The sequence below is a fragment of the Dipodomys merriami genome, unplaced genomic scaffold, assembly GCF_024711535.1.
Source record: "Dipodomys merriami isolate MVZ:Mamm:240054 unplaced genomic scaffold, mDipMer1.0.p SCAF_12, whole genome shotgun sequence".
In the NCBI taxonomy this organism is placed as follows: Eukaryota; Metazoa; Chordata; class Mammalia; order Rodentia; family Heteromyidae; genus Dipodomys; species Dipodomys merriami.
Window position 1 is genome coordinate 39,585,766 of NW_027202493.1, and position 106,143 is coordinate 39,691,908.

The window sequence follows — 106,143 nt, forward strand, 5'->3', positions numbered from 1 at the left end:
TCTTTACCTAAGAAGGCTGAGATTTCATACCTTTCAAAGCAACTCACCATGATTCTACTTTCAGAAAGTCTTAAGTTTAATATGACTAAATACTTCATTTCTCAAGTTACCAACGTAAGTTTTATTTTATTTTATTTTATTTTTTGGGTCCGGTCGTGGGGCCTGAACTCTGGGCCTGGGTGCTATCCCTCAGCTCTTCAGCTCAAGGCTAGCACTCTACCACTTGAGCCACTGCACCACTTCCGGCTTTTATTTTTCTGCTTATGTGGTGCTGAGGAATCTAACCCAGGGCCTCATACTTGCAAGGCAAGCGCTCTACCACTGAGCTACCTTCCCAGTCCCAACGTAAGTTTTGAACTTAGCATTTCATAAAATGTCTGATGCTTCCTTAAATTCATCTAAGGTAGCTTGGTACTGGTGGCTCATGCCTGTAATCCTAGCTACTGAGGAAGCTGAGATCTGAGGATCATGGTTCAAAGCCAGCCAGGGCAGGAAAGTCCATGAGACTCTTATCTGCAATAAAATACTCAGAAAACTGAAGTGGTGCTGTGGCTCAAGTGGTAGAGGGCTAGCCTTGAGCTGTAGAGCTGAGGGACAGCTCCCAGGCCGAGTTCAAGCCCTGCAACTGACCAAAAAAAAAAAAAAATCACCTAAGGCAGAACAAATAAAAATTAATTTGAATGAAGGATAAAAGAGTAATTGTACATTTTTTGGATTGCTTAGGTCCAATGTGTACAAAAGTCACAATTCCAGATACTGAATGTGAGAATGTGACAAAGGATCCTCAGATTCTTCAAAAACAAGGCGTGCAATGCATACAAAATAATAAAAAGCTGGGGCTGGGAAGGTGGCTCAGTGCATGCCTTGCATGCATGAGGCCCTGGGTTTGATTCCTCAGCACCACATAAGCAAAAAAGAAAAAAAGAAAAAAGCCGGAAGTGGCGCTCTGGCTCAAATGGTATTGCACTAGCCTTGAGCTGAAGAGCTGAGGGAGAGCACCCAGGCCCAGAGTTCAGGCCCCACGACCAGACCCAAAAAAAATAAAAAAATTTAAAAAAAGCTACGTTAGTATGGAGTTTAGTACTATCGGTCATTAATATACACCACACAGTTTGAGGAAGACACTGCAGTTTAGGTTTTTCCTTATTAAATATAATTCTGGGAAAAAGTGAACTTGTGTAGTAAATCTGCATGGCATAGTGTGTTTACTTAAAAAACAAGACATTACTAAGAAATAGACACTATTTCTATTTTTTTTTTTTTTTTTGCCACTCCTGGGGCTTGAACTCAGGGCTTGGGCATTGTCCCTAAGCTTTCTTTTGCTCAAGGCTAACACCCTACCACTTAAGCCATACCACTTAAGCCATGGCACCACTTCCAGCTTTTTGTTTATGTGGTACTGGAGAATCAAACCCAGGGCCTCATGCATACTAGGGAAGCATTCTACCACTAAGCCATCTCTCCAGCCCTATTTCTAAATCTTGTAAGAATAAAAAAGTGAGGTCATGTCCTGTCATCAATGATAAGTTGATTTTGGGTTATTTCAGCATTTAGTCTTACTAAACGCCACCATTGTCGTTCATGGGACCACAAACAAGACACATCTGTAATAGCATTTCTTTTTTTGTTGCTGTTGTTGGTAGTGGGGCTTGAACTCTGGGCCTGGGCACAGCGCCACTTCAGGTTTTCTGAGTGGTTTATTGGAAATAAGAGTCTCAGGGACTTTCCTGTGTGGGTTAACTTTTAACCGTGATCCTCAGATCTCACCCTCCTGAGTAGCCTGGATTACAGGCATGAGCCACCAGCACCCGCTGTAATAGTATTTCTTCATAGAGGTCATTCACAGTATCTGTTGATGACAAATTCTTTTCCCACTTCTAGCTAAAGGTTGCTGTATTAAATAAAATATTGATCATCAAAGTGCTTGGAGAAGAGCATTGAGAAATCCTGCACAAGCGTAGGGAATTAAAATTAATCAGATTCCTTCACCCTCAAATGCTTATTCAAATGAATGGGTGATAGCATCTAGTAAACCACACAGTACATACTAGGAAATACAGTACTAGTCTTGAAAAGGTTACAAGTTGATTGTGGTCACACAGCCAGTGAGTGGTGCCAGAAAGACCAGTTTTAACCACAGATACTGTTATTTAAACTGAAAGTAACAAGGAAATTCCTTTACCCAGTTTTTTTTCTTAAGGGCAAGTTGGTTTGTTCTGTGAAACAGGGTGTGACAATGTGGTTCTAGCTGTCCTCAAACTTCATCCCTCTGCCTCCGTCTCTTCAGTATTGGAATTATATCTGGTTTTTTTGTTTTGTTTTTGCCAGTCCTGGGCTTGAACTGTCCCTGTGCTTCTTTTGCTCAAGGCTAGCACACTACCACTTGAGCCACAGCACTACTTCTGACTTTTTTTGTGTATGTGGTACTGAGGAATCAAACCCAGGGTTTCATGCATGCAAGGCAAACACTCTACCACTGAGCCACATTCCCAGCTTTGGAATTATAGTTGAACCACCATGCTAGAGCAGTCCTTTCACTTTTCCAGTGGTTGTTAAAAAGAAAACCAGCTAAACACCGGTAGCTCATGCCTGTAATCTCAGCTGAGGGTGGAAAAGTTGGTGAGACTCTTACCACTAACTCTTACCACTAAGCTTGGTGGAGACCACTTTAGGGGACTGATGGGAGGGGAAGGAAGTCGTGTGGGGTATGATCAGAGGAGGGCAGAGGCTCAATGGCTGTGGAGATCTGGTAGCTGTGAACGCCATGGGCAGGACCAGAGTGAGCTGATGGAGGGTTTGGTAGTGATGCCCAGGATCCCAGGTCGGCTTTTGTACTTCTGGGTCAGCTCCTTCCTGCTCCTGCGCGCTTGCCTGCCCAGCACCTTAGAGGTGCAGTTCCTGGGGCGACCGCAGACGTCGCTGCAGACCACCTGTGTTTCTTTCCCTCCCAGTTCCACTGTGCCTAGCAGCTGGCCGACTGGTGTCTCCACCACATCTGCACCAACTACAACAACGTGTGCCGCAAGTTCCCGCGAGACATGAAGGCCATGTCCCCAGGTGAGCACGCGGGTAGCCCTAGCCGCCCCCTGGGGATCTCAGATCCTGTGGGAGGGAACTCAGCTTGAGCTCTGGCTGAACCCCAGGGATCTCTAAGCCGCCTTGACCTCGCTTGACCTCAGGGAGGGGGACAGTCTGCCAAGGTGACTCCAGCCAAGCAGAGGGGCAGCTGGGACAAGCACTAGGTGGACAGCGGGGGGCCTGGGACAGCTCATTCTACCTATCTGGGCTTCTGTTTTCTTAGAGGTACAAAGTGGGTGTCGGGCTAGGGTGTTCAGACTCATGGGTAGCACACTGAAAATAAATCCATTCCGTGCTGCAGCCCAGGACACACACACTTTTCTGTTTAGCAGACACGATCCACTGTGCCGATGTTCCCACCGCAGAACAGGCAGGTCCACAGCTTGATCTGCCTGGGCCCAGAGGTCCTCCACTGGTGCCATTCTTTCCCTTCTTAATGAAGTTCTCAGGTGCACTGCAGGGGCTCCAGGGAGACATGCCTCTCTGCTCTCTGCTGGGTTCCCGCCTGCTCCTGCCCTTCTCCCCTCTGTGGAGCTGCACTGCACCCTCCCTCCTCTCAGCCCTGTCTCTCCTTGTCTCCACATTGTCTCCTTGTCTCCCAGAATTTTCCTTACTGAAGTCCAGGTACATCCATACTACTCTCTTGGTTCTATACTTTGCATGGTTTCCCAGGACTTCCAGAACAAGACCAGCCCTCCCTCTGGGCTAGCCAGTTCCAGATGGCCTGTACCTCTAGATTTCCTTAATAGTTTCTGCTCTGTCTGGAAACTTCTGGAAACTTCACAACTCTCATCCCTGTCTTGTGGATTCTTCTGCTGGCTTTGCTGCCCCTTTCCTTGTTTTTGGATCTTCGCTCTTTCCTTTCCTTTTTCTTTTCCCTTTCCCTTTTCCTTTCCCTTTCCCTTCTTTTTTCCTTTCCCTTTCCCCTCCCCCCTCCTCCATTTATTTATTTATTTATTTATTTATTTATTTATTTATTTATTTATTTATTTATTTATTTATTTATTTATTCCGGAAGCTCTGGGAGCACATCCCCACCGAGCCTACTCCGGTTCTCCGTGGAGAAGTCAGGGTAGAGGTGAAGGCTTCCGAGCACAGCGTCTGCATTCTGGAGCTGAGCTGCTAGAGGACATGTGGAGACTGGTATTCATTCCGCCAGCGTCTCTCCTGACTGGCTGCCGCAGGCCTGGGGAGGTGCAGAGGTGGTTCAGAGCTCTAGGCTGTGGAGGTGTTGTTACCTCTTGGTGCAGTGAAAAACCTCTGTCCCCTCCTGCACTCCTCAAGATTTGGAAATGAGAGCAGCAGCCATCAGCTGGGGTGGAGAGGAGGAAGGGTGGGGTCTCCACAGGGCCCTTCCTCCACCTCTGGGCAGGACTGCTTGTTAGGGGATGGGGCAAAATGAGCAAAACACCACCACCAATCCCAAGGACAGAATGAAAACCAAACACAACACCACCACCAACAAAACCACTCTACCCTCTGCTTTCCCAAAGAAGGAAAATCAGAAAAAGAAAAAAGGACCCAGCATAGCTGACGTATTTATAAAGCAGATCAGAGGCCTTGAGGAGCAGGAGGGTTAGGCTGTCCAATCAGCTCCTTGCCTTTCACCTGGGGGTGGTCCTGACCCTCAGGCAGTTCCAGATCCTGGCCTCTGCTTCCTGGTAGCCTGAGTTGGCCTTGGTCAATGGAAGGCTCGGCTTCTGGGTTCAGAGCCCTTGTCTGCCCATCTTGCCGCAGGCTGCCCCGCCCCCTTTCTAAGGGTGATCCCACAGATGCGTGTGGAGTGCACACTTTGGGGAATCCTAGGGCAAGGAACAGGTATCAGGAGAAAGGACACAGCTGGATAGGAGAGAAAGGAAAACAAGGTTAATCCAAGAGGAGGCAGGATGTGACTAGAAGATCAAAACTGGAGCTTGGCACCATCAAGACAAAAATAGGGCCTAAAGTTGACTGTTTGTTTCCTAATCTGTACCTTACCACCCAGCATCCTTTCAGACACAGGTGATGGAGCCTTAGGTACGAGCTCAGGTGGCCCACTTGTGAGAAGATGCTTAAGAGGCTGGGCTTGTGGACTGGCTAGATCCTAGGGTGCCAGACTGTCTGGTCTGGGAAGAGCAAACTCAGAAAGAAAGGCAGCCCTGCAACAGTCATGTAGTACTAAGATCTAGAGATCTGAGGTTCAGTCCTTGTCAGAAGGACCCCATGCTGGTAGCTCAAGCAGGTCTCTATGTCTGTGCAGGGAACTCTGCAAGGCTTATAGCTTCCTCCCAAGTCCCTTGAGGTGGCTGGCTTGGGAGCTGGTTGTGTGCTGCCCTCTGCTGGCTGGACAGCCTCCCTGCCCATGGCTTCAAGACTCCTGGCAGGAAAAAGGACCATAGGGGAAGGAGACCAGTGTAGTACCCATGCCTTCCTTGGGGGAAGAGTTGGGGATATATCTGCCCTCCAGGAAGTTGTGGGTTGAGAGCACAGTGTTGGGGGTGGGGGTGGTCTCAGGTGCTTACAAGGACTGAGCAACCTGGCACCACTGATGAAGATGGAAAGACTCTCAGAAAATGTAGTAGTTATCAGCAAGGTTGAGAAGCCAGAAAAGAGGCCATAAAACTCCCATCTTCCCACAACCAGGGCCAGCTCACCCCCTCAGGAACCCGCCACCCTCTGCCCCACAGCTCCATAGCCAACCTGCACCTCGGGGACCCCTGCAGCCCAGTGGGGCTGGGGGCAAACCAGATGGGAGAGAGAGGAGGTGCAGAATGCAGAACTCTATCTCCCCCAGAAACGGGTGCTCTGGATTCCAGGGAGGCAGAAGCAGGAGACGCCCCAGTGCAGGGCGCGATGGAGGGACAGGAGGGACGAAGGGGGGAGCAGTAACCACCACCAGGACACTCACGTCCCCCGGACTCAGTGCTGGGGTTAAAAAAATAACAAAGAACACACCTCTTTTTATATAAGGTTTCATATTTAATTTGGTCATGAATTCATAAATACATTGAGTATTTTGTATGCACTGGCCTGCCTTGTATTGTGTAACATCCTGGACATGGTCCCAAGTTTAGACTCTGAGGCTGGTAAACAGCAGGGGGAGCACAAAGCCTGCTGTGGGTACAGGGAACAGCAAAGCTGGGGTGCAAAATCACGTAGCTACACGGACAGCCACGGACTGGGGATTCCATTGTCATTGTGAAGCACGAACCGCCATGGAGGCTAATACTTTATGGTCTCATGTTGTCAGCCCCTTCCAGTTGGGGCCAGGCTTTGGACACTTGGGGCTAGAAAGGTTCCCGAAGCCCTGGGAACAGTCATTTCCATAAAACCGAGTAAGATAAGACTTCGCTGGAAGGGCTGATACTGAACACAGATTTACTTTATCTTGTTATTTTTTAAGAGGGTGATAGTAGGGTTTGAATTCAGAGTTGAATTTGCTAGGCAGGCTCTACCACTTGAAATGCAAGTATATACCATAGTGTAGACTATTCTTATCGACTGAAATGAATTCTCACTGATTTCATTTTTTGCTAGGGCTAGCCTCAAGCAACCATCATGTCATGGTCTCTCTCTCCCCCTAGGAGCTGGATTCCAGGTATGATCCCTGCAACTGGTGCTGAATGAGATGTAAAAATAGAAGAAAGAGCCAGGACCTGATGGCTCATGAGTCATCCTACTCAGGAGGCTGAGACTTGAGGATTGAGGTTCAAAGCCAGCCCAGATATGAAAGTCAGTGGGACTCTGCAATTAATCACATATATCAAAAAAAGGAAGGATGGGGGAGCTGAAAATAAGAGCTCTGCTTCAAGTGGTAGAGTGCTAGCTTTAAGCAAAAAAGCTCAGGGACAGTATCCAGATCCTGAGTTCAAACCTTAGGGTAGGCATAAATAAAAGAAAGGAGAAACATCAGAATCTGAACATGTTGGCCATTCTGAGTCTCACCGTCATAGTATTTAAGAATTGATGTTTCAGTGTTGTTCACAGAAGTCATTTGGCTACAGAGGGATATGGTCCCAAAATAGGAACCAAGAATGGCTCTGGGGTTCAGATGGGAAGCACCATCTTGGTCCTGTGTTACCAAACACTTCACATTTACAAGCCTTCCCAGTTGGGACTACGGCAGTTGTCGGGAACAGATCCCTGGCTCTTTTCTGGGAGGCCAGACAGAACCAGTTCACGAACACACATTGGGTACAGCTTATAACACGGAGATTACTTAGCACTTCCAATCGGATCCTTCTCCCACCTTCCCAGCTCGGCAACAGAGGCAGAGTGGAAGTTCAAGAACAGTTACATTAGCTCTCTAGAGGTAGAGAGCCAAAAACACATCATTTTGTGAAATGTGACACACACCTGTAATCCCAGCCGGTTTTCGAAGCTGAGATAGGAATAAGGTAAGCCCCAATACAACCAACCCATAATGAATAAATATAAAATTGTCCGTTTTGTAATACTGGTCTCAAGTTATCCAGCTAGAGTTGAAGAAAACTGGATGAAAACAGTAAAATACTACAGAGGAGGAAGCTACTGCTTTCTCCCTTCTATATTTTCTGCTTCTATTGTTATTTAACCTAGCTAAGTAACCCTGTAAACAACGCAGCAACTGTATTTTAATACACCTGTTCATACAAATACAGAAAACATAAGTAATCAATAGGCAACATACATATCCATCCATAAATAATAGACAAATAAAAAATAAGATAAATCTCACATGCCACAATCTTCTGTAGCTCAGCCTCACCAATAGTTAAGTTAAAATTGAGGCATGATCTACCAGCACCTGAGGGTTGTTTTGATTTCCTAGACAGGTTTTCATTAAGTAGCCCCTGCTCAGCCTTCCAAGTGCTGGGATTACAGGCATGACACCAAAGGCAATACGTAATTTCTATTCAGATAAAAAGTACTATAAAAGCTGGGCACAGATGGCTCACGCCTGTAATCCTAGCTACTCAGGAGGCTGAGATCTGAGGATCGCGGTTCAAAGCCAGCCGGGGCAGGAGACACCCTGAAACTCCAATCTCCAATAAACCAAGAGAAAACCGGAATTGGCGCTGTAGCTCAAGTGGTAGAGCGCTCGACTTGAGCTGAAGAGCTGAGGGACAGTGCCCAGGCCCAGAGTTCAAGCCCACAACCGACAAAAAGAAAAAAAAAAGTACTATGAAAAAACGCTAACACTATTTCCGACACATTTACATTCATACAAGTGTGCTCTCCCCACTAAAAAAAAAAAAGACTTCATTTTCAGTTTGCTCAGTAACTTCTTGAAAATGTGATATCATCCATTCCAGTGGGATATCTGGTGGATCTATTCTAGGATAGTTTCTTCAAGTCCCGTCATGTAAACTTTAGATATTGTTCCTAAGATGTTGTTTTTGGTTTCTCCAAAAAAAAAAAAAAGGCACACTAGGGAATATGCACCTTCCTGAGGAAATTCTTTCACTTCCGTGAGTTAGCAGAGCTCACATCATCTCCATAGATGAACTTCCCAGAGAGAACCAAGTGGGTTCTCAATTGTGTCCCTGGCGAATTTCTCTTCCAGGATTTCCAAGGCATCTAGCTGGGCGTTGATGGAGGCACGCTGCCCTGCCCATAGTAGCCACTTGAGCAGCATTTCATACAACAGATCAGCAGCTGCTCAAGCTTTGGCCATGAGGATGTTATTGTCAGAGAAGCTCCTCTGCCTCATGAGCCTGTCCCAGGTGTTCAACGAAAGGACTTTTCGACAGTAGAGGTAGGGCCACGTCAGGGCTAGAAGAACGGACAGGTGACCTGGAATCATATGGACAATGCTAAATCAGGTCGAGGGAGAGAAAAGGTGGAAATGTATGAGCTTCTAGAGCATGTGAACCTGCTGACACAACCCCTCCCCCAGCTACACCTGCACTCAGAATCTGAGGAAATAATCCTGCCCCAAGATGCACGTATAGCATGAGGGGTGAAAAATGTGTGTCCAAACACCAGTGGCTCATGCCAGCTACTCAGGAGGCTGAGATCTGAGGATTGTGGTTTGAAGCCAGCCCAGGCAGGAAAGTCCATGAGACTGTTATCTCCAATTAACCAGCAAAAAGCTGGAAGGGGAATTGTGACTCAAGTGGTAGAATGCCAGCCTTGAGTGAAAAAGCTAAGGGACAGCACGCAGACCCTTGTTGAATGATCTGTTCATGAGGAGCTCAGAGGCTTTGATGGAGGAAATGCGACTTGGAGGAAGTCAGAAACACCGGGGGTGGGGGTGGGGGGGGAGGACGTCGCGGGGGCATGGACATGGTGCTGACATTTTCCAACAGCCTCCCTGAATCAGTGCCAGGCAACAGGGACATTCATTTGGACCTGACATCTTCCTTGACTCAATACATCCAAAATGTTATCATTCCATCCTTCGATCAGCATTGAGATCCAGGTGGTAGTTTCCTTTCTTTTTTTTTGCCTCAAGTCTTTGGAATCTGGTTTGTGGCTTACCCTGCAGCTCACTCAACTGGGCCTAGCCACAGGTCAGTCAGGAACTCAGATGCCTCCTGGGAACAGTGGTACCACAGAGAACAGACCAGCTTTCACTGGGGCTAAACCCCAGCAGAAGGGGCTGTGAGACATTGGAGGGACCAGAAAGAGGAGGACAGGAGACTTACGGTTCCCAATGTCCAGCAGGGAACCCTCAACACCCAACACTGACTGTCATGGGGGTCTTGTCAGCTATGGGCATGAGAACTCTGTTCTTTTTTGTTGTTGGTGGTGGTGGTGGTAGTTGTGGGGCTTGAACTCTGGGCCTGGGCTCTGTCCCTCAGCTCTTCAGCTCAAGCAAGTGCTCTACCACTTGAGCCACAGCACAACCGGTATTCTGGTAGTTTACTGGAGATAAAGAGTGTCTAGGACTTCCCTGCCAAGGCTGGCTTTGAACCGTGATCCTCAGATCTTAGCCTGCTGAGTAGCTAGGATAACAGGCGTGAGCCACCCGCGCCCGGCTCTCAAGCATTAATCATGAACAAACATGCAGAGCCACGGCATGCCTGCACTGCTCTAGGCCTGGGCACAAACCCGAGATAGACGGTTCTGCAGAGCACCTCAGCCACCCACTATGCCACCCGCAGCCATCCTGGCCAGTCCTTGGCTCCCTCAGACTAGCACCTCCTGCCCACCACTTACCAGCAGACCATCTGCCTCCCCTGGGGACTGTTCATCAGCATTTGTCATTGGGTTTTCTCCTCTCGTTTCTTGCTCAACAGGCAGGCTAGAGGGCAAAGGTCCGCTGCTTAGCGTCTCATTGTTGTTATTATCCTCAACCTCAGATTTTCCTGTGGAACTCGGGGAACAGATCTTGGGAAAATAAAGAGGTGACTCAGAATTCCACATCTAGGTCTCCATGCTGGGTCCCCACACCCTCCCACGTCGGCCACGTGAAATGAGGACATGCTCAGCTAGCCATGCATGGTCAGCTGCTGTCACCCGGACCCTGGGGCTGTAAACCCCCTCCCCAACTCCAAAGGGCGGGATTGTGTCCTCATGTCTCCCCCCTAGTAAGAGGACACCATGACAGCCCGCTGGGAGCTCAAAAAAGTCCTCCAGAGCCTCAGGCCACCCATGAGAGGGGTAGCAGGGCGGCAGGTTGGCAGGTCAACAACATAGGACGCACGGTGCCAAGCCCTCCTCTGAGCTGGGACTGTGGAGCAGCAGCTTTTCCCGCAGGACTCACTGTGCTATGGAGGGAAGTAGTTCCTGAGCTCCACATCTGCGGGGGCAGGCTATCCGTTCGACCCTGGCCTGCAACAGAAAGGGGGAAACCGCCTTTAGTGGGTGGGCGGGGCCTCCACAGACCCCACCCCCTCCCTAGGCAGAGTGGGCCCAATCACTCTGGGTTAGCTTCCAAATGGGAAGGAGATGGGAGAGAAACTGGGAGTAGAAGTAACGCATGCAGCCGGGCGCTGGTGGCTCAGGCCTGTAATCCTAGCTACTCAGGAGGCTGAGATCTGAGGATAGCTGTTCAAAGCCAGCCCGGGCAGGAGAGACTTTGAGACTCTTATCTTCAATAAACCACCAGAAAACTGGAAGTGGTGCTGTAGCTCAAGCGCTCGCCTTGAGCTGAAGAGCTGAGGGACAGTGCCCAGGCCCAGAGTTCAAGCCCCACGACCGAACAAAAAAAAAACAAAAAGTAACACATGAGAGGTAGGTACCCGTGACTCATGTCTGTAATCCTAACTACTAGGGAGGCTGAGATCTGAGGATTGTGGTTTAGAGCCAGCTTGGGCAGAAGTCTATGAGATTCTTCTCTCCAATTAGCCACCCAAAAGGCAAAAAGGGGAGGTGTGGCTCAAGTGGTAGAGAGCCAGCCTTGAGCAAAAAAACTGATGGAGAATAGGAGGCCCTGAGTTTAAGCCCCAGTACTGGCAATAAATAAAAGGTGGGCACTGGTGGTTTACACCTACAATCCTAGCTACACAGGAGGCTGAGATCTGAGGATTAAGGTTCAAAGTCAGCAAGAACTGTGAGAGTCTTACTTACAATTATCCACCAGAAAACTGGGAGTAAAGCTATGCCTCCAAGTGGTAGAGTGCTAGCTTTGAGTAAAAACAAGCTCAGGGACAGCACCTAGGCCCTAAGTTCAAGCTCCCAGACTGACAAACAAACAAACATGCCCAATCTCTGGTTTGAGCAACGCTGCCTTAAAAGCTGACCACTTCTCTGACCTAGCTGGGGGTCTTCCCTCCAAGACCTGGTTCAGAAGGGTCTGGTGAGATTCTAGTCTAGTGTTTTTTGGGTAGTGACTGTGTGGCCGATCACAGAGAATAGGAGAGAGTCAGGCTGAGAGGACATGGGTTTGAAACAAAAGGGAGGGTACTTATAGGGGAGACATGGAGCAGGACGGCGGGGGGGCGGGGGTGGGTGGGAAGGGTGGCGAGAAATCTGGGAGCAACACTTACCTGGCCAGAAGCGCTTAATATAATCAGATATTTTTTTTCTCTTCAGAAAGACAATCAGAACGACGATCCCAACTATTATCATACTTATGGATCCGGCAGGTATCGTAATAGAGTATTGACTAGAAGAAGGAGTTTTCGTGGTGTTGGTCACTGGCTCTTCAAGAGCTCTGGTGCCCCCCGTGGCCTTGGGGACACACTTGCGGTTACTCAAGGGGGTACAGGGGGTCTCCTCATCCTCCTCATTGGTGCACCTGCATACACACAGGGAGGAAATGGTGGGATTCCATCAGCAAAGACCAGCCAGGCGGGACAGAAGAGAAAGTCACTCTGCCTGCCCAATGTCCATAGAGGAGGGTAGACTCCTCATGTCTGCACGGTGCCCCCCACCCTGGAGACTGAGAAAGGAGGGCTGAATCCCTCGGAGTTCTGGGTCCATGGGTTCCTCAGTTTTCAGTCCTTCTCTGCAGCAGACCTGAGGTAAGAAGTGTGTCACTCCAGGGGGAGATCACAGGCGCTTTTGACCACCATTTAGATACAGCCCCTGCCTCAGTGTTGTGTGTGTGCGTGCTAGTCCTGGGATTTGAACTCAGGGACTGACCATAGTCCTTGAGCTTTACTGCTCAAGGCTATCACTTTACCTCATGAGTCACAGCTCCACTTCTGGCTTTTTTGGTACTTAATTGGACATTAGAGTTAATGGACTTTCCTGCCTGGGGCTGGCTACAAACAGCAACCCTCAGATTTCAGCCTCTTAAGTAGCCAGGATTACAAGCATGAGCCACTGGTACATGGCCCTCAACTTGTAGTACAGTTGATCTTCCTACCAATCACGCAAACACCAAAGGGTCAAAAAAGAACTAATTAACTTTTGGCTCCTAATGTCAAAAACAGGAACAAGATATATCTTAAGGGATCGGGAACCTGGAGTGAGGCTGCCTCAATGGATCAGGTTCTTCTGAAGACCTTGAGGGATGTGAACACAAAGCCTTATTATGACTTTTATAATAGCTATCTTCATAGTCCTCTGTATATACAAGGAAGGGTTAAAAATCACATATTCCAATGGAATTGGTGTACATATTAACAGAACACCAGCAGTATTCTGCTCATTCTGTGTGTACGCATGCCTATGCCAGTACTGGGTTTTGAACTCAGGGCCTGGGCCTTAGCTGTTTTTGCTCAAGGCTGGCATTCTACCACTGGAGCCACAACTTTTGGGTGATTAACTGAAGATAAGAATGTTATGGACTTTTCTGCTCTGGCTGGCTTCAAATCACAATCCTCAGATCTCAGCCCCCTGAATAGCTAGGATGACAGGTGGTACCTAGCTCTACTCATTCTTTTTGAAGGCAATTAAACCATGTCTTAGGGCTCATCCAAAGTTTAGGGGGCCTTAAGTCCTAGCCTTCTGTAGCTAAGGAACAAGTCACTTGGTCAAAAGGGAAATGGCAGGTAGAGGGTTCCAGGCTCAGAAGAACTCCAGGGGGTCAGGGAAAGGGGTATAAGGAGATGTGGGTCTTATAGAACTCCAGGATTATAAGAGCCCCCAGCTCCTTCATCTTACTTATCTCGACATCTCTGGCAGAATTCAGGGGTGTTTTGTGTCCAGAAAGTGCCAGGTTTGCATTCGCACACTGTATTAGAGGTTGTGGTGCAAGGACTCTTCTGTACTTGATCTGGAGACAGAGCAAAAGTATGAAGGATGAGCTTCTCTGGTTGCCTCGATGCCCTTCCTCAAGGCATTCCCCACCGTCCCCCATTCAGCTCAGCTGAACATAGAAATAATTCTTTTCATTTTTTTTGGGGGGGTCCCGTATTGGGGCCTGAACTCTGGGCCTGGGCACTGTCCCTCAGCTCTTCAGCTCAAGGCTAGCGCTCTACCATTTGAACCACAGCACCACTTCCAGCTTTTTTCTTTTTGCTTATATGGTGCTGAGGAATCGAACCCAGGGCCTCATGCATACAAGGCAAGCGCTCTACCACTGAGTCACCTTCCCAGCCCCATAGGAAATAATTCTTAGGGCCACTTTCTGCAGCAACTCACACATAGAGGGTACGCAATGGACTGTCCCTCTCTGCTATCACCAGTATGCAGGGCTACACAAAAGGAATATGATTATTATTTACTGTGTTGCCTCTTGTAGGAAGTCTTTTAGATGGACCACAAGGTCTAACACAAATCATCTCTGAGCTCCAGGAAAGAGAAATGCCCTCAGGTGACCTCTCTACAGCCTAGCACTGCTGGAGATCAGGGAGAGATAGACCTTAGGATATGAAGGCACCGAGGTAAAGAGAGCCTTGAACCTGCCAGAGACTGAAGACAGTCTGGCTCAGGGACAACTGTGAGACCCAGCCCTTTCCACTCCAACAGATATACATATGTAGGCCTAAGATGGGAGTTTCTATGGAAGGTTTTTGCAAAGAGAGGCCTGAGGTTAGGGAGAGTCTTTTTTTCTGTTTTTGTTGCTGTTGCTGCATTTGCTTTTGCTCATTGGCTAGTACTCTACCAACTAACTATGACTGCTCCAACCCATGTCCCTAGGCTTTGTTTTTTGGCCAGTCCTGGGCCTTGAACTCAGGGCCTGCACACTTTCCCTGAGCTTTTGCTCAAGGCTAAGACTCTCCCACTTAAGACACAGTGCCACTTCTGGCTTTTTCTGTTTACATGCTACTGAGCAAGCGAACTCCAGGCTTCATGCATGTTAGGCAAGCACTCTACCCACTAAGCCACATTCCCAGTACTCCTTGGGCTTAACTCAAGGCTAAAACTCAACCACTAGAGCCACAGTGCCACTTCGGCTCTTTGCTAGTCAAGTCAAGACTCCCATACTCCCATAGACTTCCCTGCTTGGGCTGGCTTCAAACCACAATCCTCAGATCTTAGCCTACTGAGTAACTAGGATTACAGGTTTGAGCTACCAGCACCAAGCAAGAGTCTGACCTAATGAGGGTCTCTTCTTCCATATCCCTGTATCCTCCTCCTCTGTGTCCAAATGGATTCTGGTCAAATGCTAAGCAGACCAATGTTGGAGGTGACTTGTAATCTGCCAACGTATCCAAAATCCCTGGCAGTGTACAGGAGACTCAGGGCAGATCCATAACTGAGTTGAGTGGGCAGCGCTTCTGAATGCCCTGGTCTGTTGAGCTCTCCCCTTCCACTGCAGCCTGCCTCAGCCATGTTGGATGGCCTCTCTCCACAGTAGCCCACGACTGCCTGCGTCCTTACACAGCTGGCCCTCCTGGAGCGCTGCCTGCCCGCCCTGTGGTAAGCTGGTGCCAGGTCTCTGGGAACACATCAGTTGAAATTCCCACTCCAACATCCCACTCCACCATGCCCCAGGGCCTCTGGCTATTACCTCCTTTACAGACTAAGCAGCTCCTGCATCTATTGAGGGAATTATTGTGACTGGTGTAGTCCTCGCCAGCTGTACACGACAAGCAAACCTTCCCTGATAGATAGGAGCCTGAAATGCAGGAGAAAAAGCAGTGGGTTAGTAGATTATTGCTTCTGCATCTACTATACACCCTCTGAAAGCCCTGCTGACCAGAAAATAAGGCAAGGGACATGTGAGGTTCAAATTCTTAGCGTCTGTATCAACACAGAAAAAAAAAAGCCAAGTTCCCTTCACAATGTATTTTTTGGCCTCAAATCTCCCAAATGTTACCCTTTCAACCTAAAACCAATATAAAACACTGAAGGTTTTTTTAAATACTGTTTTCAAAATCTAATATACTCATAATATTGGCAACCTAGAATTAATGTAACACACTAAAAAAGAAGCAAATGCTTAAGGTGAAGCAGGCCAAGGGAAGGAAATAACCTAGGTCAGAGCAGAAGTCAACAAAATAGAGACTAGAAAAACCACCAAGAAAATTAATGAGACCAAAAGTTAGTTCTCTGACTAGATCAACAAACTTATACCAGCCAATGGAGCAGAGAAAGGTTTTCTTTTTGATTAATTGTAGGGCTTGAACTCAGGGCCTGGGTGCTGTCCTTGAGCTTCTTTGTACTGTAGGATAGCACTCTACCACTTGAGCCAAGCGCCACTTCTGGTTTTTAAGTGGTTAATTGGAGATGAGAGTCTCATGGGGACTTTTCTGCCTGGGCTGGCTTTGAACAGCGATCCTCAGATATTAGCCTCCTAAGTAGCTAAGATTACAGGTGTGAGCCATCAGCACAGGGCTCCAGGGGAAGGTTTTGAAAGATAAACAAATTATTAGAATCCAAAATAAGAGGAAGGCCATTCCTACTGAATCACAGAAATGAAAGGGTGCACAATTCTATGAAACTCTACACAGACATCTGGGATCTCATGTGGGGAGGATGGAGATTTAAGTGTCTGTAATTAACCCATCCGGTGCCTCACCCCATTGAGGAAGGCCATCTGTGATAGCTACAATTGTATTAAATTCCTGGAACATGCTATTTTTGAAAAACACTGTGTTCTTTCCAGTGCCAGGGGATCATGCCTATGAAATTAGTCACTGTGACTATGCAGCAACTTCTTGCTAAGAAAGATTAAGTAGTTGGGTACCAGTGGCTCACACCTGTAATCCTAGCTCCTCAGGAAAGTGAGGAACTAAGTTGAAAACCTGCCTGAACATGAAAGTCCATGAGACCCTTATCTCCAATTAACCAGCAAAAAGCTGGACGTTGAGCTGTGGCTCGCTCAAATGGTAGGGTGCTAGCTTTGAACAGAAAAAAAAAGCTCAGGGACTGCACCAAGGCCCTGAGTTCAAGCCCTATTACCGCTCCCCTCTTACTCCCAAAAAATAATTGTTTGATCCTGTAGAACTCTGATTATAATTTTATACTCTGAAGAGAGAATAATCTTAGGACCGTGGTAGTAATTTTTTTTTTTGGTTTGGATAGTGGTTTTTTTTTTCTGTTTTTCTTTGTCTTCGAATGAATTACTAAATGAAGCATATTGTAAGATTCATGAAACAACTTGAATTATGGATTACAAGAGTGAAATGTCTCCTGAGCTTGTCAATTCCTGGAAAGGAACAAGCTAGCCTTTGATAATGATCAGAATTTGCTGTCTGCTGATGTTTTGAGTAAGTGGCAAAGCTAGCAGACAGGATGGACTACTTCATTCAGGAACCAAAAACCCTTCTCAAGTGATCTCTTGGGTATGTCTTTGAAAAAGTATGCATTAGCCGGGCGCTGGTGGCTCACGCCTGTAATCCTAGCTACTCAGGAGGCTGAGATCTGAGGATCTCGGTTCAAAGCCAGCCCGGGCAGGAGAGACCGTGAGACTACTATCTCCAATAAACCACCAGAAAACCGGAAGTGGCGCTGTAGCTCAAGTGGTAGAGCGCTCGCCTTGAGCTGAAGAGCTGAGGGACAGCGCCCAGGCCCAGAGTTCAAGCCCCACGACCGACCAAAAAAAAAAAAAAAATGAAAAAGTATGCATTGACCAGAAACTTGTGGCTCACGCTTGTAATCCTAGCTACTCAGGAGGCTGAGATCTGAGGATCACAGTTTGAAACCAGCCCAGACAGGAAGGTCTGTGAGACTCTTATCTCCAATTAACCACCAGAAAACTGGAAGTGGTGCTGTAGTTCAAAGTGGTAGAGTGCTAGCCTTGAACAAAAAAAGCTCAAGGAAAGTGCCCAGGCCCCAGCATATGTACACATGTACACATGCACGCACGCACACACACACACACACGCACACACACGCGCGCACGCACACACACACACACACACACACACACACACACACACACTAATAATTTTTTTATTTTTTGTTGGTTGTGGGCCTGAAATCTGGGACTGGGCGCTGTCCCTTAGCTGAAGGCTAGTGCTCTACCACTTGAGTCACAGTGCCACTTCTGGCTTTTTCTGCTTATGTAGTGCTGGAATCGAACCCAGGGCCTCATGCATGCAAGCATGTGAGGCAAGCATTCTACCACTGAGCCACCCTCCCTGCCTCAATAATAATTAAAATATTTTTTAAAAATCTCTAGACCCTTAGATCAATCAAAATAGATGAATCTTAGCAGTAAAAATGGAGATAAGTCTTCATAACCCTGGATTTGACAACGGGTCAATAACTACTTGTTGGATAAAGGAGCTAGGAATTGCAGGGAACAGAGACTGGAAGAACACGGAGCCAGCATAGTGTAGAAGGCTAGGGAGGGGGTCAGTCTTAGGAGGTACCTGGTAGACATTCTTCCATGGGTCTCTGCTTCAAGTCTTGCAGGGCGGCTGGTTGATGGGGCAGTGGAACGGCTGTGGCTAGGTTAGGCTTGATTTGTGGAGAAAACACAGAGCTGGTGTTAGTGTCTTCTAGGCCTCCTCTCACTTCTGTCTCACGCTCCTTCCCTCCCCCACCCTCAGCCTTCAAAACTAACACAGAACTTGGATCATTTTCACTGTTCTAAAACTTTCAACCAACCAACCAATATACAAATATATAAATAAATACTAACAACCAAATGACAGGGGCACAGTCTAATTGCTAGAATACCAGGCCCTGAGTATCAGTATTTAGTCCCCAGTATCACAAATTAGATTGCATTTATAGTATACTATCATATATAATTCTACTAGCTGACCACACATGTGGATGTCTCTGTCTCATGTAAATACACTTAAAAAATTGCAGCTAATTGGGGCTGGGAAGGTGGCTCAGTGGTAGAGCGCTTGCCTTGCATGCATGGGGCCCTGGGTTCAATTCCTCAGCACCACATAAGCAAAAAAAGAAAAAAGCCGGAAGTGATGCTGTGGCTCAAGTGGTAGAGCGCTAGGCTTCAGCTGAAGAGCTGAAGGACAGCGTCCAGGCCCAGAGTTCAGGCCCCACGACTGAACACCTCACAGAAAAAAAAAAAAATTGCAGCCAAATATACATCAGACAAAATTCCTATCTAAATGATTTTAAATAGGTTAACTAGGTTTAAATAGGTTAAAGAGGCTTAGCACATTCACACATTGATGAGCAAACACTATCTGCAATGCCTTTTGTTATGTAAAACAGTCTACATTCATAAAACCACTGTTTCTCCATACCCTAGGCCCAAACCTTACTTCTTGTTGTTACCTTATGTTAGTGAAAAGTGTTCATGGTTTTGTGGCTGGTGTTTTTTCACTCAGCCTAAGGTCTGTATGACTCATCCATAGAGTGCCTTGTGTTACAAAGTCCTTCCTTTTTAAAGCTGTGTGCTTTTCTATTGTTTGTGTTGACCACAATGTTTCTCTATTCACTTGAGTTGCTTCTGCTCTGTGGCTGCTGGGAATAATCTCGTTGAAGATGAGCACCAGTGACTAATGCCTGTAATCCTAGCTACTCAGGAGGCTGAGAGCTGAGGATCATGGTTCAAAGCCAGCCTAGGCAGACAAATTCAAGAGGCTCTGACCAGCAAAAAGCTGGAAGTGGAGGGCACGGCTCAAGTGGTAGAGCCAGCTTTGAGATCATATGGCAATCCTACTTGTAATGATTTAAGGAGTTGCTATACTGTTTTCCACAGTGTTACAATAAAGCACAAGGGTTTCAGTCTTTCCATATCTCCACCAAAACCTGTTCCTTTGAGGAGTTTGTTTGTTTCTGGGGCTGGTACTGGGACTTAAACTCAGGGCCTGAGGCTGTCCCTTAGCTTTTGATGCTCAAAGCTGAAATTCTGCTACTTGAGCCACAGCTCGACTTTCAGCTTTGAGATCCAAGTCTCATGGACTTTCCTGCCCTGGCTGACTTCACAACACAATCCTCAGATCTTCACCTGTTGAGTAGTTAGGATTACAGGTATGAACCACCACACTTGGTTCTTTTTTTTTTTTCTTTAGTGTTGGGTCTGAGACAAGCCCTCAGGCTCATGGTGTGGCCTGGGCTGGCTGCAGGTAAAGTGCAGTGCAGAAGTTGTAAATTAACCTAGCGGGATCCTAATCTGTGTGAGCTGGCCGAAGTACTCATCTCTGAGTACAAAGCCACAAGCCCTCTAGTCTCAAGACTGCTAGTCCCCACCCTACGCTAACAGGTGCTGAGAGAGCAGAGCCCTCAGAGCCTTCTAGAGCCTTCCAGAGTCTTCCACTCTTCACTTGTGTCCCTCCCCCAGGCCAGACTTTTCTAGGGTTCTTGCCTCCATGACATCCATCACCTGTGCTGGCATGGTCCCTCCAGTCTCTTCACTGTCATTGACCTTGAGTCATTGATGTGCACCCCACCTGCTGCTAAATCATATTGCCCTAAGAGGGAAGGGGTGCCACAGGAAGTGCTGTGTCTTGTATCTGATTCTCCACTGATCTTTACACAATAAATGAGTAACCTGGGTTCTTAGATGCCCATTCTAGACAGGCGCCAGCCGCTCACATCTGTAACCCCACCTACTCAGGAGGCAAAGGAACTGAGGATCCTCCTTTGAAGCCAGCTTTGAAGACAGCCAGAAGAAAATCCGAGGTGAGAGTTTTATCTCTAATTTAACCAGCAAAAAGCCAGAAGTAGAGCTATAGCTCAAGCAGTAAAGTGCTATTCTTGAGCAGAAAAGGCTAAAGGACTTTGTCCATGTCCAGAGTTCTAGCCCTGCCACCGACAAAAACAAAACAAAAAACAAACAGAAAACTACATTATCTGTAATAATGCTAAGTGTTCTTTTTCAGTGTCTTTAGTTTCTGTTAAGCAAGGTATACGTGTGTGTGTGTACATTCATGGGTGTATCTAAAACTGCACATGTAAAGTCATGTATACACAGATAGTTTTGTTTTGTTTTGTTTTTTTTGGTCTGGTCGTGGAGCCTGAACTCTGGGCCTGGCGCTGTCCCTCAGCTCTTCAGCTCAAGGCTAGCGCTTTACCACTTGAGCCAAAGTGCCACCTCTGGCTTTTTTCTTTTTGCTTATGTGGTACTGAGGAATCGAACCAGGGCCTCATGCATGCAAGGCAAGCGCTCTCCCACTGAGCCACCTTCCCAGTCCCACACAGATAGTTTTATAAGTAAAAGTCAAATCATGTATTTTCTCATGTCTAATTTTAATGTTTGCTTAGTACCTTTATACAACTACCTGTCTTTAGGGGGAAAGTATGGGGCTGTGTTCCCAAGTGAAAATGTTTTGCAAACCAGATAAACTTTATGGTTTCTTTGTGTCACTTCTGTGTCTGTCCCATAAACTGAAAAGCTAAAAATAACTTCATTTTAAAGCAGTAACCCTTCTGCTGCTCATATTAACCTTGGGCACACCTGAATTTCAGAAACCATCTTGTTTGTGCTGAAACTGCTAAACCATAGATTACTTGAACAAAGCTACTCTGAAGTCAGGCCTCACTTTGTACTATAGCTGGCCTTGGGTCCCCACAAACTTCAGGAGATGACCAAGCTGGCCCAAGATAAATGGACCCTGCGAACAAACCCAGACCACCAATTATCCCAGCTACAGCTTATCAGAACCCAACCAGCCAGGAAACTCTCTGCTAAGCTTTAACTGCTCTGGAATGTCCAGGTGGCCCTTTAAGACCCAGCCAGTTTGATAACTCCCTACTACCCCTTGTCTGCTGATGCCTCTGGTTGCTGTAAATTTGCCAGTCTGTGATTTCTTTTTTTTCCTTCTCCTTTTGTCACTTTGTAGGTTTTGCCTTTATAAACCCTGTGAAATTTCAGCTCGGGGCTTCCTCCTAAGCTCCGCTGAGTTGGTGTGTAGGACGAAGCCCGAGCTGCAGACCGCCTGAATAAAGCCTTGGTTTTGCATTTCAGAACGTCTGACTCTCGGTGGGCTTCTTGGTGAGGGTCCTGTGACGGGGGTATAACCTATTAGTGGGGGCTCATCCTTGGTACCCCCAAAGACCCCCGAGACCCCAGACTCCAAAGGTAAGAAAACAGCACTGTTAATTTGTCTTGTCCTGTTGTTTGTTTTACTTTCATTTTCCTTCTGAGGATGGCCACTCCCATCTGTATTTGTGAAGGGTTGTTGAAGCGGAAGGGCTGGTCCTGCAACCCAGGAGGAACTGGGAGACCTCCCAGATCCTCCTCTGAAGGGGGACCCTTGGAACCCCACAGTGAGACTTGTAGAGCGCAAGTCAGTTCGGTTTGGGGACAGTCAGGGAACAGTCTCCTAACGGAGGCCCAACCTGCCCAATCTGGGTCTGCTCCTTCTGTATGTACTTTACAGGAATCAGTGGACCAGTCTGGGAGATCTCCACTCTGTAAGTCTTTTAACTGGCAGGCCTGTGTGTGGTTTGTTTGTCTGGTACCATTTGTTATTTTGTGGACTCATCTAGCCCCCTAGACTTAACCTTGGTACATTGGAAAGAAGTTAAGGAGATAGCTCAAAATCGGTGTGGCTATTAAGAAGGAAAAGCAGATTGTTGTCTGTTGGAAATTTTCTCTGGCATCTGCCTGACTTTCCACACCGCACAGAGCTTGTTTCAGGTCGTTTGTGTCTGTCTTAATTATGTTTCTTTCTTTGTTTAATGAAACTGCCACTGACACCTGCAAGTGGCACCGACAAGATCTTAGCCTCAGGCCTTGGCTCAGGGGGTCTGAGCATGGGGGAGAACCTGTCAGTCTGAGGGGACGGCCGCTAGGGACTTCTTTCCCTTGCCCCAAGATGACTGGGAATTCTCCTCCACCTTGGAAGGCCCCTGGGTCAACGTTTGCAGGAATCTAAAAAGAAAAATTCTCTGGAATGAGTAGAGGGGGTTTGAGTCCCCTGGTAAGTGGATTTGAGATGTTGCCCCGTTCACTGAGACCTGATTTTGTCTTTGTGGCCACTTGTTTGTCTTGTTTACTTTAGTGTGTTTGTCTGTTCTATGTTTTCTGAGGTAGATAGTTCTGGGTGAGCGTGGCAGGCTCACTCAGCAGACTCTGGATTCAGCTTGCTGAGTGAAACAGCACAGAGTTCTGGTAGAGATAAAGATAAACTGGGGGCCCATTAGTCCCAACTCAGCCTTTGGTTCTTGTCTAGTTCTGTTTTAGAATTAGTACCAGTGTTAAATGTGGATCCTTGGTTTTTGTGTTTATTTGTGTTTGTGTTTTTTATTTGAACATCTCTGGGGGAATAAAAGTTCCAGCCAGCTGGGCCGGGTCACAGAACCTGCTATGCCCCCCTCCCTGTGAGGCCTGGTAGGTGGCTGGGCTAGTTTGGTTCCCTTTAAGCCTCAGGCTGCATTTTATCCTTGGGAGGCTGCCAGCAGGGAGGGTGTAGAAGACTGTGTGCCTGGTTTGGACTTTTTCAGCTAGTCCTGACAATGTAACAATTTGTAAAGTGCTCTTGTCTAAAATTGGATTAAAAAAAAAATCAGGCCAGTTTAGTTTCAGGTGACCCCCTCCCCCAGCCCTCCTCCAACAGAAGGGATTCAAAAGACCCATTGGTGAATTGCCTTGCTAAATAAGCAAGCTGTGGGAAAAGGAAGCTCAACAAAGGTACTTAGTTTAATTTTTGTTTAAAAACTTTAGAAAATGTATGTACAACTGATTTTGATTTTTGCACGCTTTAAGATCTGTGTGAGGGCTGGGAAGGTGGCTCAGTGGTAGAGCGCTTGCCTTGCATGCATGAGGCCCTGGGTTCGATTCCTCAGCACCACATAAGTAAAAAAAAAAAAAAAAAAAAAAAAAAGCCGGAAGTGGCACTGTGGCTCAAGTGGTAGAGAGCTAGCCTTGAGCTGAAGAGCTGAAAAAAAAAAAAAAAAAAGATCTGTGTGAGTGTTTTGTATGTGTTTGTGAACATGTTCAAGAATTGTCAGCATGCTGTAACAATTGGGTGAGTTTAAATTTAAAAGGTTATGAGGTTTGGACATTACCAAAATTTCAAAGAACCTTCATAGTGTTTTAAATGACTTTTTTTTTTTTTAAAGGATTCTTTAACTTGAAAAATAGAAAATATGGGGCTGGGATGGTGGCTCAGTAGTAGAGCACTTGCCTTGCATGCCTGAGGCCCTGGGTTTGATTCCTCAGCACCACATAAGCAAAAAGACGCTGTGGCTCAAGTGGTAGAATGCTAGCCTTGAGCTGAAGAGCCGAGGGACAGCGCCCAGGCCCAGAGTTCAAGCCCCACGACCGGACCCAAAAAAAAAAAAAAAAGAAAAAGAAAATCTGGTATTTAAAAATCTAAATATTTTTAAATGCATAAGGCTGTTTATACTGTAACCAAGTTATCTGGCTTAACAAAAATGCATTGGAAGTTTGGGATTTAGTTCCCTTGGCTAAAATTTGGGGATAAATATTTGAAATTTAAATGTAAAGGTTAGTTTAACACTGTCAAAGACCGTACCTGTTCTGTCTAAAACTGTGTATTTCATTCAAGAACCAAGAGAAAAAACAGGGAGAAAAACTTAGAAACCAACAGAAGACCTATCTTTAGGGGTGAGGGGTGAACAGGCAGAAGTGCAGTTCAGCTGGTCATGCATGGTGGGACAGGCCCTGGGAGGAGTCCACGCATGGTGAAACAGGGCAAGCTGGCACAAACGCAGTTCATCTAACCCTAATGAGTCAGATTGGGTGCGTGCCCATTCCATAGGAGGGGCAAGTGGCTCATCTTTGTTCTGTCTTTTCCCTGTAGATAGACACTGGAAACATGATGGTTAAAATTAGTGACATGATGATCTCATTAGTATTGCTAAAACTGCCCCTTGGAGGTGTTAAAATTAAAATTAAGGAGCTGGGAAGATGTCTCAGTGGTAAAGCGCTTGCCTTGCATTCATGAGGCCCTGGGTTTGATTCCCCAGCACCACATAAGAAAAAAAGTCAGAAGTGGCACTATAGCTCAAGTGGTAGAGCGCTAGCCTTGAGCTGAAGAGCTGAGGGACAGTGCCCAGGCCCAGAGTTCAGGCCCCACGACCGAACCCCCCCCCAAAAAAATTAAAAAGGCCTTAAAAAGAGGGTTAAAAAGATTTATTTGTATAATGTGACTTGCTTTCAATGATGTTCTACAATTAAATTTGCCAGTCTGTGATTTCTTTTTTTCTCTTCTCCTTTTGTCACTTTGTAGGTTTTGCCTTTATAAACTCTGTGAAATTTCAGCTCGGGGCTTCCTCCTAAGCTCCACTGAATCAGTATGTAGGATGAAGCCCGAGCTGCAGCCTGCCTGAATATAGCCTTGCTTTTGGGTTGGGGTCTTGCCACAGCGGCAGGGGGGGGGGATAGGGGGAGGGGGGGCGCGACAACAAAACACACACACACACACACACACACACACACACACACACACACACACCAAGATCCCAGTGTTTTCTATTAAGAACTTGAGTCAATCTGGCTTGGAGTGGCTCAATGCAGGAGTCATTGTCTACTCAAACTTAATAGATTTTTTTTAAAAACTTAAAATATAAAACAATGAATGAACCAAGCAACAGGTGTCTCTCAAAAATCAGTAAGTCGGGCTGGTAATGTGGCTCAGTGGTAGATTGCTGACCTAGCATGCATGAAGCCCTGGGTTTGATTCCTCAGTACCACATAAACAGAAAAAGCTGGAAGTGATGCTGTGGCTCAAGTGGTAGAGTGCTAGCCTTAGAGCAAAAAGAACTCAGGGACAGTGCCCAGGCCCCCAGTTAGTTGGCAAAAAAAAAAAAAAAATCCAATAACTCCACAATAAAGGAAAGTTCAAACAACAAATTCAGTAAAATAGTAGGAATGATCAATATTAAGAAGGCAATGTATAAACATCTGAATGAATTAAAACAGGATAACTAGAAAACTCAAACACATAGCTGAATAGTATAAACAGGATATAAAAGAGAAATTCAATAAAAATATAGAAATCTTGGAAAAAATAAAATTGAAATCCTGTTTGGATGAACCTCTAGTTCTTGAAGTTGGAAATGTTTTCTGGTACTATTTTTGTGTATTTTTTATTTTATTTTCTGTGGTACTGGGGCTTGAACGCAGAACCTGGAAGCTGTCCCTGGGCTTTTTTGCTCAAGGCTGATAGTCTACCACTTTAACCACAGTTCCACTTCTTGCTTTGCTGATTAACTGGACATAAAGAGTCTCATGCACTTTCCTTCCCAGGCTAGCTTTGAAGCACAATCCTCAGATCTCAATCTCCTACATAACTACGGATTACAGGTGTAAGCCTCTGGCAGCCAGGTGACACACTGATATTTTAAAAAGTAATTGCAAGCCGGGTGCCGGTGGCTCATGCCTGTAATCCTAGCTACTCAGGAGGCTGAGCTCTGAGGATCACAGTTCAAAGCCAGCCCAAGCAGGAAAGACTGTGAGACCCTTATCTCCAAAAAAAACCACTAGAAAACTGGAAGTGGCATTGTAGCTCAAGCGGTAGAGCCGCTCCCCTTGAGCTGAAGAGCTGAGGGACAGCGCCCAGGCCCAGGGTTCACGCCCAACAACCGACAACAAACAAAACAAAACAAAAATAAAAAGTAATTGCAATTGTTGAGATTATAGTATGTTAATGGTTTCCTAAAAATTTAGTGCAAAGCGGGGAGTCAGTAGCTCACGCCTGTAATGGTAGCTACTCAAAGCAGCTGAGATCTGAGGACCTCCTTAAAAATTGTCCCAGGAAGGAAATCCTGTGAAACTCTTATCTCCAATTAACTACCAAAAAAGCCAGAAGTAAAGCTGCAGCTCCAGTGGTAGAGCACTAGCCTTGAACAAAGAAGCTCAAGAACAGAACACAGGTCCTGAGTTCCAGCCCCAGAGCCAGCATACACATACACAAATACACACACACACACACACACACACACACACACACACATACACACTAATAATAACAATAATAATAATAATAATGTAAATCCTATAAGGATTTTGCTCAGGTTTGGATAGGTTTGAGTGAGTCCTCCAAGAGATCCTGTGTGGTTGGCAATGTTAAGAACAGTGGGACTTTAAGGGGTTAGGAGGCACTGGTGAGGTGATTTTACATCATTGCCAGCCTGATCTTAAAAGGCCTGAGTCAGGATTCACCCCAGTGCTCTCCAGTCCACACCTTCCTCCTCTTCAGACTCCGCCCCTGTGGTTCCCACCTTTCCTACCCAAGATGCCACACAGTCAACAGGTCTCTGGTGAGACATGGGGCACTGCCCTGGACCTTCCAGAACAGTGAGCTAAAAATACACCTCTTTACACCTGACCCTGCTTCAGGCATTTTGTTGCAGCAATGAAAACAGGTTGCTTTGTTGCTTGGGTTTTTAGGCACTGTTTTGTTTCACAGGCCGGTATCCTGGGAAGGTGGAATTGGCCGGTGCTTCTACAACAAGGACTTGGAAATTGCTTTGTTCTATAAAAACACTGATTCACTGACACTGGCGGCTCATGCCTGTAATCCTAGTTACTCAGGAGGCTGAGCTCTGAGGATCAGGAGTTGGAAGGCAGCCCTTGCAGGAAAAGCCCATGAGACTCCCATCTCCAATAAACTGCCCAGAAAAGGCTAGAAGTGGCACTAGCCTTGAGCACACAGAAGCTCAGAGACTAACAAAGGAGGAGGCAACAATACTTGATAAGAAATTCACTCATGGGCTGGGAAGGTGACTCAATGATAGAGTGCTTGCCTTGCATGCATGAGGCCCTGGGTTGATTCCTCAGCACCACATAATAAATAATAAATATAAATATATAAATAATATATAAACAATATATAAATATAATATATAAACATATATTATGTTACATATAATAAAATATAAATAAAATAAATATAATATATAAACAATATAAGTAAATAAATAAAAATATAAATAAAAACATCATTGCTTGGGCCTTCAACTTAACTAAAAGCCAGGCATCTCTCCCTCCACTTTGCCTTTTGCTCCTTTGCTCTCTGTCAGTCTCTCTTGTTCCTGGGACACCAGGAACTGGTTTGAAAAAAAAAATTAAAAAGTTTAAAAAGTTTTAAAAAGTGTTTTTTTTTTAAGTTATAATTGTCCAGAGAGGTTTCCATTCAACATGTCTGTTTGGGTACAATTTACCGACTTAAGAAAAAAAAAAGGAGTGACAAAAATTCCCCTAGCCAATGTGTGGGTGGCTCCCGTTTGTAATTCTAGGGCCGTGAAATCGAAAGACCAAAAACCATCTAACAAATCAAAGCAGCCTGGGTAGACAACCCAGACAATCCAGGCAGGGCACCAGCCCCGAGAGAGGAAGCTGAGCCTGAGCGCGAGGCCTCCGTCCCCCAGCACCGGCAGGAAAGGGGGGGCGGGGAAGGGTGCTGCGAGCTGAGGATGGAAGTTCAGATCTGGTCCGGAAAAGAATCCGTGACACCCTGATCTCCACTTCCTCAGCCAAGCTTCTTCCTGGAAGTGCCTGGGCGCACACTCACACATCCGCACACTCACGCACATCCGCGGAGTTGGGTGGGCACACTCACACATCCGCGGAGTTGGGTGGGCACACTCACACATCCGCGGAGGTGGTGGCACACTCACCTTCTCCACCCTGCCCGACATGGCGCCCCGACGCGGGAGCTACAGTGCCCCACCCTGGGGGGGGGGGAATCCCCGGCAAGAAGGAAAAGCGTGTGGAGGGGGGTGTCAGGGTGCAGGCCCCGGCCCCCCCTCCTGCCCGGTGGGCTTCTCCCCAGCCGAGGCGGGTCGTCCCGGGCCTCCGTCGACGGCAGGCTCCGCGGTGCCCGCACATGCCCGGCGGCGGCGCACGGCCGGGCCCCTGGGGCTCCCGCTCCCCGCTTCATCCCGCCGCGCGCGTGCCCCGATTGCCGGGCCGGTCCCGCTCAGGACTCACCAGCAGCAGCAGCAGCAGCAGCGGGGCGAAGACGACGAGGGCCATGGTCCGGGCCTGGCCCCCGGGGTGGGGTGCTTCGGCTCTTCCGTGGGGACGGCGGGGTGGAGTGCTTCGGCTCTTCCGTGGGGTCGGCGGGAGATAGGAGAAGCGTACTCCGTGCGCCGTGCGTGCAACTGACCGCCCGGTGCACTCTCCGTGCCCTTTTAAAGCTGCGCAAGTGGTGTTGCAACATCTTGGGAGATCCCGCCCAGAAGACCCAAAGAGTCATGCTCAGTGCCTTCCAGCTTTCCCGGGTCATCTCCCCTCCCCCGCCCCTCCCCTTCTCCTCCGTCTCCCCTCCCCATCCCCTCCCTCTTCCCCTCAATCTCCCCCTCCCCTCAATCTCCCCCTCCCTCTCTCTCCCCCTCTCTCCCCCTCTCCTCTTCCTCCCTCTGCCTCTCTCTCTCCCTCCCTCCCTTCGAAACCCCCGACCTTAGATCTCAGCCTCCTGAGTAGCTAGACTTACAGGGCATGAGCCTCTGGCGGCCAGATCAAGGAATATATATGTATGAAAATAGAACCATAAAATCTGTTGGAATTAGGAGGAGGCAGCCAAGAGAGGAAGCCTGAAGGGAGTGAGTCTGCTTAGAGCCCATTGTGTCCACATGGTGGAGGACCAGATGATGGAATAGGATATTTGACTTGGATTGTGTAAAATGGATAATGAATGATTTTAAGATACAAATGTAAGTGTGCTGTGGATAAGACTTCCCTGGTAACCCATTACTTTAGCTAGTAACTGTAATTGTAACTTTGTGACTCTGCTTCTGCTGTTTTCTGAGCACTGGGAGCCCTAACCCAGGGGACCATCACCAACTTTTGTTCTGTTCCCCTGCTTCCCACAAGCAAAACCTTGGCGGGAAAACCTTGGGGGAGGGAGAATTTAAACTTAAGGTGTGCATTTCTTGTAACAATCCTTGGCTAAAACCAATACCATCCTCCCCCTCCCCCACTCCTGGCCCCAAATGCTTAAAAGCCCCTGTGGGCTGGCACTGGGGGCTGTTTCCTAGGATCCCAACTCCAGGTGTGGTCCTGGCACTTGCTCAGTAAAATCTTTCACATTTTCACTGCGGACTGAATAATCTCACTGCCCCTCCCCCCTACAGTGTGACTGTATAGAAATATAAAAATGAAAACCCCTCTTGGACAATTAGTATGAGCCAATTAAGTCTTTTAAATTGATGTGAAGTGCCCACTCCTCAAAGACCACCAGAGACTCAGACACTCGAACTGCAAAACGCAAGGTTTATTCAGAACAAGCCTAGGCTCGGCCACGTCCCATACACTCTAACACAGCAGAGGGTCAGGGAGGAGACCCCCAGAAGCATTTCAGTGGGGTTTATAAAGGCAAAAAACACAAAGTGACAAAAAGATACATTATTCAGGTGTTCAAACAGAATTGCATGTGAATACAAATCTGATTGGCTCCGGGCTAGGACTAGTAACATTCCAGGGCAGTTAGTGTCAGCAAGGAGTTACAGAATGGGATGGGCCATCTGTTTGGGGGGGTAGTTGTGGTAATTTGTACAGGTTCTGGTCAATTTCAACACATAATAATACCTCTCAGCACAATGACACTTCTCAGAAACATCTTGGTCAACAGGGCTTAGGACAAAGGCAGAAAGTTAAACATAAAATGTCGCCTGAGCAAGATAGAGTTACCTTGTTCTCTCATTCCCCCCCTCTGTTTTATTCATATTCTCAATCTTGGGAATATCATACTCCTGAGCCAGAAACATGCACGGAAGAGTATTTGTAAGTACTGTGTAACATGAGTGTGGTCCCCAATCTAGTTTTATAAAGCAAATAAGGCCAAAGGTACTACCTGCATTGATAACACACTCAGGTTATTACCTGAGCCAAACTAGGCTGTGACTATAGAGTAGATTTCCAGTCACTATGCACTGAAGTCCCTAAGGCAAGCAAGCCAGTGATATCCTTGCCCCCAGTATCCACTGTGGGAATAGAGAGGGTTTCTGGATATCACCCAAAAGAATGTCCCACAAGATCTTAGCTTTAGCAGCTTTCAACCGGGAAGCAGTCTTAGGTGATGGAATAAGGCAGGCAGGAGTTCAGTCTACTTTTACCACTGTGGAGGTGGATGGAGCTGGTCTGTGTGAAGATGTAGATTTCCTCCAGGTGATTGTCAGGCTGTCATTGAACTTTCTCAGTGGCCCCAAGGAACTGTCACACCTGGTGCTGGGCTGCAAATTTCTACACAGACTGGTTAAGGATACATTACCTAGGCTTGGCAGGCCGTGGCCCCACTGATTTTTAGGACCATTTAGACAATAGCCCTGGACAACTTACCAAAATAACAACTTTCTTTCTAACCAGATATTTTTGTAAAAGAACACAGAAAGCTTAGTCTTGTAACTATCTCTGACAGATGCAGTCTCCACACTTGCACACCTGTTAACACTATTAATTATTTTTTATCTATTTTGCCTCGTTTTTCCAAAACTGACTCTGGACTCTTGATCTTAAAGGGGGTTGATGGGTGAAGGTCCATCTTCTGTAACTTCTTCAAGCTGACTTGATCCTACCTAGCCAGGAACTTATAACCTTAGTCTATTTTACAAAGAGGTTATCAGGGTTAGATGTATTAGATGTCATTAAGAACAATATTTTAACTTTTTACAACTGCACAGAACTTTTCTCTGACTACAGCAGTGTAGCTTGTTTAGCACTCTGGTTTGTAAAAGCATCTTTCTGGATGACTTAGGAATGCAATCTCTAGTGACCCTAAATATGCCTAAGTTACCTATGTAGACCTTCAGGAAGATATCAGTAGAAACACAACCTCAGGTTTACAAACTTTTTTCCTGAGCAGATGAATTTCATGTAACTGGTGTCAGCTCAAAAGTTACTGCCAATTAGAGCTTTTGGCACATAAAGGGGTTGAGATTTAAATTATCCACCAAATTTTGTAACATTAGCTTTTTACTACTATCACAGAGGACTGGCAAGTTCCTGTCCCTTACAAGGTAGATAGTCATGGCCATTAGGCATGCTTACAAACTATCTTCCCATGACCTCCTGGCTCTGACCAATTTTTGAAGGGCCACACAGAAATGACTCTAGGATCTGACATTTCTGCCATCCAAGCAGTGGCTTACTGCCTCTGGATGCTCCTCCATTTCTCTTGTCCCAGGAGTGTCTTCTCTACACTGAGATAAATGCCTCATTGGCATTTCCCTTAGCTGGTCGCTGGACTTGAACTCGGGCCCTGAGTGCCGTCCCTCAGCTCTACAGCTCAAGGCTAGCACTCTGCCACTTTGAGTCCCAAAGCAACCAGCTTTGGGACTCAAAGCTCTTTCAGCACTCTGCTGGCTGATTAGAGGTGACAGTCTCACAGGGACCTTTTTCTGCCCAGGCTGCCTTCGAACCAGTTTGCAGATCAATGACTCTCATAAAAAGGCCACTTTACTGCAATTAAAAGCAACAAGGTGGTCAACATAGAAGTAGCTTTTAAGCATGCACTTACTTGAAGCTTATTAAGAGCCAAAGTTACATCTGACAAACTTGTAAGAATCCTCTGTGCTTTGCTCTGGGCCTGCTGGAAACTGATTTAAAAAAAAAATGTATAAGGGCAAACTGGAATAGCAATTCTTTTGGTAATCCTAATTTTTTTTTTTTTTTTTTTTTTTTTTTGTCGGTCGTGGGGCTTGAACTCTGGGCCTGGGCGCTGTCCCTCAGCTCTTCAGCTCAAAGCGAGCGCTCTACCACTTGAGCTACAGCGCCACTTCCGGTTTTCTGGTGGTTTATTGGAGATAGGAGTCTCACGGTCTCTCCTGCCCGGGCTGGCTTTGAACCGCGATCCTCAGATCTCAGCCTCCTGAGTAGCTAGGATTACAGGCGTGAGCCACCAGCGCCCGGCTCATTCCTAATTTCTTAAAGCCTTTTATTAATCTCTTTTAATACTTTATACTTTAGTTTCATTTGCATTTTGAAAAAATCCCTTAAAATCTTGAGGCTAAGTGTACTCATTGTCTCTTGGCTGCTTGTTTTAAAACAGATACACACTAAAAATTTTAAACTCAAATAACAATTTTTCCTTAATGCAAAAATTACAATCATCATAACTGTACCAAGAAGCTAGACTTAACACCTTTATAAGTTTTAAACACATCCGAATTGTAAAACATTATTAAAAGCAAGTCACATTACACAAATAAACTTTTTAACCCTGTTTTTAAGGTCTTAATTTTAACACATCCAAGGGGCAGTTTTAGCAATACTAATCAGATCACCACATCAGTCATTTTTACCATCATTTTTCCAGTGTCTATCTGCAGGGAAAAGGGACCACACAAAGATGGGCCACTCGGCCCCTCCTATGGAATGGGCACGCATCCAATCTGACTCTTTAGGGTTAGATGAACTGCGTATGTAATTGTAACCCCTCTCTCTACAGCACCTTCATAGTGACAATTTTAAAAAGTCATTTTTAAGCCATGTCCTTAAAATTATTACACTTGTAATCACAGCTACTCAGGAAACTGAATCTGAGCCTCGTGATTTGATGTCAGCCTGGCCAGTTAAGTCTAGAAGACTTATCGCTGATCAACCAGCAAAATCCCAGAAGTGGATTGTTTTATCCAGAACGTTTCCTGAATACCAGAATGAGATCCAGACACAATGAAGCTAGGATATTTTCTCATGCACAGGGACCACTCTGTCATTTCGGGGGACAAAGAGCAGACCCAAACTCAAATAGCTCGGGGAATATAAAGGCAAAAACCACAGAGGCCTCTTACAGGGGGTCAGTGGTAATTTCAAAATCAGCAAGAAAGCAAGTTACAAAGCAGAATGATTTTATGGGGCTGGGAAGATGGCTCAGTGGTAGAGCGCTTGCCTTGCATGCCTGAGGCCCTGGGTTCGATTCCTCAGCACCATTTAAGCAAAAAAAGAAAAAAGCCGGAAGTGGCACTGTGGCTCAAGTGGTTGAGCGCTAGCCTTGAGCTGAAGAGCTGAGGGACAGCGCCCAGGCCCAGAGTTCAAAACAACAGGACCAAAAACAAAAAACAAAGCAGAAGGATTTTATAAATGGTGATTACAATTTTAATAATTAATTAATGCATAGTTCTCATCCTAGATGTTCCCTTTGTTCCTAGTTTGGGGTTTGGCTGACATTGACCAGAACATACTCCTAAATCCTTCCTAGTTTTTCTGTTATAGAATCTCAGGAACCTGGTGTTTAACCCCCTGATTTACTCAAGCTATTGTTGTATGAAAATTGAAGATATAATATTTGATTTAGGTACTTAGGCCATGTAACAGTTAGAAGCCTCTGCTTATCAATAATGAATGCTTTTGTAACTTTTTGTGGTTGTAAATGGAACTGTAACTCTGCTTCCGTTACTAACTAAATGCTTCATTCCCATCTTTTGTTCTGTTCCCCAAGCTTCCTGTCAAGAGTCCCTAGGCAGAAGGCCCTGGCAGGAAATTGTGAAAACATCCAGAGTGACCATTGGCCAAAATGGACAAAGACCCCAACTGTGCAGATTTAAGTCCTCTCCCCTTCCAGCCAAAAGTACTTAGCAGCTGGTGCAGGCTGGCACCCAAGGCCTTGCCCTAAGATCCTTGGGCATGGTCCTGACGCGTCAGTGCTTTATTCTTTTGCTCAAAGAAAATTTTAAGCTACAACTCATCAGTGCTTTTGGGGTCCTACTGTCGATTGATTCCTGGACAATCCAAAAAAGCCTTTATCTCCGGGTTTTTGACTAACCTGGAGGTGGTTTTCTTCCAAAGGGAGATCCTTCCTTTCAAGTTTGGCCTTATTCTTATCAATCAAAGCTGACTGCAAAGGGTCAAGTTCCATGTTTTGGTATATTTGCTGAGCAAGCATAATCACACAGAAAAACGTTGGGACGTTGGTGGTCAGCCTTGCAGACTGTCGGTCCTGTTTTTACTCACTTTGCAATTCTTGGCAAAGGTCAAGCCGCAATTTTGTTCCTCTTTCTCAAGTTTGCACTTAGGTCCTGAGACTTCATTATCCCAGTCAAATTCCGTTCTTCCTTGGTCTACCTGCTTAATTTAACCTGGTCCTAACATGGATCTGTGGCTCAAGTGGTAGAGCACCAGATTTTGAGCAGGAAAAAAAGGCAATTAAGAACACTTATCTTACCGGCAGGTGCACGCGTGGTTACACACACACACACACACACACACACACGCACACACACACACACACACCAAACAAAAACTCTCTGAACCCCTGGCTTCCTCTTCTACACACCTACTCCTTTCTGCCTCATCTCAACTTCTGCTTTCAGCTACCACAGGAAGCGGAAAGACAGGCAGACAAGCCGAAGGCCAGGAGGGGCGAGGCTGAAGTGAGGGTCTCCCTGCAGCCCTGGTCCACCCGTGCCCCGTGGCTCACGTCCTGTCGTTGGGTTTCAGTGCCAGGTAAACGTCACCATGCTCCTGGGTTTCAGGCAAGCCCCAGGGACCTTGCCTTTTGGATGGATTTCTCTCTCCCTATTTTATTATTTTTTCGGCGGTACCGGGGTTTGCAGGCGCCCTACCACTGGACCTTGCGTCCCCTCCAGAGTGAGATCGCTGGTGGACTTGGGCAGGGCGGCTGCGGGGAAAGCCTGGACATCCGAGGAGGGGACCGAGGGTGGTTATTCAGCGGTGGGAGGCAGGTCCAGGAAGGGATGCCTGGCACCGGTCGCACATCCTCGTGTCCACATGTCCAGAGTGGACCCGGTTATGGTGCACATTTTTCTTCAAACCTATTACCCCGGTCTTCTAACACTATTGAAAAAAACCAAAACTTTCTCCTCCACCCCACCCCCCACCTTACTGAAGCATAGGCAGTTAGGGGCTTCCTTTCCTGTGGTTTGTATTTCCATACACATTTTATTTGTAATAAAATGTTCACCTTGTAAAAGCCTCCTGGATCTTTTATACAGTGCCAGTACCAGGGCTGGAACTCAGTGTCAATTTTAGTTTTTCCCCTCAAAACTGGTTCTCTTCTAGTTTTTGGCAGTCTCTTAGGCTTCCCTGCTGGACTGGTTATCTAACTGCAATCCTCAGATCTCAGCCTTCTGAGTGGTTGGGATTATAGGTGCGAATTACCAGCACCTGGTCCTGCTGAGATTTTTAATAGGGCTTGTGTGCAATGTAGAAATCATTGGGAGGAATTAACATCTTCACCATCTTGAGTCTTCCAGATCATCAAATGGATTTATGTAGATTCTCTTTACTTAATCTTCAGGATGTTTTTGCAGATGTTTGCATCTTGCAGGTCTTGTAAAAGCATTCGTAAATATTTTTGGTTAGTAGAATTGACAGATTTATTTTCAAAGTGTCCCTGCTTTACAGAAATACAATAGAGTTTAGTACACTTTTTTATCTTGTTTATATTATTTCTAGTTATTTTGTATATTGTTTAAGATTTTGTATGCACTATGATTTCTTAAGTAACAACAGTTTGTTTTCTCTGAGCACGTTAAAAAATTAAGATGGTTAAATGCTAATCTGACTCCTGACCTTAGAAGGAAAATATCCTATTACAGTTGGATACGATGTTCATGTACTTTTTCTTCAAGAAAGCATTATCAGATCAAATTTCTAGTTTCATTTCTAGTTTACTAAGAATTCTGACCAGGAAAGCTGGCTGAAATTTGTCAAAATATTGTATGGGCTTTCCTTTTCTGTGCTAATAAAATAAATTTGACTTTCAAATGTTAACTGAATTCTTAGGCTATATTTCACTTGTCACGATGATTACTTTCTCACGTATTTCTGGGTGTGATTTGCGTGGCCTGCCTGCCTGTCTTCCTTGGTTCCTTCTACTCTCTTTTTACTTCTGTGATCTTGGGGCTTGAACTCAGGGACTGGATGCTGTCCCTGAGCTTTTTTGCTCAAAGACAGTGCTCTATCACTTGAGCCACAGCTCCACTTACTTTTTTTGGTGGTTAGCTGGAGATAAGAGTCTCATGTGCTTTCCTGCCCCAGGGGCCTTCAAACCACAATTCTCAGATCTCAGTCTCCTGAGTAGCTAGGATTACAGGCACCAGTCACCACCACCCAGCTGGTATTACTTTCTATTTCATATCTATATTCACCAGACATTGCCTATGATTTTCTTCTGTAATGTCTCTGTACAGCTCATATATTAATGACTACACTGGTTTCTATTAAACTTTTCTGGAGAGTTGTATAAAATCAGTAATATGTGTTTCATACATATTTTATAGAATTGACCAATATCACCACCTAGACTTAGAGGTGATATTTTTATTTGGGGTATATATGTCTCTATGAAGGTTTTTGGTCTTTAAATAGATGTCGTGGTCGGGTGCCAGTGACTCATAACTGTAATCTTGGTTCTCAAGAGACTGAGATTTGAGGATTGTGATTCAAAGCCACACCAGTCCCTGAAACTATCTCCAGGGAGGTGGAAAGTGTTAGGTTTTTAGAAAGAGGTAGGCCGAGTAAGAACAGCACCACGCACACACGTGGTATTCAGGTAAGGGGTAGATCTGCTGGGACCAGGTAAGGGTGGCACTCCACGTGGCTGGGAAAGGCCTGGGAAAGAGAGAGAGCTGGGAAGAGAGGAAAGAGAGAAAGAGCAGAGAGAGGGGTAAGAACAGTAGCACTCACGCAGTATTCAGGTAAGGGGTAGACCTGCTGGGACCAGGCAAGGTTGGCACTCCACGTGGCTGGGAAAGAGAGAGAGCAAAAGAGCAACAAGAGCTAGAAACGAACAGAGAGAGAAAAAAGAGAGGCAGCAAGAGAGCAAGAAAAGAGCAGCAAGAGCTAGAAACGAACAGAGAGAGAAAAAGAGAGCAAGAGGGTCTGGGCCTGGGCTAGCCCTTATCTAGGGTTTGGGCGGGGAAAGGTGTGGCCAGGTAAAGGGAAGTGGGATCAGGTGGGAGAAAGGTGTGGCCACATCAGGTTAGGATGTGACCTCAGCAGATGCAGATGTGACCTCTTCCAGGTGTCCCAGTTGCCTAGGTAACGCAGGTACTGGGTGGAGACTTTGCTGCGAGGAGGGTGGAGTCTGCTCCCCATCCAGGAGCGGACCTTACAGAAAGGATGGAAGTGGCTGTGTGGCTCAAGTGGGAGTGCTCTAGTGTCCAGTTAAGGGACAAAAAAGATAGAACATCCTTTACATAAACGTATACTAAGTGAAGGGTTTTTTCTCATAATCTACTATTTCATTGGTTATTTTCTAAATCTTTTTGGCTAGTTGTTCTATTCATTGGTCCTCAAAATTATTGAAACTTGCCAGGGTGCTGGCTCACACCTGTAATCCTAGCTACTCAGAAGGCTGAGATCTGAGGATCACAGTTCAAAGCCACCTTAGGCAGGAAACTTCAGGAGACTCGTAGCTCCAATTAACCACCTGAAAACCAGAAGTGTTGCCTTGGCTCAAAGTGGTAGAGGGATAGCCTTGAACAAAAAAGCTCAGGGACAGCACCCAGGTCCTATGACCAACCGGGGTGGGGAAAGGGAGGGGAAGACATTGTTGAAATGCTTTTTCTGTAGTTGTACAAAGGGGTTTGAATTCACATGACAATTTATGTGTGCAGTGCATCTTTATTATTACCTTTACCTAGTTTCTGGTGTAAGGTCGGCTCCTGGAGGTAAGAAGTCTCTACCCAGTACTTGCGTTACCTGGGCAACTGGCACAACTGGAAGAGGTCACATCTGCATCTGTTGAGGTCCTGTCTGATTTGTTGTGGCCACGCTTTTCTCCGCCCATACCCGAGATAAGGCCTACTCCAGCCCAGATGTTCTCTCTCAGCTCTTTCCTTCTCAGTTCTTTCACAGTTCTCTCTCTCCCTCTCTTTCCCAGCTCTCTCTTTCCCAGGCCTTTCCCACCCACGTGGAGGGCCAACATAGCCTGGTGCCAGCCAGAACGATGAATAAACCTACCCCTTACCTGAATACCACGAGCGTGGTATTTACTTACTCAGCTATGTCTTTTCATAAACCTAACAATGTTATTCTGGTAAATTGTGCTTTTGCTCATGACAAAGTCGTCTTTATGTTTTTGCTAATATATCTTATCTCTAGCCTACTTTGACAATGAAAAAGTCCACTTCTGCCTGGTGCTGATGGCTTACACTGTAATCCTTAGCTATTCAGGAGACTGACATCTGAGGATTGCTATTCAAAGTGAGCCCAGACAGGGAAAATCACTGAAAAACTTATCTTCAGTGAAGCACGAAAAAGCTAAAGCACAAGTATGGCTCAAGTAGTAGAGTGCTAGCCTTGGGCAGAAAAAGCCAGGCAAAGAGTACAAGATCCCGAGTTCAAGCCCCAGCACGGGCATGTGTGTGTGCACTACCTCTCCCTTTAGACTTTTTACCTGACTAGTACATAAATCCTTTTCTGGGATGGTGTCAAGAAGGGGCTGACATGGCCCCTGTGCCACCATCTCAGTACCCTGAGTTGAAATTTTGCTCTCTGGGAGTCTCCATGAGTTTGAATATGCCTGGCTCCACAAGCACAGCTCTTCTCCCCACCGCCACCTTTTGTTTGCCAGTCCTAGGGCTTGAACTCAGGGCCTGGGCACAGTCCCTTAGCTTCTTTGTGCTCAAGGCTGGCACTCTACCACTTGAGCCACAGAGCCACTTCAGGCTTTTTCTGAGTAGTTTACTGGAGATAAGAATTTCACAGGATTGCCTGGTATGGGGGGGGCTCATGCCTGTAATCCTAGCTACTCAGGAGGCTGAGTGTGTGTGCAGGTCCTGTGGTTTGAAGTCAAACCTTTTTATGCTCAAGACTAGAGCTCCACTGTGCAAGAAGCAACTCTACAATCCGGCTTTTAGGTGATTAATATGAGATAAAGAGTTCTCACAGGCTTTCCTGCCCAATTAACTAGTAACAAGCCAGAAGTGAAGGTGTGTCTTGAGTGGTACAGCACCAGCTTTGAGTGGAAAAAGTGAAGGGACAGTGTCCAGGTCCTGAGATCGAGCCCTAGCACTGGCACAGAAAAAAAAAAAAAGATTTTCCACAATAAAGCCATTATGTTTTTTTTTTTTTAAACCAGTATAGAATTACTTCAACTAAAAAAGTGCTTGCTTTCATAATCCAGATAAAGAACAGACAATGTAAACACACTGACAAACTGTACCATTCCAAATTTGAAATTGTGTTGCAAATAGGCTGATTTTATTCTATTTGTCTCCTTTTCCTTTGTATTACTTTAATAAAAAGCCTCTTTACCTAAGAAGGCTGAGATTTCATACCTTTCAAAGCAACTCACCATGATTCTACTTTCAGAAAGTCTTAAGTTTAATATGACTAAATACTTCATTTCTCAAGTTACCAACGTAAGTTTTATTTAATTTTATTTTATTTTATTTTTTGGGTCCGGTCGTGGGGCCTGAACTCTGGGCCTGGATGCTATCCCTCAGCTCTTCAGCTCAAGGCTAGCACTCTACCACTTGAGCCACTGCACCACTTCCGGCTTTTATTTTTCTGCTTATGTGGTGCTGAGGAATCTAACCCAGGGCCTCATGCATGCAAGGCAAGCGCTCTACCACTGAGATACCTTCCTAGTCCCAATGTAAGTTTTGAACTTAGCATTTCATAAAATGTCTGATGCTTCCTTAAATTCATCTAAGGTAGCTGGGTACTGGTGGCTCATGCCTGTAATCCTAGCTACTGAGGAAGCTGAGATCTGAGGATCATGGTTCAAAGCCAGCCAGGGCAGGAAAGTCCATGAGACTCTTATCTGCAATAAAACACTCAGAAAACTAAAGTGGTGCTGTGGCTCAAGTGATAGAGCGCTAGCCTTGAGCTGAAGAGCTGAGGGACAGCGCCCAGGCCAAGTTCAAGCCGTGCAACTGACCCCCCAAAAAAAAAAAAATCACCTACGGTAGAACAAATAAAAATTAATTTGAATGAAGGATAAAAGAGTAGTTGTACATTTTTTGGATTGCTTAGGTCCAATGTGTACAAAAGTCACAATTCCAGATATTGAATGTGAGAATGTGACAAAGGATCCTCAGATTCTTCAAAAACAAGGCATGCAATGCATACAAAATAATAAAAAGCTGGGGCTGGGAAGGTGGCTCAGTGTATGCCTTGCATGCATGAGGCCCTGGGTTTGATTCCTCAGCACCACATAAGCAAAAAAGAAAAAAGAAAAAAGCAACTGGCGCTCTGGCTCAAATGGTATTGCACTAGCCTTGAGGTGAAGAGCTGAGGGAGAGCACCCAGGCCCAGAGTTCAGGTCCCACGACCAGACCCAAAAAAAAAAAAAATAAATGAATAAAAAGCTAAGTTAGTATGGAGTTTAGTACTATCGGTCATTAATATACACCAGACAGTTTGAGGAAGACACTGCAGTTTAGGTTTTTCCTTATTAAATATAATTCTGGGAAAAAGTGAACTTGTGTAGTAAATCTTCATGGCATAGTGTGTTTACTTAAAAAACAAGACATTACTAAGAAATAGACACTATTTTTTTTTTTTTTTTGGCCACTCCTTGGGCCTGAACTCAGGGCTTGGGCATTGTCCCTAAGCTTTTTTTTGCTCAAGGCTAACACCCTACCACTTAAGTCATACCACTTCAGACATGGCGCCACTGTCAGCTTTTTGTTTATATGGTACTGGAGAATCAAACCCAGGGCTTCATGCATACTAGGGAAGCACTCTACCACTAAGCCATCTCTCCAGCCCTATTTCTAAATCTTGTAAGAATTAAAAAGTGAGGTCATGTCCTATCATCAATGATAAGTTGATTTTGGGCTATTTCAGCATTTAGTCTCAATAAACACCACCATTGTGGTTCATGGGACCACAAACAAGACAGATCTGTAATAGCATTTCTTTTTTTGTTGCTGTTGTTGGTAGTGGGGCTTGAACTCTGGGCCTGGGCACAGAGCCACTTCAGGTTTTCTGAGTGGTTTATTGGAAATAAGAGTCTCAGGGACTTTCCAGCGTGGGTCAACTTTTAACTGTCATCCTCAGATCTCACCCTCCTGAGTAGCTAGGATTACAGGCATGAGCCACCAGCACCCGCTGTAATAGTATTTCTTCGTAGATGTCATTCACAGTATCTGTTGATGACAAATTCTTTTCCCACTTCTAGCTAAAGGTTGCTGTATTAAATAAAATATTGATCATCAAAGTGCTTGGAGAAGAGCATTGAGAAATCCTGCACAAGCGTAGGGAATTAAAATTAATCAGATTCCTTCACCCTGAAATGCTTATTCAAATGAATGGGTGATAGCATCTAGTAAACCACACAGTATATACTAGGAAATACAGTACTAGTCTTGAAAAGGTTACAAGTTGATTGTGGTCACACAGCCAGTGAGTGGTGCCATAAAGACCAGTTTTAACCACAGATACTGTTATTTAAACTGAAAGTAACAAGGAAATTCCTTTACCCACTTTTTTTTCTTAAGGGCAAGTTGGTTTGTTTTGTGAAACAGGGTGTGACAATGAGGTTCTAGCTGTCCTCAAACTTCATCCCTCTGCCTCTGTCTCTTCAGTATTGGAATTATATGTGGTTTTCTTTGTTTTATTTTTGCCAGTCCTGGGCTTGAACTGTCCCTGTGCTTCTTTTGCTCAAGGCTAACACTCTACCACTTGAGCCACAGCACTACTTCTGACTTTTTCTGTGTATGTGGTACTGAGGAATCAAACCCAGGGTTTCATGCATGTGAGGCAAGCACTCTACCACTGAGCCACATTCCCAGCTCTGGAATTATAGTTGAACCACCATGCGAGAGCAGTCCTTTCATTTACCAGTGGTTGTTAAAAAGAAAACCAGCTAAACACCGGTAGCTCATGCCTGTAATCTCAGCTGAGGGTGGAAAAGTTGGTGAGACTCTTACCACTAACTCTTACCACTAAGCTTGGTGGAGACCACTTTAGGGGACCGATGGGAGGGGAAGGAAGTCGTGTGGGGTATGATCAGAGGAGGGCAGAGGCTCAATGGCTGTGGAGATCTGGTAGCTGTGAACGCCATGGGCAGGACCAGAGTGAGCTGATAGAGGGTTTGGTAGTGATGCCCAGGATCCCAGGTCGGCTTTTGTACTTCTCTGTCAGCTCCTTCTGGCTCCTGCCCGCTTGCCTGCCCGGCACCTTAGAGCTGCAGTTCCGTGGGCGACCGCAGACGTCGCTGCAGACCACCTGTGTTTCTTTCCCTCCCAGTTCCACTGTGCCTACCAGCTGGCCGACTGGTGTCTCCACCACATCTGCACCAACTACAACAACGTGTGCCGCAAGTTCCCGCGAGACATGAAGGCCATGTCCCCAGGTGAGCACGCGGGTAGCCCTAGCCGCCCCCTGGGGATCTCAGCTCCTGTGGGAGGGAACTCAGCTTGAGCTCTGGCTGAACCCCAGGGATCTCTAAGCCGCCTTGACCTCCCTTGACCTCAGGGAGGGGGACAGTCTGCCAAGGTGACTCCAGCCAAGCAGAGGGGCAGCTGGGACAAGCACTGGGTGGACAGCGGGGGGCCTGGGACAGCTCATTCTACCTATCTGGGCTTGTGTTTTCTTAGAGGTGCAAAGTGGGTGTCGGGCCAGGGTGTTCAGACTCATGGGTAGCACACTGAAAATAAATCCATTCCTTGCTGCAGCCCAGGACACACATACTTTTCTGTTTAGCAGTCACGATCCACTGTGCCGATGTTCCTACCCCAGAACAGACATGGTCCACAGCTTGATCTGCCTGGGCCCAGAGATCCTCCACTGGTGCCATTCTTTCCCTTCTTAATGAAGTTCTCAGGTGCACTGCAGGGGCTCCAGGGAGACATGCCCCTCTGCTCTCTGCTGGGTACCCGCCCTGCTCCCACCCTTCTCCCCTCTGTGGGGCGCACTGCACCCTCCTTCCTCTCAGCCCTGTCTCTCCTTGTCTCCACATTTTCTCCTTGTCTCCCAGAATTTTCCTCACTGAAGTCCAGGTACATCCATACTACTCTCTTGGTTCTATACTTTGCATGGTTTCCGAGGTCTTCCAGAATAACACCAGCCCTCCCTCTGGGCTAGCCAGTTCCAGATGGCCTGTACCTCTAGATTTCCTTAAGAGTTTCTGCTCTGTCTGGAAACTTCTGGAAACTTCGCAACTCTCATCACTGTCCTTGTGGATTCTTCTGCTGGCTTTGCTGCCCCTTTCCTTGTTTCTGGATCTTTACTCTTTCCTTTCCTTTTCCCTTTCCCTTTCCCTTTCCCTACTTTTTTCCTTTCCCTCCCCCCTCCCCCCTCCTCCCCCATTATTTATTTACTTTCCTTCTTTCTCCTTTCTTTCCTTCTTTCCCTCCTTCCCTCCCTCCCTTCCTCCCTCCCTCTCTTTCTCTTTCCCTCTTTCCTTCCTTCCTCCTCCTCTTCCTCCTCTCCCCCCTCCTCCTCTGCCGCCACGGCCTCCTCCTCCTCCTCCTCCTCCTCCTCTTCCTCCTTATTCTTCTTCTTCCTTCCTTTCTTCCTTTCTTTGTGACCAGTACTGGGACATGAACTTAGCACCTGAGTGCTGTTCCCTATCTTTAACAACACTCTAGGTTGATGCTGTACCACTTGAGCCACACCTTTACCTTTGGCTTTTGGGTGGTTAAGCATCTAGGGACTTTGCTGCCCAGGCTTACCTTTGACCATCAAGTCTCAGCCTCTTGTGGAGCTAGGATTACAGGCATGAGTTACTAGTGCCTGGCAACCTGCTTTATTCTTAACACAAAGGATCCCCATGGTGCAAAAGCAATATGAGTTGAGTAGAAACTGTATTTTGAATTTGGATCTTTTCCCAGGCTGGCCTACAAGGTCTAATCCTCTCTGGTGATGCTGGGTTGCAGCCACAGCTACAGCTCCCACTGGGCTCCTGTGATCTCAGGGGAAACAAGGGGTGCTCTATAGGGAACTGTACTAAGCCAGGATGCTCAGAGGTCAGGGGAGCCAGTCCATTGTCTTCTTTCTTTGGTACTGGTGACTGCTAGGCGAGTGTTCTACCCCTTGAGCCACACCCTAGCACCTCTGTATTTAGTTTGTTTTTCAGCTAGGATCATGATCACTTTTTCTTAGGCCTGGATTTGGACTGTGATCTGCCAATCTCTGCCTCCTGATTACCAGGAGGCAGACATGTATTACCATACCTAGTTTCAATCCATTTTCAGTTGATGTATTTTCCACTGGGGATGGGCTGCTGGGGAGTGACTCAGCTCAGATGTAAACTGGGGTGCAGCTGTATCTGCACAGGCTCGTGGAGTTCATGCCTCCCTCATCCCCGGCATCATTTGCTGGCCTGGATCCTGGCAGGATAGACTCTGTGCTGGTCCAGGGTCCTGTGGCAGGGCTTCCCTGCAGTGTGCATCCGCATCCGGTGCTCTTCCTCCCTGGCCCTCCTCCTCTGGTCCTCCTGACCCGTCGCCCTGCATTCTGCCCCCAGAAAACCAGGAGTACTTTGAGAAGCACCGGTGGCCGCCTGTCTGGTACCTGAAGGAAGAGGATCACTACCAGAGGGCACGGAAGGAGCGGGAGAAGGAGGACTATTTGCATCTGAGGCGGCAGCCCAAGCGGCGGTGGCTGTTCTGGAACAGTCCCTCCTCTCCATCCTCCTCCGCAGCCAGCTCAGCCTCCCCGTCTTCCTCCTCGGCTGTGGTCTGAGGTGTCGCCACCTTCTTCTGACCCCGCTGCTGTTGTCCCCGTTTGCCCCTGGCCTCTGCTCTTCTGCATCACCCCTTCCACCTGACGGGGACAAGGGGACGCACGTAACCAGGACCCAAGGGGCAGAGCTGGCCTCACCAGCCAACATGGCTGTGCCACAGAGGAGCGGGCTCAGCCCAGGGCCTGCCTGCAGAGTTCCCACATCCAGGCAGACAGGAGACACCTGCCAGGAGGTGGGCTGCAGGAATGAGCTAAGAGCTCTGGTGTTCTTCTGGGGGCCCAAGGATTTTATGGAGTCCAAGGAGAGAGCCTCCAGCAGAGGGCTTGTCTGTGTGTTTTGGTCTCTGCTCGGGGCAGGGAGCCGTCCCCTTCCCTGTGAGCGTGAGGGTCCTGCCTGTCTCCCGCCATGTCTTTCCATCCGTGGACTTGAAGGTTCCAGAAGCTCCGGGAGCACATCCCCACTGAGCCTACTCCGGTTCTCCGTGGAGAAGTCAGGGTAGAGGTGAAGGCTTCCGAGCACAGCGTCTGCATTCTGGAGCTGAGCTGCTAGAGGACATGTGGAGACTGGTATTCATTCCGCCAGCGTCTCTCCTGGCTGGCTGCCGCGGGCCTGGGGAGGTGCAGAGGTGGTTCAGAGCTCAAGGCTGTGGAGGTGTTGTTACCTCTTGGTGCAGTGAGAAACCTCTGTCCCCTCCTGCACTCCTCAAGATTTGGAAATGACGGCAGCAGCCATCAGCTGGGGTGGAGAGGAGGAAGGGTGGGGTCTCCACAGGGCCCTTCCTCCACCTCTGGGCAGGACTGCTTGTTAGGGGATGGGGCAAAATGAGCAAAAAACCACCACCAATCCCAAGGACAGAATGAAAACCAAACAGAACACCACCACCAACAAAACCACTCTACCCTCTGCTTTCCCAAAGAAGGAAAATCAGAAAAAGAAAAAAGGACCCAGCATAGCTGACGTATTTATAAAGCAGATCAGAGGCCTTGAGGAGCAGGAGGGTTAGGCTGTCCAATCAGCTCCTTGCCTTTCACCTGGGGGTGGTCCTGACCCTCAGGCAGTTCCAGATCCTGGCCTCTGCTTCCTGGTAGCCTGAGTTGGCCTTGGTCAATGGAAGGCTCGGCTTCTGGGTTCAGAGCCCTTGTCTGCCCATCTTGCCGCAGGCTGCCCCGCCCCCTTTCTAAGGGTGATCCCACAGATGCTTGTGGAGTGCACACTTTGGGGAATCCTGGGGCAAGGATCAGGTATCAGGAGAAAGGACACAGCTGGACAGGAGAGAAAGGAAAACAAGGTTAGTCCACAGAGGAGGCAGGATGTGACTAGAAGATCAAAACTAGAGCTTGGCACCATCAAGAAAAAATAGGGCCTAAAGTTGACCGTTTGTTTCCTAATCTGTACCTTACCACCCAGCATCCTTTGAGACACAGGTGATGGAGCCTTAGGTACGAGCTCAGGTGGCCCACTTGTGAGAAGATGCTTAAGAGGCTGGGCGAGCCGGGCGCTGGTGGCTCACGCCTGTAATCCTAGCTACTTAGGAGGCTGAGATCTGAGGATCGCGGTTCAAAGCCAGCCCGGGCAGGAGAGACCGTGAGACTCCTATCTCCAATAAACCACCAGAAAACCGGAAGTGGCGCTGTAGCTCAAGTGGTAGAGCGCTCGCCTTGAGCTGAAGAGCTGAGGGACAGCGCCCAGGCCCAGAGTTCAAGTCCCATGACCGACAAAAAAAAAAAAAAGAGGCTGGGCGTGTGGACTGGCTGGATCCTAGGGGGCCAGACTGTCTGGTCTGGGAAGAGCAAACTCAGAAAGAAAGGCAGCCCTGCAACAGTCATGTAGTACCAAGATCTAGAGATCTGAGGTTCAGTCCTTGTCAGAAGGACCCCGTGGTGGTAGCTCAAGCAGGTCTCTATGTCTGTGCAGGGAACTCTGCAAGGCTTATAGCTTCCTCCCAAGTCCCTTGAGGTGGCTGGCTTGGGAGCTGGTTGTGTGCTGCCCTCTGCTGGCTGGACAGCCTCCCTGCCCATGGCTTCAAGACTCCTGGCAGGAAAAAGGACCATAGGGGAAGGAGACCAGTGTAGTGCCCATGCCTTCCTTGCGGGAAGAGTTGGGGATATATCTGGCCTCCAGGAAGTTGTGGGGTGAGAGCACAGTGTTGGGGGTGGGGGTGGTCTCAGGTGCTTGCAAGGACTGAGCAACCTGGCACCACTGATGAAGATGGAAAGACTCTCGGAAAATGTAGTAGTTATCAGCAAGGTTGAGAAGCCAGAAAAGAGGCCATAAAACTCCCATCTCCCCACAACCAGGGCCAGCTCGCCCCCTCAGGAACCCGCCACCCTCTGCCCCACAGCTCCATAGCCAACCTGCACCTCGGGGACCCCTGCAGCCCAGTGGGGCTGGGGGGAAACCAGATGGGAGAGAGAGGAGGTACAGAATGCAGAACTCTATCTCCCCCAGAAACGGGTGCTCTGGATTCCAGGGAGGCAGAAGCAGTAGACGCCCCAGTGCAGGGTGAGACGGAGGGACAGGAGGAACGAAGTGGGGGAGCAGTAACCACCACCAGGACACTCACGTCCCCCGGACTCAGTGCTGGGGTTAAAAAAAATAACAAAGAACACACCTCTTTTTATATAAGGTTTCATATTTAATTTGGTCATGAATTCATAAATACATTGAGTATTTTGTACGCACTGGCCTGCCTTGTATTGTGTAACATCCTGGACATGGTCCCCAGGTTAGACTCTGAGGCTGGTAAACAGCAGGGGGAGCACAAAGCCTGCTGTGGGTACAGGGAACAGCAAAGCTGGGGTGCAAAATCACGTAGCTACACGGACAGCCACGGACTGGGGATTCCATTGTCATTGTGAAGCACGAACCGCCATGGAGGCTAATACTTTATGGTCTCATCTTGTCAGCCCCTTCCAGTTGGGGCCAGGCTTTGGACACTTGGGGCTAGAAAGGTTCCCGAAGCCCTGGGAACAGTCATTTCCATAAAACCGAGTAAGATAAGACTTCGCTGGAAGGGCTGATACTGAACACAGATTTACTTTATCTTGTTATTTCTTAAGAGGGTGATAGTAGGGTTTGAATTCAGAGTTGAATTTGCTAGGCAGGCTCTACCACTTGAACTGCAAGTATATACCATAGTGTAGACTGTTCTTATCGACTGAGATGAATTCTCACTGATTTCATTTTTTGCTAGGGCTAGCCTCAAGCAACCATCATGTCATGGTCTCTCTCTCCCCCTAGGAGCTGGATTCCAGGTATGAATCCCTGCAACTGGTGCTGAATGAGATGTAAAAATAGATGAGCCAGGACCTGATGGCTCATGAGTCATCCTACTCAGGAGGCTGAGACTTGAGGATTGAGGTTCAAAGCCAGCCCAGATATGAAAGTCAGTGAGACTCTGCAATTAATCACATATATCAAAAAAAGGAAGGAAGGGGGGGGCTGAAAATAAGAGCTCTGCTTCAAGTGGTAGAGTGCTAGCTTTAAGCAAAAAAGCTCAGGGACAGTATCCAGATCCTGAGTTCAAACCTTAGGGTAGGCATAAATAAAAGAAAGGAGAAACATCAGAATCTGAACATGTTGGCCATTCTGAGTCTCACCGTCATAGTATTTAAGAATTGATGTTTCAGTGTTGTTCACAGAAGTCATTTGGCTACAGAGGTCTATGGTCCCCAAATACGAACCAAGAATGGCTCTGGGGTTCAGATGGGAAGCACCATCTTGGTCCTGTGTTAGCAAACACTTCACATTTACAAGCCTTTCCCATTGGGACCATGGTAGTCGTCGGGAACAGATCCCTGGCTCTTTTCTGGGAGGCCAGACAGAACCAGTTCACGAACACACATTGGGTACAGCTTATAACACGGAGATTACTTAGCACTTCTAATCGGATCCTTCTCCCACCTCCCCAGCTCGGCAACAGAGGAAGAGTGGAAGTTCAAGAACAGTTACATTAGCTCTCTAGAGGTAGAGAGCCAAAAACACATCATTTTGTGAAATGTGACACACACCTGTAATCCCAGCAGATTTTCGAGGCTGAGATAGGAATAAGGTAAGCCCCAATACAACCAACCCATAATGAATTAATATAAAATTGTCCGTTTTGTAATACTGGTCTCAAGTTATCCAGCTAGAGTTGAAGAAAACTGGATGAAAACAGTAAAATACTACAGAGGAGGAAGCTACTGCTTTCTCCCTTCTATATTTTCTGCTTCTATTGTTATTTAACCTAGCTAAGTAACCCTGTAAACAACGCAGCAACTGTATTTTAATACACCTGTTCATACAAATACAGAAAACATAAGTAATCAATAGGCAACATACATATCCATCCATAAATAATAGATAAATAAAAAATCTTATATGCCATAGTCTTCTGTAGCTCAGCCTCACCAATAGTTCAGTTAAAATTAAGGGATGATCTACCAGCACCTGAGGGTTGTTTTGTTTTCCTAGACAGGTTTTCATTAAGTAGCCCCTGCCTCAGCCTTCCAAGAGCTGGGATTACAGGCATGACACCAAACGCCATACGTAATTTCTATTCAGATAAAAAGTACTATGAAAAAACGCCAACACTACATCCGACACATTTACATTCATACAAGGGTGCTCTCCCCACTAAAAAAAAAAATTCATTTTCAGTTTGCTCAGTAACTTCTTCAAAAAGTGATAACAGCCATTCCAGTGGGATATCTGGTGGATCTATACTAGGATAGTTTCTTCAAGTCCCGTTCATGTAAACTTTAGATATTGTTCCTAAGAGGTTGTTTTTGGTTTCTCCAAGAAAAAAAAGGCACACTAGGGAATATGCACCTTCCTGAGGAAATTCTTTCACTTCTGTGAGTTAGCAGAGCTCACATCATCTCGATAGATGAACTTCCCAGAGAGAACCAAGTGGTTCTCAATTGTGTCCCTTGGCGAATTTCTTTCTTTCTTTTTTCTTTTTTGTTGTCGGTCATGGGCCTTGAACTCGGCTTGGGCGCTGTCTCTCAGCGCTTCAGCTCAAGGCGAGCGCTCTACCACTGGAGCTACAGCACCACTTCTGGTTTTCTAGTGGTTTATTGGAGATAGGAGTCTCATGGACTTTCCTGCCCGGGCTGGCTTTGAACCGCGATTCTCAGATCTCAGCCTCCTGAGTAGCTAGGATTACAGGCGTGAGCCACCGGCGCCCAGCTTCCCGGGCGAATTTCTCTTCCAGGGTTTCCAAGGCATCTAGCAGGGCGTTGATGGAGGCACCCTGCCCTGCCCATTGTAGCCACTTGAGCAGCATTTCATACAACACATCAGCCGCTGCTCAAGCTTTGGCCATGAGGATGTCATTGTCAGAGAAGCTCCTCTGCCTCATGAGCCTGTCCCAGGTGTTCAACGAAAGGACTTTTCGACAGTAGAGGTAGGGCCACGTCAAGCTAGAAGAACGGACAGGTGAGCTGGAATCACATGGACAATGCTACATCAGGTCGAGGGAGAGAAAAGGTGGAAATGTATGAGCTTCTAGAGCATGTGAACCTGCTGATACAAGCCCTCCCCCAGCTACACCTGCACTCAGGATCTGAGGAAATAATCCTGCCCCAAGATGCATGTACAGCATGAGGGGGCAAAAATGTGTGTCCAAACACCAGTGGCTCATGCCAGCTACTCAGGAGGCTGAGATCTGAGGATTGTGGTTTGAAGCCAGCCCAGGCAAGAAAGTCCATGAGACTGTTATCTCCAATTAACCAGCAAAAAGCTGGAAGGGGAATTGTGACTCAAGTGGTAGAATGCCAGCCTTGAGTGAAAAAGCTAAGGGACAGCACGCAGACCCTTATTGAATGATCTGTTCATGAGGAGCTCAGAGGCTTTGATGGAGGAAATGCGACTTGGAGGAAGTCAGAAACACGGGGGGGGGGGGGGGGGGGGCAGAGGACGTCACCGGGGCATGGAAATGGAGCTGACATTTTCCAACAGCCTCCCTGAATCAGTGCCAGGCAACAGGGGCATTCATTTGGACCTGACATCTTCCTTGACTCAATACATCCAAAATGTTACCGTTCCATCCTGCGATCAGCATTGAGATCCAGATGGTAGTTTCCTTTCTTTATTTTTGCCTCAAGTCTTTGGAATCTGGTTTGTGGCTTACCCTGCAGCTCACTCAACTGGGCCTAGCCACAGGTCAGTCAGGAACTCAGATGCCTCCTGGGAACAGTGGTACCACAGAGAACAGACCAGCTTTCACTGGGGCTAAACCCCAGCAGAAGGGGCTGTGAGACATTGGAGGGACCAGAAAGAGGAGGACAGGAGACTTACGGTTCCCAGTGTCCAGCAGGGAACCCTCAACACCCAACACTGACTGTCATGGGGGTCTTGTCAGCTATGGGCATGAGAACTCTGTTGTTGTTTTGTTGTTGTTGTTGTTGGTGGTGGTGGTTGTGGGGCTTGAACTCTGGGCCTGGGGTCTGTCCCTCAGCTCTTCAGCTCAAGCAAGAGCTCTACCACTTGAGCCACAGCGTCACCGTTTTCTGGTAGTTTATTGGAGATAAAGAATGTCTAGGACTTTCCTGTCCAGGCTGGCTTTGAACCGTGTTCCTCATATCTTAGCCTGCTGAGTAGCTAGGATAACAGGCATGAGCCACCCGCGCCCGGCTCTCAAGCATTAATCATGAACAAACATGCAGAGCCACGGCATGCCTGCACTGCTCTAGGCCTGGGCACAAACCCGAGGTAGACGGTTCTGCAGAGCACCTCAGCCACCCACTATGCCACCCGCAGCCATCCTGGCCAGTCCTTGGCTCCCTCAGACTAGCACCTCCTGTCCACCACTTACCAGCAGACCATCTGCCTCCCCTGGAGACTGTTCATCAGCATTTGTCATTGGGTTTTCTCCTCTCGTTTCTTGCTCAACAGGCAGGCTAGAGGGCAAAGGTCCGCTGCTTAGAGTCTCACTGTTGTTATTATCCTCAACAGCAGATTTTCCTGTGGAACGCCGGCAACAGATCTTGGGAAAATAAAGAGGTGACTCAGAATTCCACATCTAGGGCTCCATGCCGGGTCCCCCCCCCACTTGGGTCACATGAAATGAGGACATGCTCAGCTAGCCATGCAGGGTCTGTTGCTGTCACCAGGACTGTAAACCCCCTCCCCAACTCCCAAGGGCGGGATTGTGTCCTCATGTCTCCCCCCTAGCAAGAGGACATCATGACAGCCCGCTGGGAGCTCAAAGAAGTCCTCCAGAGCCTCAGGCCACCCAAGAGAGGGGCAGCAGGGCGGCAGGTTGGCAGGTCAGCAGCATAGGACGCACGGTGCCAAGCCCTCCTCTGAGCTGGGACTGTGGAGCAGCAGCTTTTCCCGCAGGACTCACTGTGCTAAGGCGGGAAGTAATTCCTGAGCTCCACATCGGCAGGCGCAGGCTATCCGTTTCACCCTGGCCTGCAACAGAAAGGGGAAATGGCCCTTAGTGGGTGGGCGGGGCCTCCACAGACCCCGCCCCCTCCCTAGGCAGAGTGGGCCCACCCACTCTGGGTTAGCTTCCAAATGGGAAGGAGATGGGAGAGAAACTGGGAATAGAAGTAACACATGCAAGCTAGGCACCCGTGACTCATGTCTGTAATCCTAACTACTAGGGAGGCTGAGATCTGAGGATTGTGGTTTAGAGCCAGCTTGGGCCGAAGTCCATGAAATTCTTCTCTCCAATTAGCCACCCAAAAGACAAAAAGGGGAGGTGTGGCTCAAGTGGTAGAGAGCCAGCCTTGAGCAAAAAAACTGATGGAGAATAGGAGGCCCTGAGTTTAAGCCCCAGTACTGGCAATAAATAAAAGTTGGGCACTGGTGGCTTACACCTACAATCCTAGCTACACAGCAGGCTGAGATCTGAGGATTAAGATTCAAAGTCAGCCTGGGCAAGAACCGTAAGAGTCTTACTTACAATTATCCACCAGAAAACTGGGAGTAAAGCTATGGCTCCAAGTGGTAGAGTGTTAGCTTTGAGTAAAAACAAGCTCAGGGACAGCACCTAGCCCTTAAGTTCAAGCTCCCAGACTGACAAACAAACAAACAAGCCCTATCTCTGGTTTGAGCAACGCTGCCTTACAAGCTGACCACTTCTCTGACCTAGCTGGGGGTCTTCCCTCCAAGACCTGGTTCAGAAGGGTCTGGTGAGATTCTGGTGTATTGTTTTTTGGGTAGTGACTGTGTGGCCGATCACAAAGAATAGGAGAGAGTCAGGCTGAGAGGACATGGGTTTGAAACAAAAGGGAGGGTACTTATAGGGGAGACATGGAGCAGGACGGCGGGGGGGGGGCGGTGGGAAGGGTGGCGAGAAATCTGGGAGCAACACTTACCTGGACGGAAGACCATAATATAAGGACATATTTTTCTCTTCCAAACGACAATCATTATCATAGCTATTGTGCATATGATAGATATGATCCCAAGTATTATGGATATGATACATATCACGTTAGAGGAATAATTAGAAGGAGTTTTCGTGGTGTTGGTCACTGGCTCTTCAAGAGCTCTGGTGCCCCAGGTGGCCTTGGGGACACACTTGCGGTCACTCAAGGGGGTACAGGGGATCTCCTCATCCTCCTCATCAGTGCACCTGGGTACACACAGGAAGGAAATGGTGGGATTCCATGAGCAAAGACCAGCCAGGCGGGACAGAAGAGAAAGTCACTCTGCCTGCCCAATGTCCATAGAAGAGGGGCAGACTCCTCATGCCTGCACGGTGCCCCCCACCCTGGAGACTGAGAAAGGAGGGCGGAATCCCTTGGAACTCTGGGTCCATGGTTTCTTCAGCTTTCAATCCTTCTCTGCAGCAGACCCTGAGATAAGAGCTGTCTCACTCCAGGGGGAGATCACAGGCACTTTTGACCACCATTTAGATACAGCCCCTGCCTCAGTGTTGTGTGTGTGCGTGCTAGTCCTGGGACTTGAACTCAGGGACTGACCATAGTCCTTGAGCTTTACTGCTCAAGGCTATCACTTTACCTCATGAGCCACAGCTCCACTTCTGGCTGTTTTGGTAGTTAATTGGAGATTAGAGTTAATGGACTTTCCTGCCTGGGGCTGGCTTCAAACAGCAACCCTCAGATTGCAGCCTCCTAAGTAGCCAGGATTACAGGCATGAGCCCCTGGTACATACATGGCCCTCGTCAACTTGTAGTACAGTTGATCTTCCACACAAACACCAAAGGGTCAAAAAGTAATTAACTTTTGGCCCCTAATGTCAAAAACAGGAACAAGATACATCTTAAGGGATTGGGAGCCTGGAGTGAGGCTGCCTCAATGGATCAGGTTCTTCTGAAAACCTTGAGGGATGTGAACACAAAGCCTTATTATGACTTTTATCATAGCTATCTTCATAGTCCTCTGTATATACAAGGAAGGGTTAAAAATCACATATTCCAATGGAATTGGTGTACATATTAACAGAACACCAGCAGTATTCTGCTCATTCTGTGTGTACGCATGCCTATGCCAGTACTGGGGTTTGAACTCAGGGCCTGGGCCTCAGCTGTTTTTGCTCAAGGTTGGCATTCTACCACTGGAGCCACAACTTTTAGGTGATTAACTGAAGATAAGAATGTTACGGCCGGGCGCTGGTGGCTCAAGCCTGTAATCCTAGCTACTCAGGAGGCTGAGATCTGAGGATCGCGGTTCAAAGCCAGCCCGGGCAGGAGAGACCGTGAGACTCCTATCTCCAATAAACCACCAGAAAACCGGAAGTGGCGCTGTAGCTCAAGTGGTAGAGCGCTCGCCTTGAGCTGAAGAGCTGAGGGACAGCGCCCAGGCCCAGAGTTCAAGCCCCACGGCCGACAAAAAAAAAAAAAAAAAAAGAATGTTACGGACTTTTCTGCACTGGCTGGCTTCAAATCACAATCCTCAGATCTCAGCCCCCTGAATAGCTAGGATGACAGGTGGTACCTAGCTCTACTCATTCTTTTTGAAGGCAATTAAACCATGTCTTAGGGCTCATCCAAAGTTTAGGGAGCCTTAAGTCCTAGCCTCCTGTAGCTAAGGAACAAGTCACTTGGTCAAAAGGGAAATGGCAGGTGGAGGGTTCCAGGCTCAGAAGAACTCCAGGGGGTCAGGGAAAGGGGTATAAGGAGATGTGGGTCTTATAGAACTCCAGGATTATAAGAGCCCCCAGCTCCTCCATCTTACTTATCTCGACATCTCTGGCAGAATTCAGGGGTGTTTTGTGTCCAGAAAGTGCCAGGTTTGCATTCGCACACTGTATTAGAGGTTGTGGTGCAAGGACTCTTCTGTACTTGATCTGGAGACAGGGCAAAAGTATGAAGGATGAGCTTCTCTGGTTGCCTCCATGCCCTTCCTCAAGGCATTCCCCACCATCCCCCATTCAGCTCAGCTGAACATAGAAATAATTCTTTCCATTTTTTTTGGGGGGGGTCCCGTATTGGGGCCTGAACTCTGGGCCTGGGCACTGTCCCTCAGCTCTTCAGCTCAAGGCTAGCGCTCTACCATTTGAACCACAGCACCACTTCCAGCTTTTTTCTTTTTGTTTATGTGGTGCTGAGGAATCGAACCCAGGGCCTCATGAATACAAGGCAAGCGCTCTACCACTGAGTCACCTTCCCAGCCCCATAGGAAATAATTCTTAGGGCCACTTTCTGCAGCAACTCACACATAGAGGGTACACAAAGGACCGTCCCTCTCTGCTATCACCAGTATGCAGGGCTACACAAAAGGAATGATTATTATTTACTGTGTTGCCTCTTGTAGGAAGTCTTTTAGACGGACCACAAGGTCTAACACAAATCATCTCTGAGCTCCAGGAAAGAGAAATGCCCTCAGGTGACCTCTCTACAGCCTAGCACTGCTGGAGATCAGGGAGAGATAGACCTTAGGATATGAAGGCACCGAGGTAAAGAGAGCCTTGAACCTGCCAGAGACTGAAGACAGCCTGGCTCAGGGACAACTGTGAGACCCAGCCCTTTCCACTCCAACAGATATACATATGTAGGCCTAAGATGGGAGTTTCTATGGAAGGTTTTTGGAAAGAGAGGCCTGAGGTTAGGGAGAGTCTTTTTTTCTGTTTTTGTTGCTGTTGCTGCATTTGCTTTTGCTCATTGGCTAGTACTCTACCAACTAACTATGACTGCTCCAACCCATGTCCCTAGGCTTTGTTTTAGGACCAGTCCTGGGCCTTGAACTCAGGGCCTGCACACTTTCCCTGAGCTTTTGCTCAAGGCTAGGACTCTCCCACTTAAGACCCAGTGCCACTTCTGGCTTTTTCTGTTTACATGCTACTGAGCAAGGGAACTCCAGGCTTCATGCATGTTAGGCAAGCACTCTACCCACTAAGCCACATTCCCAGTACTCCTTGGGCTTAACTCAAGGCTAAAACTCAAACACTAGAGCCACAGTGCCACTTCTACTCTTTGCTAGTCAAGTCAAGACTCCCATACTCCCATAGACTTCCCTGCTTGGGCTGGCTTCCAACCACAATCCTCAGATCTTAGCCTACTGAGTAACTAGGATTACAGGTTTGAGCTACCAGCACCAAGCAAGAGTCTGACCTAATGAGGGTCTCTTCTTCCATAACCCTGTATCCTCCCCCTCTGTGTTCAAATGGATTCTGGTCAAATGCTAAGCAGACCAATGTTGGAGGTGACTTGTAATCTGCCAACGTATCCAAAATCCCTGGCAGTGTACAGGAGACTCAGGGCAGATCCATAACTGAGTTCAGTGGGCAGCGCTTCTGAATTCCGTGGTCTGTTAAGCTTTCCCCTTCCACTGCAGCCTGCCTCAGCCATGTTGGATGGCCTCTCTCCACAGTAGCTCACGGCTGCCTGCGTCCTGACACAGCTGGCCCTCCTGGAGCGCTGCCTGCCCGCCCTGTGGTAAGCTGGAAGCCAGGTCTCTGGGAACACATTAGTTGAAATTCCCACTCCAACATCCCACTCCACCATGCCCCGGGGCCTCTGGCTCTTACCTCCTTTACAGACTAAGCAGCTCCTGCATCTATCCAGGGAATTATTGTGACTGGTGTAGTCCTCGCCAGCTGTACACGACAAGCAAACCTTCCCTGATAGATAGGAGCCTGAAATGCAGGAGAAAAAGCAGTGGGTTAGTAGATTATTGCTTCTGCATCTACTATACACCTTATGAAAGCCCTGCTGACCAGAAAACAAGGGAAGGGACATGAGAGGTTCCAATTCTTAGCGTCTGTATCAACACAGAAAAAAAAAAAGCCAAGTTCCCTTCACAATGTATTTTTTGGCCTCAAATCTCCCAAATGTTACCCTTTCAACCTAAAGCCAATATAAAACACTGAAGGTTTTTTTAAATACTGTTTTCAAAATCTAATATACTCATAATATTGGCAACCTAGAATTAATGTAACACACTGAAAAAAGAAGCAAATGCTTAAGGTGAAGCAGGCCAAGGGAAGGAAATAACCTAGGTCAGAGCAGAAGTCAACAAAATAGAGACTAGAAAAACCACCAAGAAAATTAATGAGACCAAAAGTTAGTTCTCTGACCAGATCAACGAACTTATACCAGCCAATGGAGCAGGGAAAGGTTTTCTTTTTGATTAATTGTAGGGCTTGAACTCAGGGCCTGGGTGCTGTCCTTGAGCTTCCTTGTACTCTAGGATAGCACTCTACCACTTGAGCCACAGCACCACTTCTGGTTTTTGAGTGGTTAATTGGAGATGAGAGTCTCATGGGGACTTTTCTGCCTGGGCTGGCTTTGAACAGCGATCCTCAGATCTCAGCCTCCTAAGTAGCTAAGATTACAGGTGTGAGCCATCAGCACAAGGCTCCAGGGGAAGGTTTTGAAAATACAAATTATTAGAATCCAAAATAAGAGGAAGGCCATTCCTACTGAATCACAGAAATGAAAAGGTGCACAATTCTATGAAACTCTACACAGACATCTAGGATCTCATGTGGGGAGGATGGAGATTTAAGTGACTGTAATTAACCCATCCGGTGCCTCACCCCATTGAGGAAGGCCATCTGTGATAGCTACAATTGTATTAAATTCCTGGAACATGCTATTTTTGAAAAAAACTGTGTTCTTTCCAGTGCCAGGGGCTCATGCCTATAAAATTAGTCACTGTGACTATGCAGCAACTTCTTGCTAAAAAAGATCAAGTAGTTGGGTACCAGTGGCTCACACCTGTATCCTAGATCCTCAGGAAAGTGACGAACTAGGTTGAAATCCTGCCTGAACATGAAAGTCCATGAGACCCTTATCGCCAATTAACCAGCAAAAAGCTGGACCTTGAGCTGTGGCTCGCTCAAATGGTAGGGTGCTATCTTTGAACAGAAAAAAAAAGCTCAGGGACTGCACCCAGGCCCTGAGTTCAAGCCCTATGACCGCTCCCCTCTTCCTCCGAAAAAAGAATTGTTTGATCCTGTAGAACTCTGATTATAATTTTACACTCTGAAGAGAGAATAATCTTAGGATGGTGGTAATAATTTTTTTTTGGTTTGGATAGTTTTTTTTTCTGTTTTTCTTTGCCTTGGAATGAATTACTAAATGAAGCATATTGTAAGATTCATGAAACAACTTGAATTATGGATTACAAGAGTGAAATGTCTCCTGAGCTTGTCAATTCCTGAAAGGAACAAGCTAGCCTTTGATAATGATCAGAATTTGCTGTCTGCTGATGTTTTGAGTAAGTGGCAAAGCTAGCAGGCAGGATGGACTACTTCATTCAGGAACCAAAAACCCTTCTCAAGTGATCTCTTGGGTATGTCTTTGAAAAAGTATGAGTTGACCAGAAACTTGTGGCTCACGCTTGTAATGCTAGCTACTCAGGAGGCTGAGATCTGAGGATCACAGTTTGAAACCAGCCCAGACAGGAAAGTCTATGAGACTCATATCTCCAATTAAACACCAGAAAACTGGAAGTGGTGCTGTAGTTCAAAGTGGTAGAGTGCTAGCCTTGAACAAAAAAAGCCCAAGGAAAGTACCCAGGCCCCAGCATATGCACACATGCACGCACACACGCGCACACACACGCACACACGCGCGCGCACACACACACACACACACACACACAGAGTAAAATTTTTTTTTTTTTTTTTTTTTTTTTTTTGTCGGTCGTGGGGCTTGAACTCTGGGCCTGGGCGTTGTCCCTCAGCTCTTCAGCTCAAGGCGAGCGCTCTACCACTTGAGCTACAGCGCCACTTCCGGTTTTCTGGTGGTTTATTGGAGATAGGAGTCTCACAGTCTTTCTTGCCCGGGCTGGCTTTGAACCGCGATCCTCAGATCTCAGCCTCCTGAGTAGCTAGGATTACAGGCGTGAGCCACCAGCGCCCGGCAGTAAAATTTTTTTAATTTTTTGTTGGTTGTGGGCCTGAACTATGGACCTGGGCACTGTTCCTCAGCTCTTCAGGTCAAGGCTATTGCTCTACCACTTGAGTCACAGTGCACTTCTGGCTTTTTCTGCTTATGTAGTGGTGAGGAATCGAACCCAGGGCCTCATGCATGCAAGCATGTGAGGCAAGCATTCTACCACTGAGCCACCTTCCCAGCCCCAATAATAATTAAAATATTTTTTAAAAATCTCTAGACCCAGCCGGGCGCTGGTGGCTCACGCCTGTAATCCTAGCTACTCAGGAGGCTGAGATCTGAGGATCGTGGTTCAAAGCCAGCCAGGGCAGGAAAGACTGTGAGACTCCTATCTCCAATAAATCACCAGAAAACCGGAAGTGGCGCTGTAGCTCAAGTGGTAGAGCGCTCGCCTTGAGCTGAAGAGTAAGGGACAGCGCCCAGGCCCAGAGTTCAAGCCCCACGACCGACAAAAAAAAAAAAAAAAAAAATCTCTAGACCCTTAGATCAATCAAAATAGATGAATCTTAGCAGTAAAAATGGAGATAAGTCTTCATAACCCTGGATTGGACAATGGGTCAATAACTACTTGTTGGATAAAGGAGCTAGGAATTGCAGGGAACAGAGACTGGAAGAACACGGAGCCAGGGTAGTGTAGAAGGCTAGGGGGTCAGTCTTAGGAGGTACCTGGTGGACATTCTTCCATGGGTCTCTGCTTCAAGTCTTGCAGGGCGGCTGGTTGATGGGGCAGTGGAACGGCTGTGGCTAGGTTAGGCTTGATTTGTGGAGGAAACACAGAGCTGGTGTTAGTGTCTTCTAGGCCTCCTCTCACTTGTCCCACGCTCCTTCCCTCCCCCACGCTCAGCCTTCAAACTAACACAGAACTTAGATCATTTTCCCTGTTCTAAAACTTTCAACCAACCAACCAATATACAAATATATAAATAAATACTAACAACCCAAATGACAGGGGCACAGTCTAATTGCTAGAATACCAGGCCCCGAGTATCAGTATTCAGTCCCCAGTATCACAAATTAGATTGCATTTACAGTATATTATCATATATAATTCTACTAGCTGACCACACATGTGGATGTCTCTGTCTCATGTAAATACACTTAAGAAATTGCAGCCAATCGGGGCTGGGAAGGTGGCTCAGTGGTAGAGTGCTTGCTTTGCATGCATGGGGCCCTGGGTTAAATTCCTCAGCACCACATAAGCAAAAAAAGAAAAAGGCCGGAAGTGGTGATGAGGCTCAAGTGATAGAGCGCTAGACTTGAGCTGAAGAGCTGAGGGACAGCGCCCAGGCCCAGAGATCAGGCCCCAGAACTGGACACCTCCCAGAAAAAAAAAAAAATTGCAGCCAAATATACATCAGACAAAATTCCTATCTAAATGATTTTAAATAGATTAACTAGGTTTAAATAGGTTAAAGAGGCTTAGCACATTCACACACCCATGAGCAAACAATATCTGCAACGCCTTTTGTTATGTCAGTCTACATTCATTAAACCACTGTTTCTCCATAGCCTGGGCCCAAACCTTACTTCCTCTTGTTACCTTATGTAAGTGGAAAGTGTTCATGGTTTTGTAGCCGATGTTTTTTCAGTCAGCCTAAGGTCTGTAGGACTCATCCATAGAGTGCCTTGTGTTAGAAAGTCCTTCCTTTTTAAAGCTGTGTGCTTTTCTATTGTTTGAGTTGACCACAATGTTTCTCTATTCACTTGTGGATAGACAATTGAGTTGCTCCTGCTCTTTGGCTGCTGGGAATAATGTTCCTAAGGCCATAGGTATATGAAATCTCATTGAAGATGAGCACCAGTGACTAATGCCTGTAATCCTAGCTACTCAGGAGGCTGAGAGCTGAGGATCATGGTTCAAAGCCAGCCCAGGCAGACAAATCCAAGAGGCTCTGACCAGCAAAAAGCTGGAAGTGGAGGGCACGGCTCAAGTGGTAGAGCCAGCTTTGAGATCATATGGCAATCCTACTTGTAATGATTTAAGGAGCTGCTATACTGTTTTCCACAGTGTTACAATGTAGCACAAGGGTTTCAGTCTTTCCATACCTCCACCAAAACCTGTTCCTTTGAGGAGTTTGTTTCTGGGGCTGGTACTGGGACTTAAATTCAGGGCCTAAGGCTGTCCCTTAGCTTTTGATGCTCAAAGCTGAAATTCTGCTACTTGAGCCACAGCTCGACTTCCAGCTTTGAGATCCAAGTCTCATGGACTTTCCTGCCCTGGCTGACTTCACAACACAATCCTCAGATCTTCACCTGTTGAGTAGTTAGGATTACAAGTATGAACCACCACACCTGGTTCTTTTTTTTTTTTTTTTTCTTTAGTGTTGGGTCTGAGACAAGCCCTCAGGCTCATGGTGTGGCCTGGGCTGGCTGCAGGAAAAGTGCAGTGCAGAAGTTGTAAATTAACCTAGCGGGATCCTAATCTGTGTGAGCTGGCCGAAGTACTCATCTCTGAGTACAAAGCCACAAGCCCTCTAGTCACAAGACTGCTAGTCCCCATCCTACCCTAACAGGTGCTGAGAGAGCAGAGCCTTCAGAGCCTTCTAGAGCCTTCCAGAGTCTTCCACTCTTCACTTGTGTCCCTCCCCCAGGCCAGACTTTCCTAGGGTTCTTGCCTCCATGACCCATCACCTGTGCTGGCATGGTCGCTCCAGTCTCTTCACTGTCATTGACCGTGACTCATTGATGTGCACCCCACCTGCTGCTAAATCATATTGCCCTAAGAGGGAAGGGGTGCCACAGGAAGTGCTGTGTCCTGTATCTGATTCCCTACCGATCTTTACACAATAAATGAGTAACCTGGGTTCTTAGATGCCCGTTCTAGACAGACGCCAGCGGCTCACATCTGTAACCCCACCTACTCAGGAGGCAAAGGAACTGAGGATCCTCCTTTGAAGCCAGCTTTGAAGCCAGCCAGAAGAAAATCCGAGGTGAGAGTCTTATCTCTAATTTAACCAGCAAAAAGCCAGAAGTAGAGCTATAGCTCAAGCAGTAAAGTGCGATTCTTGAGCAGAAAAGTCTAAGGGACTGTGTCCATGTCCAGAGTTCTAGCCCTGCCACCGACAAAAATGAAACAAAAAACAAACAGAAAAGGACATTATCTGTAATAATGCTAAGTGTTCTTTTTCAATGTCTTTAGTTTCTGTTAAGCAAGGTATACGTGTGTGTGTGTGTGTGTGTGCATATTCATGGGTGTATCTAAAACTGCACATGTAAAATCATGTATACAGATAGTATGTTCTTGGTTTTTTTTTTTTTTTTTGGGGGGGGGGCCGTCGTGGAGCCTAAACTCTGGGCCTGGGCGCTGTCCCTCAGCTCTTCAGCTCAAGGCTAGCACTATACCACTTGAGCCAAAGTGCCACCTCTGGCTTTTTTCTTTTTGCTTATGTGGTGCTGAGGAATCGAACCTAGGGCCTCATGCATGCAAGGCAAGCTCTCTACCACTGAGTCACCTTCCCAGCCCCACAGATAGTTGTATAAGTAAAAGTCAAATCATGTATTTTCTCATGTCTAATTTTAAGGTTTGCTTAGAACCTTTATACAACTACCTGTTCTTTAGGGGGAATGTATGGGGCTGTGTTCCCAAGTGAAAATGTTTTGCAAACCAGATAAACTTTATGGTTTCTTTGTGTCACTTCTGTGTCTGTCCCATAAACTGAAAAGCTAAAAATAACTTCATTTTAAAGCAGTAACCCTTCTGCTGCTCATATTAACCTTGGGCACACCTGAATTTCAGAAACCATCTTGTTTGTGCTGAAACTGCTAAACCATAGATTACTTGAACAAAGATACTCTGAAGTCAAGCCCCAGGGCCAGCATGCGCGCACGCGCGCGCATATACACACAGGCACACACACACACACACACACACTAATAATAATAATAATGTAAATCCTATAAGGATTTTGCTCAGGTTTGGATAGGTTTGAGTGAGTCCTCCTAGATAATAATAATGTAAATCCTATAAGGATTTTGCTCAGGTTTGGATAGGTTTGAGTGAGTCCTCCAAGAGATCCTGTGTGGTTGGCAATGTTAAGAACAGTGGGACTTCAAGGGGTTAGGAGGCACTGGTGAGGTGATTTTACATCATTGCCAGCCTGATCTTAAAAGGCCTCAGTCAGGATTCACCCCAGTGCTCTCCAGTCCACACCTTCCTCCTCTTCAGACTCCGCCCCTGTGGTTCCCACCTTTCCTACCCAAGATGCCACACAGTCAACAGGTCTCTGGTGAGACATGGGGCACTGCCCTGGACCTTCCAGAACAGTGAGCTAAAAATACACCTCTTTACACCTGACCCTGCTTCAGGCATTTTGTTGCAGCAATGAAAACAGGTTGCTTTGTTGCTTGGGTTTTTAGGCACTGTTTTGTTTCACAGGCCAGTATCCTGGGAAGGTGGAATTGGCCGGTGCTTCTACAACAGGGACTTGGAAATTGCTTTTGTTCTATAAAAACACTGATTCACTGACACTGGCGGCTCATGCCTGTAATCCTAGTTACTCAGGAGGCTGAGCTCTGAGGATCAGGAGTTGGAAGGCAGCCCCTGCAGGAAAAGCCCATGAGACTCCCATCTCCAATAAACTACCCAGAAAAGGCTAGAAGTGGCACTAGCCTTGAGCACACAGAAGCTCAGAGACTAACAAAGGAGGAGGCAACAATGCTTGATAAGAAATTCACTCATGGAGCCGGGCGCTGGTGGCTCACGCCTGTAATCCTAGCTACTCAGGAGGCTGAGATCTGAGGATCGCGGTTCAAAGCCAGCCCGGGCAGGAAAGACCGTGAGACTCCTATCTCCAATAAACCACCAGAAAACCGGAAGTGGCGCTGTAGCTCAAGTGGTAGAGCGCTCGCCTTGAGCTGGAGAGCTGAGGGACAGCGCCCAGGCCCAGAGTTCAAGCCCCACGACCGACAAAAAAAAAAAAAAAAAAAAAAGAAATTCACTCATGGGTTGGGAAGGTGACTCAGTGGTAGAGTGCTTGCCTTGCATGCATGAGGCCCTGGGTTGGATTCCTCAGCACCACATAAGTAGAAAGAAAAAAAAGCCAGAAGTGGCGCTGTGGCTCAAGTGGTAGAGCGCTAGCCTTGAGCTGAAGAGCTGAGGGACAGCAAGCAGGCCCAGAGTTCAGGCCCCAGGAACGGACCCCAAAAAAAAAAAAACGAAAAGAAATTCACTCATTACCTTACCCATGTAATTGTAACCCTCTATACGGTATTTTCACAATAAAAATAAATAATAAATAAATAAAAAAACAAAAAAAGCTCACAGAAGAAGCTCAGAGTTCAAGCCTCAATACTGGCAAAAATAAATAAGAAATATAAACATAAATAATATATAAATATAATATGTAAATGTGTTATGTTATATATAATAAAATAGAAATAAAATAAATATATGGTATATAATATGTAAACAATAAAAGTAAATAAATAATAAATATAAATAATAACATCATTACTTGGGCCTTCAACTTAACTAAAAGCCAGGCATCTCTCCCTCCACTTTGCCTTTCGCTCCTTTGCTCTCTGTCAGTCTCTCTTGTTCCTGGGACACCAGGAACGGGTTTTAAAAAAAAAATTAAAAAGTTTAAAAAGTTTAAAAAAAGTGTTTTTTTCAAAGTTGTAATTGTCCAGAGAGGTTTCCATTCAACATGTCTGTTTGGGTACAGTTTAGCGACTTAAGAAAAACAAAAAAGAGTGACAAAAATTCCCCTAGCCAACGTGTGGGTGGCTCCTGTTGGTAATTCTATGGCCGTAAAATCGAAAAACCAAAAGCCATCTAACAAATCAAAGCAGCCTGTGTAGACAACCCAGACAATCCAGGCAACGGGTCTCAAGTTAACCAGCAGGGCACCAGCCCCGAGAGGAAGCTGAGCCTGAGCGCGAGGCCTCCGTCCCCCAGCACCGGCAGGAAAGGGGGGGCGGGGAAGGGTGCTGCGAGCTGAGGATGGAAGTTCAGATCTGGTCCGGAAAAGAATCCGTGACACCCTGATCTCCACTTCCTCAGCCAAGCTTCTTCCTGGAAGTGCCTGGGCGCACACTCACACATCCGCACACTCACGCACATCCACGGAGGTGGTGGGCACACACACACACATCCACGGAGTTGGGTGGGCACACTCACACATCCGCGGAGGTGGCGGGCACACTCACACCTTCTCCACCCTGCCCGACACGGCGCCCCGACGCGGGAGCTACAGTGCCCCACCCTGGGGGGGGGGATCCGCGGCAGGAAGGAAAAGTGTGGAGGGGGGTGTCAGGGTGCAGGCCCCGGCCCCCCCTCCTGCCCGGTGGGCTTCTCCCCAGCCGCGGCGGGTCGTCCCGGGCCTCCGTCGACGGCAGGCTCCGCGGTGCCCGCACATGCCCGCTCATGCCCGGCGGCGGCGGCGCACGGCCGGGCCCCTGGGCATCCCGCTCCCCGCTACATTCCGCCGCGCGCGTGCCCCGACGGCCGGGCCGGGCCCGCTCCAGACTCACCAGCAGCAGCAGCAGCAGCGGGGCGAAGACGACCAGGGCCATGGTCCGGGCCTGGCCCCCGGGGTGGGGTGCTTCGGCTCTTCCGTGGGGTCGGCGGGGTCGGCAGGGTGGGGTGCTTCGGCTCTTCCGTAAGGGCGGCGGGAGCTAGGAGAAGCGCTCTCCGTGCGCCGCGCGTGCAACTGAACGCCCGGTGCACTCGCCGTGCCCTCTTAAAGCAGCGCGAGAGTCTGCGCGAGTGGTGTTGCAACATCTTCGGAGATCCCGCCCAGAAGACCCAGAGAGGCGTGTGCAGTACCTACCAGCTTTCCCGCGTTTCCCGGTTGTCTCCTCTCTCCCTCCCCTCCCACTTCACCTCAATCTCCCCCTCCCCTCAATCTGCCCCTCCCTCTCTCTACATCTCTCTCTCTACATCACTCTACATCTCTCTCTCTCTCGCTCTCTCTGTCTCTCTCTCTCTCTCCCCGCCTCTCCCCGCTCTCCTCTTCCTCCCTCTGCCTCTCCCTCTCCCTCCCTCCGAAACCCCCAACCTTAGATCTCAGCCTCCTGAGTAGCTAGACTTACAGGGCATGAGCCTCTGGCGGCCAGATCAAGGAATATATATGTATGAAAATGGAACCATAAAATCTGTTGGAATTAGGAGGAGGAGGAGGCAGCCAAGAGAGGAAACCTGAAGGGAATGAGTCTGCTTAGAGCCCATTGTGTCCACATGGTGGAGGATGGGAGGATGGAATAGGATATTTGACTTGGATTGTGTAAAATGGATAATGAATGATTTTAAGATACAAATGTAAGTGTGCTGTGGATAAGACTTCCCTGGTAACCCATTACTTTAGCTAGTAACTGTAATTGTAACTTTGTGACTCTGCTTCTGCTGTTTTCTGAGCACTGGGAGCCCTAACCCAGGGGACCATCACCACCTTTTGTTCTATTCCCCTGCTTCCCACAAGCAAAACCTTGCCAGGGAAATCTTGGCAGGGAAATTTAAACTTAAAGTGTGCATTTCTTGTAACAATCCTTGGCTAAAACCAATACCATCCTCCCCCTCCCCCACACGTCCCCAAATGCTTAAAAGCCCCTGTGGGCTGGCACTGGGGGCTGTTTCCTAGGATCCCAACTCCTGGTGTGGTCCTGGCACTTGCTCAGTAAAATGTTTTATATTTTCACTGCGGACTGAATAATCTCACTGCCCCTCCCCCCTACAGTGTGACTATATGGAAATATAAAAATGAAAACCCCACTTGGACAATTAGTATAAGCCAATTAAGTCTTTTAAATTGATGTGAATTGCCCACTCCTCAAAGACCACCGGAGACCACAAGAGACTCAGACACTCGAACTGCAAAATGCATGGTTTATTCAGAACAAGCCTAGGCTCCGCCTAGTCCCATATACTCTGACACAGCAGAGGGAGGGAGGAGACCCTCCCCGCAACATTTCAGTGGGGTTTATAAAGGCAAAAAACACAAAGTGACAAAAAGAGACATTATCCAGGTGTTCAAACAGAATTACATGTGAATACAATTCTGATTGGCTCCGGGCTAGGGCTAGGAACATTCCAGGACAGTTAGTGTCAGCAGGGAGTTACAGAACGGGATGGACCATCTGTTTGGGGGGGGGTAGTTGTGGTAATTTGTACAAGTTCTGGTCAATTTCAACACATAATAATACCTCTCAGCACAATGACACTTCTCAGAAACATCTTGGTCAACAGGGCTTAGGACAAAGGCAGAAAGTTAAACATAAAATGTCGCCTGAGCAAGATAAGAGTTACTCTTGTTTTGTCATTCCCCCCTCTGTTTTGATCATATTCTCAATCTTGGAAATATCATACTCCTGAGCCAGAAACATGCACAGAAGAGTATTTGTAAGTTCTGTGTAACAGGATTATGGCCCCCCAATCTAGTTTTTATTAAGCAAATAAGGCCCAAAGGTACTACCTGCATTGATAACACACTCAGGTTATTACCAGAGCCAAACTAGGCTGTGACTATAGAGTAGATTTCCAGTCACTATGCACTGAAGTCCCTAAGGCAAGCAAGCCAGTGATATCCTTGCCCCCAGTATCCACTGTGGGAATAGAGAGGGTTTCTGGATATCACCCAAAAGAATGTCCCACAAGATCTTAGCTTTAGCAGCTTTCACCTGGGAAGCAGTCTTAGGTGATGGAATGAGGCAGGAGTTCAGTCTACTTTTACCACGGTGGAGGTGGATGGAGGTGGTCTGTGTGAAGATGTAGATTTCCTCCAGGTGATTGTCAGGCTGTCATTGAACTTTCTCAGTGGCCCCAAGGAACTGTCACACCTGGTGCTGGGCTGCAAATTTCTACACAGACTGGTTAAGGATACATTACCTAGGCTTGGCAGGCTGTGGCCCCACTGATTTTTAGGACCATTTAGACAATAGCCCTGGACAACTTACCAAAATAACAACTTTCTTTCTAACCAGATATTTTTGTAAAAGAACACAGAAAGCTTAGTCTTGTCACTATCTCTGACAGATGCAGTCTCCACACTTGCACACCTGTTAACACTATTAATTATTTTTTATCTATTTTGCCTCGTTTTTCCAAAACTGACTCTGGACTCTTGATCTTAAAGGGGGTTGATGGGTGAAGGTCCATCTTCTGTAACTTCTTCAAGCTGACTTCAGGGGTGTTGATCCTACCTAGCCAGGAACTTATAACCTTAGTCTATTTTACAAAGAGGTTATCAGGGTTAGATGTATTAGATGTCATTAAGAACAATATTTTAACTTTTTACAACTGCACAGAACTTTTCTCTGACTACAGCAGTGTAGCTTGTTTAGCACTCTTGTTTGTAAAAGCATCTTTCTGGATGACTTAGGAATGCAATCTCTAGTGACCCTAAATATGCCTAAGTTACCTATGTAGACCTTCAGGAAGATATCAGTAGAAACACAACCTCAGGTTTACAAACTTTTTTCCTGAGCAGATGAATTTCATGTAACTGGTGTCAGCTCAAAAGTTACTACCAGCTAGAGCTTTTGGCACATAAAGGGGTTGAGATTTAAACTATCCTCCAAATTTTGTAACATTAGCTTTTTACTACTATCACAGAGGACTGGCAAGTTCCTGTCCCTTACAAGGTAGATAGTCATGGACATTAGGCATGCTTACAAACTATCTTCCCATGACCTCCTGGCTCTGACCAATTTTTGAAGGGCCACACAGAAATGACTCTAGGATCTGACATTTCTGCCATCCAAGCAGTGGCTTACTGCCTCTGGATGCTCCTCTATTGCTCTTGTTCCTGGGAGTGTCTTCTCTACACTGAGATAAATGCCTCATTGGCATTTCCCTTAGCTGGTCGCTGGACTTGAACTCGGGCTCTGAGTGCTGTCCCTCAGCTCTACAGCTAAAGGCTAGCACTCTGCCACTTTGAGTCCCAAAGCAACTCTGCTTGCTCTTTCAGCACTCTGCTGGCTGATTAGAGGTGACAGTCTCACAGGGACCTTTTTCTGCCCAGGCTGCCTTCGAACCAGTTTGCAGATCAATGAGTCTTATAAAAAGGCCACTTTACTCCAATTAAAAGCAACAAGGTGGTCAACATAGAAGTAGCTTTTAAGCATGCTCTTACTTGAAGCTTATTAAGAGCCAAAGTTACATCTGACAAACTTGTAAGAATCCTCTGTGCTTTGCTCTGGGCCTGCTGGAAACTGATAAAAAAAAAAAAAAAAAAAACCTATAAGAGCAAACTGGAATAGCAATTCTTTTGGTAATCCTAATTTTTAATTTGTGCACTTTGAGGCAAGTATTAAAAACAATTTTCCTTTTAAATTTCATATCCAAATATCCATTCCTAATTTCTTAAAGCCTTTTATTAATCTCTTCTAATACTTTATACTTTAGTTTCATTTGCATTTTGAAAAAATTCCTTAAAATCTTGACGCTAAGTGTACCCATTGTCTCTTGGCTGCTTGTTTTAAAACAGATACACAGCCGGGCGCTGGTGGCTCACGCCTGTAATCCTAGCTACTCAGGAGGCTGAGATCTGAGGATCGTGGTTCAAAGCCAGCCCGGGCAGGAGAGACCGTGAGACTCCTATCTCCAATAAACCACCAGAAAACCGGAAGTGGTGCTGTAGCTCAAGTGGTAGAGCGCTCGCCTTGAGCTGAAGAGCTGAGGGACAGTGCCCAGGCCCAGAGTTCAAGCCCCACGACCGACAAAAAAAAAAAAAAAAACAGATACACACTAAAAATTTTAAACTCAAATAACAATTTTTCCTTAATGCAAAAATTACAATCATCATAACTGTACCAAGAAGCTAGACTTAACACCTTTATAACTTTTAAACACATCCGAATTGTAAAACATCATTAAAAGCAAGTCACATTATACAAATAAACTTTTTAACCCTCTTTTTAAGGTCTTAATTTTAACACATCCAAGGGGCAGTTTTAGCAATACTAATCAGATCACCACATCAGTAATTTTTACCATCATGTTTCCAGTGTCTATCTGCAGGGAAAAGGGACAACACAAAGATGGGCCACTCGGCCCCTCCTATGGAATGGGCACGCATCCAATCTGACTCTTTAGGGTTAGATGAACTGTGTATGTAATTGTAACCCCTCTCTCTACAGCACCTTCATAGTGACAATTTTAAAAAGTCATTTTAAGCCAGGTCCTTAAAATAATTACACTTGTAATCACAGCTACTCAGGAAACTGAATCTCAGCTTGGCCAGTTAAGTCTAGAAGACTTATCTCTGATCAACCAGCAAAATCCCAGAAGTGGATTGTTTTATCCAGAACGTTTCCTGAATACCAGAATGAGATCCAGACACAATGAAGATAGGATATTTTATTTCTCATGCACAGGGACCACTCTGTCATTTCGGGGGACAAAGAGCAGCCCCAAACTCAAATAGCTCAGGGAATATAAAGGCAAAAACCACAGAGGCCTCTTACAGGGGGTCAGTGGTAATTTCAAAATCAGCAAGAAAGCAAGTTACAAAGCAGAATGATATTATAAATGGTGATTACAATTTTAATAATCAATTAATGCATAGTTCTCATCCTAGATCTTCCCATTGTTCCTAGTTTTGGGTTTAGCTGACATTGACCAGAACATACTCCTAAATCCTTCCTAGTTTTTCTGTTATAGAATCTCAGGAACCTGGTGTTTAACCCCCTGATTTACTCAAGCTATTGTTGTATGAAAATTGAAGATATAATATTTGATTTAGGTACTTGGGCCATGTAACAATTAGAAGCCTCTGCTTATCAATAATGAATGCTTTTGTAACTTTTTGTGGTTGTAAATGGAACTGTAACTCTGCTTCCGTTACTAACTAAATGCGTCATTCCCATCTTTTGTTCTGTTCCCCAAGCTTCCTGTCAAGAGTCTCTAGGCAGAAGGCCCTGGCAGAAATTGTGAAAACATCCGGAGTGACCATTGGCCAAAATGGACAAAGACACCAACTGTGCAGATTTAAGTCCTCTCCCCTTCCAGCCAAAAATGCTTAGCAGCTGGTGCAGGCTGGCACCCAAGGCCTTGCCCTAAGATCCTTGGGCATGGCCCTGACACGTCAGTGCTTTATTCTTTTGCTCAAATAAAATTTTAAGCTACAACTAATCAGTAGTTTTGGGGTCCTACTGTCGATTGATTCCTGGACAATCCAAAAAAGCCTTTACCTCCGGGTTTTTGACTAACCTGGAGGTTTTCTTCCAAAGGGAGATCCTACCTTTCAAGTTTGGCCTTATTCTTATCAATCAAAGCTGACTGCAAAGGGTCAAGTTCCATGTTTTGGTATATCTGCTGAGCAAGCATAATCACACAGAAAAACGTTGGGACGTTGGTGGTCAGCCTTGCAGACTGTCGGTCCTGTTTTTACTCACTTTGCAATTCTCCGCAAAGGGCAAGCCGCAATTTTGTTCCTCTTTCTCAAGTTTGCACGTAGGTCCTGAGACTTCATTATCCCAGTCAAATTCCGTTCTTCCTTGGTCTAGCTGCTTAATTTAACCTGGCCCTAACATGGATCTGTGGCTCAAGTGGTAGATCACCAGATTTTGAGCAGGAAAAAAAAAGGCAATTAAGAACACTTATCTTACTGGCTGGTGCACGCGTGCTTATGCACACACACACACACACACACACACACACACACACACACACACACACCAAACAAAAACTCTCTGAACCTCCTGGCTTCCTCTTCTACACACCCACTCCTTTCTGCCTCATCTCAACTTCTGCTTTCAGCTACCACAGGGAGCAGAAGGACAGGCAGACAAGCCGAAGGCCAGGAGGGGCGAGGCTGAAGTGAGGATCTCCCTGCAGCCCTGGCTAACCCGTGCCCCGTGGCTCGCGTCCTGTCGTTGGGTTTCGGTGCCAGGTAAACGTCACCATGCTCCTGGGTTTCAGGCAAGCCCCAGGGACCTTGCCTTTTGGATGGATTTCTCTCTCCCTATTTTATTATTTTTTCGGCGGTACCGGGGTTTGCGGGCGCCCTACCACTGGACCTTGCGTCCCCCCACGGTGAGATCGCTGGTGGACTTGGGCAGGGCGGCTGCGGGGAAAGCCTGGACAGCCGAGGCGGGGACCGAGGGTGGTTATTCAGCGGTGGGAGGCAGGTCCAGGAAGGGATGCCCGGCAACGGTCGCACATCCTCGTGTCCACATGTCCAGAGTGGACCGGGTTATGGTGCACATTTTTCTTCAAACCTATTACCCCGGTCTTCTAACACTATTGAAAAAAACCAAAACTTACTTCTCCACCCCATCCCCCACCTTACTGAAGCCTAGGCAGTTAGGGGCTTCCTTTCCTGTGGTTTGTATTTCCATACACATTTTATTTGTAATAAAATGTTCACCTTGTAAAAGCCTCCTGGATCTTTTATACAGTGCCAGTACCAGGGCTGGAACTCAGGGGTGTCAATTTTAGTTTTTCCCCTCAAAACTGGTTCTCTTCTAGTTTTTGGCAGTCTCTTAAGCTTCCCTGCTGGACTGGTTATCTAACTGCAATCCTCAGATCTCAGCCTTCTGAGTGGTTGGGATTATAGGTGCGAATTACCAGCACCTGGTCCTGCTGACATTTTTAATAGGGCTTGTGTGCAATGTAGAAATCATTGGGAGGAATTAACATCTTCACCATCTTGAGTCTTCCAGATCATCAAATGGATTTATGTAGATTCTCCTTACTTAATCTTCAGGATGTTTTTGCAGATGTTTGCATCTTGCAGGTCTTTTAAAAGCATTCCTAAATATTTTTGGTTTAGTAGAATTGACAGATTTATTTTCAAAGTGTCACTGCTTTACAGAAATACAATGGAGTTTAGTACACTTTTTTATCTTGTTTATATTATTTCTAGTTATTTTGTATATTGTTTAAGATTTTGTATGCACTATGATTTCTTAAGTAACAACAGTTTGTTTTCTCTGAGCACGTTAATGAATTAAGATGGTTAAATGTTTATCTGACTCCTGACCTTAGAAGGAAAATATCCTATGACAGTTGGATACGATGTTCATGTACTTTTTCTTCAAGAAAGCATTATCAGATCAAATTTCTAGTTTCATTTCTAGTTTACTCAGAATTCTGACCAAGAAAGCTGGCTGAAATTTGTCAAAATATTGTATGGGCTTTCCTTTTCTGTGCTAATAAAATAAATTTGACTTTCAAATGTTAACTGAATTCTTAGGCTATATTTCACTTGTCACGATGATTACTTTCTCACTTATTTCTGGGTGTGACTGGGCTGGCCTGCCTGCCTGTCTTCCTTGGTTCCTTCTACTCTCTTTTTACTTCTGTGATCTTGGGGCTTGAACTCAGGGACTGGATGCTGTCCCTGAGCTTTTTTGCTCAAAGACAGTGCTCTATCACTTGAGCCACAGCTCCACTTACTTTTTTTGGTGGTTAGCTGGAGATAAGAGTCTCATGGCCTTTCCTGCCCCAGGGGCCTTCAAACCACAATTCTCAGATCTCAGTCTCCTGAGTAGCTAGGATTACAGGCATCAGCCACCACCACCCAGCTGGTATTACTTTCTATTTCATATGTATATTCACCAGACATTGCCTATGATTTTCTTCTGTAATGTCTCTGTACAGCTCATTTATTAATGACTACACTGGTTTCTATTAAACTTTTCTGGAGAGTTGTATAAAATCAGTAATATGTGTTTCATACATGTTTTATAGAATTGACCAATATCACCACCTAGACTTAGAGGTGATATTTTTATTTGGGGTGTATATGTCTCTATGAAGGTTTTTGGTCTTTAATTAGATGTCTTGGTCGGGTGCCAGTGACTCATAACCGTAATCTTGGTTCTCAAGAGACTGAGATTTGAGGGTTGTGATTCAAAGCCACACCAGTCCCTGAAACTATCTCCAGGGAGGTGGAAAGGATAGAAGTGGCTGTGTGGCTCAAGTAGGAGTGCTCTAGTGTCCAGTTAAGGGACAGTGCAGGCACAAAAAAGATAGAACATCCTTTACATAAACGTATACTAAGTGAAGGGTTTTTTCTCATAATCTACTATTTCATTGGTTATTTTCTAAATCTTTTTCTCTAGTTGTTCTATTCATTGGTCCTCAAAATTATTGAAACTTGCCAGGGTGCTGGCTCACACCTGTAATCCTAGCTACTCAGAAGGCTGAGATCTGAGGATCACAGTTCAAAGCCACCTTAGGCAGGAAACTTCAGGAGACTCTTAACTCTAATTAACCACCTGAAAACCAGAAGTGTTGCCTTGGCTCAAAGTGGTAGAGGGATAGCCTTGAATAAAAAAGCTCAGGGACAGCACCCAGGTCCTATGACCAACCGGGGTGGGGAAAGGGAGGGGAAGACATTGTTGAAATGCTTTTTCTTTAGTTGTACAAAGGGGTTTGAATTCACATGACAATTTATGTGTGCAGTGCATCTTTATTATTACCTTTACCTAGTTGCTGGGTGTAAGGTCGGCTCCTGGATGGTAAGAAGTCTCCACCCAGTGCTTGCATTCTAGGCAACTGGCACAACTGGAAGAGGTCACATCTGCATTGGTTGAGGTCATGTCTGATTTGTTGTGGCCACACCTTTCTCCACCCATACCCTAGATAAGGCCTAGCCCTGGCCAGATGTTCTCTCTCAGCTCTTTCCTTCTCAGCTCTTTCACAGTTCTCTCTCTCTCTCTCTCTCTCTCTCTCTCTCTCTCTCTCTCTCTCTCTCTCTCTCTCTCTCTTCCCAGCTCTCTCTTTCCCAGGCCTTTCCCACCCACGTGGAGGGCCAACATAGCCTGGTGCCAACCAGAACGATGAATAAACCTACCCCTTACCTGAATACCACGAGTGTGGTATTTACTTACTCAGCTACCTCTTTTCATAAACCTAACAATATTATTCTGGTAAATTGTGCTTTTGCTCATGACAAAGTCGTCTTTATGTTTTTTGCTAATATGTCTTATCTCTAACCTACTTTGACAATGAAAAAGTCCACTTCTGCCAGGTGCTGATGGCTTACACTGTAATCCTTAGCTATTCAGGAGACTGACATCTGAGGATTGCTATTCAAAGTGAGCCCAGACAGGGAAAATCACTGAAAAACTTATCTTCAGTGAAGCACGAAAAAGCTAAAGCACAAGTATGGCTCAAGTAGTAGAGTGCTAGCCTTGGGCAGAAAAAGCCAGGCAAAGAGTACAAGACCCCGAGTTCAAGCCCCAGCACGGACATGTGTGTGTGCACTACCTCTCCCTTTAGACTTTTTACCTGACTAGTACACAAATCCTTTTCTGGGATGGTGTCAAGAAGGGGCTGAGATGGCCCCTGTGCCACCGTCTCAGTACCCTGAGTTGAAATTTTGCTCTCTGGGAGTCTCCATGAGTTTGAATATGCCTGGCTCCACAAGCACAGCTCTTCTCCCCACCGCCACCTTTTTTTTTTTTTTTTTTTGCCAGTCCTAGGGCTTGAACTCAGGGCCTGGGCACAGTCCCTTAGCTTCTTTGTGCTCAAGGCTGGCACTCTACCACTTGAGCCACAGAGCCACTTCAGGCTTTTTCTGAGTAGTTTACTGGAGATAAGAATTTCACAGGATTGCCTGGTATGGGGGGGGCTCATGCCTGTAATCCTAGCTACTCAGGAGGCTGAGTGTGTGTGCAGGTCCTGTGGTTTGAAGTCAAACCTTTTTATGCTCAAGACTAGAGCTCCACTGCGCAAGACACAACTCTACAATCCGGCTTTTTAGTGATTAATTGGAGATAAAGAGTTCTCACAGGCTTTCCTGCCCAATTAACTAGTAACAAGCCAGAAGTGAAGGTGTGTCTTGAGTGGTACAGCACCAGCTTTGAGTGGAAAAAGTGAAGGGACAGTGTCCAGGTCCTGAGATCAAGCCTAGCACTGGCACAGAAAAAAAAAAAAAAGATTTCCCACAATAATGGCATTATGTTTTTTTTTTTAAACCAGTATAGAATTACTTCAACTAAAAAAAGTGCTTGCTTTCATAATCCAGATAAAGAACAGACAATGTAAACACACTGACAAACTGAACCATTCCAAATTTGAAATTGTGTTGCAAATAGACTGATTTTATTCTATTTGTCTCCTTTTCCTTTGTATTACTTTAATAAAAAGCCTCTTTACCTAAGAAGGCTGAGATTTCATACCTTTCAAAGCAACTCACCATGATTCTACTTTCAGAAAGTCTTAAGTTTAATATAACTAAATACTTCATTTCTCAAGTTACCAACGTAAGTTTTATTTTATTTTATTTTATTTTTTGGGTCCGGTCGTGGGGCCTGAACTCTGGGCCTGAGTGCTATCCCTCAGCTCTTCAGCTCAAGGCTAGCACTCTACCACTTGAGCCACTGCACCACTTCCGGCTTTTATTTTTCTGCTTATGTGGTGCTGAGGAATCTAACCCAGGGCCTCATGCATGCAAGGCAAGCGCTCTACCACTGAGCTACCTTCCCAGCCCCAATGTAAGTTTTGAACTTAGCATTTCATAAAATGTCTGATGCTTCCTTAAATTCATCTAAGGTAGATGGGTACTGGTGGCTCATGCCTGTAATCCTAGCTACTGAGGAAGCTGAGATCTGAGGATCATGGTTCAAAGCCAGCCAGGGCAGGAAAGTCCATGAGACTCTTATCTGCAATAAAATACTCAGAAAACTGAAGTGGTGCTGTGGCTCAAGTGATAGAGCGCTAGCCTTGAGCTGAAGAGCTGAGGGACAGCGTCCAGGCCCAGAGTTCAAGCCCCACGACCGACAAAAAAAAAAAAAAAAGAGTAGTTGTACATTTTTTGGATTGCTTAGTTCCAATGTGTACAAAAGTCACAATTCCAGATATTGAATGTGAGAATGTGACAAAGGATCCTCAGATTCTTCAAAAACAAGGCGTGCAATGCATACAAAATAATAAAAAGCTGGGGCTGGGAAGGTGGCTCAGTGTATGCCTTGCATGCATGAGGCCCTGGGTTTGATTCCTCAGCACCACATAAGCAAAAAAGAAAAAAGAAAAAAGCAAGAACTGGCGCTCTGGCTCAAATGGTATTGCACTAGCCTTGAGGTGAAGAGCTGAGGGAGAGCACCCAGGCCCAGAATTCAGGTCCCACGACCAGACCCAAAAAAATAAAAAATAAATGAATAAAAAGCTAAGTTAGTATGGAGTTTAGTACTATCGGTCATTAATATACACCAGACAGTTTGAGGAAGACACTGCCGTTTAGGTTTTCCCTTATTAAATATAATTCTTGGAAAAAGTGAACTTGTGTAGTAAATCTTCATGGCATAGTGTGTTTACTTAAAAAACAAGACATTACTAAGAAATAGACACTATATTTTTTTTTTTTTGGCCACTCCTTGGGCCTGAACTCAGGGCTTGGGCATTGTCCCTAAGCTTTTTTTTGCTCAAGGCTAACACCCTACCACTTAAGTCTGGTTCAGACATGGCGCCACTGCCAGCTTTTTGTTTATATGGTACTGGAGAATCAAACCCAGGGCTTCATGCATACTAGGGAAGCACTCTACCACTAAGCCATCTCTCTAGCCCTATTTCTAAATCTTGTAAGAATAAAAAAGTGAGGTCATGTCCTGTCATCAATGATAAGTTGATTTTGGGTTATTTCAGCATTTAATCTTACTAAACGCCACCATTGTGGTTCATGGGACCACAAACAAGACAGATCTGTAATAGCATTTCTTTTTTTGTTGCTGTTGTTGGTAGTGGGGCTTGAACTCTGGGCCTGGGCACAGAGCCACTTCAGGTTTTCTGAGTGGTTTATTGGAAATAAGAGTCTCAGGGACTTTCCTGCGTGGGTCAACTTTTAACTGTCATCCTCAGATCTCACCCTCCTGAGTAGCTAGGATTACAGGCATGAGCCACCAGCACCCGCTGTAATAGTATTTCTTCGTAGATGTCATTCACAGGATCTGTTGATGACAAATTCTTTTCCCACTTCTAGCTAAAGGTTGCTGTATTAAATAAAATATTGATCATCAAAGTGCTTGGAGAAGAGCATTGAGAAATCCTGCACAAGCGTAGGGAATTAAAATTAATCAGATTCCTTCACCCTCAAATGCTTATTCAAATGAATGGGTGATAGCATCTAGTAAACCACACAGTACATATTAGGAAATACAGTACTAGTCTTGAAAAGGTTACAAGTTGATTGTGGTCACACAGCCAGTGAGTGGTGCCATAAAGACCTGTTTTAACCACAGATACTGTTATTTAAACTGAAAGTAACAAGGAAATTCCTTTACCCACTTTTTTTTCTTAAGGGCAAGTTGGTTTGTTTTGTGAAACAGGGTGTGACAATGTGGTTCTAGCTGTCCTCAAACTTCATCCCTCTGCCTCTGTCTCTTCAGTATTGGAATTATATGTGTTTTTTTTTTGTTATGTTTTTGCCAGTCCTGGGCTTGAACTGTCCCTGTGCTTCTTTTGCTCAAGGCTAGCACAGCACTACTTCTGACGTTTTCTGTGTATGTGGTACTGAGGAATCAAACCCAGGGTTTCATGCATGCGAGGCAAGCACTCTACCACTGAGCCACATTCCCAGCCCTGGAATTATAGTTGAACCAGCATGCTAGAGCAGTCCTTTCACTTTTCCAGTGGTTGTTAAAAAGAAAACCAGCTAAACACCGGTAGCTCATGCCTGTAATCTCAGCTGAGGGTGGAAAAGTTGGTGAGACTCTTACCACTAACTCTTACCACTAAGCTTGGTGGAGACCACTTTAGGGGACCGATGGGAGGGGAAGGAAGTCGTGTGGGGTATGATCAGAGGAGGGCAGAGGCTCAATGGCTGTGGAGATCTGGTAGCTGTGAACGCCATGGGCAGGACCAGAGTGAGCTGATGGAGGGTTTGGTAGCGATGCCCAGGATCCCAGGTCGGCTTTTGTACTTCTGGGTCAGCTCCTTCTGGCTCCTGCCCGCTTGCCTGCCCAGCAGCTTAGAGCTGCAGTTCCGTGGGCGACCGCAGACGTCGCTGCAGACCACCTGTGTTTCTTTCCCTCCCAGTTCCACTGTGCCTAGCAGCTGGCCGACTGGTGTCTCCACCACATCTGCACCAACTACAACAATGTGTGCCGCAAGTTCCCGCGAGACATGAAGGCCATGTCCCCAGGTGAGCACGCGGGTAGCCCTAGCCGCCCGCTGGGGATCTCAGCTCCTGTGGGAGGGAACTCAGCTTGAGCTCTGGCTGAACCCCAGGGATCTCTAAGCCGCCTTGACCTCCCTTGACTTCGGAGAGGAGGACAGTCTGCCAAGGTGACTCCAGTCAAGCAGAGGGGTAGCTGGGACAAGCACTGGGTGGACAGCGGGGGGCCTGGGACAGCTCATTCTACCTATCTGGGCTTCTGTTTTCTTAGTGGTACAAAGTGGGTGTCGGGCTAGGGTGTTCAGACTCATGGGTAGCACACTGAAAATAAATCCATTCCGTGCTGGGGCCCAGGACACACATACAGAAAAGTACTTAGCAGTTCTAAACGCCCTCACGACCCACTGCGCAGATGTTCCCACCCCAGAACAGACATGGTCCACAGCTTGATCTGCCTGGGCCCAGAGGTCTTCCATGTCCAGTGCCATTCTTTCCTTTTTTTTTTTTTTTTAATTTTTTTAATTTTAATTTTTTGCTTCTGTGGTGCTGAGGAATCGAACCCAGGGCCTCTGACATGAAAGGCAAGCGCTCTACCACTGAGCCACCTTCCCAGCCCCATTCTTTCCCTTCTTAATGAGGTTCTCAGGTACACTGCAGGGGCTCCAGGGAGACATGCCCCTCTGCTCACTGCTGGGTTCCCGCCTGGGTTCCCTTCTCCCCTCTGTGGGGCTCACTGCACCCTCCCTCCTCTCAGCCCTGTCTCTCCTTGTCTCCACATTGTCTCCTTGTCTCCCAGAATTTTCCTCACTGAAGTCCAGGTACATCCATACTACTCTCTTGGTTCTATACTTTGCATGGTTTCCCAGGTCTTCCAGAATAACACCAGCCCTCCCTCTGGTCTAGCCAGTTCCAGATGGCCTGTACCTCTAGATTTCCTTAGGAGTTTCTGCTCTGTCTGGAAACTTCGCAACTCTCATCCCTGTCTTTGTGGATTCTTCTGCTGGCTTTGCTGCCCCTTTCCTTGTTTCTGGATCTTTGCTCTTTCCTTTCCTTTTCCCTTTCCCTTTCCGTTCTTTTATCCTTTCCCTCTCCCCTCCCCCCTCCTCTCCCATTATTTATTTTCTTTCCTTCTTTCTCCTTTCTTTCCTTCTTTCCCTCTTTCCCTCCCTCCCTTCCTCCCTCCCTCTCTTTCTCTTCCCCTCTTTCCTTCCTTCCTGCTGTTCCTCCTCTCCCCCCTCCTCCTCTGCCGCTGTCGCCTCCTCCTTCTCCTCCTCCTCCTCCTCCTTCTTCTTCTTCTTCTTCTTTCTTCCTTTCTTCCTTTCTTCCTTTCTTTGTGACCAGTACTGGGACCTGAACTTAGCACCTGAGTGCTGTTCCCTATCTTTAACAACACTCCAGGTTGATGCTCTACCACTTGAGCCACACTTTTACCTTTGGCTTTTGGGTGGTTAAGCATCTAGGGACTTTGCTGACCAGGCTTACCTTTGACCATCAAGTCTCAGCCTCTTGTGGAGCTAGGATTACAGGCATGAGTTACTAGTGCCTGGCAACCTGCTTTATTCTTAACACAAAGGATCCCCATGGTGCAAAAGCAATATGAGTTGAGTAGAAACTGTATTTTGAATTTGGATCTTTTCCCAGGCTGGCCTACAAGGTCTAATCCTCTCTGGTGATGCTGGGTTGCAGCCACAGCTACAGCTCCCACTGGGCTCCTGTGATCTCAGGGGAAACAAGGGGTGCTCTATAGGGAACTGTACTAAGCCAGGATGCTCAGAGGTCAGGGGAGCCAGTCCATTGTCTTCTTTTCTTTCTTTGGTACTGGTGACTGCTAGGCGAGTGTTCTACCCCTTGAACCACACCCTAGCACCTCTGTATTTAGTTTGTTTTTCAGCTAGGATCTTGATCACTTTTTCTTAGGCCTGGATTTGGACTGTGATCCGCCGATCTCTGCCTCCTGATTAGCTGGGAATACAGACATGGATTACCATACGTAGTTTCAATGCATTTTCAGTTGATGTATTTCCCACTGCGGATAGGCTGCTGGGGAGTAACTCAGCTCAGATTTAAACTGGGGTCAGCTGTATCTGCACAGGCTCGTGGAGTTGATTCCTCCCTCATCCCCGGCATCATTTGCTGGCCTGGATCTTGGCAGGATAGGCTCTGTGCTGGTCTAGGGTCCTGTGGCAGGGCTTCCCTGCAGTGTGCATCCGCATCCGGTGCTCTTCCTCCCCTGGCCCTCCTCCTCTGGTCCTCCTGACCCGTCGCCCTGCATTCTGCCCCCAGAAAACCAGGAGTACTTTGAGAAGCACCGGTGGCCACCTGTCTGGTACCTGAAGGAAGAGGATCACTACCAGAGGGCACAGAAGGAGCGGGAGAAGGAGGACTATTTGCATCTGAGGCGGCAGCCCAAGCGGCGGTGGCTGTTCTGGAACAGTCCCTCCTCCCCATCCTCCTCCGCAGCCAGCTCAGCCTCCCCGTCTTCCTCCTCGGCTGTGGTCTGAGGTGTCGCCACCTTCTTCTGACCCCGCTGCTGTTGTCCCCGTTTGCCCCTGGCCTCTGCTCTTCTGCATCACCCCTTCCACCTGACGGGGACAAGGGGACGCATGTAACCAGGACCCTAGGGGCAGAGCTGGCCTCACCAGCCAACATGGCTGTGCCACAGAGGAGCGGGCTCAGCCCAGGGCCTGCCTGCAGAGTTCCCACATCCAGGCAGACAGGAGACACCTGCCAGGAGGTGGGCTGCAGGAATGAGCTAAGAGCTCTGGTGTTCTATGGGCCCAAGGATTTTATGGAGTCCAAGGAGAGAGGCTCCAGCAGAGGGCTTCTCTGTGTGTTTTGGTCTCTGCTCGGGGCAGGGAGCCGTCCCCTTCCCAGTGAGCGTGAGGGTCCTGCCTGTCTCCCGACATGTCTTTCCATCCGTGGACTTGAAGGTTCCGGAAGCTCCGGGAGCACATCCCCACCGAGCCTACTCCGGTTCTCTGTGGAGAAGTCAGGGTAGAGGCGAAGGCTTCCGAGCACAGCGTCTGCATTCTGGAGCTGAGCTGCTAGAGGACATATGTAGACTGGTATTCATTCCGCCAGCATCTCTCCTGGCTGGCTGTCGCGGGCCTGGGGAGGTGCAGAGGTGGTTCAGAGCTCTAGGCTATGGAGGTGTTGTTACCTCTTGGTGCAGTGAGAAACCTCTGTCCCCTCCTGCACTCCTCAAGATTTGGAAATGACAGCAGTAGCCATCAGCTGGGGTGGAGAGGAGGAAGGGTGGGGTCTCCACAGGGCCCTTCCTCCACCTCTGGGCAGGACTGCTTGTTAGGGGATGGGGCAAAATGAGCAAAAAACCACCACCAATCCCAGGGACAGAAAGAAAACCAAACACAACACCACCACCAACAAAACCACTCTACCCTCTGCTTTCCCTAAGAAGGAAAATCAGAAAAAGAAAAAAGGACCCAGCATAGCTGACGTATTTATAAAGCAGATCAGAGGCCTCTGAGGAGCGGGAGGGTTAGGCTGTCCAATCAGCTCCTTGCCTTTCACCTGGGGGTGGTCCTGACCCTCAGGCAGTTCCAGATCCTGGCCTCTGCTTCCTGGTAGCCTGAGTTGGCCTTGGTCAATGGAAGGCTCGGCTTCTGGGTTCAGAGCCCTTGTCTGCCCATCTTGCCGCAGGCTGCCCCGCCCCCTTTCTAAGGGTGATCCCACAGATGCTTGTGGAGTGCACACTTTGGGGAATCCTGGGGCAAGGATCAGGTATCAGGAGAAAGGACACAGCTGGACAGGAGAGAAAGGAAAACAAGGTTAATCCAAGAGGAGACAGGATATGACTAGAAGATCAAAACTGGAGCTTGGCACCATCAAGACAAAAATAGGACCCAGAGTTGACTGTTTGTTTCCTAATCTGTACCTTACCACCCAGCATCCTTTGAGACACAGGTGATGGAGCCTTAGGTATGAGCTCAGGTGGCCCACTTGTGAGAAGATGCTTAAGAGGCTGGGCGTGTGGACTGGCTGGATCCTAGGGTGCCAGATGTCTGGTCTGGGAAGAGCAAACTCAGAAAGAAAGGCAGCCCTGCAACAGTCATGGAGTACCAAGATCTAGAGATCTGAGGTTCAGTCCTTGTCAGAAGGACCCCGTGGTGGTAGCTCAAGCAGGTCGCTATGTCTGTGCAGGGAACTCTGCAAGGCTTATAGCTTCCTCCCAAGTCCCTTGAGGTGGCTGGCTTGGGAGCTGGTTGTGTGCTGCCCTCTGCTGGCTGGACAGCCTCCCTGCCCATGGCTTCAAGACTCCTGGCAGGAAAAAGGACCATAGGGGAAGGAGACCAGTGTAGTGCCCATGCCTTCCTTGCGGGAAGAGTTGGGGATATATCTGGCCTCCAGGAAGTTGTGGGTTGAGAGCACAGTATTGGGGGTGGGGGTGGTCTCAGGTGCTTACAAGGACTGAGCAACCTGGCACCACTGATGAAGATGGAAAGACTCTCGGAAAATGTAGTAGTTATCAGCAAGGTTGAGAAGCCAGAAAAGAGGCCATAAAACTCCCATCTTCCCACAACCAGGGCCAGCTCACCCCCTCAGGAACCCGCCATCCTCTGCCCCACAGCTCCATAGCCAACCTGCACCTCGGGGACCCCTGCAGCCCAGTGGGGCTGGGGGGAAACCAGATGGGAGAGAGAGGAGGTGCAGAATGCAGAACTCTATCTCCCCCAGAAACGGGTGCTCTGGATTCCAGGGAGGCAGAAGCAGTAGACGCCCCAGTGCAGGGCGAGACGGAGGGACAGGAGGGACAAAGGGGGGGAGCAGTAACCACCACCAGGACACTCACGTCCCCCAGACTCAGTGCTGGGGTTAAAAAAAATAACAAAGAACACACCTCTTTTTATATAAGGTTTCATATTTAATTTGGTCATGAATTCATAAATACATTGAGTATTTTGTATGCACTGGCCTGCCTTGTATTGTGTAACATCCTGGACATGGTCCCGAGGTTAGACTCTGAGGCTGGTAAACAGCAGGGGGAGCACAAAGCCTGCTGTGGGTACAGGGAACAGCAAAGCTGGGGTGCAAAATCACGTAGCTACACGGACAGCCACGGACTGGGGATTCCATTGTCATTGTGAAGCACGATCCGCCATGGAGACTAATACTTTATGGTCTCATGTTGTCAGCCCCTTCCAGTTGGGGCCAGGCTTTGGACACTTGGGGCTAGAAAGGTTCCACAAGCCCTGGGAACAGTCATTTCCATAAAACCGAGTAAGATAAGACTTCGCTGGAAGGGCTGATACTGAACACAGATGTACTTTATCTTGTTATTTTTTAAGAGGGTGATAGTAGGGTTTGAATTCAGAGTTGAATTTGCTAGGCAGGCTCTACCACTTGAACTGCAAGTATATACTGTTCTTATCGACTGAGATGAATTCTCACTGATTTCATTTTTTGCTAGGGCTAGCCTCAAGCAACCATCATGTCATAGTCTCTCTCTCCCCCTAGGAGCTGGATTCCAGGTATGATCCCTGCAACTGGTGCTGAATGAGATGTAAAAATAGAAGAAAGAGCCAGGACCTGATGGCTCATGAGTCATCCTACTCAGGAGGCTGAGACTTGAGGATTGAGGTTCAAAGCCAGCCCAGATATGAAAGTCAGTGAGACTCTGCAATTAATCACATATATCAAAAAAAGGAAGGAAGGGGGGGGCTGAAAATAAGAGCTCTGCTTCAAGTGGTAAAGTGCTAGCTTTAAGCAAAAAAGCTCAGGGACAGTATCCAGATCCTGAGTTCAAACCTTAGGGTAGGCATAAATGAAAGAAAGGAGAAACATCAGAATCTGAACATGTTGGCCATTCTGAGTCTCACCGTCATAGTATTTAAGAATTGATGTTTCAGTGTTGTTCACAGAAGTCATTTGGCTACAGAGGGATATGGTCCCCAAATAGGAACCAAGAATGGCTCTGGGGTTCAGATGGGAAGCACCATCTTGGTCCTGTGTTAGCAAACACTTCACATTTACAAGCCTTCCCAGTTGGGACCATGGCAGTTGTTGGGAACAGATCCCTGGCTCTTTAGTGGGAGGCCAGACAGAACCAGTTCACGAACACACATTGGGTACAGCATATAACACGGAGATTACTTAGCACTTCCAATCGGATCCTTCTCCCACCTCCCCAGCTCGGCAACAGAGGAAGAGTGGAAGTTCAAGAACAGTTACATTAGCTCTCTAGAGGTAGAGAGCCAAAAACACATCATTTTGTGAAATGTGACACACACCTGTAATCCCAGCAGATTTTCGAGGCTGAGATAGGAATAAGGTAAGCCCCAATACAACCAACCCATAATGAATTAATATAAAATTGTCCGTTTTGTAATACTGGTCTCAAGTTATCCAGCTAGAGTTGAAGAAAACTGGATGAAAACAGTAAAATACTACAGAGGAGGAAGCTACTGCTTTCTCCCTTCTATATTTTCTGCTTCTATTGTTACTGAAGCTTGCTAAGTAACCCTGTAAACAACGCAGCAACTGTATTTTAATACACCTGTTCATACAAATACAGAAAACATAAGGAATCAATAGGCAACATACATATCCATCCATAAATAATAGACAAATAAAAAATAAGATAAATCTCACATGCCACAATCTTCTGTAGCTCAGCCTCACCAATAGTTAAGTTAAAATTAAGGGATGATCTACCAGCACCTGAGGGTTGTTTTGTTTTCCTAGACAGGTTGTCATTAAGTAGCCCCTGCCTCAGCCTTCCAAGTGCTGGGATTACAGGCATGACACCAAACGCAATCCGTAATTTCTATTCAGATAAAAAGTACTATGAAAAAACGCCAACACTACATCCGACACATTTACATTCATACAAGGGTGCTCTCCCCACTAAAAAGAAAAAAAAAAGACTTCATTTTCAGTTTGCTCAGTAACTTCTTGAAAAAGTGATAACATCCATTCCAGTGGGATATCTGGTGGATCTATACTAGGATAGTTTCTTTAAGTCCCGTTCATGTAAACTTTAGATATTGTTCCTAAGAGGTTGTTTTTGGTTTCTCCAAGAAAAAAAAGGCACACTAGGGAATATGCACCTTCCTGAGGAAATTCTTTCACTTCTGTGAGTTAGCAGAGCTCACATCATCTCCATAGATGAACTTCCCAGAGAGAACCAAGTGGTTCTCAATTGTGTCCCTGGCGAATTTCTTTCTTTCTTTTTTCTTTTTTTTTTGTAGGTCATGGGCCTTGAACTCAGCTTGGGCGCTGTCTCTCAGCTCTTCAGCTCAAGGCGAGCACTCTACCACTGGAGCTACAGCACCACTTCTGGCTTTCTAGTGGTTTATTGGAGATAGGAGTCTCATGGACTTTCCTGCCCGGGCTGGCTTTGAACCGCGATTCTCAGATCTCAGCCTCCTGAGTAGCTAGGATTACAGGCGTGAGCCACCGGCGCCCAGCTTCCCGGGCGAATTTCTCTTCCAGGGTTTCCAAGGCATCTAGCAGGGCATTGATGGAGGTACGCTGCCCTGCCCATTGTAGCCACTTGAGCAGCATTTCATATAACACATCAGCCGCTGCTCAAGCTTTGGCCATGAGGATGTCATTGTCAGAGAAGCTCCTCTGCCTCATGAGCCTGTCCCAGGTGTTCAATGAAAGGACTTTTCGACAGTAGAGGTAGGGCCACGTCAAGCTAGAAGAACGGACAGGTGAGCTGGAATCACATGGACAATGCTACATCAGGTCGAGGGAGAGAAAAGGTGGAAATGTATGAGCTTCTAGAGCATGTGAACCTGCTGACACAACCCCTCCCCCAGCTACACCTGTACTCAGGATCTGAGGAAATAATCCTGCCCCAAGATGCATGTACAGCATGAGGGGGGAAAAAATGTGTGTCCAAACACCAGTGGCTCATGCCAGCTACTCAGGAGGCTGAGATCTGAGGATTGTGGTTTGAAGCCAGCCCAGGCAGGATAGTCCATGAGACTGTTATCTCCAATTAACCAGCAAAAAGATGGAAGGGGAGAATGCCAGCCTTGAGTGAAAAAGGTAAGGGACAGCACGCAGACCCTTATTGAATGATCTGTTCATGAGGAGCTCAGAGGCTTTGATGGAGGAAATGCGACTTGGAGGAAGTCAGAAACACGGGGGGGGGGGGGGCAGAGGACGTCACCGTGGCATGGAAATGGAGCTGACATTTTCCAACAGCCTCCCTGAATCAGTGCCAGGCAACAGGGGCATTCATTTGGACCTGACATCTTCCTTGACTCAATACATCCAAAATGTTATCATTCCATCCTGTGACCAGCATTGAGATCCAGGTGGTAGTTTCCTTTCTTTGTTTTTGCCTCAAGTCTTTGGAATCTGGTTTGTGGCTTACCCTGCAGCTCACTCAACTGGGCCTAGCCACAGGTCAGTCAGGAACTCAGACGCCTCCTGGGAACAGCGGTACCACAGAGAACAGACCAGCTTTCACTGGGGCTAAACCCCAGCAGAAGGGGCTGTGAGAGATTGGAGGGACCAGAAAGAGGAGGACAGGAGACTTACGGTTCCCAATGTCCAGCAGGGAACCCTCAACACCCAACACTGACTGTCATGGGGGTCTTGTCAGCTATGGGCATGAGAACTGTTGTTGTTTTGTTGTTGTTGGTGGTGGTGGTGGTGGTTGTGGGGCTTGAACTCTGGGCCTGGGGTCTGTCCCTCAGCTCCTCAGCTCAAGCAAGAGCTCTACCACTTGAGCCACAGGTCACCGGTTTGCTGATAGTTTATTGGAGATAAAGAATGTCTAGGACTTTCCTGTCCAGGCTGGCTTTGAACCGTGATCCTCAGATCTCAGCCTGCTGAGTAGCTAGGATAACAGGCATGAGCCACCCGCGCCCGGCTCTCAAGCATTAATCATGAACAAACATGCAGAGCCACGGCATGCCTGCACTGCTCTAGGCCTGGGCACAAACCCGAGGTAGACGGTTCTGCAGAGCACCTCAGCCACCCACTATGCCACCCGCAGCCATCCTGGCCAGTCCTTGGCTCCCTCAGACTAGCACCTCCTGCCCACCACTTACCAGCAGACCATCTGCCTCCCCTGGAGACTGTTCATCAGCATTTGTCATTGGGTTTTCTCCTCTCGTTTCTTGCTCAACAGGCAGGCTAGAGGGCAAAGGTCCGCTGCTTAGGGTCTCATTGTTGTTATTATCCTCAACAGCAGATTTACCTGTGGAACGCCGGCAACAGATCTTGGGAAAATAAAGAGGTGACTCAGAATTCCACATCTAGGGCTCCATGCTGGGTCCCCACCCCCTCCCACGTGGGCCACGTGAAATGAGGACATGCTCAGCTAGCCATGCATGGTTTGCTGCTGTCACCAGGACCCTGGGGCTGTAAACCCCCTGCCCAACTCCCAAGGGCGGGATTGTGTCCTCATGTCTCCCCCCTAGCAAGAGGACACCATGACAGCCCGCTGGGAGCTCAAAAATGTCCTCCAGAGCCTCAGGCCACCCAGGAGAAAGGCAGCAGGGCAGCAGGTTGGCAGGTCAGCAGCATAGGACGCACGGTGCCAAGCCCTCCTCTGAGCTGGGACTGTGGAGCAGCAGCTTTTCCCCCAGGACTCACTCTGCTAAGGCGGGAAGTAATTCCTGAGCTCCACATCAGCAGGCGCACGCTATCCGTTTCACCCTGGCCTGCAACAGAAAGGGGGAACCGCCCTTAGTGGGTGGGCGGGGCCTCCACAGACCCCGCCCCCTCCCTAGGCAGAGTGGGCCCACCCACTCTGGGTTAGCTTCCAAATGGGAAGGAGATGGGAGAGAAACTGGGAGTAGAAGTAACACAGGCAAGCTAGGCACCCGTGACTCATGTCTGTAATCCTAACTACTAGGGAGGCTGAGATCTGACGATTGTGGTTTAGAGCCAGCTTGGGCCGAAGTCTATGAGATTCTTCTCTCCAATTAGCCACCCAAAAGGCAAAAAGGGGAGGTGTGGCTCAAGTGGTAGAGAGCCAGCCTTGAGCAAAAAAACTGATGGAGAATAGGAGGCCCTGCGTTTAAGCCCCAGTACTGGCAATAAATAAAAGTTGGGCACTGGTGGCTTACACCTACAATCCTAGCTACACAGGAGGCAGAGATCTCAGGATTAAGGTTCAAAGTCAGCCTGGGCAAGAACCGTAAGAGTCTTACTTACAATTATCCACCAGAAAACTGGGAGTAAAGCTATGGCTCCAAGTGGTAGAGTGCTAGCTTTGAGTAAAAACAAGCTCAGGGACAGCACCTAGCCCTTAAGTTCAAGCTCCCAGACTGACAAACAAACAAACAAGCCCTATCTCTGGTTTGAGCAACGCTGCCTTACAAGCTGACCACTTCTCTGACCTAGCTGGGGGTCTTCCCTCCAAGACCTGGTTCAGAAGGGTCTGGTGAGATTCTGGTGTATTGTTTTTTGGGTAGTGACTGTGTGGCCGATCACAAAGAATAGGAGAGAGTCAGGCTGAGAGGACATGGGTTTGAAACAAAAGGGAGGGTACTTATAGGGGAGACATGGAGCAGGACGGCGGGGGGGGGGGGGGGTCGGGGAGGGGCGGGGGGGGGGAGGTGGGAAGGGTGGCGAGAAATCTGGGAGCAACACTTACCTGGACGGAAGACCATAATATAAGGACATATTTTTCTCTTCCAAACGACAATCATTATCATAGCTATTGTGCATATGATAGATATGATCCCAAGTATTATGGATATGATACATATCACGTTAGAGGAATAATTAGAAGGAGTTTTCGTGGTGTTGGTCACTGGCTCTTCAAGAGCTCTGGTGCCCCAGGTGGCCTTGGGGACACACTTGCGGTCACTCAAGGGGGTACAGGGGATCTCCTCATCCTCCTCATCAGTGCACCTGGGTACACACAGGAAGGAAATGGTGGGATTCCATGAGCAAAGACCAGCCAGGCGGGACAGAAGAGAAAGTCACTCTGTCTGCCCAATGTCCATAGAAGAGGGGTAGACTCCTCATGTCTGCACGGTGCCCCCCACCCTGGAGACTGAGAAAGGAGGGCGGAATCCCTTGGAACTCTGGGTCCATGGTTTCTTCAGCTTTCAATCCTTCTCTGCAGCAGACCCTGAGATAAGAGCTGTCTCACTCCAGGGGGAGATCACAGGCACTTTTGACCACCATTTAGATACAGCCCCTGCCTCAGTGTTGTGTGTGTGCGTGCTAGTCCTGGGACTTGAACTCAGGGACTGACCATAGTCCTTGAGCTTTACTGCTCAAGGCTATCACTTTACCTCATGAGCCACAGCTCCACTTCTGGCTGTTTTGGTAGTTAATTGGAGATTAGAGTTAATGGACTTTCCTGCCTGGGGCTGGCTTCAAACAGCAACCTTCAGATTGCAGCCTCCTAAGTAGCCAGGATTACAGGCATGAGCCACTGGTACATGGCCCTCGTCAACTTGTAGTACAGCTGACCTTCCACACAAACACCAAAGGGTCAAAAAAGTAATTAACTTTTGGCCCCTAATGTCAAAAACAGGAACAAGATACATCTTAAGGGATCGGGAGCCTGGAGTGAGGCTGCCTCAATGGATCAGGTTCTTCTGAAAACCTTGAGGGATGTGAACACAAAGCCTTATTATGACTTTTATCATAGCTATCTTCATAGTCTTCTGTATATACAAGGAAGGGTTAAAAATCACATATTCCAATGGAATTGGTATACATATTAACAGAACACCAGCAGTATTCTGCTCATTCTGTGTGTACGCATGCCTATGCCAGTACTGGGGTTTGAACTCAGGGCCTGGGCCTTAGCTGTTTTTGCTCAAGGTTGGCATTCTACCACTGGAGCCACAACTTTTAGGTGATTAACTGAAGATAAGAATGTTACAGACTTTTCTGCTCTGGCTGGCTTCAAATCACAATCCTCAGATCTCAGCCCCCTGAATAGCTAGGATGACAGGTGGTACCTAGCTCTACTCATTCTTTTTGAAGGCAATTAAACCATGTCTTAGGGCTCATCCAAAGTTTAGGGAGCCTTAAGTCCTAGCCTCCTGTAGCTAAGGTCAAAAGGGAAATGGCAGGTGGAGGGTTCCAGGCTCAGAACTCCAGGGGGTTAGGGAAAGGGGTATAAGGAGATGAGGGTCTTATAGAACTCCAGGATTATAAGAGCCCCCAACTCCTCCATCTTACTTATCTCGACATCTCTGGCAGAATTCAGGGGTGTTTTGTGTCCAGAAAGTGCCAGGTTTGCATTCGCACACTGTATTAGAGGTTGTGGTGCAAGGACTCTTCTGTACTTGATCTGGAGACAGGGCAAAAGTATGAAGGATGAGCTTCTCTGGTTGCCTCCATGCCCTTCCTCAAGGCATTCCCCACCATCCCCCATTCAGCTCAGCTGAACATAGAAATAATTCTTTCCATTTTTTTTGGGGGGGGTCCCGTATTGGGGCCTGAACTCTGGGCCTGGGCGCTGTCCCTCAGCTCTTCAGCTCAAGGCTAGCGCTCTACCATTTGAACCACAGCACCACTTCCAGCTTTTTTCTTTTTGCTTATGTGGTGCTGAGGAATCGAACCCAGGGCCTCATGCATACAAGGCAAGCGCTCTACCACTGAGTCACCTTCCCAGCCCCGTAGGAAATAATTCTTAGGGCCACTTTCTGCAGCAACTCACACATAGAGGGTACACAATGGACAGTCCCTCTCTGCTATCACCAGTATGCAGGGCTACACAAAAGGAATGATTATTATTTACTGTGTTGCCTCTTGTAGGAAGTCTTTTAGACGGACCACAAGGTCTAACACAAATCATCTCTGAGCTCCAGGAAAGAGAAATGCCCTCAGGTGACCTCTCTACAGCCTAGCACTGCTGGAGATCAGGGAGAGATAGACCTTAGGATATGAAGGCACCGAGGTAAAGAGAGCCTTGAACCTGCCAGAGACTGAAGACAGCCTGGCTCAGGGACAACTGTGAGACCCAGCCCTTTCCACTCCAACAGATATACATATGTAGGCCTAAGATGGGAGTTTCTATGGAAGGTTTTTGCAAAGAGAGGCCTGAGGTTAGGGAGAGTCTTTTTTTCTGTTTTTGTTGCTGTTGCTGCATTTGCTTTTGCTCATTGGCTAGTACTCTACCAACTAACTATGACTGCTCCAACCCATGTCCCTAGGCTTTGTTTTAGGACCAGTCCTGGGCCTTGAACTCAGGGCCTGCACACTTTCCCTGAGCTTTTGCTTAAGGCTAGGACTCTCCCACTTAAGACCCAGTGCCACTTCTGGCTTTTTCTGTTTACATGCTACTGAGCAAGCGAACTCCAGGCTTCATGCATGTTAGGCAAGCACTCTACCCACTAAGCCACATTCCCAGTACTCCTTGGGCTTAACTCAAGGCTAAAACTCAACCACTAGAGCCATAGTGCCACTTCTACTCTTTGCTAGTCAAGTCAAGACTCCCATACTCCCATAGACTTCCCTGCTTGGGCTGGCTTCAAACCACAATCCTCAGATCTTAGCCTACTGAGTAACTAGGATTACAGGTTTGAGCTACCAGCACCAAGCAAGAGTCTGACCTAATGAGGGTCTCTTCTTCCATAACCCTGTATGCTCCCCCTCTGTGTTCAAATGGATTCTGGTCAAATGCTAAGCAGACCAATGTTGGAGGTGACTTGTAATCTGCCAACGTATCCAAAATCCCTGGCAGTGTACAGGAGACTCAGGGCAGATCCATAACTGAGTTCAGTGGGCAGCGCTTCTGAATTCCGTGGTCTGTTAAGCTTTCCCCTTCCACTGCAGCCTGCCTCAGCCATGTTGGATGGCCTCTCTCCACAGTAGCTCACGGCTGCCTGCGTCCTGACACAGCTGGCCCTCCTGGAGCGCTGCCTGCCCGCCCTGTGGTAAGCTGGAAGCCAGGTCTCTGGGAACACATCAGTTGAAATTCCCACTCCAACATCCCACTCCACCATGCCCCGGGGCCTCTGGCTCTTACCTCCTTTACAGACTAAGCAGCTCCTGCATCTATCCAGGGAATTATTGTGACTGGTGTAGTCCTCGCCAGCTGTACACGACAAGCAAACCTTCCCTGATAGATAGGAGCCTGAAATGCAGGAGAAAAAGCAGTGGGTTAGGAGATTATTGCTTCTGCATCTACTATACACCTTATGAAAGCCCTGCTGACCAGAAAATAAGGCAAGGGACATGAGAGGTTCCAATTCTTAGCGTCTGTATCAACACAGAAAAAAAAAAAGCCAAGTTCCCTTCACAATGTATTTTTTGGCCTCAAATCTCCCAAATGTTACCCTTTCAACCTAAAGCCAATATAAAACACTGAAGGTTTTTTTAAATACTGTTTTCAAAATCTAATATACTCATAATATTGGCAACCTAGAATTAATGTAACACACTGAAAAAAGAAGCAAATGCTTAAGGTGAAGCAGGCCAAGGGAAGGAAATAACCTAGGTCAGAGCAGAAGTCAACAAAATAGAGACTAGAAAAACCACCAAGAAAATTAATGAGACCAAAAGATAGTTCTCTGACCAGATCAACGAACTTATACCAGCCAATGGAGCAGGGAAAGGTTTTCTTTTTGATTAATTGTAGGGCTTGAACTCAGGGCCTGGGTGCTGTCCTTGAGCTTCCTTGTACTCTAGGATAGCACTCTACCACTTGAGCCACAGCACCACTTCTGGTTTTTGAGTGGTTAATTGGAGATGAGAGTCTCATGGGGACTTTTCTGCCTGGGCTGGCTTTGAACAGCGATCCTCAGATCTCAGCCTCCTAAGTAGCTAAGATTACAGGTGTGAGCCATCAGCACAAGGCTCCACGGGAAGGTTTTGAAAAATACAAATTATTAGAATCCAAAATAAGAGGAAGGCCATTCCTACTGAATCACAGAAATGAAAGGGTGCACAATTCTATGAAACTCTACACAGACATCTGGGATCTCATGTGGGGAGGAGGGAGATTTAAGTGACTATAATTAACCCATCCGGTGCCTCACCCCATTGAGGAAGGCCATCTGTGATAGCTACAATTGTATTAAATTCCTGGAACATGCTATTTTTGAAAAAAACTGGGTTCTTTCCAGTGCCAGGGGCTCATGCCTATAAAATTAGTCACTGTGACTATGCAGCTACTTCTTGCTAAAAAAGATCAAGTAGTTGGGTACCAGTGGCTCACACCTGTAATCCTAGCTCCTCAGGAAAGTGACGAACTAGGTTGAAATCCTGCCTGAACATGAAAGTCCATGAGACCCTTATCGCCAATTAACCAGCAAAAAGCTGGACCTTGAGCTGTGGCTAGCTCAAATGGTAGGGTGCTAGCTTTGAACAGAAAAAAAAAACTCAGGGACTGCACCCAGGCCCTGAGTTCAAGCCCTATGACCGCTCCCCTCTTCCTCCCAAAAAAGAATTGTTTGATCCTGTAGAACTCTGATTATAATTTTACACTCTGAAGAGAGAATAATCTTAAGATGGTGGTAGTAATTTTTTTTTGGTTTGGATAGTGTTTCCTTTTTCTGTTTTTCTTTGCCTTGGAATGAATTACTAAATGAAGCATATTGTAAGATTCATGAAACAACTTGAATTATGGATTACAAGAGTGAAATGTCTCCTGAGCTTGTCAATTCCTGGAAAGGAACAAGCTAGCCTTTGATAATGATCAGAATTTGCTGTCTGCTGATGTTTTGAGTAAGTGACAAAGCTAGCAGGCAGGATGGACTACTTCATTCAGGAACCAAAAACCCTTCTCAAGTGATCTCTTGGGTATGTCTTTGGAAAAAGTATGCACTGACCAGAAACTTGTGGCTCACACCTGTAATCCTAGCTACTCAGGAGGCTGAGATCTGAGGATCACAGTTTGAAACCAGCCCAGACAGGAAAGTCTGTGAGACTCATATCTCCAATTAACCACCAGAAAACTGGAATTGGTGCTGTAGTTCAAAGTGGTAGAGTGCTAGCCTTGAACAAAAAAAGCCCAAGGAAAGTGCCCAGGCCCCAGCATATGCACACATGCATGCACACACGCACACACGCACACACGCACACACACACTAAAATTTTTTTTATTTTTTTGTTGGTTGTGGGCCTGAACTATGGACCTGGGCACTGTCCCTCAGCTCTTCAGCTCAAGGCTATTGCTCTACCACTTGAGTCACAGTGCACTTCTGGCTTTTTCTGCTTATGTAGTGGTGAGGAATCGAACCCAGGGCCTCATGCATGCAAGCATGTGAGGCAAGCATTCTACCACTGAGCCACCTTCCCAGCCCCAATAATAATTAAAATATTTGAAAAAAATCTCTAGACCCTTAGATCAATCAACATACATGAATCTTAGCAGTAAAAATGGAGATAAGTCTTCATAACCCTGGATTTGACAACGGGTCAATAACTACTTGTTGGATAAAGGAGCTAGGAATTGCAGGGAACAGAGACTGGAAGAACACGGAGCCAGGGTAGTGTAGAAGGCTAGGGAGGGGGTCAGTCTTAGGAGGTACCTGGTGGACATTCTTCCATGGGTCTCTGCTTCAAGTCTTGCAGGGCGGCTGGTTGATGGGGCAGTGGAACGGCTGTGGCTAGGTTAGGCTTGATTTGTGGAGGAAACACAGAGCTGGTGTTAGTGTCTTCTAGGCCTCCTCTCACTTCTGTCTCACACTCCTTCCCTCCCCCACCCTCAGCCTTCAAACTAACACAGAACTTGGATCATTTTCCTTATTCTAAAACTTTCAACCAACCAACCAATATACAAATATATAAATAAATACCAACAACCCAAATGACAGGGGCACAGTCTAATTGCTAGAATACCAGGCCCCGAGTATCAGTATTCAGTCCCCAGTATCACAAATTAGATTGCATTTACAGTATATTATCATATATAATTCTACTAGCTGACCACATATGTGGATGTCTCTGTCTCATGTAAATACACTTAAGAAATTGCAGCCAATCGGGGCTGGGAAGGTGGCTCAGTGGTAGAGTGCTTGCCTTGCATGCATGGGGCCCTGCGTTCAATTCCTCAGCACCACATAAGCAAAAAAAGAAAAAGGCCGGAAGTGGTGATGAGGCTCAAGTGATAGAGCACTAGGCTTGAGCTGCAGAGCTGAGGGACAGCGCCCAGGCCCAGAGATCAGGCCCCAGAACTGGACACCTCCCAGAAAAAAAAAAATTGCAGCCAAATATACATCAGACAAAATTCCTATCTAAATGATTTAAAATAGGTTAACTAGGTTAAAATAGGTTAAAGAGGCTTAGCACATTCACACACCCATGAGCAAACAATATCTGCAACGCCTTTTGTTATGTACAACAGTCAACATTCATTAAACCACTGTTTCTCCATACCCTAGGACCAAACCTTACTTCCTCTTGTTACCTTATGTAAGTGGAAAGTGTTCATGGTTTTGTAGCTGGTGTTTTTTCAGTCAGCCTAAGGTCTATATGACTCATCCATAGAGTGCCTTGTGTTAGAAAGTCCTTCCTTTTTAAAGTTGTGTGCTTTTCTATTGTTTGTGTTGACCACAATGTTTCTCTATTCACTTGTGGATAGACAATTGAGTTGCTCCTGCTCTTTGGCTGCTGGGAATAATGTTCCTAAGGCCATAGGTATATGAAATCTCATTGAAGATGAGCACCAGTGACTAATGCCTGTAATCCTAGCTACTCAGGAGGCTGAGAGATGAGGATCATGGTTCAAAGCCAGCCCAGGCAGACAAATCCAAGAGGCTCTGACCAGCAAAAAGCTGGAAGTGGAGGGCACAGCTCAAGTGGTAGAGCCAGCTTTGAGATCATATGGCAATCCTACTTGTAATGATTTAAGGAGTGGCTATACTGTTTTCCACAATGTTACAATATAGCACAAGGGTTTCAGTCTTTCCATACCTCCACCAAAACCTGTTCCTTTGAGGAGTTTGTTTGTTTCTGGGGCTGGTACTGGGACTTAAATTCAGGGCCTGAGGCTGTCCCTTAGCTTTTGATGCTCAAAGCTGAAATTCTGCTACTTGAGCCACAGCTCGACTTTCAGCTTTGAGATCCAAGTCTCATGGACTTTCCTGCCCTGGCTGACTTCACAACACAATCCTCAGATCTTCACCTGTTGAGTAGTTAGGATTACAGGTATGAACCACCACACTTGGTTCTTTTTTTTTTTTTTTTCTTTAGTGTTGGGTCTGAGACAAGCCCTCAGGCTCATGGTGTGGCCTGGGCTGGCTGCAGGAAAAGTGCAGTGCAGAAGTTGTAAATTAACCTAGCGGGATCCTAATCTGTGTGAGCTGGCCGAAGTACTCATCTGAGTACAAAGCCACAAGCCCTCTAGTCACAAGATTGCTAGTCCCCACCCTACCCTAACAGGTGCTGAGAGAGCAGAGCCTTCAGAGCCTTCTAGAGCCTTCCAGAGTCTTCCACTCTTCACTTGTGTCCCTCCCCCAGGCCAGACTTTCCTAGGTTCTTGCCTCCATGATCCATCACCTGTGCTGGCATGGTCCCTCCAGTCTCTTCACTGTCATTGACCTTGAGTCATTGATGTGCACCCCACCTGCTGCTAAATCATATTGCCCTAAGAGGGAAGGGGTGCCACAGGAAGTGCTGTGTCCTGTATCTGATTCTCCACCGATCTTTACACAATAAATGAGTAACCTGGGTTCTTAGATGCCCGTTCTAGACAGACGCCAGCGGCTCACATCTGTAACCCCACCTACTCAGGAGGCAAAGGAACTGAGGATCCTCCTTTGAAGCCAGCTTTGAAGCCAGCCAGAAGAAAATCCGAGGTGAGAGTCTTATCTCTAATTTAACCAGCAAAAAGCCAGAAGTAGAGCTATAGCTCAAGCAGTAAAGTGCGATTCTTGAGCAGAAAAGTCTAAGGGACTGTGTCCATGTCCAGAGTTCTAGCCCTGCCACCGACAAAAATGAAACAAAAAACAAACAGAAAAGGACATTATCTGTAATAATGCTAAGTGTTCTTTTTCAATGTCTTTAGTTTCTGTTAAGCAAGGTATACGTGTGTGTGTGTGTGTGTGTGCATATTCATGGGTGTATCTAAAACTGCACATGTAAAATCATGTATACAGATAGTATGTCGTTGGTTTTTTTTGGGGGGGGTGCCGGTCGTGGAGCCTAAACTCTGGGCCTGGGCGCTGTCGCTCAGCTCTTCAGCTCAAGGCTAGCACTATACCACTTGAGCCAAAGTGCCACCTCTGGCTTTTTTCTTTTTGCTTATGTGGTGCTGAGGAATCGAACCTAGGGCCTCAGGCATGCAAGGCAAGCTCTCTACCACTGAGTCACCTTCCCAGCCCCACAGATAGTTGTATAAGTAAAAGTCAAATCATGTATTTTCTCATGTCTAATTTTAAGGTTTGCTTAGAACCTTTATACAACTACCTGTTCTTTAGGGGGAAAGTATGGGGCTGTGTTCCCAAGTGAAAATGTTTTGCAACCCAGATAAACTTTATGGTTTCTTTGTGTCACTTCTGTGTCTGTCCCATAAACTGAAAAGCTAAAAATAACTACATTTTAAAGCAGTAACCCTTCTGGTGCTCATATTAACCTTGGGCACACCTGAATTTCAGAAACCATCTTGTTTGTGCTGAAACTCCTAAACCATAAATTACTTGAACAAAGCTACTCTGAAGTCAAGCCCCAGGGCCAGCATGCGCGCACGCGCGCGGATACACACACACACACACACACACACACACACACACACACACACACACACACAAATAATAATAATGTAAATCCTATAAGGATTTTGCTCAGGTTTGGATAGGTTTGAGTGAGTCCTCCAAGAGATCCTGTGTGGTTGGCAATGTTAAGAACAGTGGGACTTCAAGGGGTTAGGAGGCACTGGTGAGGTGATTTTACATCATTGCCAGCCTGATCTTAAAAGGCCTCAGTCAGGATTCACCCCAGTGCTCTTCAGTCCACACCTTCCTCCTCTTCAGACTCCGCCCCTGTGGTTCCCACCTTTCCTACCCAAGATGCCACACAGTCAACAGGTCTCTGGTGAGACATGGGGCACTGCCCTGTACCTTCCAGAACAGTGAGCTAAAAATACACCTCTTTACACCTGACCCTGCTTCAGGCATTTTGTTGCAGCAATGAAAACAGGTTGCTTTGTTGCTTGGGTTTTTAGGCACTGTTTTGTTTCACAGGCCGGTAATCTGGGAAGGTGGAATTGGCTGGTGCTTCTACAACAGGGACTTGGAAATGGCTTTTGTTCTATAAAAACACTGATTCACTGACACTGGCGGCTCATGCCTGTAATCCTAGTTACTCCGGAGGCTGAGCTCTGAGGATCAGGAGTTGGAAGGCAGCCCTTGCAGGAAAAGCCCATGAGACTGCCATCTCCAATAAACTATCCAGAAAATGCTAGAAGTGGCACTAGCCTTGAGCACAAAGAAGCTCAGAGACAAACAAAGGAGGAGGCAACAATGCTTGATAAGAAATTCACTCAAGGGCTGGGAAGGTGACTCAGTGGTAGAGTGCTTGCCTTGCATGCATGAGGCCCTGGGTTTGATTCCTCAGCACCACATAAGTATAAAGAAAAAAAAGCCAGAAGTGGCGCTGTGGCTCAAGTGGTAGAGCGCTAGCCTTGAGCTGAAGAGCTGAGGGACATCACGCAGGGCCAGCGTTCAGGCCCCAGGACCGGACCCAAAAAAAAAAAAAAAGAAATTCACTCATTACCTTACCCATGTAATTGTAACCCTCTGTACGGTATTTTCACAATAAAAATAAATAATAAATAAATAAAACAACAAAAAAAGCTCAGAGACATAGCTCAGAGTTCAAGCCTCAATACTGGCAAAAATAAATAATAAATATAAACATATAAATAATATATAAATATAATATATAAACATGTTATGTTATATATAATAAAATAGAAATAAAATAAATATATGGTATATAATACGTAAACAATAAAAGTAAATAAATAATAAATATAAATAAAAACATCATTACTTGGGCCTTCAACTTAACTAAAAGCCAGGCATCTCTCCCTCCACTTTGCCTTTCGCTCCTCTGCTCTCTGTCAGTCTCTCTTGTTCCTAGGACACCAGGAACTGGTTTGAAAAAAAAAATTAAAAAGTTTAAAAAAAGTGTTTCTTTAAAGTTGTAATTGTCCAGAGAGGTTTCCATTCAACATGTCTGTTTGGGTACAGTTTAGCGACTTAAGAAAAACAAAAAAGAGTGACAAAAATTCCCTAGCCAACGTGTGGGTGGCTCCTGTTGGTAATTCTATGGCCGTGAAATCGAAAAACCAAAAGCCATCTAACAAATCAAAGCAGCCTGGGTAGACAACCCAGACAATCCAGGCGAAGGGTCTCAAGTTAACCAGCAGGGCACCAGCCCCGAGAGAGGAAGCTGAGCCAGGGCGCGAGGCCTCCGTCCCCCAGCACCGGCAGGAAAGGGGGGGCGGGGAAGGGTGCTGCGAGCTGAGGATGGAAGTTCAGATCTGGTCCGGAAAAGAATCCGTGACACCCTGATCTCCACTTCCTCAGCCAAGCTTCTTCCTGGAAGTGCCTGGGCGCACACTCACACATCCGCACACTCACGCACATCCGCGGAGGTGGCGGGCACACTCACACCTTCTCCACCCTGCCCGACATGGCGCCCTGAGGCGGGCTCTACAGTGCCCCACCCTGGGGGGGGGGGAATCCGCGGCAGGAAAGAAAAGTGTGGAGGGGGGTGTCAGGGTGCAGGCCCCGGCCCCCCCTCCAGCCCGGTGGGCTTCGCCCCAGCCGCAGCGGGTCGTCCCGGGCCTCCGTCGACGGCAGGCTCCGCGGTGTCCGCACATGCCCGCACATGCCCGGCGGCGGCGGCGCACGGCCGGGCCCCTGGGCATCCCGCTCCCCGCTTCATCCCGCCGCGCGCGTGCCCCGACGGCCGGGCCGGGCCCGCTCAGGACTCACCAGCAGCAGCAGCAGCAGCGGGGCGAAGACGACGAGGGCCATGGTCCGGGCCTGGCCCCCGGGGTGGGGTGCTTCGGCTCTTCCGTGGGGTCGGCGGGGTGGGGTGCTTCGGCTCTTCCGTGGGGTCGGCGGGGTCGGCGGGGTGGGGTGCTTCGGCTCTTCCGTAAGGGCGGCGGGAGCTAGGAGAAGCGCTCTCCGTGCGCCGCGCGTGCAACTGAACGCCCGGTGCACTCGCCGTGCCCTCTTAAAGCAGCGCGAGAGTCTGCGCGAGTGGTATTGCAACATCTTCGGAGATCCCGCCCAGAAGACCCGGAGAGGCGCGTGCAGTACCTACCAGCTTTCCTGCCTTTCCCGGTTGTCTCCTCTCTCCCTCCCCTCCCACTTCACCTCAATCTCCCCCTCCCCTCAATCTGCCCCTCCCTCTCTCTACATCTCTCCCTCTCTCTACATCTCTCTCTCTCTCTCTCTCTCTCTCTCTCTCTCTCTCTCTCTCTCTCTCTCTCTCTCTCTCTCTCTCTCTCTCCCCACCCCCTCTCCCCGCTCTCCTCTTCCTCCCTCTGCCTCTCCCTCCGAAACCCCCAACCTTAGATCTCAGCCTCCTGAGTAGCTAGACTTACAGGGCATGAGCCTCTGGCGGCCAGATCAAGGAATATATTTGTATGAAAATGGAACCATAAAATCTGTTGGAATTAGGAGGAGGAGGAGGCAGCCAAAAGAGGAAGCCTGAAGGGAGTGAGTCTGCTTAGAGCCCATTGTGTCCACATGGTGGAGGACGGGATGATGGAATAGGATATTTGACTTGGATTGTGTAAAATGGATAATGAATGATTTTAAGATACAAATGTAAATGTGCTGTGGATAAGACTTCCCTGGTAACCCATTACTTTAGCTAGTAACTGTAATTGTAACTTTGTGACTCTGCTTCTGCTGTTTTCTGAGCACTGGGAGCCCTAACCCAGGGGACCATCACCACCTTTTGTTCTATTCCCCTGCTTCCCACAAGCAAAACCTAGGCGGGAAAATCGTGGCAGGGAAATTTAAACTTAAAGTGTGCATTTCTTGTAACAATCCTTGGCTAAAACCAATACCATCCTCCCCCTCCCCCACCCCTGGCCCCAAATGCTTAAAAGCCCCTGTGGGCTGGCACTGGGGGCTGTTTCCTAGGATCCCAACTCCAGGTGTGGTCCTGGCACTTGCTCAGTAAAATGTTTTACATTTTCACTGTGGACTGAATAATCTCACTGCCCCTCCCCCCTACAGTGTGACTATGGAAATATAAAAATGAAAACCCCACTTGGACAATTAGTATAAGCCAATTAAGTATTTTAAATTGATGTGAAGTGCCCACTCCTCAAAGACCACCGGAGACCACAAGAGACTCAGACACTCCAACTGCAAAATGCAAGGTTTATTCAGAACAAGCCTAGGCTCCGCCTAGTCCCATATACTCTGACACAGCAGAGGGAGGGAGGAGACCCCCCCAGCAACATTTCAGTGGGGTTTATAAAGGCAAAAAACACAAAGTGACAAAAAGATACATTATCCAGGTGTTCAAACAGAATTGCATGTGAATACAAATCTGATTGGCTCGGGGCTAGGACTAGTAACATTCCAGGGCAGTTAGTGTCAGCAAGGAGTGGGATGGGCCATCTGTTTGGGGGGGTAGTTGTGGTAATTTGTACAAGTTCTGGTCAATTTCAACACATAATAATACCTCTCAGCACAATGACACTTCTCAGAAACATCTTGGTCAACAGGGCTTAGGACAAAGGCAGAAAGTTAAACATAAAATGTCGCCTGAGCAAGATAGAGTTACCTTGTTCTCTCATTCCCCCCCTCTGTTTTGATCATATTCTCAATCTTGGGAATATCATACTCCTGAGCCAGAAACATGCACGGAAGAGTATTTGTAAGTACTGTGTAACATGAGTGTGGTCCCCAATCTAGTTTTATAAAGCAAATAAGGCCAAAGGTACTACCTGCATTGATAACACACTCAGGTTATTACCTGAGCCAAACTAGGCTGTGACTATAGAGTAGATTTCCAGTCACTATGCACTGAAGTCCCTAAGGCAAGCAAGCCAGTGATATCCTTGCCCCCAGTATCCACTGTGGGAATAGAGAGGGTTTCTGGATATCACCCAAAAGAATGTCCCACAAGATCTTAGCTTTAGCAGCTTTCAACCGGGAAGCAGTCTTAGGTGATGGAATAAGGCAGGCAGGAGTTCAGTCTACTTTTACCACTGTGGAGGTGGATGGAGCTGGTCTGTGTGAAGATGTAGATTTCCTCCAGGTGATTGTCAGGCTGTCATTGAACTTTCTCAGTGGCCCCAAGGAACTGTCACACCTGGTGCTGGGCTGCAAATTTCTACACAGACTGGTTAAGGATACATTACCTAGGCTTGGCAGGCTGTGGCCCCACTGATTTTTAGGACCATTTAGACAATAGCCCTGGACAACTTACCAAAATAACAACTTTCTTTCTAACCAGATATTTTTGTAAAAGAACACAGAAAGCTTAGTCTTGTAACTATCTCTGACAGATGCAGTCTCCACACTTGCACACCTGTTAACACTATTAATTATTTTTTATCTATTTTGCCTCGTTTTTCCAAAACTGACTCTGGACTCTTGATCTTAAAGGGGGTTGATGGGTGAAGGTCCATCTTCTGTAACTTCTTCAAGCTGACTTGATCCTACCTAGCCAGGAACTTATAACCTTAGTCTATTTTACAAAGAGGTTATCAGGGTTAGATGTATTAGATGTCATTAAGAACAATATTTTAACTTTTTACAACTGCACAGAACTTTTCTCTGACTACAGCAGTGTAGCTTGTTTAGCACTCTGGTTTGTAAAAGCATCTTTCTGGATGACTTAGGAATGCAATCTCTAGTGACCCTAACAATGCCTAAGTTACCTATGTAGACCTTCAGGAAGATATCAGTAGAAACACAACCTCAGGTTTACAAACTTTTTTCCTGAGCAGATGAATTTCATGTAACTGGTGTCAGCTCAAAAGTTACTGCCAATTAGAGCTTTTGGCACATAAAGGGGTTGAGATTTAAATTATCCACCAAATTTTGTAACATTAGCTTTTTACTACTATCACAGAGGACTGGCAAGTTCCTGTCCCTTACAAGGTAGATAGTCATGGCCATTAGGCATGCTTACAAACTATCTTCCCATGACCTCCTGGCTCTGACCAATTTTTGAAGGGCCACACAGAAATGACTCTAGGATCTGACATTTCTGCCATCCAAGCAGTGGCTTACTGCCTCTGGATGCTCCTCCATTTCTCTTGTCCCAGGAGTGTCTTCTCTACACTGAGATAAATGCCTCATTGGCATTTCCCTTAGCTGGTCGCTGGACTTGAACTCGGGCCCTGAGTGCCGTCCCTCAGCTCTACAGCTCAAGGCTAGCACTCTGCCACTTTGAGTCCCAAAGCAACCAGCTTTGGGACTCAAAGCTCTTTCAGCACTCTGCTGGCTGATTAGAGGTGACAGTCTCACAGGGACCTTTTTCTGCCCAGGCTGCCTTCGAACCAGTTTGCAGATCAATGACTCTCATAAAAAGGCCACTTTACTGCAATTAAAAGCAACAAGGTGGTCAACATAGAAGTAGCTTTTAAGCATGCACTTACTTGAAGCTTATTAAGAGCCAAAGTTACATCTGACAAACTTGTAAGAATCCTCTGTGCTTTGCTCTGGGCCTGCTGGAAACTGATTTAAAAAAAAAATGTATAAGGGCAAACTGGAATAGCAATTCTTTTGGTAATCCTAATTTTTTTTTTTTTTTTTTTTTGTTTTTGTCGGTCGTGGGGCTTGAACTCTGGGCCTGGGCGCTGTCCCTCAGCTCTTCAGCTCAAAGCGAGCGCTCTACCACTTGAGCTACAGCGCCACTTCCGGTTTTCTGGTGGTTTATTGGAGATAGGAGTCTCACGGTCTCTCCTGCCCGGGCTGGCTTTGAACCGCGATCCTCAGATCTCAGCCTCCTGAGTAGCTAGGATTACAGGCGTGAGCCACCAGCGCCCGGCTCATTCCTAATTTCTTAAAGCCTTTTATTAATCTCTTTTAATACTTTATACTTTAGTTTCATTTGCATTTTGAAAAAATCCCTTAAAATCTTGAGGCTAAGTGTACTCATTGTCTCTTGGCTGCTTGTTTTAAAACAGATACACACTAAAAATTTTAAACTCAAATAACAATTTTTCCTTAATGCAAAAATTACAATCATCATAACTGTACCAAGAAGCTAGACTTAACACCTTTATAAGTTTTAAACACATCCGAATTGTAAAACATTATTAAAAGCAAGTCACATTACACAAATAAACTTTTTAACCCTGTTTTTAAGGTCTTAATTTTAACACATCCAAGGGGCAGTTTTAGCAATACTAATCAGATCACCACATCAGTCATTTTTACCATCATTTTTCCAGTGTCTATCTGCAGGGAAAAGGGACAACACAAAGATGGGCCACTCGGCCCCTCCTATGGAATGGGCACTCATCCAATCTGACTCTTTAGGGTTAGATGAACTGCGTATGTAATTGTAACCCCTCTCTCTACAGCACCTTCATAGTGACAATTTTAAAAAGTCATTTTTAAGCCATGTCCTTAAAATTATTACACTTGTAATCACAGCTACTCAGGAAACTGAATCTGAGCCTCGTGATTTGATGTCAGCCTGGCCAGTTAAGTCTAGAAGACTTATCGCTGATCAACCAGCAAAATCCCAGAAGTGGATTGTTTTATCCAGAACGTTTCCTGAATACCAGAATGAGATCCAGACACAATGAAG

The 106,143-nt window shown here is 47.0% G+C and overlaps 5 protein-coding genes across 9 annotated transcripts; 2 read left to right on the forward strand and 3 right to left on the reverse strand.

Moving 5' to 3' along the window:
* Positions 1-6,032: 6,032 nt before the first annotated feature.
* Positions 6,033-28,787, reverse strand: LOC138823363 (tumor necrosis factor receptor superfamily member 10B-like). 3 transcript variants are annotated; one of them, XM_070016644.1, is made up of 8 exons: positions 28,589-28,787; positions 18,138-18,225; positions 15,329-15,436; positions 13,537-13,648; positions 11,973-12,223; positions 10,748-10,815; positions 10,201-10,371; positions 6,033-8,852 (listed from the first exon to the last, which is right to left on the reverse strand). In XM_070016644.1, the coding sequence occupies exons 1-8, from the start codon at positions 28,631-28,633 to the stop codon at positions 8,727-8,729; spliced, it is 969 nt and encodes a 322-aa protein (XP_069872745.1). In that variant the 5' UTR covers positions 28,634-28,787; the 3' UTR covers positions 6,033-8,726. The 3 variants fall into 3 exon arrangements, with proteins under 3 accessions (XP_069872745.1, XP_069872747.1, XP_069872746.1); XM_070016645.1 differs by having other exon boundaries at positions 8,713-8,832; XM_070016646.1 differs by lacking the exon at positions 15,329-15,436.
* Positions 21,422-47,874, forward strand: LOC138823364 (rho-related BTB domain-containing protein 2-like). Of its 2 annotated transcripts, none has more exons than XR_011370787.1 (3): positions 21,422-22,101; positions 42,761-42,866; positions 44,982-47,874. XR_011370787.1 is itself a non-coding variant. In XM_070016648.1 (3 exons), the coding sequence occupies exons 2-3, from the start codon at positions 42,848-42,850 to the stop codon at positions 45,197-45,199; spliced, it is 237 nt and encodes a 78-aa protein (XP_069872749.1). In that variant the 5' UTR covers positions 34,925-35,038; positions 42,761-42,847; the 3' UTR covers positions 45,200-47,874. The 2 variants fall into 2 exon arrangements, 1 of the variants encoding a protein (XP_069872749.1); XM_070016648.1 differs by lacking the exon at positions 21,422-22,101 and adding an exon at positions 34,925-35,038.
* Positions 47,875-50,385: 2,511 nt separating this feature from the next.
* On the reverse strand, positions 50,386-66,092 carry LOC138823362 (tumor necrosis factor receptor superfamily member 10B-like). The gene is made up of 8 exons (XM_070016643.1): positions 65,975-66,092; positions 60,170-60,257; positions 57,130-57,237; positions 55,338-55,449; positions 53,513-53,772; positions 52,534-52,601; positions 52,000-52,170; positions 50,386-50,646 (listed from the first exon to the last, which is right to left on the reverse strand). Exons 1-8 carry the CDS (start codon positions 66,014-66,016, stop codon positions 50,494-50,496), a joined length of 1,002 nt encoding a protein of 333 aa, XP_069872744.1. The 5' UTR covers positions 66,017-66,092; the 3' UTR covers positions 50,386-50,493.
* Positions 66,093-72,240: 6,148 nt separating this feature from the next.
* Positions 72,241-84,386, forward strand: LOC138823366 (rho-related BTB domain-containing protein 2-like). Its single transcript, XM_070016651.1, has 3 exons — positions 72,241-72,330; positions 79,422-79,527; positions 81,784-84,386. Exons 2-3 carry the CDS (start codon positions 79,509-79,511, stop codon positions 81,999-82,001), a joined length of 237 nt encoding a protein of 78 aa, XP_069872752.1. The 5' UTR covers positions 72,241-72,330; positions 79,422-79,508; the 3' UTR covers positions 82,002-84,386.
* LOC138823365 (tumor necrosis factor receptor superfamily member 10B-like) lies at positions 84,380-101,520 on the reverse strand. Of its 2 annotated transcripts, none has more exons than XM_070016649.1 (8): positions 101,343-101,518; positions 95,931-96,018; positions 93,425-93,532; positions 91,633-91,744; positions 90,083-90,342; positions 89,077-89,144; positions 88,530-88,700; positions 84,380-87,201 (listed from the first exon to the last, which is right to left on the reverse strand). In XM_070016649.1, the coding sequence occupies exons 1-8, from the start codon at positions 101,382-101,384 to the stop codon at positions 87,049-87,051; spliced, it is 1,002 nt and encodes a 333-aa protein (XP_069872750.1). In that variant the 5' UTR covers positions 101,385-101,518; the 3' UTR covers positions 84,380-87,048. The 2 variants fall into 2 exon arrangements, with proteins under 2 accessions (XP_069872750.1, XP_069872751.1); XM_070016650.1 differs by having other exon boundaries at positions 87,082-87,181; positions 101,343-101,520.
* Positions 101,521-106,143: the final 4,623 nt, after the last annotated feature.

Excerpts from the sequence above, each read along its gene's own strand:
- LOC138823365 (XM_070016649.1), bottom strand. The coding sequence starts at position 101,384 with ATGGCCCTCGTCGTCTTCGCCCCGCTGCTGCTGCTGCTGCTG. Across the intron at positions 89,145-90,082 it reads TATTATGGTCTTCCGTCCAG|GCCAGGGTGAAACGGATAGC; the intron begins GTAAGTGTTGCT and ends TTTCTGTTGCAG. Across the intron at positions 87,202-88,529 it reads GGGAGGCAGATGGTCTGCTG|CATTGTCCATGTGATTCCAG; the intron begins GTAAGTGGTGGG and ends GACCTGATGTAG.
- LOC138823362 (XM_070016643.1), bottom strand. The coding sequence starts at position 66,016 with ATGGCCCTGGTCGTCTTCGCCCCGCTGCTGCTGCTGCTGCTG. Across the intron at positions 60,258-65,974 it reads CGCTGCTGCTGCTGCTGCTG|CCTAACCTAGCCACAGCCGT; the intron begins GTGAGTCTGGAG and ends CCACAAATCAAG. Across the intron at positions 52,602-53,512 it reads TATTATGGTCTTCCGTCCAG|GCCAGGGTGAAACGGATAGC; the intron begins GTAAGTGTTGCT and ends TTTCTGTTGCAG.
- LOC138823363 (XM_070016644.1), bottom strand. The coding sequence starts at position 28,633 with ATGGCCCTCGTCGTCTTCGCCCCGCTGCTGCTGCTGCTGCTGCTG. Across the intron at positions 13,649-15,328 it reads CTGCTTAGTCTGTAAAGGAG|ATCAAGTACAGAAGAGTCCT; the intron begins GTAATAGCCAGA and ends CTCTGTCTCCAG. Across the intron at positions 12,224-13,536 it reads TGCCAGAGATGTCGAGATAA|GTGCACCAATGAGGAGGATG; the intron begins GTAAGATGAAGG and ends GTGTGTATGCAG.